This window comes from Anomaloglossus baeobatrachus, chromosome 2 (genome assembly GCF_048569485.1).
Source record: "Anomaloglossus baeobatrachus isolate aAnoBae1 chromosome 2, aAnoBae1.hap1, whole genome shotgun sequence".
Taxonomy (NCBI): domain Eukaryota; kingdom Metazoa; phylum Chordata; class Amphibia; order Anura; family Aromobatidae; genus Anomaloglossus; species Anomaloglossus baeobatrachus.
In genome coordinates, this window is record NC_134354.1 from 421,358,957 (window position 1) to 421,488,830 (window position 129,874).

At 44.8% G+C, this 129,874-nt stretch overlaps 2 protein-coding genes across 2 annotated transcripts; one reads left to right on the forward strand and one right to left on the reverse strand.

Annotated features, from left to right (window-relative positions):
- The first annotated feature begins 51,313 nt into the window (after nt 1-51,313).
- RBBP4 (RB binding protein 4, chromatin remodeling factor) lies at nt 51,314-91,618 on the forward strand. The gene is made up of 12 exons (XM_075336169.1): nt 51,314-51,516; nt 51,632-51,779; nt 51,847-51,992; nt 55,918-56,091; nt 61,311-61,426; nt 61,627-61,787; nt 72,172-72,298; nt 85,266-85,343; nt 85,916-85,992; nt 87,982-88,039; nt 88,130-88,240; nt 90,887-91,618. Exons 1-12 carry the CDS (start codon nt 51,501-51,503, stop codon nt 90,950-90,952), a joined length of 1,278 nt encoding a protein of 425 aa, XP_075192284.1. The 5' UTR covers nt 51,314-51,500; the 3' UTR covers nt 90,953-91,618.
- SYNC (syncoilin, intermediate filament protein) lies at nt 91,618-121,499 on the reverse strand. The gene is made up of 4 exons (XM_075336170.1): nt 121,265-121,499; nt 109,660-110,428; nt 97,407-97,531; nt 91,618-91,962 (listed from the first exon to the last, which is right to left on the reverse strand). Exons 1-4 carry the CDS (start codon nt 121,306-121,308, stop codon nt 91,911-91,913), a joined length of 990 nt encoding a protein of 329 aa, XP_075192285.1. The 5' UTR covers nt 121,309-121,499; the 3' UTR covers nt 91,618-91,910.
- Nucleotides 121,500-129,874: the final 8,375 nt, after the last annotated feature.

Genomic DNA, 129,874 nt, shown 5'->3' on the forward strand with positions numbered 1-129,874 from the left:
CCGCCCCGCGCTCGGCTGCCGCAGCCGAGCCGCTCGGATCCGGGCTCGTTACTGGTGGGTGACTCGAGCGCCTCCGGACCCGGGGGTCACTTCGCTCTAAAAGGGATTTGCTGGCGATCTCGATATGGGGTGTGATGGTGGTTAGATAGGTGCTTTAGTTCGTGACGGCACCCACGGGATGTAGTGAAGGTAAACACCACCGCTGCTGTTACGGGGCACCCGGGGCAGATGGTCGGGCAGCAAGATGTTAACCCCTCCGTGGGCAGGGATGGTGGCCCCGGGACCCGTTGGGAAGGTGTAATGGCTGAATGGTGCAGGGCGCTGCGCTGCCGGATGGCACAGTTGTACTCACAGTTAGTAAGCGACACACACGAGTCTCTGATAAACAAAGTTGATGGTGGTCGGTGCCTGCAGCCGGCTGCGTCTGGTCCCCCACACGGTTTGGTGGTCTTTGCCTTTCTCCTGCACCTGTTGTATGTGACGACTGCCTATGCTTCAGCAACGGGAGTCTGCTCCCCGGCGTGTATGTGTCGGTGGAACCCGTTTGTCCACAGGCGGTGGCCCGTGGGATCTCTCTGCCTGTGCGGTGGCTTTCTATCCCCCTCGGTGGGCTGTTGCCTTCTTTCGGGACTTGAGACGGGAAAGGCCCTAAGATCCAGACCTCAATCAGAGAACTTTACTCGGTCCAGTGGTCTGAGTACCCCACTGGTGCTCCGCTTTCCAGTCGGTTCCCCGGTTCGGTACCAGCGGGCCACTACCCTGTCCTGGTGCCTTACGGTTCCACCTGGCCATCTTCCCGGCTCCTGCAGGCGGCTACTACCGTCTGCCTCCTTGCCACGGTACCAGGGCTAGGACCCTTGCACCGGTCAGTGTTGTTGCTGCATACCTTACACCTCAGGCCTGCTGCACTTGAACTTGACTCTGAACTGCACTACACTCAAACTGAACTGACTCCGGCTGACTGACTGACTGTTTCCTGTCTCAGGCCCTCTGGACTCCTCGGTAGGCGTGCCAACTGCCTGGCTCCGCCCCCTGGTGTGACCATTGGACACTAAGAGAGGTGACAAGGTTTTTAAGGTTGGCTGATGTTACCTTATTAGAGGACAGGTGTAATGCAAGGGCCTACCTGTGACTACCTGGCTATTCCAGGGCGTCACACGTACCCACGATCAGTGTTGGCAGCGTTTTGGATGCAGCATGCTTCAGCTTCGTCCAAAACGCTGCTTTGTACAGTACAAGCACAGTGGATAAGATTTCTAGAAATCCCATGCCCCCTGTGCGTGTGCGGACCGCTGCAAAAACTGACCTGTACTGGAGCTTTTCTGAGCCGCAGCATGTCGATTGTTTGCTGCAGAGTTGCAAATATCCTCCGTAGCTAGAACACAAGCGAGAGACCGCAGTGCCCTAAACCCCGATTGTGGGCACGGGCCGCTGCGGTCTCCTGTATTCTCCTACAGAGGAAACGCTCTGGTCCGCAGGTCCGGACCTGCTTAGTCCAGGTCCTGATAGTGGGTATATACCCTTATGTTATTACAGTACAACAGGTATATATATGGTATATATATTATATAATCTGCAGACTAAAAATGGGTGATATCACCTATGTAAATCAAGAAAACATAATACTAATTGAGGAGCCCAAAATAAGATGAATTTTTATATAATTTATTCCGGTACCTTCTTGAATTTTTTCTCCTGGTAATAGTATATTATATACCTAAAAAGGTATTGTTATCTGTGAATTTCTATTAGTAACACTGAGTGACTGAAACCTCCACGTTTCAAAAGTGGACGCGGGGTCACAACTGCCGTGGTCGAGCGGGACCTGGACGCACTATCACACCTGCGGCGGTCGAATGGGACCTTGTCACGATCACTGTGGAGTTAGTAGAGTCCGCGCCGGTGGTGCTCTGAATAGCTGATTTTAGGAACAGGTATTGTTATATGCGAATTTCTATTAGTAACACTGGGTGACTGAAATCTCCACGTTTCAAAAGTGGACGCAGAAACCTTGTTTTGACTTAGTTCCTTGACATTATCTAAATAATATAAATGTAATATGTTATTTCCGAATGTGTTTATATACTGTGCTAAATGAATATGAGTTTATAATCTTGCTTGACTTTGAAACTTAACGAATTGCCTCAATGTCTTCCTCATTCCCTTTCTCCTCCCCCTTTATATTCCCTAACTCCTTCCATTCCCACTTCCCCTCCAATACCCCTTCCCATCCACTTTTAGCCTATCCTTTCTTCCCTTCCTCTTCCCCTTCTTTGTTATTTCAACAATATTTTTAAGAATGCATTTTAAATACTTCAATTACCCCCTCCCCTGTTATTGTAAACCCCTTAAAATTTAATAAAGTATACAAAAGTGGACGCGGGGTCACAACTGCGATGGTCGAGCGGGATCTGGACGCGGGGTCACACCTACGGCGGTCGAGTGGGACCTTGTCACGATCACTGTGGAGTTAGTAGAGTCCGCGCCGGTGGTGCTCTAAATAGCTGATTTTAGGAACAGGTATTGTTATATGCGAATTTCTATCAGTAACACTGGGTGACTGAAACCTCTACGTTTCAAAAGTGGACGCGGGGTCACAACTGCGATGGTCGAGCGGGATCTGGATGCACTGTCACACCTGCGGCGGTTGAGTGGGACCTTGTCACGATCACCTTGGAGGTAGTAGAGTCCACGCCGGTGGTGCTCAGAATACCTGATTTTAGGAACTGGAACATCTCTGGATATAAAGAGGCGGTGTCGTTGGACTTTATCTCAGCACTTCAGTTCTAGCAGTGCGAGGGAACTATTATCTCATCTTGTCTTGTATATTGTCCTTGTCTGTTGCTGGAGACATTGTCTTAAGTACTGAAGGGAATTACCCTTGAGTGTTATTATCAACAGATATGGTATATCTTATACTAAATTGCAAGGTACCAGATTAAAATGTTTCACAAGTTGTAATATTGTATTTGCTAAGTATCTGCATGTCAGTTATAACATATTGTGTTATGATTGGAGATGAGCAAACCTGAACTGTAAAGTTCGGGGATCATACCAGACACTGGGTGTTCAGGGCTCGAACTCCAACACAGACTTTTAAAAAAAAGTCTGTGTCCGAGTTTGAATGCTGTTCGTTTGCTAATAAAGTTTGTTGAAAGGCTGCAGTGCAACCAATTAACAAACTTTATTGCATGAAGAAGATTGCTGTGAACAAAATTAATACATTTTAAAAAAATGGAGAGGGCTCCCCCTATGTTTATAACTAGCCAAGGCAAAGCAGACAGCGGGGCGTTGGTATTATCAGGCTGGAAAGGACCATGGTTATTCGGCCCTTCTCAGCCTAAAATAGCAGCCCCCAGCCACCTCAGAAGTGGCACATGCATTAGATGCAGCCATTCTGGTGCTTTGCCTTGCTTTTCCTGATTCCCCTTGTGTGGTGGCAATCGGTTTAATACTTTTGCGGTTGATGTCAGCTGTGAATTGACAGCTGGCATCAACCCCGGGGGTTAGTAATGGAGAGGTGTCTATCAGACACCTCCATTACTACCCCGGCTGAAAGAAAAATGTTCATGGATAGCAAATATGCTTTTTGTGAATAATAGAATATTGCAGGTTGTTACTAGATTTTGTTATATGGGACGTTGATCCAGGGAACTAGTCTGATTGCCGTATGTGGAATAAGGAAGGAATTTTTCCCCTAATATGGGGCAATTAGCATCTGCCTCATGGGGTTTTTGCCTTCCTCTGGATCAACACATTAGCTTTTAGGCTGAACTTGATGGACTTAAGTCTTTCAACCTTAAGGCTATGAAACGATCTTTGTATTGAGGCTCAAGGGTGTAGGTCGGGATTTCTTTGGGACCAGCATTAATGGAGTGTTTTGCTCCAAGTCTATCCCAGGAAGCCTTTTTGAGCTGACGTCCTTAGACAGATCCCAACATTTAGGGGGGAAAAAAGCTTTAGTTAGTTAAAGGCGTTTTCCCATGAGCAAACTTAATCTTAACATAAATTTTAATCAAATCTTGGAATAATAATAATTTCCAGAATTGGATATAATTAAGAAAAAATGTTCCTGTGCGGAGATAATCTTATATATGTGCCCCTACTACTGTAATGGCCGTGTCTGACCGTACAGGGACATGGTCTGATCATACTCCTTGGCAGGGGAGGACTTGATCGCTAATTATTCTTTCTTTGAGGTAAAACATTTTTTAAAAGCAAGTAGGGAAATGTTTTACCTCACAAAAAGAATCAGCTGGGATCCTGTTTAATTGATTAAGTTTAACTTTATTTATGGGGAAACCCCTTTAAGGGTGAATTAAAAGCAAAGCCACAGAAAGATTTAGCATTTTTTCTTGCTATATTGAACTTATGAGCTTTTAGGGAATTTTAATTCCTTTTTCTGTGGCTTTGCATTTAATTTTAGGTAGGGACTCGCAAGAAAAAGAGGACCCTTGACGTGGGTTGCGAGCTTGTATATTTTGGCCAAAATATTGACCCCTGCCACATAAATGTATTATATATTTTTGCACGTTATATTTCTTTATGCAGGATGCAGCCAAGCCCATCTATGTTGGCCTTGTAAACTAGAGTATCTGTGATGGTGGGGTGCACTGATAGAGTGCTGGGCAGCCCGCCTAATCTAATACTATGGGTATCAATACTAGGCTGTAAGCCAGGCACTGGCACTTCATGTGTGTGACCAGCACAATATACAGGCCTTTATCTATATGCAATGTTAATACTGAGCAATCACCCCTCCATAATTTGGCAGGTTGTGAGTGGTTGTTTCATCAGCATTAGATTGGGTAACCTGGGCAGATGAATACCGTTGCCCATTTTTTGCCATATTGAACTTATGAAATTTTGGGAAAATTTTAATTTTTCTGTGGCTTTGCTCATAATTTTAGTATAGGGACTCAAAAAATAATGAGGACCCTTGACGTTGGGTTGTGAGCTTGCATATTTTGGCCAAAATATTAACCAATACCTCATTTATTTATCATATTTTAATGGATTCTTGATTTCAGCCAATCCCATCTATGTTGGTCTTGTAAACTAGAGTGTCTGTCCTGGTGGAGTGCAATGATAGAGCATACCTCCCCACTTTTGAAGAAAGGAAAGAGGGACAAAGTGAAAGGCGCGCTGTGGCAAATTGTGGCCACACCCCTAGCCACACCCATTTGGCAGTAAGGATCATTCAGCAGATGCCCCGGACTGTTCATTCATAGTCATAGCAGCCAAAATTTTCTTATATTTATGTGTCACTATATGACATATTGCTTATTTCTGCCTATAAGGCCATGTTCACACGTTGCGTAAATTCTGTTGGTTTTTTTCTGCTGCTGTCCGCACCAAACTACACAAACCATTTTTGCTGCATTTTGTTTGCCTTTTCTCCATTATTTAATAATAATAATAATAATAACAACAACACCTGCAGAAAAAAACGCAGCATTAAAGCTACGTGTGATCACGGCCTCAACAATACATTATTACATTTTTTATGGGATTTAATAAAGAAAAATAATAAATTTCACCATTTTTTTTTTTTATAAATGTAACTTTTATTAACATTATCAATAACACAGGAAACACCGTATTGTACAGAATAAAGCACAATGTCAGAACGCAAGCATTGTATCGAGGGATTGTTAGCAGATCAAATCCTAAAATATGGGGAGATACAAAACTCAAGACTGTATAAACAACGATGAGAACTGTAACCGACTACTGTCGGAGGATCAACATAATACCTTTTCATCTAATATATAAAGCGGAATGTGTGTGTGTGCGTGTGTATGTATGTCCGGGATTGGCATCTGCACCATCGCAGCTACAGCCACAAAATTTTGCACACTCACACGTCTGGACCCTGAGAGCATCATAGGCTATGTTTTGAGGGGAAATTTTAACCCTGCGCTTTACAGTTATTCACCAAAAACCTGCCTCCATTAAAGCCACAGTGCAGCCAGAACTTCAGAAGAATGTGCAGCAACGCCTGTAAATGGAATGTTGGCGTGTCACAATGCAGCCAGGGAAAGAGACAGACACAGACAGGGAAAGGGGCAGACACAGACAGGGAAAGAGGCAGACACAAAGAGACAGACAAAGACAAAGCGACAGACTGACAGGGAAAGAGACAGACAGGGAAAGAGAGGGAAAGAGAGACAGGTTAAGAGACAGACACAGACAGGTAAAGACACAGACAAAAAGACAGAGACAGACACAGGGAAACAGACAGACAGGGAAAGAGAGGGAAAGAGACAGACAGGGTAAGAGACAGACACAGGGAAAGAGACAGAGGGAAAGAGACAGACACGGAAAGAGAGGGAAAGAAACAGACAGGGAAAGAAACAGACAGGGAAAGTGACAGAGATAGACAGACAGGGAAAGAGATAGACAGACATGGAAAGAGATTGAGACAGACAGAGAAAGAGACAGACAGACAAAGAGATAGAGAGACAGAGAGATATATACAGAGGGGGAGACAGACATTATAATTACATTTATATCTATTTGTTTTGTGGTTTTTGTGTGCAGAATACATTTTTGTTAATACATTCTATTTTGTTAACAGCAGTTATTAACCCGGGCGAAGCCGGGTAGTACAGCTAGTACTATATAACGAGGCCACTTTAGAGGAGTGAACAAAACTGGGGCCGTAACTCAAGTGTGAGTTGGCAGAAGAGAAGATACTGAGTAAAACATGAACAAGAAAGAAAAAGAGGAAAGAAAGTCAGAGAAGAAAAAGGTGGGAGGGTTGGGGTCAAAAAGGGTAGGTGAATTTGTTAGGATGGAGGGGAAGGTGGGGCGGGAGGTTCCAGACACTGACAGTGCAAAATCAACCAGTCTCCAACAGTGAAATGTAATCATCAGATCCCTTAAACTCTGTCCAGTTATACCAAGCTCTAACAAAGCGGTCTTGAGAGTTGTGAATTATAGAAGTGAGGTCTTCGCGCAACATCATCTTGTTTATCTTGGCGAACCACATTGCCATCGTAGGAGGGTTATCTTTTTTCCACAAGCGAGGTATGCAAGCTCTGGCTGCCGTGATTAAGTGTCGTAGTAAGGAATTCTTGTACTTTTTCCTTGAGATGTCACTGCCATAACCTGATGTGGACTCAGTTTCTACCGACCCGCTGCGTCCGCTCACCCGAGCACCGAACTCTCCCATCCGAGCCCCTGGGGCCAGCCCTGCTCGCAGAGGCCCATACCATTTCACTGCACTCACCATCAGCCCCAGCAGCTCCCAAACCGTGCAGCGGCGACTTCTATATAGCCGCATACCGCAAGTGGTGTCACACCACCCAATTCAAATCATATCTCTCAGGAGCAGGCCCCTGAAACACGATACCGGGCGCCGGCCACCAACAGACCGTGACATCCTTCACCCGCCCAGGACCACCAGGGCCCGACATTGAGTACCCTACAGCCCCTGGGGTGCCACAATATGTCATCATGTATGAAATCATAAAGTATTATGAAGCATAACTAAATCTTACCATTTCTTCCTCCTTAGTTAGCACAAATGTCGCTACTTGCTGTGTAGCGGTCTTATGTAATTTTACATCGATAACAACAAAGTCTTCCCCATCATATTTCTGGCCAATCCTCTCCTTCCACTCAGACACCTAAGGATGAAGAGACCGAAAGTTAGACATAAAGATAGTAAAGCAAACCAAAAATAAGGATTGCTGCTGAAAAAAAAATAGATGAGAGGGACGCATTGTCATGTGCTGTAATAGCCCAGGTCGCTGCAAATGCTTCAGCACAAGTAGGGCTTGTAGATAGTACAGAATTTCCAGCTGTGTGCTTTGAAGCAGACATCCATCTTTGGCAGCTTGAACGCACTTTAAAAATGGTTGTTTTGCCACATCCAGGATCTTCCGGCACTCCTGGGGTGTACGTTGCGATGTTGTCAGTGCCAGGTACCTAAAAATAAAATTAATAATGGAATATCATGGTATAATATATCGTATAAAAGAAATGTAAGGTAATAAAGGGGACCAAAAACAAGGGGTGCTACTCACTATGCAAAAAATGAATTGAAAAAGGCTGCCTAGTATAATAAAGTGCACACCACAAAATAGGAAATCAGATCTAGGTTTTATTACAAATGTGCACAAAACCAGAGGTGTATCTAGGCTTTCAGTCACCCGGGGCAAGAATTCTTTTTGGCGTCCTACGTCATACACACACGCTGGCATTGAGGTCCTGCGCAGACGCACTTTGATCTGCCCTGAGCAGGGCAGATGAAAGTATTGTAGTGCGCATGAGCGGAACCTCAATGCCGGCTACTGTGGATGACGTAGGACACGTCGTACACACAGGCTTCAGAAGAAGGAGGACAAAGATGGCCGAAAGAGGAGGCATCGGGTACCAGAGAACAGAGACACCCATCCGACCAGTCTGCACTGCACTGCCCCATAGGTGAATATTATATTCTACACATCGGCCTGGGCTCTTATATACAGTATGTTACAATGCTGTATATAAGAGCCCACTCGTTCAATGGGGAGTTAAAAGCCCTTTTGGAGGAGGGATTATACAGTGGGGCTCTTACACAGAAATTATTTAATTATATGTATGTGACATGTCTGGTGGTCCCCATTTACCGTTCTCTCCCAGAGATCCATAAAGGTATTTTTCCACCTCCACTGCGACCCATAGTGGCAGGTATTGGATCTTTGGGAGAGAAACTGAGTGAATGGGTGGATCACTATTTACAAGGATCCCTACTTACATCAGGAACACTAAAACATTAGTAGCTATGATGGAGGATTTTACCTGGAATAATCAATACTCATGGTTTATATGCGATGTACAGTAATCGCATTATATACCTCGATAACACATGGTATTGCAATAGATACCTTTATTTACCACCTTGAAGTTTCCAGTGACTATACTACAGAGATAAGAGATTTTTTGATAGATGCCGTGCGTTTTTTCCTTAACCACAATTATTTTTCTTTTAATGGCAGATATATGAATAATAGCAGAAACGCGTCTTGTCATGTGTTTCCGGCAGGACTAATTTTCATCTCTGCCTGTATATATATGGTAACATGCTGTTTCTAAAGATTTTCTATTTTATGGAATAAAACATACCCATATTTTTGCACTGATTTTTGAGCTTGCTGGATTTCTTTCCCTCTTCTATAACCAACTTATTCCCCCTAACGTAATCACATGGTGTAAGATACACTTAGGGTAAGTTCACACAGTGCGTTTTTCACGGCTTTTTCGCACGTTTTTCGGGTGCGTTTTTGCTCGGAAAACTGCATGACTTTGTTTCCCCAGCAAAATCAATGAGTTTTCATTTTTGCTGTCTGCACACAGCGTTTTTTTTAGCTGCGTTTTTGTGCTGCCCACAAAAACGCAGCATGTCAATTTTTTTTGCGTTTTTCACTGCGTTTTCCACCCATTGAGTTCAATGAGATGTTCAAAAACGCAATTAAAAACGCAAATTGCAAATATAGCTGCGTTTTAGTGCATTTCTATGACTAAAAACGCAGGTATAAACGCAAGGGGTGGGTAGTACAGTGACATGTACAGGAAGAGGATTCCTTCTGTCAGTAAACACAGAAGCGTGAATCCTCCCGGTACCGCCACCGCTGCTGCTTTCACCTCCCGTAGTGCCACGTCTGCTCCCGTGCGGCGCCATGGCCGGGCGGAAGGTGGAAGCCGCTGTGAAATCAAAAGTGAACAGTACAAAAAAAAAAAGTCATACTCACCTGTCTGCAGACTCCCGGTGCCATGTCCACTCCCAGCTCCTCTCCCGGTACCGCCACTCCGGCTGTGTGCTCCCGGGCACGTCCGATGGCTGCAGGACTTGGCGTTGGATCACCTATTGCGGTCACCTGACGCATCAGCTGATCGTAAGTCTCGCGGTGACGCCGGCGCCCGGCCGGCTTAACCTATCAGCTGATGCTGTCAGGAGACTTCATCAGCTGATTACCAGCAGCTCCTGCAGCGATCGGATGGGATCAGACTCCCATCTGATCGCTCCAGGAGCTGCCGGTAATCAGCACATAAGTAGTGAGTATTTTTTTTAATTTTTTTTTTTTGCACTGATGCATCAGCTGATTGTATAAACGGCTTTTATACAATCAGCTGATCTGTGATGTGATTTAGGCCCTTGAACCTGACATCATCAGATCGGTATGCCTTCCAGCAAACCGATCAGATGATATTGGATCCGGATTGGACGGCACGGGACCCTTGACCCAGGATTACTGCGGAGGGGGGTTCTTTATTTCAATAATGATGGAGTCACTAATTGTGTTGTGTTTTATTTCTAATAAAAATATTTTTCTGTGTGTTGTGTTTTTTTATCTTTACTAGAAATTCATGGTGGCCATGTCTAATATTGGCATGACACCATGAATTTCGGGCTTAGAGCCAGCTGATAATATACAGCTAGCCCTAACCCCATCATTACCCAGCGAGCCACCCGGCATCAGGGCAGCTGGAAGAGTTGGATACAGCGCCAGAAGATGGCGCTTCTATGAAAGCGCCATTTTCTGGGGTGGCTGCGGACTGCAATTCGCAGCAGGGGGGCCCAGAAAGCTTGGGCACGCTCAACTGCGGATTCCAATCCACAGCTGCCTAGTTGTACCTCGCTGGACTTAAAAATTGGACGAAGCTCACGTCATTTTTTTTTTTAAATTATTTCCTGAAATTCATGAAATAATTAAAAAAAAAAAGGGCTTCCCTATATTTTTGGTTCCCAGCCGGGTACAAATAGGCAGCTGGGGGTTGGGAGCAGCCCGTACCTGCCTGCTGTACCTGGCTAGCATACAAAAATATGGCGAAGCCCACGTCATTTTTGGGGGGGGGGGCAAAAAACTCCTGCATACAGTCCTGGATGGAGGATGCTGAGCCTTGTAGTTCTGCAGCTGCTGTCTGCTCTCCTGCATACACTATTGGATGGAGTACGCTGAGCCTTGTAGTTCTGCTCCCCCTGCCTCTCCCTCCAGCATACAGTCCTGGATGGAGCATGCTGAGCCTTGTAGTTCTGCAGCTGTCTGCTCTCCTGCATACACTAGTGGTGAATGAAGAACATATTGAAGAAGGAAATGACATCAGAACTTTTTTTTTTTATTCAACAATCTGTAATGGCATTGTTCACTGAAAAAACCGCATAAAACCGTAGTGAGCAAAAACGCAGCAAAACGCAGCAAAAAAAACGCACCAAATCGCAGTAAAAATGCATGCGTTTTCGCCACTTTTTTTGCCGCGGGTGCGTTTTTGTGTGTTTTTTGCCGCAAAAAATGCACAAAAACGGAACGTCAAAAAAACGCAGTGTGTGAACCTAGCCATACACTAACCAGCACCAAGAGTCAAGCTAAGCAAATCACAGAGCCACCTATGGTAGTATCAACAAATAAATCATGAGCGTCTAGACACTAATATGCATTCTACCCAATACAGACTTCCAAATGCTAATTCTGACAGGGCCATTCAAGGTGTGAAAGCTTTGCAAAGGCCATCCTTAGGTGTCAAAATGCCACTAAGGGTCATGTCACACACAGCGACAGCGACGACGACGTCGCTGCTAAGTCACCATTTTCTGTGACGTAGCAGCGCCCTTGCTAGCGATGTCGCTGTGTGTAACATCCAGCAACGACCTGGCCCCTGCTGTGAGGTCGCCGGTCGTTGCTGAATGTCCTGGACCATTTTTTGGACGTTGCTCTCCCAATGTGAAGCACACATCGCTGTGTGTGACAGCGAGAGAGCGGCGAACTGAATGTGCAGGGAGCAAGGAGCCAGCTTCTGGCAGCCTGCGGTAAGCTGTAACCAAGGTAAACATCGGGTAACCAAGTGAAGTGCTTTGCTTGGTTACCCGATATTTACCTTAGTTACTAGCATCCGCCGCTCTCAGGCTGCCAGTGCCGGCTGCCTGCTCCCTGCACGCGTAGCCAGGCTGATCTCTGTCAACAGGCAGATCTCACCAGCGACCAGTGACCAGCCCCCAGCCAGCAGCGACGCATGGAAGCGATGCTGTGCTTGGTAACTAAAGCCTGCTTTACACGCTGCAATGTATCTTACAATATGTCGGCGGGGTCACGCCGTAAGTGACGCACATCCGGCATTGTAAGTACATTGCAGTGTGTGACAGGTACGTGCGATTGCAATTGAACGTTAAAACGTTCATCGCATACACATCGTACCTGTCTCTAGAATTGCACGTCAGATTGTTCATCGTACCCGGGGTAGCACACGTTGCAGTGTGTGACACCCCGGGAACGATGAACAGATCTTACCAGCGTCCTGTGGCTCCCGGCCCACAATGCGGAAGGAAGGAGGTGGGCGGGATGTTTACGTCCTGCTCAGCTCCGCCCCTCCGCTTCTATTGGCCGGCTGCCGCGTGACGTCGATGTGACGCCGAACGTCCCTCCCACTCCAGGAAGTGGACGTTCGCCGCCCACAGCGAGGTCGTATGGACGAGTAAGTATGTGTGACGGGGGTTAATCGTTTGTGCGGCACATTCAACAAATTGAACGTGCCACACATACGATGGGGGCGTTGCAAATAGCATACGCTATCATATGCGAAATTGCAACGTGTAAAGCAGGCTTAAGGTAAATATCCGGTAACCAAGCAAAATGCTTCGCTGGTTACCCAATATTTACCTTGGTTACCAGCGAACACCGCTTAGCGCTGGCTCCCTGCACTCGTAGCCAGAGTACACATCGGTTTAATAAGCATGCAACGACGCAGCAGCGATCCTGATAAGGTCAGATCATCATCGTGATCGCTGCTGCGTCGCTACGTGTGACCCTAGCTTAAGGTTTACATTGGATAAGTTAAAATAGGGTAATTGCATTACGAGCGCTGGCGGAGCGGGTCGTGTGGCGGGCTGCCCTGTGCATTTCCTAATGGCTGCCGTGATATAGACAAAAACTGTTTGGCCAAAATCAACTAAGAGTGAATCAGAAGCAGTCTGAGGGGACGGACGCCATCTTGAGTGAAAGACTTCAAGTCATGAAAATAAAGAAGACTCATTGAATGAGAAGGTGTGTCCAAACTTTTGGTCTGTACTGTATATAGCCTGGGTCTCAGCTTCCCATACACGAAAACTTGGGTTCTGTTAGTTACGAACAAGGTGAGCGTTTCCACCAAGACATTCTTACCATGTAGAAACTCTACCAAGGACGCTGGAATCCTGCAATGATGGGCGACTACTGCTGGATGTTGTTTAGGGAAACAGGTGAGACTACTATAATATACTAAATACCACACTGTCCCAGAATTTTTCTGTGTTTTTAAGGGGTAATGATTTTATACTGTGTTTTTTGATATCCGTCTCTAATCATGTGATATATGTTGTTGATATCATGATAATAAAATTTATACACTTGTTTGAACTCTTGTGTAAGTGTTTCTCTGATGTACTACGTGATTATGCAGGTCTGATGTAGGTTTATATAATTGCATTACCAGGCTGCAGGTGTTAATATTGCATTTCTTGGGAATTTCCAAGCAAGGCTTTTGGGTGGAGGACATTTCATGGAGGAAAATATATGAATTTCTGGATAATATAAAATCGAAATGTATATATTAGTTCAATATTAATATTAGCACATAGCCCACCTTTTGCCGACAACTTCTCTTGAGATTCCCTTCGACAACCTCTTTTCTATATCCTCCGTCACTTTCATAAAAAACTCACACGACTTAAAAAGTGTGCGGTTTCTTTCAAAGAGGTTGGTGGCTCTCACGTTGTAAGTCATGAACCTGCGCACATGTTTTAGGTAGTTAAATATGGTCTGACTTGCCAGATTCAGGTCCTGCAGTTTTGTAAAGAAAGAGTTGACTTTTTCTAGATCTTTTACAAAGGGACATACTAAAAAGAATGATGAAAAGGAATAAGATAATAACTTATTAGGTGTATATTATGTAGATGTATAAAAGGATTCTTGGGCAAGTTAGACATGGAATGAACATTATATTTGAGCATTATAGGTGTGCAATGATCATGAAATATCTGAAGATAATAGGAAAATAAACGTATATATCATATAACCAGGTGTATATTATGTTACCTGAGCACTATAGGTGTGGAATGATCATGAAATATATGTACATTACAGGAAAATGAACGCATATGGCATATAACCAGGTGTGTATTACGTTACCTGAGCATTATAGGTGTGGAATGATCATGAAATATTTGTAGATTACAGGAGAATGAACGTATATAGCATATAACCAGGTGTATATTATGTTACCTGAGCATTATAGGTGTGGAATGATCATGAAATATCTGTAGATTACAGGAAAATGAAGGCATATGCCATATAACAGGAGTATATTATGTTACCTGAGCATTATAGGTGTGGAATGATCATGAAATATATGTACATTACAGGAAAATGAACGCATATGCCATATAATCAGGTGTATATTATGTTTCAATACATAAAGTGAAACACATATATTATATAGAGTAATTACACACAGAGGGATCTATTTCATGTACTTATTTCTGTCAATGTTGATGGCAATGGCTTACAGCCAATGAAAATCCAATGGTCATTATCTCAGAAAATTAAAGTAGGGAGGATGAAGGGTCTGAGAGATAAAATATGACCTAAATAGGTATCAGAGGCTTCACCTTGCATGGTTGTGAGAGTCACAACCACTATAAAAGCAGATCATGGCTGCTGCAGTCCCCACTGTGGTGCATATAGAGTAGGGAGGATGAAGGGTTAAACACCACGCTGCTGTATTCCATGAAACATCAGAGGGTGGATATTAGTTTGTTAGTCAACGCGTTTCAGGGCTCCCAGAAACATGGCAATATGATATTGATTCTGACCAAGGGTCCAGGAACCTCTGAAACGCATTGACTAATAAATCAATATTATACACACCCTTTGATGTTTGAATACAGCAGCGCAATTTTTAACCCTTTATTCTCCCTACTTTAATTTTCTGAGATAATAACCTTTAGGTTTTCAATGTCGGTAAGCCCTAATCATCAACATTAACAGAAATAAACACATGAAATAGATTCCTCTGTTTGTAATGACTCTATATATGCGCTTCACCTCATGTGTTTTTTTGATGATATTCTAATTCTTTGAGATGCACCTGTATATGTCATAGGTCAGGGACACCATCCTTCTCAAAACATATAGGTATGTTAATGCTTGTGAAGGGGTTAAAAAAAATAAAAAAAGTAAACATTTTTAGAATTGCCATGTCAAGAACAACCCAATGTCTAAAGCTGTTAGACTAGAAAACCCATTCAATGAATACCGAAAAAAAAAATCAACAAATAAAAACATGGTCAAAAAGTTTGGCTTTTTCAACATAGACCCCCAAAACGTGGAAAAAACGTGATAAAAAAAGGCAAATGTTAATAAATATGGTATCCCTGAGGCCTCTGTAACGTTGCGCCCTGCAACGTGGAGGTTCCACTCGCTTGCAGCGGTGTGAGGTAGCTTCAGCAACACACGTACACAGTCTCTTCATAGAAATTCCGGCAGGTTATTCAAAAAACACTCAAAATAAACTGCCCTCAAACATAAACCATAAGTCCATAATGGAAGTTTTAGCAACTTCCCCTCTCTCTGGCTCCTGCCAGCGTACAACTCTAGCCAAGGTTCCTTCCAGCACCCAGGGCCCTCTGCAGACCCCTGTCTGTCTCTCCTCCTGGAGAGATTCGGTCCTACAGCCCTGGCCTGGCTTGGCCGCACTCACCTCAGACTCAATATCAGAGCCTTGTGTATAGCCTCCACGCAGGCTGAAACACCCAGAGCTCCCGGCTCTGCTCTCGCTTGTTTCCAGTCCACACACTGGACGTCTGAGGCTAGTCTCTATCTAGACTGCCTTAGACACACTCAGAGCTCCCTGCTCTCACTTGTTTCCAGTCCACACACTGGACGTCTGGAGCTAGTCTCTATCTAGACTGCCCTAGACACACACTCAGAGCTCCCTGCTCTCACTTGTTTCCAGTCCACACACTGGACGTCTGGAGCTAGTCTCTATCTAGACTGCCCTAGACACACACTCTGCCTAGGTTCAGAGACAGGATTGCTTTAACCCCTGGAGCCACACTCACAGGTGGTAAGGAGTGTGTAATTGTTAGGGCCAGATGGATGGGCAGACCCGGGAGGTGGATCCACTGGGCCGAACTCCCCGATGAGGGAAAGGAGTCCGGTAGCCGGAGCACTTTAGGTAGCAGGACAGTCCGTGCACTAGAGCACAATGGAGAAGTCCCTGGGACCACGGGGTCACTGATGGTGGTCCGGGTGACGGAGCTCAGGTTAGGAAGCCGGGATGATGTCAGGCGGGGTCCGGAACCGTTGGAGCGAGATGACGGGTCACCGCAGGGAACAGAGATGGTACGGGCTGTCAGGATGGCAGATAGGCAGCTTTCGGGGTTCGAGATACAGCAGGACCGGATGGCAATGCAGGATCGGCTCTAGAAGAGAGAGAGGTAAGTATCTCACAGGAACACAAGGAGACCTGACTCCTAGCTTGGGAAACACGAAGAACAGGCCCCGCCCCCTTGGACATTAAACCCCTTTATACCCTGTACCTGTGTGCATCATTTCCTGTCAGTGGACACTGGCCCTTTAAGAAAGGGTCAGTGACCGCGCGCGCACCCTAATGCGCATGCGCGCGGCCCGGGTGCCAGAAGCCAGGGCAGGAAGCTGAGAGGAGGAAGCAGCAGAGCCGGGCAGGGGCTGGGAAGCCGACGGGCGCCAGGAGCGGGGACCAGGAGGCCTGGGAAGCGCGGGCAATGGAGGCTGGAGAGCGGGGAGCGTGGCAGGTGAGCCGGGGAGCGGAGCAGAGGACCCGGGGAGCGTGACAGTACCCCCCCCCCACGCCCCCCTCCCCGCAACCGGGACAGGAAGGCACGGATCAGAGGAGTGCCCACATTCTCCCTGGGCTCCCAGGACCTATCCTCAGGACCATACCCTGCCCAGTCCACCAGGAAGAACTGTCGACCTCGTACGGTCTTCATGGCCACGATATCCCTTACCGCATAGATGTCGTCCTCAGCAATAGGAGGAGGAGCCGGACTGGCAGCAGCGGAGAAGGGACCAAGGACAACCGGCTTGAGCAGAGAGACGTGGAAGGAGTTGGGTATCCTCATCGTGGCCGGGAGCTGCAGTTTGTAGGAGACCTCATTGATCTTGCCGAGGACTTTAAACGGTCCGATGTAGCGAGGTCCCAGCTTGTAGGATGGTAACTTCAATCGGACGTACTTGGAAGCAAGCCAGACGAGATCTCCTGGAGAGAAACACGGAGGATCCAGACGTCTCTTGTCCGCGTGTCTCTTCATCCGCAGAGATGCACGTGCAAGGGACGCCTTAACTGAGTCCCAAATGGTTGTAAAGTCATGGAGTACTGCATCAGCAGCAGGGATATCCAAGGAAGAGGATACAGGCAATGGGACAGACGGCTGAAGTCCATAGACGACATGGAAGGGAGAACTGGAGGAGGACTCACTGACGTGGTGATTATGGGAGAATTCAGCCCAAGGAAGAAGCGTGGACCAATCGTCATGATGGGCGTTGACGTAGTGACGTAAGAAAGAGGTCAATATCTGATTGACCCGTTCCACTTGGCCGTTCGACTGAGGATGGTAGGCAGAAGAAAAGTCCAGAGTTACTCCCAGATGTTTACAGAGAGCCCTCCAGAAGCGGGAGGTGAACTGGGTTCCTCTGTCGGACACAATGTGTGATGGAAAGCCATGCAAGCGGAAGATGTGATGTATATAGGCGTCCGCGAGTTCCTGGGCAGAGGGCAGTCCAGCCATAGGGACGAAATGGGCCATTTTAGAGAACCGATCCACCACGACCCATATGACTGTGTGTCCGGAGGACAATGGCAAGTCCGTAATAAAGTCCATCGCAATGTGTTGCCAGGGAACTGAGGGTATAGGCAGAGGCAGAAGACGGCCATATGGCAGGTGTTTGGGCGTCTTGTTCCTGGCACAAGAGGAGCAGGCAGAGACAAAAGAGGCGACGTCCGTGCGAAGGGATGGCCACCAGTAATGACGTACAATCGCACTCCATGTTCTCTTCTGACCAGCATGACCGGCTGTTTTCGAGGCATGGCCCCAGTGTAACACTTTTTGCCTGTCAGTCTCAGAGACATAGGTCTTCCCGGGCGGTATCTGGGCCAGGGTGACAGGAGCCACCGGAATAATCTTACTTGGACAGATGATGGGTTGGGATGTCTCCTCCTCCTGCTCCATGGGCATGAAAGACCTAGACAAGGCATCAGCGCGTACATTCTTGTCCGCAGGTCGGAAATGGAGCTGGAAGTCGAACCTGGCAAAGAACAAGGACCACCTGGCTTGCCGTGGGTTCAGTCGCTGAGCAGACCGCAGGTATTCCAGGTTTTTGTGGTCCGTGTAAATAATGACGGGGTACACTGCTCCTTCCAGAAGATAGCGCCATTCCTCCAGAGCCAGTTTGACTGCCAATAGCTCTCGGTCACCGATGGTGTAATTGCGTTCAGGCGCGGAGAAGCTCTTGGAGAAGAAACCGCAAGTCACCATCTTCCCGGAGGAGGACTTCTGCATGAGCACTGCTCCGGCTCCCGAGGAGGAGGCATCCACCTCCAAGGTGAACTGGCGGTTTAGCTCTGGACGGTGGAGTACAGGAGAGGAGGCAAAGGCTCGCTTTAGAGAGCCAAACGCGGCGTCGGCCGCAGGTGACCAGTCCTTTGGATTAGCCCCCTTCTTGGTCAAGGCGGAGAGAGGAGCAGTCAGAGCAGAGAAGTGAGGAATGAACTGGCGGTAATAGTTGGCGAATCCCAGAAAGCGTTGGATTGCCTTCAGTCCAGAAGGAGGAGGCCAGTTGAGAATGGAAGAGACCTTCTTAGGATCCATCTGCAATCCGGTATCGGTGATGAGGTAACCCAGGAAGGGGAGAGAAGACTGTTCGAAGACACACTTCTCGTACTTGGCGTACAGACGATTCTCTCTCAGTCTTTGTAGAACCAGTTGCACGTTCTCTCGGTGGGTCTGGAGGTCCGGAGAGAAGACAAGGATGTCATCCAGATATACCACCACACAGACGTAGAGAAGGTCCCGGAACACGTCGTTCACTAATTCTTGGAAGACTGCTGGTGCGTTACACAGGCCAAAGGGCATCACGCAGTATTCATAGTGCCCATCGCGAGTGTTGAACGCGGTCTTCCATTCCTCCCCCGAGCGGATACGGACCAGGTTGTAGGCACCCCGAAGATCCAACTTGGTGAACACACGAGCTCCTGTGAGCCGATCAAACAATTCGGGGATGAGCGGCAGGGGGTACTTGTTTTTTACGGTGATTTGGTTCAATCCCCGGTAGTCTATGCATGGGCGTAGGTCGCCCTCTTTCTTCTTTACGAAGAAGAAGCCTGCTCCAGCAGGAGAGGAGGATCTCCGAATGAATCCCCTAGCCAGGCTCTCTGTGATGTACGTAGACATGGCCCTTGTTTCGGCTGGAGACAGTGGATATATCCGTCCTCGAGGTGGTGTAGTTCCCGGGAGCAGGTCAATGGCACAATTGTAAGGACGATGTGGCGGAAGTACCTCTGACTCCTTCTTATCAAAGACGTCCGCGAAGGACCAATAGGCTGAGGGCAGTCCCGGTAGGGACTCTGGAACCGGAGGTCGCCGGATGGGTTGTATGGTCTTCAGACAGTTCTCATGGCAAGAAGACCCCCATCGAGTGATATCACCAGTGCCCCAGCTGACTGAAGGTTCGTGTGTCCGCAACCAAGGAAGGCCCAGCAGGATTTGATGTGACATGTGTGGGAGGACGTAGAGAGCGATGTTCTCGGTGTGCAGAGCACCGATACGCAGTTCAAGCGGCTTGGTGATCCAGGAGATGGTGTCAGAGAGGGGTCTCCCATCCACAGAGGCAATCACAAGAGGTTTGGCGAGTGGAGTAACAGGCACCTGGTACTTGTCCACCGTGGCCTGCTGGATGAAATTGCCTGCTGCCCCAGAATCGAGGTACGCCTCAGCCGTGAACCGCGTCTCTCCCGTTGTCACTTGCACAGTCCATATAACCGGGTCTGAGAGAGTCCCAGCACCTAGGGTGGCCTCTCCTACCAACCCTAGGCTTTGGAGTTTCCCGGCCTCTCTGGACAGGAGCGTAGCAGGTGTGTGCCCTCTCCGCAGTAGAAGCAGAGACCCTTGGCGAGCCGCTCTGCTCGACGTTGTTCAGACTGTCGCACACGGTCGATCTGCATGGGCTCATGGACGGAGACACCAGAGGCCGTTGACTGGAGTACGGCGGGCTTCTGTGGAGGAGAGGAATGCCGTACCGGACGTCTCTCACGGGACACCTCTTTGGACCGCTCCTGAAAGCGAATGTCCACTCGAGTCGCTAGGGTAATCAGGGCGTCCAGGGTGGACGGTACGTCACGACCAGCCAGCTCATCTTTGATTCGACCCGAGAGTCCTTCCCAGAAGGCGGCGGTTAGGGCCTCGTTATTCCACCCGAGTTCCGAAGCCAAGGTGCGGAAACGGATGGCGTATTGACCCACCGTCAGAGTTCCCTGACGTAACCGGAGAAGAGATGAAGCAGACGCGGAGGCGTGTCCGGGCTCGTCAAAGGTGCCGCGAAAGGCCTGCAGGAACTCCTGGAGGTTCTTGGTCATAGGGTCCTCCTTCTCCCACAAGGGGTTCATCCACGCCAGTGCCTCGCCCTCTAGGTGAGACATTATGAAGGCGACCTTGGCTTGGTCGGAGGCAAACAAATGCGGCAGCTGCGTGAAATGGAGGGAGCATTGGTTTATAAACCCCCTGCAGGTCTTGGGATCTCCGGCGTACCGGGGTGGTGAGGCCAAACGAAGTCTGGAAGCATCCGAGGAGGCTGCCACGGGAGCGGGAGCCGTGGATTGACTAGTGGAGACCCGGGGCGCTGAAGATGTGACCGAGGCTTGTAGCGTGTTCAAGCGGGCGTCCACGGAAGTCATAAAGTTCAGCATGCGGGTCTGGACTTCACGCTGGCGTTGGAATTCCTCATGCAAGGCCGCTAGTGCTTCGGGATCCATGGCCTGTTCTTACTGTTAGGGCCAGATGGATGGGCAGACCCGGGAGGTGGATCCACTGGGCCGAACTCCCCGATGAGGGAAAGGAGTCCGGTAGCCGGAGCACTTTAGGTAGCAGGACAGTCCGTGCACTAGAGCACAATGGAGAAGTCCCTGGGACCACGGGGTCACTGATGGTGGTCCGGGTGACGGAGCTCAGGTTCGGAAGCCGGGATGATGTCAGGCGGGGTCCGGAACCGTTGGAGCGAGATGACGGGTCACTGCAGGGAACAGAGATGGTACGGGCTGTCAGGATGGCAGATAGGCAGCGTTCGGGGTTCGAGATACAGCAGGACCGGATGGCAATGCAGGATCGGCTCTAGAAGAGAGAGAGGTAAGTATCTCACAGGAACACAAGGAGACCTGACGCCTAGCTTGGGAAACACGAAGAACAGGCCCCGCCCCCTTGGACATTAAACCTTTTTATACCCTGTACCTGTGTGCATCATTTCCTGTCAGTGGACACTGGCCCTTTAAGAAAGGGTCAGTGACCGCGCGCGCGCCCTAATGCGCATGCGCGCGGCCCGGGTGCCAGAAGCCAGGGCAGGAAGCTGAGAGGAGGAAGCAGCAGAGCCGGGCAGGGGCTGGGAAGCCGACGGGCGCCGGGAGCGGGGACCAGGAGGCCTGGGAAGCGCGGGCAATGGAGGCTGGAGAGCGGGGAGCGTGGCAGGTGAGCCGGGGAGCGGAGCAGAGGACCCGGGGAGCGTGACAGTACCCCCCCCCATGCCCCCCTCCCCGCAACCGGGACAGGAAGGCACGGATCAGAGGAGTGCCCACATTCTCCCTGGGCTCCCAGGACCTATCCTCAGGACCATACCCTGCCCAGTCCACCAGGAAGAACTGTCGAACTCGTACGGTCTTCATGGCCACGATATCCCTTACCGCATAGATGTCGTCCTCAGCAATAGGAGGAGGAGCCGGACTGGCAGCAGCGGAGAAGGGACCAAGGACAACCGGCTTGAGCAGAGAGACGTGGAAGGAGTTGGGTATCCTCATCGTGGCCGGGAGCTGCAGTTTGTAGGAGACCTCATTGATCTTGCCGAGGACTTTAAACGGTCCGATGTAGCGAGGTCCCAGCTTGTAGGATGGTAACTTCAATCGGACGTACTTGGAAGCAAGCCAGACGAGATCTCCTGGAGAGAAACACGGAGGATCCAGACGTCTCTTGTCCACGTGTCTCTTCATCCGCAGAGATGCACGTGCAAGGGACGCCTTAACTGAGTCCCAAATGGTTGTAAAGTCACGGAGTACTGCATCAGCAGCAGGGATATCCAAGGAAGAGGATACAGGCAATGGGACAGACGGCTGAAGTCCGTAGACGACATGGAAGGGAGAACTGGAGGAGGACTCACTGACGTGGTGATTATGGGAGAATTCAGCCCAAGGAAGAAGCGTGGACCAATCGTCATGATGGGCGTTGACGTAGTGACGTAAGAAAGAGGTCAATATCTGATTGACCCGTTCCACTTGGCCGTTCGACTGAGGATGGTAGGCAGAAGAAAAGTCCAGAGTTACTCCCAGATGTTTACAGAGAGCCCTCCAGAAGCGGGAGGTGAACTGGGTTCCTCTGTCGGACACAATGTGTGATGGAAAGCCATGCAAGCGGAAGATGTGATGTATATAGGCGTCCGCGAGTTCCTGGGCAGAGGGCAGTCCAGCCATAGGGACGAAATGGGCCATTTTAGAGAACCGATCCACCACGACCCATATGACTGTGTGTCCGGAGGACAATGGCAAGTCCGTAATAAAGTCCATCGCAATGTGTTGCCAGGGAACTGAGGGTATAGGCAGAGGCAGAAGACGGCCATATGGCAGGTGTTTGGGCGTCTTGTTCCTGGCACAAGAGGAGCAGGCAGAGACAAAAGAGGCGACGTCCGTGCGAAGGGATGGCCACCAGTAATGACGTACAATCGCACTCCATGTTCTCTTCTGACCAGCATGACCGGCTGTTTTCGAGGCATGGCCCCAGTGTAACACTTTTTGCCTGTCAGTCTCAGAGACATAGGTCTTCCCGGGCGGTATCTGGGCCAGGGTGACAGGAGCCACCGGAATAATCTTACTTGGACAGATGATGGGTTGGGATGTCTCCTCCTCCTGCTCCATGGGCATGAAAGACCTAGACAAGGCATCAGCGCGTACATTCTTGTCCGCAGGTCGGAAATGGAGCTGGAAGTCGAACCTGGCAAAGAACAAGGACCACCTGGCTTGCCGTGGGTTCAGTCGCTGAGCAGACCGCAGGTATTCTAGGTTTTTGTGGTCCGTGTAAATAATGACGGGGTACACTGCTCCTTCCAGAAGATAGCGCCATTCCTCCAGAGCCAGTTTGACGGCCAATAGCTCTCGGTCACCGATGGTGTAATTGCGTTCAGGCGCGGAGAAGCTCTTGGAGAAGAAACCGCAAGTCACCATCTTCCCGGAGGAGGACTTCTGCATGAGCACTGCTCCGGCTCCCGAGGAGGAGGCATCCACCTCCAAGGTGAACTGGCGGTTTAGCTCTGGACGGTGGAGTACAGGAGAGGAGGCAAAGGCTCGCTTTAGAGAGCCAAACGCGGCGTCGGCCGCAGGTGACCAGTCCTTTGGATTAGCCCCCTTCTTGGTCAAGGCGGAGAGAGGAGCAGTCAGAGCAGAGAAGTGAGGAATGAACTGGCGGTAATAGTTGGCGAATCCCAGAAAGCGTTGGATTGCCTTCAGTCCAGAAGGAGGAGGCCAGTTGAGAATGGAAGAGACCTTCTTAGGATCCATCTGCAATCCGGTATCGGTGATGAGGTAACCCAGGAAGGGGAGAGAAGACTGTTCGAAGACACACTTCTCGTACTTGGCGTACAGACGATTCTCTCTCAGTCTTTGTAGAACCAGTTGCACGTTCTCTCGGTGGGTCTGGAGGTCCGGAGAGAAGACAAGGATGTCATCCAGATATACCACCACACAGACGTAGAGAAGGTCCCGGAACACGTCGTTCACTAATTCTTGGAAGACTGCTGGTGCGTTACACAGGCCGAAGGGCATCACGCAGTATTCATAGTGCCCATCGCGAGTGTTGAACGCGGTCTTCCATTCCTCCCCCGAGCGGATACGGACCAGGTTGTAGGCACCCCGAAGATCCAACTTGGTGAACACACGAGCTCTTGTGAGCCGATCAAACAATTCGGGGATGAGCGGCAGGGGGTACTTGTTTTTTACGGTGATTTGGTTCAATCCCCGGTAGTCTATGCATGAGCGTAGGTCGCCCTCTTTCTTCTTTACGAAGAAGAAGCCTGCTCCAGCAGGAGAGGAGGATCTCCGAATGAATCCCCTAGCCAGGCTCTCTGTGATGTACGTAGACATGGCCCTTGTTTCGGCTGGAGACAGTGGATATATCCGTCCTCGAGGTGGTGTAGTTCCCGGGAGCAGGTCAATGGCACAATCGTAAGGACGATGTGGCGGAAGTACCTCTGACTCCTTCTTATCAAAGACGTCCGCGAAGGACCAATAGGCTGAGGGCAGTCCCGGTAGGGACTCTGGAACTGGAGGTCGCCGGATGGGTTGTATGGTCTTCAGACAGTTCTCATGGCAAGAAGACCCCCATCGAGTGATATCACCAGTGCCCCAGCTGACTGAAGGTTCGTGTGTCCGCAACCAAGGAAGGCCCAGCAGGATTTGATGTGACATGTGTGGGAGGACGTAGAGAGCGATGTTCTCGGTGTGCAGAGCACCGATACGCAGTTCAAGCGGCTTGGTGATCCAGGAGATGGTGTCAGAGAGGGGTCTCCCATCCACAGAGGCAATCACAAGAGGTTTGGCGAGTGGAGTAACAGGCACCTGGTACTTGTCCACCGTGGCCTGCTGGATGAAATTGCCTGCTGCCCCAGAATCGAGGTACGCCTCAGCCGTGAACCGCGTCTCTCCCGTTGTCACTTGCACAGTCCATATAACCGGGTCTGAGAGAGTCCCAGCACCTAGGGTGGCCTCTCCTACCAACCCTAGGCTTTGGAGTTTCCCGGCCTCTCTGGACAGGAGCGTAGCAGGTGTGTGCCCTCTCCGCAGTAGAAGCAGAGACCCTTGGCGAGCCGCTCTGCTCGACGTTGTTCAGACTGTCGCACACGGTCGATCTGCATGGGCTCATGGACGGAGACACCAGAGGCCGTTGACTGGAGTACGGCGGGCTTCTGTGGAGGAGAGGAATGCCGTACCGGACATCTCTCACGGGACACCTCTTTGGACCGCTCCTGAAAGCGAATGTCCACTCGAGTCGCTAGGGTAATCAGGGCGTCCAGGGTGGACGGTACGTCACGACCAGCCAGCTCATCTTTGATTCGACCCGAGAGTCCTTCCCAGAAGGCGGCGGTTAGGGCCTCGTTATTCCACCCGAGTTCCGAAGCCAAGGTGCGGAAACGGATGGCGTATTGACCCACCGTCAGAGTTCCCTGACGTAACCGGAGAAGAGATGAAGCAGACGCGGAGGCGCGTCCGGGCTCGTCAAAGGTGCCGCGAAAGGCCTGCAGGAACTCCTGGAGGTTCTTGGTCATAGGGTCCTCCTTCTCCCACAAGGGGTTCATCCACGCCAGTGCCTCGCCCTCTAGGTGAGACATTATGAAGGCGACCTTGGCTTGGTCGGAGGCAAACAAATGCGGCAGCTGCGTGAAATGGAGGGAGCATTGGTTTATAAACCCCCTGCAGGTCTTGGGATCTCCGGCGTACCGGGGTGGTGAGGCCAAACGAAGTCTGGAAGCATCCGAGGAGGCTGCCACGGGAGCGGGAGCCGTGGATTGACTAGTGGAGACCCGGGGCGCTGAAGATGTGACCAAGGCTTGTAGCGTGTTCAAGCGGGCGTCCACGGAAGTCATAAAGTTCAGCATGCGGGTCTGGACTTCACGCTGGCGTTGGAGTTCCTCATGCAAGGCCGCTAGTGCTTCGGCGGGATCCATGGCCTGTTCTTACTGTTAGGGCCAGATGGATGGGCAGACCCGGGAGGTGGATCCACTGGGCCGAACTCCCCGATGAGGGAAAGGAGTCCGGTAGCCGGAGCACTTTAGGTAGCAGGACAGTCCGTGCACTAGAGCACAATGGAGAAGTCCCTGGGACCACGGGGTCACTGATGGTGGTCCGGGTGACGGAGCTCAGGTTCGGAAGCCGGGATGATGTCAGGCGGGGTCCGGAACCGTTGGAGCGAGATGACGGGTCACCGCAGGGAACAGAGATGGTACGGGCTGTCAGGATGGCAGATAGGCAGCGTTCGGGGTTCGAGATACAGCAGGACCGGATGGCAATGCAGGATCGGCTCTAGAAGAGAGAGAGGTAAGTATCTCACAGGAACACAAGGAGACCTGACTCCTAGCTTGGGAAACACGAAGAACAGGCCCCGCCCCCTTGGACATTAAACCCCTTTATACCCTGTACCTGTGTGCATCATTTCCTGTCAGTGGACACTGGCCCTTTAAGAAAGGGTCAGTGACCGCGCGCGCGCCCTAATGCGCATGCGCGCGGCCCGGGTGCCAGAAGCCAGGGCAGGAAGCTGAGAGGAGGAAGCAGCAGAGCCGGGCAGGGGCTGGGAAGCCGACGGGCGCCGGGAGCGGGGACCAGGAGGCCTGGGAAGCGCGGGCAATGGAGGCTGGAGAGCGGGGAGCGTGGCAGGTGAGCCGGGGAGCGGAGCAGAGGACCCGGGGAGCGTGACAGTAATCAGCATCACACACCCTTCCATGGCTCTGCATGTAATGCAATCCTGTGGAACCACAGGTCCCAGCCAACTTCACATTGCAGAGCACCCATGCTTCTGCAAAACATACCGGCCCTTTGTTATACAGCCGGTTGATACGTCACACCTCCGACACACTCACGTGAAAATCACGCACGTGCCGAGAGACACGTATTTCCCCTGCGTGTTGCGTGCAGGTAAGTACGTGACTCTGGTACGTGCGGGCCACGTGTGTTCTCCGCATGCTATCCGTCATAACATACGGAGAACAGGTTATTTACATACTCACGTGGTCCTTCCTGCTGTCCTTTCTGCTGTCCATGGTGCTGATCTTCGGTCTCCAGCCCTCCGGTCTCCCCGCTGCTGCCAGGCAGTGAAGTGAATATTAAATGAGAATAATGAGCGGCGGTCGGTAGCAAGTGGCAGCAGCGGCAGAGACAGGAGGGCTGGAGAAGGTGAGTAAATGTTTGGGGTTTTTTTCACTGACACGTGTGTTTTCTCTGGCGCGTGTCACACGGGACCGCATCCACACTACACCTGTGTGGTACGGGTGCGGGTCGTGTGACACCCGTGCTGCCGGAGAAAACACTGACATGTCAGCGTGTAGAAAAACGCACACACGTACAAACGCACACACGTTCCGTGTGGTTTTACGTGTGTGTGCATGGTACAATAGGGTAGCATTGCTGAACGTGTCTCCGTGCCGCTGGTACGTGCAAAAATGGCAAACACGTACCGGCGGCACGGATGTGTGTCGCAGGCCTGAAACAAATCTGCATCTCGGTGCCACTTCACCACCACTGTACCTGGTGCTCCACCACCACCATTGGATCCAGCACTACACCACCACTGGACCTGGTGCTCCACCACCACTGGACCCGGCGCTCCACCAATACTGGACCCAGCATTCCACAACCACTGGACCTGGTGCTCCACCACCACTGGACCCGGTGCTCCTCCACCACTGGACCCGGCACTCCTCCACCACTGGACCCGGCGCTCCTCCACCACTGGACCCGGCGCTCCTCCACCACTGGACCCGGCGCTCCACAACCACTGGACCTGGTGCACCACCACCACCAGAGAAGACCCAACCTACTTGTCTCTCTCCCCATCGCCCTGTAGAATGTAAGACCGCAAGGGCAGGGTCCTCTCTCCCCTCTGTATCGGTCTGTCACTGTTAGTTTGTTCATTGTATTTATAACTTGTTTCTATGTAAACCTTTCTCATGTACAGCAGCATGGAATCAATGGTGCTCTCTAAATAAATAATAATTTCAAGCAAAAAAAAAAATTAAAAATAAAAAAAGATATAGATCCCAGAATATAGCAATGCCAATAAAAACATTTTTTTTTACACTGACAACCAAAAGAGTAACAATGTTTTGACCTTTTGACTTTCAGGATCCATATCTCACCATCTACTACAGATTTAAGCAGGTCTAGACTGGGCATCTGGCAAACTGGGCAGATGCCCAATGGGCTTTGGCACAAAACCATAACATGGCCCGGTAGTTCTGCTTCCCTGCCACAGGTTGTTTCTATTTTTGACACTGGCTCTTTAAATAAGTTACAAGTGGCAATACAAGTGCACTCACTAACGCGCACTTCCCCTCTCAGCACTGTCGCGAATCGCACAGTTCTCTTACTAACTCAGACGCTGGGTCGGTGCGAACATTAAATCTTTTTTGTGGTCGTACTTCATACTCTGCTCTTTCCGACGTCCCCATGGATTATTTTTCTAACTGCGCCAAGCATTCCGCGCGTCGCCCGCTATCACCGCCCCATACTTTCATCTCTCTCCATCTCCGGGATAATAATAATCTTTATTTATATTGCACCAACAAATGTTTAAGTGCTTTACAATTCAGTGGTTCATATACTAACGGTCATAAGTAACTATTATAAAAAAATTCAATTCTGAACGGCTGTGGAGGAAAACTTGCTCAGCACAAAACTTTATCAACTATAAATTGATTAAAGAACTTAGAAACTCTGCCCTTCACCTCGCCAAACAAACCTACTTCACCACCCTGATCTCCTCACTATCAAACAACTCAAAGAAACTCTTTGACACCTTTCACTCTCTCCTCACTCCTAAAGTGCAGGCCCCATCACTGACCTCTGTGCTGATGATCTGGCTTCTTACTTTACGCAGAAAATAGACATTATCCAGGAAATCAGCTCCCAACCTCAAAGGGCTGTTGCTCCCATTCTTCCACATATTTCCTCCGGCTCAATCTCCATATCTGACCCAGTCACAGAGGAAGAAGTCTCCAGGCTCCTCTCTCTCATCCCACTACATGCACCACTGACCCTACTCTCTCACACCTACTCCAGTTTCTCTACGGTAGTCACTACTCACCTAACCAAAATATTCAACCTCTCCCTCTCTTCTGGCATCTTCCCTTCCTCCTTCAAACACTCTATCATTACTCCATTATTAAAGAAATCTTCTCTTGATCCATCCTGCATGAATAACTACAGACCAGTCTATAACCTGCCCTTCATCTCTAAACTCCTGGAGCGCCTAGTGTACTGTCGCCTCACCCGATACCTCTCCCCCCACTCTCTTCTAGACTCATTACAGTCTGGTTTCTAACCTCTACACTCTACAAAAACTGCTCTCAAAGTGACCAATGGCGTTCTGACAACAAAACGTAATGGTGACTTCTCTCTGCTTATTCTTCTTGATCTCTCTGCAGCTTTTGACACAGTTGACAACCATCTCCTACTCTCTATGCTGCATTCCATTGGCATCAATGACATGGTTCTCTCCTGGTTCTCTTCCTATCTTTCTGACTGCTCTTTCAGTGTATCATTTGCTGGCTCCACTTTCTCCCCTCTTCCTCTCACTGTTGGGGTCCTTCAGGGTTCAGTCCTTGGTCTTCTTCTCTTCTCTCTGTATCCGGCACCTGTTGGACAGACCATCAGCAGACTTGGCTTCCAGTACCATCTCTATGCTGATGACACACAATTATACACTTCAGCCCCTGATCTTAGCTCTGCGGTACAAAAGAACACCAATGACTGTCTAACCGCAGTCTCCAATATCATGTCCGCTCTCTATCTGAAACTCAACATTTCCAAAACTGAACTTCTTCTGCTCCCGCCCTCCACTAATCTCCCTAAATCTGACATCTCCTTCTCAGTGTGGGCACCAAGATAACGCCTAGTCAGCAGGCTCACTGTCTGTGTGTCATGTTTGACACTGATCTCTACTTCACTTCCGATATACAATCTCTTGTCCCTTGCACGTGAAGAACATTTCTAGAGTCCGCCCCTTTCTAATCATGGTAACAATAAAAACCCTCAACGTAGCCCTGATCAACTCCCACCTTGATTAAGGTTATAAGATTATAAGATTGATTCTAAGAAATATGTTCCTTCCCCTATTATCTACATATATTTCATGATCATTCCACACCTATAATTCTCAGGTAACATAATATACACCTGGTTATATGGCATATGCGTTCATTTTCCTGTAATCTACAGATATTTCATGATCATTCCACACCTATAATGCTCAGGTAACATAACATACACCTGGTTATATGGGATATGTGTTAATTCTATTATTATCTACAGATATTTCATGATCATTCTACACCTATAATGCTTGGGTAACATAATATACACCTGGTTATATGGCATATGCGTTCATTCTCCTATTCTACATATATTTCCTGATCATTCCACATCTATAATTCTCAGGTAACATAATATGGCATAAGCGTTCATTTTCCTGTAATCTACAGATATTTCATGATCATTCCACACCTATAATGCTCAGTTAACATAACATACACCTGGTTATATAGGATATGTGTTAATTCTATTATTATCTACAGATATTTCATGATCATTCTACACCTATAATGCTCAGGTAACATAATATACACCTGGTTATATGGCATATGTGTTCATTCTCCTATTCTACATATATTTCCTGATCATTCCACATCTATAATTCTCAGGTAACATAATATACACCTGGTTATATGGCATAAGCGTTCATTTTCCTGTAATCTACAGATATTTCATGATCATTCTACACCTATAATGCTCAGGTAACATAATATACACCTGGTTATATGGGATATGCCTTCATTTTCCTATTATCTAAATATATTTCCTGATCATTGCACACCTATAATGCTCAGGTAACGTAATATACACCTGGTTATATGGCATATGCGTTCATTCTCCTAATATCTACATATATTTCATGATCATTCCACACGTATAATGCTCAGGTAACGTAATATACACCTGGTTATATGGCATATACGTTCATTCTCCTAATATCTACATATATTTCATGATCATTCCACACCTATAATGCTCAGGTAACATAATATACACCTGGTTATATGGGATATGTGTTAATTCTATTATTATCTACAGATATTTCATGATCATTCCACACCTATAATGCTCAGGTAATGTAATATACACCTGGTTATATGGCATATGCCTTCATTTTCCTATTATCTAAATATATTTCCTGATCATTGCACACCTATAATGCTCAGGTAACGTAATATACACCTGGTTATATGCTATATACGTTCATTCTCCTATAATCTACAGATATTTCATGATCATTCTACACATATAATGCTCAGGTAACATAATATACACCTGGTTATATGCTATATACGTTTATTTTCCTGTAATCTACATATATTTCATGATCATTCCACACCTATAATGCTCAGGTAACATAATATACACCTGGTTATATGCTATACAGTGCTGCCCAAAAGTATTGGCACCCCTGCAATTTTTTCAGATAATACTCAGTTTCTTCTTGAAAATGATTGCAATCACAAATTCTTTGGTATTATTAACTTCATTTATTTTGCTTGCAATGAAAATAACACAAAAGAGAATGAAACAAAAATCAAATCATTGATCATTTCACACAAAACTCCAAAAAGTGGGCCCGACAAAAGTATTGGCACCCTTAGCCTAATACTATGTTGCACAACCTTTAGCCAAAATAACTGCGAACAATCGCTTCCGGTAACCATCAATGAGTTTCTTACAATGCTCTCCTGGAATTTTAGACTATTCTTCTTTGGCAAACTGCTCCAGGTCCCTGAGATTTAAAGGGTGCCTTCTCCAAACTGGCATTTTGAGATCCCTCCACAGGTGTTCTATGGGATTCAGGTCTGGACTCATTGCTGGCCACTTTAGTAGTCCCCAGTGCTTTCTATCAAACCATTTTCTTTACATATTTTTTATTTTAAAATTTGGTTCAAACAAAACAAATTGTTCACACAGTAAAACTTAACAACAATTAGTCAAATTACAATCTAAAGTTAAATTAACATTCAATTTTTGAAATAGAAAAAGTAGAGCACGGGAAAGGGGGAAAACAAAAAAAAAAAAAAAAAGAAAGGGGGGGGAGAGGGAAAGGTTATATGATTAAAGAAAAAGGTAAACTAGAGTTATAGTAGAGTTTTGGCTGAAAATCTTGAATCTCTTAACACATAAATTGCTAAACGTAACTATTAGAATAAAAAAAGACAGAGAATATAATTAAATCATTTTTACAGCTAGTAGCTCCACTAACTCAAGGATTTAATATAATAAGATTGGGATTGAACTTCTTTGACCAAAGATTCCATCTCACCGAGTACTTATCATATAGACTATCTTTCAAAGCAAACTTAAATTCGTAAAGATTGTGAGAGGAAATTCTTTCTATTACTTCATGTATAGATGGAATATTAGTATTTCTCCAGTTGGCAGCGAGGAGATTTTTAATCACTTGTATGATATGACAGGTAATATGTCTATAATTTAAGTTAAGTTCATCTATCCCAATTGATAGCAGAACTAATTCCGCAGAGAGACTAATTTCAGATGAGGTTACATTATGGAGGAGAATTTCTGTATCTCTCCACAATTCCTTTAGTTTTGGACAACTCCAAAAAATATGACTGGTAGTCCCTCTCTCTCCACATTCTCTCCAACATAAATCAGAATTTTGATAAGAGAATCTATGTAGTTTTTGTGGGGTATATGTCACGCTCCCCGGGTCCCCTGCCCTGCTCCCCGGCTCACCTGCCACGCTCCCCGGCTTCCCTGCTTCGCTCCCCGGCTCCTCTGGTAGGCGTCCCCCGCTCCACAGTCTCCAGCCCCCATCACCTGCGGTCCCCAGGCGGCCCGGTCCCCGCTCCCGGCGCCCGTCGGCAGCTCTGCTCCAGGCCGGCTCCCCTGCTTCCTGTTCACCGCTCCCTGCCCTAGCTTCTGGCACCCGGGCCTCGCGCATGCGCATTAGGGCGCGCGCGCGGTCATTGACCCTCTCTTAAAGGGCCAGCGTCCACTGACAGGATATTGAACACACAGGTACAGGGTATAAAGGGGTTTAATGTCCAAGTGGGCGGGGCCTGTTCTTCGTGTTTCCTAAGCTAGGAGTCAGGTCTCCTTGTCTCTGTGATATACTTACCTATCTCTCTTCTAGAACCGCTCCTGCCTCGCCATCCGGTCCTGCCGATTCCCGAACCCCGAACGCTGACTATCTGCCATCCCGTCAGTCCGTACCATCTCTGATCCCTGTGGTGATCCGTCCTCTCGCTCCATCGGTTCCGGACTCTGCCTGACAACATCTCGGCCTACGAACCTGAGCTCCGTCACCCGGACTACCATCAGTGACTCCGTGATCCCAGGGACTTCTACATTCCACTCTTTTGATCGGACTGTCCTGCTACCCGTAGTGCTTTGGCTACCGGACCCCTTGCCTTCAGTAAGGTGTTCGGCCCAGTGGATCCACCTCCTGGGTCTGCCCGTCCACCTGGCCCTAACAGTAAGAACAGGCCATGGATCCCGCCGAAGCACTAGCGGCCTTGCAGGAGGAACTCACACGCCAGCGTGAGACCCAGACCTGCATGCTGAACTTCATGTCTTCTGTGGACGCCCGCCTGTACACGCTACAAGCGTCGGTCACATCTTCGGCATCTTGAGCTTCCACTGTACAACCCACGGCCACAGCTCCCGTGGCAGCCTCCTCGGATGCTTCCAGACTTCATTTGGCCTCACCACCCCGGTACGCCGGAGATCCCAAGACCTGCAGGGGATTCATAAATCAATGCTCCCTCCATTTCAAGCAGCTGCCGCACTTGTTTGCCTCCGACCAAGCCAAGGTCGCGTTCATGATGTCCCATCTAGAGGGTGAGGCACTGGCCTGGATGAACCCCTTGTGGGAGAAGGAGGATCCGGTGACCACCAACATCCAGGAGTTCCTGCAGGCATTTCGTGGCACCTTTGACGAGCCCGGACGCGCCTCCGCGTCTGCCTCATCTCTCCTCCGGCTACGTCAGGGGACTCTGACGGTGGGCCAATATGCCATCCGTTTTCGCACCTTGGCTTCGGAACTCGGGTGGAACAATGAGGCTCTAACCGCCGCCTTCTGGGAAGGCCTCTTGGGTCGAATTAAAGATGAGCTGGCTGGTCGTGACGTGCCGTCCACCCTGGATGCCCTGATTGCCCTAGCGACTCGAGTGGATCTTCGCTTTCAGGAACGATCCAAAGAGGTGTCACTTGAGAGACGTCCGATACGGCATTCCTCTCCTCCGCAGAAGCCCGCCGTACTTCAGTCAACGTCATCTGGTGTCTCCGTCCACGAGCCCATGCAGATCGACCGTTTGCGGCAGTCCGAACAACGCCAAGCAGAACGGCTCGCCAAGGGTCTCTGCTTCTACTGCGGAGAGGGTACACACCTTCTACGCTCCTGTCCAGAGAGGCCGGGAAACTCCAAAGCCTAGGGTTGGTAGGAGAGGCCACCCTAGGTGCTGGGACTCTCTCTGACCCGGTTACGTAGACTGTTCAAGTGACAACGGGAGAGACGCGGTTCACGGCCGAGGCGTACCTCGACTCCGGGGCAGCAGGCAATTTCATCCAGCAGGCCACGGTGGACAAGTACCAGGTGCCTGTTACTCCACTCGACAAACCCCTCGTGATTGCCTCGGTAGATGGGAGACCCCTCTCTGACACCATCTCGTGGATCACCAAGCCGGTGGAACTGCGTATCGGTGCCCTGCACACCGAGAACATCGCTCTCTACGTCCTCCCACACATGTCTCATCAAATCCTGCTGGGACTCCCCTGGGTTACGTAATCTCCGATACCGGCCTGCAGATGGACCCGGAGAAGGTCTCTTCCATTCTCAACTGGCCCCCTCCTTCTGGACTGAAGGCAATCCAACGCTTTCTGGGATTCGCAAACTATTACCGTCAGTTCATCCCTCACTTTTCTGCTCTGACTGCACCTCTCTCCGCCTTGACCAAGAAGGGGGCTAATCCAAAGGACTGGTCACCTGCGGCCGACGCCGCGTTTGGCTCCCTGAAGCGGGCATTTGCTTCCTCCCCTGTGCTCCACCGTCCGGAGTTAAACCGACATTTCACCTTGGAGGTGGATGCCTCCTCCTCGGGAGCCGGAGCAGTGCTCATGCAGAAGTCCTCCTCCGGGAAGATGGTTACTTGCGGTTTCTTCTCCAAGAGCTTCTCTGCGCCTGAACGCAACTACACCATCGGTGACCGAGAGCTACTGACAGTCAAACTGGCTCTGGAGGAATGGCGCTACCTTCTGGAGGGAGCAGTGTACCCCGTGATCATTTACACGGACCACAAGAACCTGGAATACCTGCGGTCCGCTCAGCGACTGAACCCACAGCAAGCCAGGTGGTCCTTGTTCTTTGCCAGGTTCGATTTCCAGCTCCATTTCCGACCCGCGGACAAGAATGTACGCGCAGATGCCTTGTCCAGGTCATTCATGCCCATGGAGCAGGAGGAGGAGACATCCCAGCCCATCATCTGCCCTGGTAAAATCATTCCGGTGGCCCCTGTCACCCTGGCCCAGATACCGCCCGGGAAGACCTATGTCTCTGAGACCAACAGGCAAAAAGTGTTGCACTGGGGCCATGCCTCGAAAACAGCCGGCCATGCTGGTCAGAAGAGAACATGGAGTACAATTGTACGTCACTACTGGTGGCCATCCCTTCGCACGGACGTCGCTTCTTTTGTCTCAGCCTGCTCCTCTTGTGCCAGGAACAAGACGCCCAAACATCTGCCATATGGCCGTCTTCTGCCTCTGCCTATACCCTCTGTTCCGTGGCAACACATTGCAATGGACTTTATTACGGACTTGCCCCTGTCTTCTGGACACACAGTCATATGGGTCGTGGTGGATCGGTTCTCCAAAATGGCTCATTTCGTCCCTATGGCTGGACTGCCCTCAGCCCAGGAACTCGCTGACGCCTACATACAGCACATCTTCCGGTTGCATGGCTTTCCATCACACATTGTGTCCGACAGAGGAACTCAGTTCACCTCCCGCTTCTGGAGGGCTCTCTGCAAACATCTGGGAGTGACTCTGGACTTTTCTTCAGCCTACCATCCTCAGTCGAATGGCCAAGTGGAACGAGTCAATCAGATCTTGACCTCCTTCTTACGTCACTACGTTAACGCCCATCACGACGACTGGTCCACGCTTCTTCCTTGGGCTGAATTCTCCCATAACCACCACGTCAGTGAGTCCTCCTCCAGCTCTCCCTTCCATGTCGTTTACGGACTTCAGCCTTCCGTCCCATTACCTGTATCCTCTTCCTCGGATGTCCCTGCTGCTGATGCTGTAGCCCGTGACTTTGCAACAATTTGGGACTCTGTCAAGGCGTCCCTTGGACGTGCTTCCCTGCGAATGAAGAGACACGCAGACAAGAGGCGTCTGGATCCCCCGTGTTTCTCTCCAGGTGATCTGGTCTGGCTTGCTTCCAAGTACGTCCGATTAAAGCTACCATCATACAAGCTGGGTCCTCGCTACATCGGGCCGTTTAAAGTCCTCAGCAAAATAAATGAGGTCTCCTACAAGCTGCAGCTCCCAGCCACGATGAGGATACCCAACTCCTTCCACGTCTCCCTGCTCAAGCCGGTTGTCCTTGGTCCCTTCTCCGCTGCTGCCAGTTCTGCTCCTCCTCCTAATGCTGATGATGACATCTATGCGGTAAGGGATATCGTGGCCATGAAAACCGTACGGGGCCGACAGTTCTTCCTGGTGGACTGGGCTGGGTACGGTCCTGAGGATAGGTCCTGGGAACCCCGGGAGAATGTGGGTACTCCTCTGATACGTGCCTTCCTGTCCCGGTTGCGGGGAGGGGGGCGTGGGGGGGGGTACTGTCACGCTCCCCGGGTCCCCTGCCCTGCTCCCCGGCTCACCTGCCACGCTCCCCGGCTTCCCTGCTTCGCTCCCCGGCTCCTCTGGTAGGCGTCCCCCGCTCCAGTCTCCATCACCTGCGGTCCCCAGGCGGCCCGGTCCCCGCTCCCGGCGCCCGTCGGCAGCTCTGCTCCAGGCCGGCTCCCCTGCTTCCTGTTCACCGCTCCCTGCCCTGGCTTCTGGCACCCGGGCCTCGCGCATGCGCATTAGGGCCCGCGCGCAGTCATTGACCCTCTCTTAAAGGGCCAGCGTCCACTGACAGGATATTGAACACACAGGTACAGGGTATAAAGGGGTTTAATGTCCAAGTGGGCGGGGCCTGTTCTTCGTGTTTCCTAAGCTAGGAGCCAGGTCTCCTTGTCTCTGTGATATACTTACCTATCTCTCTTCTAGAACCGCTCCTGCCTCGCCATCCGGTCCTGCCGATTCCCGAACGCTGACTATCTGCCATCCCGTCAGTCTGTACCATCTCTGATCCCTGTGGTGATCCGTCCTCTCGCTCCATCGGTTCCGGACTCTGCCTGACAACATCTCGGCCTCCGAACCTGAGCTCCGTCACCCGGACTACCATCAGTGACTCCGTGATCCCAGGGACTTCTACATTCCACTCTTTTGATCGGACTGTCCTGCTACCCGTAGTGCTCCGGCTACCGGACCCCTTGCCTTCAGTAAGGTGTTTGGCCCAGTGGATCCACCTCCTGGGTCTGCCCGTCCACCTGGCCCTAACAGTATAATACCACTCAACCAGAATCTTATAATAAGATTCTTGTATGGATATACAGGTAGACATCGAGTATGTATAGGTTAATGCAGATTTCCATTTGTTAGATTGAAATGTCGTATTCAATTGTTTTTCCCAAAATTCCATATATTTCAATTTCTTAAATGTATAGTCATCATTAAAAATTCAATATATGTTTCTGGTATTCCATAAACCTATGTTTAATGGGTTATTTAGTAAGTCTATGATGAAGGTGGGTAATTTTTTTGATAGAAGATGTGTTTCTTGCAGAAACTCCCATATACGAGTCCATTTATATTTCTCTGATATTGGTAGATTGTATTTTATAAGTAATATGTCAAAAGGAATAATATCTTTATTACTTACAATATCGTCAAGGAAACGTATACCGCATATTTTCCAATTTAATAATTTAATTCTTGGTATCATCAGTTCCACAGTATCTATCGAGATGTTTTTCAAACTTGTCATCAAGACCTTTTGTGCTAATAAACAGTTTAGCAGAGTTCTCCAAGCTTTTATCTCTGCATTATTAGTTGGGTTTCTTGGCAATTTTTTATTTGTTCTAAGCAGATAAGTTAAGAGTAAGTCTTTTTTATTTTTATTCCAGGTGGTGAATTTTTCAAGAGACATCCAACTGTTATCAAGGTTCTCTAATAGTGTAAACTGAGTTTGTTTTACTAGGTTGCTTAGGTAATAGGATTGTATATTAGGCACACCCAGGCCACCTTTCAGTTTGTGTTTAAATAGTATGGTTTTAGAGGTTCTAGGCTTTTTGCTTTGCCAGACAAACTTTTGTAATTGAGATTGAATTTTTCCTAACCACTTATTGGGGATATTAGGGGGTAAACATCTAAAGGTATATAGAATTTTTGGCAAAATAATACTTTTGTATGATAATATTTTCCCAAACCATGAAGTCTTTTCTATTTTTCAAGCTTTTAAGGACATTGTCCAGAGCAGCAAGAAGGTGTTTCATGTTAGAGGGTATAATTTTATTTAAATTATTAGAAAGCAATATACCTAAATAAGGTACATTACCTTCCCCCCAGGAATAGTTAAATTCTTTATAGATAGTTTCAATTTAGATGACAGCCTAAAAGATGCTAAGAATTTGTGACTTAAGTTTATTAATTTTGTAGTAGGAGATATTATTAAATTCCTGTAAGGCCTTGTCAATATTTCTTAGAGATTCTAACGGATCTGTGATTGATAAAATAATATCATCCGCATAAAGGGTCAGTTTATACTGTTTCCAATTAGTATTAATTCCCTTAATTCTATTTTCCATTCTAATATACTCTGCTAGAGGCTTCATAAGTAAGGCGAATAGAAGTGGCGATAGTGGGCAGCCCTGTCTTGTACCATTAGTAATAGGAAATTTTCTCGAAATATAATTATTAACGTAAATTTGAGCTGAGGGTTTGGAGTAAAGAAGGGATATGAGATTTTTAATTTGCCCTATGAATCCAAATTTTTCCAAAGTTGCATCCAAGTAGCCCCAATGGATTCTATCAAATGCCTTCTCTGCATCTAATGCAAGAAACAGAGAAGGAACTTTTTCTTTGTTAATATGGTCAATTAGATTGATGAGTTTTCTAGTAGCATCCGAGGCCTGTCTCTTTTTGATAACCCCAACTTGGTCCATATTAATTATTTCTGGGATTATAGTTTGGATTCTATTTGCAATTAATTTTGAAATAATTTTCGTGTCCGTATTTATAAGCGAAATTGGCCTATAGTTCGAAACGTCCATAGGATCTTTCTTTGATTTCAACAGCATAATTATATTTGCCCCTAACATTTCCTCGGGAATATCATTTGATGATAATAGATAATTATTAAGATTGGTTAGGTGGGGTATTAAAATGTTTTGAAATGTTGTGTAATATCCATTATTTAGGCCATCGGGGCCAGGAGATTTTTCATTTTTTTAATTTTTAATAATGGTCTCTATTTCTTTATTTGTGATGGGCCTGTTCAGAACCTCTAAATCATTTTCTTCAATTTTAGGTAAATTAACTTTATCTAGAAAAGAATTAATTAACGATTGCGAAAGTTGCGTTTGTAAAGTACAGTCTTTTAGATTATATAAAGGCCCCGTCACACTAAGCAACATCGCTAGCAACATCGCTGCTAACGAACAACTTTTGTGACGTTGCTAGCGATGTTGCTGTGTGTGACATCCAGCAACAACCTGGCCCCTGCTGTGAGGTCGTTGGTTGTTGCTGAATGTCCTGGACCATTTTTTAGTTGTTGCTGTCCCGCTGTGAAGCACAGATCGCTGTGTGTGACAGCGAGACAGCAACAACTAAATGTGCAGGCAGCAGGAGCCGGCTTCTGCGGAGGCTGGTAACCAATGTAAACATCGGGTAACCAAGAAGCCCTGTCCTTGGTTACCCGATATTTACCTTTGTTACCAGCCTCCGCCGCTCTCACTGTCAGTGCCGGCTCCTGCTCTGTGCACATGTAGCTGCAGGACACATCGGGTTAATTAACCCGATGTGTCCTGCAGCTAGGAGAGCAAGGAGCCAGCGCTAAGCATTGTGCGCTGCTCCCTGCTCTGTGCACATTTAGCTGCAGCACACATCAGGTAATTAACCCGATGTGTGCTGTAACTAGGAGAGCAGGGAGCCAGCGCTCAGTGTGCGCTGCTCCCTGCTCTCTGCTCCGTGCGCTGGTAACCAAGGTAAATATCGGGTTGGTTACCCGATATTTACCTTAGTTATCAATAACAGCATCTTCCACGCGGCGCTGGGGGCTGGTCACTGGTTGCTGGTGAGCTCACCAGCAACTCGTGTAGCCACGCTCCAGCGATCCCTGCCAGGTCAGGTTGCTGGTGGGATGGCTGGAGCGTCGCAGTGTGACATCTCACCAGCAACCTCCTAGCAACTTACCAGCGATCCCTATCGTTGTTGGGATCGCTGGTAAGTTGCTTAGTGTGACTGGACCTTTAGTCATGGTAGTAGTCAGCGAATGCCTCTGCAATATCTTTTGGATGTTTGCATAGCTGACCATGTTTATTGTTTACAGATATAATTCTGTTTCTTAAGCTGGTGTCACACACAGCGACAACGACAACGACGTTGCTGCTACGTCACCATTTTCTGTGACGTTGCAGCGACGTCCCGTCGCTGTCGCTGTGTGTGACATCCAGCAACGACCTGGCCCCTGCTGTGAGGTCGCCAGTCGTTGCTGAATGTCCAGCTTCATTTTTTGGTCGTCACTCTCCCGCTGTGACACACACATCGCTGTGTGTGACAGCGAGAGAGAGCGACGAAATGAAGCGAGCAGGAGCCGGCACTGGCAGCTGCGGTAAGCTGTAACCAGCGTAAACATCGGGTAACCAAGGGAAGACCTTTCCCTGGTTACCCGATATTTACCTTCGTTACCAGCCTCCGCTCTTGCTGCCAGTGCCGGCTCCTGCTCTGTGCACATGTGGCTGCAGTACGCATCGGGTAATTAACCCGATGTATACTGTAGCAAGGAGAGCAAGGAGCCAGCGCTAAGCAGTGCGCGCGGCTCCCTGCTCTCTGCACTGTGACATGTAGCTGCAGCACACATCGGGTTAATTAACCCGATGTGTACTGTACCTAGGAGAGCAAGGAGCCAGCGCTAAGCGTGGCTCCCTGCTCTCTGCACATGTAGCACAGCGACGTTATGATCGCTGCTTCTGCTGTGTTTGACAGCTAAGCAGCGATCATAACAGCGACTTACAAGGTCGCTGTTACGTCACCGAAAATGGTCGTTGTCGCTGTCGCTTAGTGTGAACCCAGCTTAACTCTTTGCTGTTTTATCCTTGACATCATAAATTTAGTTGGCTTATTGTTTGAATGATACATATTAGTTTTACTGGAGTTTATAATCCTCAATTAAACAGGATTTAAGCTTAATCCTCAATTCTAAGAGTTTAGATTCCAAGATGGTGTTAGGTTTTCTTATTTGTCTTTGCTCAAGATGTTTTATTTCTTCAGTTAGATTTTTTAACTTTTCTAAATTTTTCTTTCGCTCTCTTTTGCTTATTTGTATTAGAATACCTCTAATAAATGCTTTGTGAGCAGTCCACAAGGTATTTGTGGAAATATCATTGGTATTGTTATCTGTGAAAAAATGTTTTAAGGATGATTCTCTTTCTTATACTCAAGATTTCTAAATATGTGAGAATTACATGTCCAAATTCTGTTGTTGTTAAAAGGGAATTTTTCAGTAATCTCAAAGAAAACTGGTGCGTGATCTGACCAAGATCTAACGCCAATTTCTATCGATGTAAATTTTTTAAGAGTATGTAGAGTGGATAAAATCAAGTCTATTCTAGAGTATGTTTTATGTGAATGTGAGTAGAAAGTGAATTCCTTGGAAGAAGTGTTGATACACCTGAAGATGTCCATTAGTTCTTCTTTATCTAACCATTTATCTAATGTTGGCTGGAGTATTCTAGTCTTAGATGTTGTATCTAATACACCATTAGGAATCATATTAAAGTCTCCAAACACCAATAGTTCTCCTTGTTGCTTTTCTCTTATCACAACAGACATTTTGTCTAAAAAAGGAAACTGATTTTTGTTTGGAGCGTACAAATTTACAAGAGTGTAGGTCACATCATTAATCTTGCAAATTAAAATAATATATCTCCCATCCTTCCCTGTAATTTGTTCTATTAGTTCAAAAGAGACACTGTTTCTAATGAGAATTAACACGCCAGCTTTTTTCCTATCATTGCTAGACAAAAATAAATGCGGACAGTTTTTAAAATTAAGTTTGGGAATATTCTCTTTGGCAAATTTTGTTTCTTGTACACCTACTACGTCCACATTGTTTTCCTGAATGAATTTCCATAGCCAGAATCTCCTTTGGGGTGAGTTCAATCCTTTAACATTGTAAGTAACAAATTTAAGTGTCATTAATAAGATGAAAAGCTGGGGTATAAACTCCGTACATGCATTTAGACACGGCTTGCAATCTGATTATTTTACAGCCAACTTTTTTGTAATCATATTTTCCTGTAGGGAGAAAAAAGGAGTTAAAAATAAAAATGTCATGGGTATTGTTGTACATAACCAATAACTTAAACGTTAAAAATAACAGTAGGATTCAAAGTATTCTTGAACAGTAAATTACTAAAGGAGTGTATTGCTTCTTGGCTTGCAAGAGGCTACTACTATGGGGGAAAGTCAACTGCAACTTCCTGATTATTAAGATCCTCTTTGTTGAACATCGAGTCGTAAAGTAGTCTATCACTAAGTCGGGTTTTTCTTCAATTCTTTTATGAAGTTTAATCCATCTTTTACTGAACTGATGGGGATATTCTTGTTTTGATGAAAAATTAGTACTTTTGTTGGAAATCCCCATCTGTATTGGACTTTAAGTTCTCTCAGTGCCTGGGTAACTGCTGAAATTTTTTTCCTCTGAATTAAAGTCTCCTTTGAAAGGTCAGCAAATAACTTCAGTCTTTCGTAGGGAGAAGGTAAGGTTTTATTGACTTTTAAATAGTTGAATAGACCTTCTTTCACGTGGAAGAAGTGGACTCTTAAGATTGTGTCTCTTGGTACCTCTGTTGATAAGAATTTCGGTTTTGGTAGTCTGTGTGCCCTGTCAATTGTTAACTCTGCATCAGTAATTGTGGGTAAGGTAGCCTGAAGGATTTTTTTAATATAGGTCATCAGATCCTCTTGTTTAACACTCTCTGGAATCCCTCTGATCTTAAAATTATTCCTTCTATTCCGGTCTTCCAAATCCGCCATTTTTATTTTGAGATATTTGATCTGATTTTTCATGTCCAGTTGTTCTTTGGAAATCGCTTTGTTTTCTTTTGTTAATTCAGCTATGTCTGATTCGTTTTTTTCAACCCTTGCATTGAAATGTTCCATTGTCTGTTTTATTTCTGTAAACTCTTTATGCATATCCTTGTTAAGTTGAATTCTAAAACTTGCAAATGATTTCTCAAAAAAACTCTGAAGTGTGTTTATATCCATGTTGTTTGGGTTATCTCTATTGATAAATCCAGTATCTAAAATTGAAGGTTCGGGAGAAGCACTGTTGTCCCATTTCGTTCTTTGTTTGTCTGGGCTGTCGTTAGAGCAGGAAGAGTCTGTCTCGTAGTTCTGACTCTGTGGCAATATTGGGTTATCCCATTCAGAGTCTTTCATTTTCCTTTCACCTTTTCTTTTCTGTTTAGCTGGAAGATTGATTTCCATTTATATACGTCTCTTTCAAGGGTAGACTCTTTATTCTTTCTTGCTTGTTTGTTGTGACAATATAAGATTTTATAATCTGCGAGTCTGATTGGTCAGTAATTGAATCTCCAGAGCATAGCATATATAGTATAGTATAGCAATGCTTCAGCTAGTTATAACAGGTAAAAAATTGGTATAAATGATATGTAATTAAAAAAAAAAAAATCTGGTTTTCCTTTAAATAGGCATTAATGTAATTGTAATTCTCGTCCTCTGCAGATTATAAGAATAAAGACTCAGACGTATAAGTGTCCTTTTAAATTTAATAGTATACACAGTCCGCTGTATTGAAAGCAATGTGATTTCTGAATTGAGAGAAAGCAGCTTTGTTAGAAATCCTGTATGAAGGCTCTGATTAGATGGTTACACTTCACCTCTCTCTGTAGTGTAGTCGTGGTTACGCTATTTGGGTACTGACTAGCAATGTAAAGATCACTAATAAAGTATTTTATAAGTTGTAGACTTCTTCAGAAACAGGAGCAGTGTGTACAGGGCAGATCCGCAAGGTAGAACAAAAGGCTGAATGCTTTCATTAGCCAGGTGAATTGCTTAGTAAGAGTATTTACTATTTATTTCATAGATATTAGGCGCTTTATAATTTTATTTATTTTACTGACAGGAATGAATCCAAAATGGCCGCCAACCTCTCACACAGCTTCGGTTGCCATATCAACTAAACGATTACTCATGGTATCTGTGCCATTGTATGCTGTAAAATTTAGTTTTATTTAATAAACTGTGTGAGATTAACAGAACTTCTGAAGTGCTTGGTTTACAGATGATTTATATATAGTGTTGATATTAATAAAGAAGATGCCTTCTCCACATATTTGTTTGTACAATAAATTCTGTCAATAGAGCAATTGCTGATCTGTAGTGAAAATGGCGGATTTGTTATCAGATTTTCAAGCTTAGTAATAAAATATGGCAGGGAAGAGTTTATTCAGAGAAGGCATAGGAATATTTGTAATTAAAACTCACAAACTCAGCACCACAGATTGCAGTACAGTCCCAATATGGCCGCCGCTAAATTATATGAAAACTTCTCCACTTCAAAATAGGTTAGCTCAGGAGATTAATTATGTTCAAAGTGAAAATTTGATTGTCCAGATATTTTCTTTTTTGTAGTTTAACATGTTTTACTTATCTTTTGGCCCAGAGTTTCACTGCTGAGGAGATGGCAGAGATGACAGTTCTCTTTAGAAGCTGAAGTTGAAGATGGGTAAAAAAAAAAGTCTAAAATTCACAAAAAGACTATATAAATTGTTTCTATTGTACACATTTCTTCTTTTTTGAAGAAAAGTTTTGTAGAATTCATCTAATGTCGTCGCTTTTGGGGATCTTAAAGCAGGAGCTGATGCACCGTATGTCTTACATTGTCGGCAGTTAGGAACCCTGAGGAAGTCACACGAAACACGTGTTGGGACTTGTCCCCATGTGTGTCCACATGCAAGGTGTTTTATCCTGGTAAGCTCCCTCATTTTAAGTGTAGCGCTGTGGTGATACTCATGCTTTACTGTTTTGCAGCATGCAGCCGTCTGACTCTGTTCAGTGTATGTAGTAAGGTGCTTTGCTGCAAAAGGCTTTCTTACTTGTATATGTGACTTTCTCACTCAGCACTTTATCAGGGAGCAAGTATATACATTGTCTTGACATGTGGCCCCACATGGGGTGTTTTTCACCTTTTTGTGTCATTTTTCTGGTCATGATATATTTCTCTGTACTTTTATATCCCATGTACTCTATGTTCAAATAAATTTCTATGTTCATTATAGAGCTTTTTCCTGTTTATCTTTGTGATCATGGGATGTATGGATATATTTAGGCAAATTTAAAGACTTCTGTCTTTTCTTATATATTTACACTAATTGAAGTTGTTGCCTGTGTACTTTCAATGAAATCCACTTTTGCTGCTCAAACTTTTTCTAATCTTTGTTGGTAGTCATCAGACTTCATAATGCCATGCACACGGTCAAGCAGTCCAGTGCCAGAGGCAGCAAAGCAACCCCAAAAGATCAGGGAACCTCCGCCATGTTTGACTGTAGGCACCGTGTTCTTTTCTTTGAATGCCTCTTTTTTTTTTCCTGTAAACTCTTTGTTGATGGATTTTCCCAAAAAGCTCTATTTTTGTCTCATCTGACCAGAGAACATTCTTCCAAAACGTTTTAGGCTTTCTCAGGTAAGTTTTGGCAAACTCCAGCCTGGCTTTTTTATGTCTCGGGGTAAGAAGTGGGGTCTTTCTGGGTATCCTACCATACAGTCCCTTTTCATTCAGATGCCGACGGATAGTATGGGTTGACACTGTTGAACCCTCGGACTGCAGGGCAGCTTGAACTTGTTTGGATGTTAGTTGAGGTTCTTTATCCACCATCTGCACAATCTTGCGTTGAAATCTCTCGTCAATTTTTCTTTTCCTTCCACATCTAGGGAGGTTAGCCACAGTGCCATGGGCTTTAAACTTCTTGATGACACTGCGCACTGTAGACACAGGAACTTTCAGGTGTTTGGAGATGGACTTATAGCCTTGAGCTTGCTCCTGCTTCCTCACAATTTGGATTCTCAAGTCCTCAGACAGTTTTTTGTTCTTCTTTCTTTTCTCCATGGACAATGTGGTACACACAAGGACACAGGACAGAGGTTGAGTCAACTTTAATCCATGTCAACTGGCTGCAAGTGTGATTTAGTTATTGCCAACACCTGTTAGGTACCACAGGTAAGTTACAGGTGCTGTTAATTACACAAATTAGACAAGCATCACATGATTTTTCAAACAGTGCCAATACTTTTGTCCACCCCCTTTTTTATGTTTGGTGTGGAATTAGATCCAATTTGGCTTCATGGCAATTTTTTTTTTTTTCCCATTGAAGACAAATTAAATGAAGATAATAATACCAAAGAATATGTGATTGCAATCATTTTCAAGAAGAAACTGAGTATTATCTGACAGAATTGCAGGGGTGCCAATACTTTTGGCCAGCACTGTATATGTTAATTCTCCTGTAATCTACAGATATTTCATGATCATTCCACACCTATAATGCTCAGGTAAGATAATATACACCTGGTTATATGGCATATGTGTTCAGTCTCCTAATATCTACAGATATTTCATGATCATTCCACACCTATAATGCTCAGGTAACATAATATACACCTGGTTATATGGCATATGTGTTCATTCTCCTGTAATCTATAGATATTTCATGATCATTCCACACCTATAATGCTCAGGTAACATAATATACACCTGGTTATAAGGCATATGTGTTCCTTCTCCTATTATCTACAGATATTTCATGATCATTCCACACCTATAATGCTCAGGTAAGATAATATACAACTGGTTATATGGCATATGTGTTCAGTCTCCTATTATCTACAGATATTTCATGATCATTCCACACCTATAATGGTCAGGTAACATAATATACACCTGGTTATATGGCATATGTGTTCATTCTCCTGTAAACTACAGATATTTCATGATCATTCCACACCTATAGTGCTCAGGTAACATAATATACACCTGGTTATATGGCATATGTGTTCATTCTCCTGTAAACTACAGATATTTCATGATCATTCCACACCTATAATGGTCAGGTAACATAATATACACCTGGTTATATGCTATATATGTTCATTCTCCTATTATCTACATATATTTCATGATCATTCCACAACTATAATGCTCAGGTAACATAATATACACCTGGTTATATGGCATATGCGTTCATTCTCCTGTAATCTATAGATATTTCATGATCATTCCACACCTATAATGGTCAGGTAACATAATATACACCTGGTTATATGCTATATATGTTCATTCTCCTATTATCTACAGATATTTCATGATCATTCCACACATATAATGCTCAGGTAAGATAATATACACCTGGTTATATGGCATATGCGTTCATTCTCCTATTATCTACAGATATTTCATGATCATTCCACACCTATAATGGTAAGGTAAGATAATATACACCTGGTTATATGGCATATGTGTTCATTCTCCTGTAAACTACAGATATTTCATGATCATTCCACACCTATAATGCTCAGGTAATATAATATACACCTGGTTATATGCTATATACGTTCATTTTCCTGTAATCTACAGATATTTCATGATCATTCCACACCTATAATGGTCAGGTAACATAATATACACCTGGTAATATGCTATATATGTTCATTCTCCTATTATCTACATATATTTCATGATCATTCCACAACTATAATGCTCAGGTAACATAATATACACCTGGTTATATGGCATATGTGTTCATTCTCCTGTAATCTATAGATATTTCATGATCATTCCACACCTATAATGCTCAGGTAAGATAATATACAACTGGTTATATGGCATATGTGTTCAGTCTCCTATTATCTACATATATTTCATGATCATTCCACACCTATAATGGTCAGGTAACATAATATACACCTGGTTATATGGGATATGCGTTCATTGTCCTGTAATCTACAGATATTTCATGATCATTCCACACCTATAATGGTCAGGTAACATAATATACACCTGGTTATATGGCATATGTGTTCATTCTCCTGTAAACTACAGATATTTCATGATCATTCCACACCTATAATGGTCAGGTAACATAATATACACCTGGTTATATGCTATATATGTTCATTCTCCTATTATCTACATATATTTCATGATCATTCCACAACTATAATGCTCAGGTAACATAATATACACCTGGTTATATGGCATATGCGTTCATTCTCCTGTAATCTATAGATATTTCATGATCATTCCACACCTATAATGGTCAGGTAACATAATATACACCTGGTTATATGCTATATATGTTCATTCTTCTGTAATCTACAGATATTTCATGATCATTCCACACCTATAATGCTCAGGTAACATAATATACTCCTGGTTATATGGCATATGCGTTCATTCTCCTATTATCTACAGATATTTCATGATCATTCCACACCTATAATGCTCAGGTAACATAATATACACCTGGTTATATGCTATATACGTTCATTTTCCTGTAATCTACAGATATTTCATGATCATTCCACACATATAATGCTCAGGTAACATAATATACACCTGATTATATGCTATATATGTTCATTCTTCTGTAATCTACAGATATTTCATGATCATTGCACACCTATAATGCTCAGGTAACATAATATACACCTGGTTATATGCCATATGCGTTCATTCTCCTATTATCTACAGATATTTCATGATCATTGCACACCTATAATGGTCAGGTAATGTAATATACACCTGGTTATATGCCGTATGCGTTCATTCTCCTATTATCTACAGATATTTCATGATCATTGCACACCTATAATGGTCAGGTAACATAATATACACCTGGTTATATGCCATATGCATTCATTCTCCTATTATCTACAGATATTTCATAATCATTCCACACCTATAATGCTCAGGTAACGTAATATACACCTGGTTATATGCCATATGTATTCATTCTCCTATTATCTACAGATATTTCATGATCATTCCACACATATAATGCTCAGGTAACATAATATACACCTGGTTATATGCCATATGCATTCATTCTCCTATTATCTACAGATATTTCATAATCATTCCACACCTATAATGCTCAGGTAACGTAATATACACCTGGTTATATGCCATATGCATTCATTCTTCTATTATCTACAGATATTTCATGATCATTCCACACCTATAATGCCCAGGTAACATAATATACACCTGCTTATATGTCATATGCGTTCATTCTCCTATTATCTACAGATATTTCATGATCATTCCACACCTATAATGCTCAGGTAACATAATATACACCTGGTTATATGCCATATGTGTTCATTCTCCTATTATCTACAGATATTTCATGATCATTCCACACCTATAATGCTCAGGTAACATAATATACACCTGGTTATATGCCATATGCATTCATTCTCCTATTATCTACAGATATTTCATAATCATTCCACACCTATAATGCTCAGGTAACGTAATATACACCTGGTTATATGCCATATGTGTTCATTCTCCTGTAATGTACATATATTTCATGATCATTCCACACCTATAATGCTCAGGTAACATAATATACACCTGGTTATATGCCATATGCGTTCATTCTCCTATTATCTACAGATATTTCATGATCATTCCACACCTATAATGCTCAGGTAACGTAATATACACCTGGTTATATGCCATATGCATTCATTCTCCTATTATCTACAGATATTTCATGATCATTCCACACCTATAATGCTCAGGTAACGTAATATACACCTGGTTATATGCCATATGTATTCATTCTCCTATTATCTACAGATATTTCATGATCATTCCACACCTATAATGCTCAGGTAACATAATATACACCTGGTTATATGCCATATGCATTCATTCTCCTATTATCTACAGATATTTCATGATCATTCCAGACCTATAATGCTCAGGTAACATAATATACACCTGGTTATATGCCATATGCGTTCATTCTCCTATTATCTACAGATATTTCATGATCATTCCACACCTATAATGCTCAGGTAACATTATATACACCTGGTTATATGCCATATGCGTTCATTCTCCTATTATCTACAGATATTTCATGATCATTCCACACCTATAATGCTCAGGTAACATAATATACACCTGGTTATATGCCATATACGTTCATTCTCCTGTAATGTACATATATTTCATGATCATTCCACACCTATAGTGCTCAGGTAACATAATATACACCTGGTTATATGCCATATACGTTCATTCTCCTATTATCTACAGATATTTCATGATCATTCCACACATATAATGCTCAGGTAACATAATATACACCTGGTTATATGCCATATGCATTCATTCTCCTATTATCTACATATATTTCATGATCATTCCACACCTATAATGCTCATATATAATGTTCATTCCATGTCTAACTTGCCCAAGAAACCTTTTATACATCTACATAATATACACCTAATAAGTTATTAAATCATTCTTTTTATTTATTCCTTTTCAGCATTCTTTTAAGTATGTCCCAGAGAAAGGACCTCCCAGGACTTTCCTCACCAGGTACTATGCCCCAGTCATTGAGAAGTGCCTGATTCCTCAGTCGTCACTCCTGGCAGTCATGCCTTCTTTGGGATCCTACTGTCCCATGCTACATCTTTTTTTCTTCACTCTCCATATTCCTGTTGTCATGGATACACTAAACCACGCCTACTGGGCGGTGCTCCCGATTTGGAAGCTGAACGCGCGTAATTTACAGCTGCACCGCCTTCGTGACGTAAAGGTCGTTGATTGGTTGCAAGCAAAGCTCCTGTACAATTCCGATTGGCTGAGGTTGGCGCGAATGTGCGCGAGTCCGAGACACGGGGGAGGCGGGAAACAATAGCGGGAGGAGCAGGCCGGAGACCGGGGACACAAGGGAGGAGTTGGCACTGGAACCGGGACAGTGAGCGGCGGAACCACTTGTGAGGGATACACGCTACTTGGCACGCTGGACAAGCGCTTACATCAGGTTGGGGCAGGCAGCATGGCGGATAAGGAGGGTAAGTGTGGAGAAAGTTCAGGGCTGGCGTGTGTGGCGGGCAGCCGGTGTACTGCAGTGTATAGGAGGCAGGTGCCGCACGTGTGACGCAGCCTCTTACTTGTGTCCGGGCACAGCTGCGTTTGATGATGCGGTAGAGGAGCGGGTGATAAACGAGGAGTACAAGATCTGGAAGAAGAACACCCCTTTCCTGTATGACCTGGTGATGACTCACGCGCTGGAGTGGCCGAGCCTGACCGCACAGTGGCTGCCCGATGTCACCAGGTGAGTGCGGCCCCCTGCCCTCCCGGACCCTGCCTGTGCCCTGTGTCACCCTGTCATTGCATTTCAGGCCGGAGGGGAAGGACTTCAGCATCCATCGCCTGGTGCTCGGGACGCACACCTCTGATGAGCAGAACCACCTGGTCATTGCCAGCGTCCAGCTCCCCAATGACGATGCCCAGTTTGATGCCTCTCATTATGACAGTGAGAAAGGAGGTGAGCAATGGCTTTACTGTGACTTCCTGCCATCAAAAGGCAGCAGTCATCTGATCACTGCATGATTGCAGCCAGGTCTATATCTCGGAAATGCCGGCGTGTATTCAGAGAAAATGTACTTTAAGGCTATGTTCACACCTTGTGTTCTCGATGCGGTTTTTTTTTCTGCTACCAAAACCTGCTCTTTTGGCAATAAAGGTTTTGTTTGTTTTTGTTAACTGCAGTTCTTGAACTTTGTCTACTTTTTTTTTTTCTTAAATGAAGTTAGTTTTATTCACATCAAAAGTACCCAAGAATCCTGAGTTTTACATGCTGCATCCATAAAGAGTTTTCTGTTTGTCAGGGATAATGAAGGCAATCTTTTGCATGAGAATTCTGAAATCTCATAGCTTTTGCTAGTAATTGGAGCCGGGCGGACTCGCAGAAAACTGGGATTGACTGGTCCCTGCTAAATTTAAAAAAATCCAAAAACCCCCGGATCCAGTCGGGAATCTGCTACCCGTAAAAGTCTATGGAAACCAGAATCTGGAGATTAAAAATGTTAGTGGAAGGGATAGGGGGGTAGGAGCGTGCGGTGTATACTCACCAAAGATCAGTCATGGCAGCAAGCTGCTTCCAGGTCATGCTTTCCCTTCCGGAGCTGAAAACCCTCATTGAATAGTCACTGCTTTCCCCACCCACCGGCGTGTGTAATTGGTTGCTGTTGCGCCCCACCCTGAGTGGCAGTGTGTCAGCTGAGTGCAGCCAATCACAAGCTCCAGGACGGCTGCTAGGCGGGGAAGGCAGTGCAACTGTCTGCGGGTCAGTATCGTGATATAAAAATAAGTGAATAAATAAAACAGTCAGCACAGGGTCCCCGTATTCTGATACCAGCACAGGTAAAGCCCACAGCTGTCAGACTTTATCATGGCTGTGTATCAAAATAAGGCCAGAGTCACACACTTGCACGAGTCTCTCATTGCATCACCTGGCAGCCGCACACTCTTCTGACAGGAGTGGGTCGGCTGTACGTATTTCTATGCAGCTGACACTCGTGTGCGACTGCCGGGTGATGTGAGACTCGTGTCAGTCATACGGTTCGTCATACGAGCATGCAGCTGCATAGAAATGCATGCAGCTGACCCGCTCCTGTCAGGAAAGTGTGTGCGACCATGCTCGGTGATGCGATGCGAGACTCGTGCAAGTCCCTCGCAAGTGTGACTTCGACCTAAATAAAAAAAGTGCTGTCCCCCCAATTTTGATACCCAGTCAACATAAAGCTGACAGCTGGGGCTGTATTCTCAGGCTGGGGAGGTCCAGCTTAAAATTATCAGCCTCCAGCCGCCCGGAATTGTCGCATCCATTAGATGTGACAGTCCCAGAGCTTTACCTTGCTCTTCCTGATTGCCCTGGTGCGGTGGCAATCGAGGTAATAAAGAGTTAATCGCAGCTCACAGCAGCCACTAAGTCCCGAATTGGTAATTGCAGCATCTGACACCCCATTACTAATCTGTAAGTGAAAGTAAATAAACACAGCCACTGATAAAATCTTTTATTTGGAATAAAATACAAAAAAACACCCTTTCACCACTTTATTAACCCCAACACACCCCTGCAGGTCCAACTTAATCCACATGAGGTCACACGTCTATTTCAGTTCTACATCTGTCAAAGTGAGCGTCAATAGAGAATGACCACTCGCTGTGCGCGCCATGGAAAGAATGAATGAGCGATGACTGAGTGTAGTCAGACGCGGTCACACAGGCTGAGGGCATGTCTGACTGCAACCAATCACAGAGGCAAGGCCGGCCGGTGAGCGGGGAAAGCAGTGCTGAGTGTATATTGATGAGCAATGATGAGTGGAGGCCATAGGAGCAGCGTACAGCTGCGACGGAGCCTAGGTAAGTATGAAGCGTTCGTAGTAATGTGCCCTATTTATGCCACCTTATGCTGTTTTCATAAACACATTAAAAAATTCTTCTCACCTGTGTCCTCTTTCCTGCTTCTTGCAGCCCGCAGGCCCCCTAACGATTGCGGCTCTATGCTGGGAGCCGCTTTCATCTGCACTTTATTTCAATGATTGATGTCTGTTGTGGTGCAGAAGAATGCTCTGCAGAGCTTCACCAAAGGCAGCCGCCGGCCAATCACAGGTCAGCAGGTGACCACTTACAACGAGCTGCTGGCCTATGATTGGCCGGCATCTGCCTTTGGTGAAGCCCTGCAGAGTTCCTGTGCGCGGCGGAGATTAATCATCTGAAGTAAAGTGCAGGGCCACAAGAAGCAGCCTCAGGGGCCGCTTGTTTGAGACCCCTGGTCTAAAGGGAATCTGTCACCAGGTTTTTGACGTCTAATCTGAGGGAGGAAAAAGTGAACACCGTATAGATGGAATCTGTCACCAGGTTAGGGCAGCATAACAGGGGCAGGGATCCTGTTTCTAGCAATGTCACTTGGTGAGCTGCTTGCTAAAATTTTGCTGAAATCATTTCTTTTTTTTTTTTTTTTTTTATCAGTAGAAGATTCACTTCAAGACTGGTAATCCTAAAGTAACTAAAGTCCTCCATAATGATGAGCTCTACATGAGCTTACTTTCACCATTGATTGGCGGCTTTCTGCCTATGCACAATTGAGAACATAAATTTAAAATCTGCATTAACTGTCAATTTTGTTTTTTCTTATTTTTTTTTTTGTCCTGCATAGATTGTGCTAATATAGCATGTGGATAAGGTTTTACTCAAAATCTCATCCACAAGTCTGCAGTTGTAATACACTATATACATTTTTTTTTTCAACTGGGGCTGCTTCCACACTTGTCGTGTTTTGCATCAGTCACAATGATAGAGCGACATTGATTATGCCTCTTGACTGATTCTGATGGAATCCTGCGGAGTGCGTTTTTTTTTTTTTTTTTTTTTTTTTTTTTTTTTTTTTTCCTTTTTTTCACAGCAACAAAAAACGTTACATTCTGGGTTCCTCTTGCCCGACGGTCAGTCACTAAACGACCGACGCGCCGCGGGGTGGATGCAACGAGAGACCTTCAGTTGCAATCCGCCCTTAATAAAAGTCCATGAGGAATAAACGGTTTCCTGCAAAATATTTTGCCGATTACCGTAATTCCTCAAGGCGGTGGATTGCAACTGTGATACAAAACGTAAGTGTGAAAGCAGCATAAATGGTACACTTCATGGTATGATCATGCAGTGGATACTGGGCCGCGGCACGGTGGCTCAGTGGTTAGCACTGCAGTCTTGCAGCGCTGGAGTCCTGGGATCAAATCCCACCAAGGACACCATCTACAAGGAGTTTTTATGTTCTCCCCGTGTTTGCATGGGTTTCTTCCCACACTCCAAAAACATACTCATAGGGACTCTAGATTGGCAACACTGTCCCCATTGGGGCTCACAATGTATGTAAAGCGCTGTGTTTAATAGCACTATATATAAATGAATAAAAAAAATAAAAATGTTATGTTATTGGTGTGACCTGTGCAGCTGTACTTCCTGTTGTCACATTTTCGAAACCTTTCTGAAAAAGAACCCCCAAACTTCTAACGAATTACATTTTAACTCCCATTCTAACATATTTTATTGCCAAACGTTTATCTAGCACATGCAAACTGATTCACACATGTACAATGAATATAATTGGTGTAGTTACTTTTGCATCCCTACCTCCTTTTATTCCTCCCCTGTATGATGCATCTATCTGTAAGCAAATGGCTGTCAATTTCAGTGTGCATGTTCATACTGGTTTGTGGGGTTTTTTTTTTTTTTGTTTTTTTTTTTGTCACAGCAGAGGCAAGGGCAGGTAGAAATTGTCAAAATAAAACACTGTACTTGAAAAAATTAACCAGCAGGGTTTGAAATTTAGCAAAAATGCTGGGTATTTATTTATTTATTTTTTTTCTTTTTTTTTCTTCCTTCTTCTTCTCCCCCTCTAACTATTTTAGAGTTTGGAGGCTTTGGTTCAGTAAGTGGGAAAATAGAGATTGAGATAAAAATAAACCATGAAGGAGAAGTAAATCGAGCTCGCTATATGCCCCAGAACCCATGCATCATTGCAACTAAAACACCATCCAGTGATGTTCTTGTGTTTGACTACACTAAACACCCATCCAAACCAGGTAAGCCCACATTTCTGTTCAGTCAGATTCATACACTATTCTATACCACAGGGGCAGATAAGTGCAGTTTTTGTTATGGATTTTCACATGCAGTTTTGCTGGTTAATCCTTTCACTACTGGGCAGACAGTGCTTAAGCAATTTCAGACCCCTTAGAAATGAAAAACCATGCATACCTTCCTCCTGCACTATCGCCATTCTAAGGATGTGTGCTGCATTTCCCGGTGGGTGATGTGACTTTGTTGTGTTACAAATTTGTTGAAACTCATGAAACGGAACCTGCAACCACTTTTTTGGCGTATAAGCTGCGGCCACCACCAGTGGGCTCTTCTATACAGCATTCTAGCATGCTGTATATAAGAGCCCAGGCTGGGGGTATAACATAAAAAAAACCTTTATAATACTTAGATCTAACGGTCGCTCGGTTGGCCCTATGGGCATCTCCGTTGTCCGGTGCCGGCGCCTCCTCTTTCTGAAGCCGGTGTCATCCACACTCGCCGGTCGTGCGCAGGCGCACTACAATACTTTCATCTGCCCCGATCAGGGCCGATCAGCGCGCCCCTGCTCAGGACCTGAATGCCGGCGAGTGTGTGACGTCAGACCCATCATGCACCGCGGCTAGAGAACAAAGATGGCCAAAAGATGCGGAGCCGGGACCGGAAAACAGACGCCCATAAGGCCCACCGCGCGACCGTTAGGTAAATATTATAAAGTGTGTGGGGTTTTTTTGTTATACCCCCGGCCTGGGCTCTTATATACAGCATGTTAGCACGCTGTATATAAGAACTCGGTGGTGGTGGCCACAGCTTATAGGCCGAAAAAGTGGTGACAGGTTCCCTTTAATATTCTGTCAGTGGATGCATGCTCTGATCAAATAGAGTAACTAACTGTTGTTTGTTTTAGTTTGAATTCCATAAATCAATAGTGCACATGAAAATAAACTCTAATATCAGATGAATTTGCTTCTTTCTCTGCCAGAATTGATTAGTTATTAACCTTGTTAATTCAGTGAGGAGTTTCCCATTACTGAGAGAGGAGATGGCAGCTGTTACTGATGAGATTCTATGATGGGAAGAGGAAGGAGGTAAAGGCAGAGCTCCGCCCTCTCCTACTGTATCTACATAGGAGTTGGCAATTGTTACTGATGAGATTCTGTGTTAGAGGGAGGAGCTAGAAGAAGATTTCTGCTGCCTCTGTTCTCTTCTATCTACATAGAATCTCATCAGTAACAGCTGCCATCTCCTATCTCAGCAATGGTAAAGACTTCACTGAACACAGATTTTACCTCAGAATTGAGAATGTTGATAATGACTGATCAGTTCTGGCAGAGAAAGAAGCAAATTTTTCTATGATATATTACAAAGTTGCTTATTTTCATTTGTACTAAGGATTTATTAAGTAAAAATGACGGGTAAGCTTTAAAGCTGCAGCCAATTAGATACAGGTAAAGTACCGTATTTTTCGTGTTATAAGAGTCATCGCACTATTAAGACACGCCAAATTTGGAGGGGAAAAAAGGTAAAAATAAAAAAGGGGTCCGATTTGTAAACTGGTGAGGTCTTACCAGGGAGGGGGGGCATTAGCGGAATGGGGTTCACAGATTGCAAGGTCGGTACTGGAGTACGGTGATGCTGCGAGTTATACAGAGGGGGGGCCCCAGATACACACTGGGCGCTGCTCTTTGCCGGGGGCAGTGAGACACCGGCCATTCTGAAGATGTCGGAGATGAGGGCTTCAAATAATGGCGGCCTAGAGTTGCCGTGTGCATAGATGAGAGCTTGAGCGGAGAGATCCATCTGCGCACATGCCGACTCTAGGCGCTATTATTTGAAGCCCTCACCGCTGACCTCTTCAGAATGGCCGATGCCTCACCCCGCCCCCCCTGCACAGAGCCGAGCAGCACACCACATAGAATTGCCCCGGTCTCCTTTTGACCCTCTTCACCACACCCCCGGTAAGCTACATTCAGATTTTCGCACCCCTCATTTTCCGCCCAACTTTTTTGGAAGAAAAGTGCGTCTAAGGCTATGTGCGCACTTACCGGATTTTGCCGCGGATTTTTTGCGGATTTGCTGCATGTTTCGCTGCAGAAAATGTTCATAACATCTCTGCAGTGAATCACCAGCAAATCCTATGGAGAAAAAAAATCCTGTGCGCACTGGGCGGAATTTGACAGCTGCATGTTTTGCTGCGGGAATCCCGCAGCAAAAACAAGTGCATGTCACTTCTTTTCCGCACATCGCTGCGGGATTTCACTCCATTGACTCAATGTTAATCATGAAATCCCGCAGGGAATAACGCAAGCAGCAAATTCTGTGCGGCTCACTGCGTTTTCCTGCGTTATTCCCTGCGGTATTTCGCGGTTTACCTCCGGTAATGTGCATCGCCTGTCTGCGGTTTTGCAGGGAAGTGATGTCATTACAGGAAGAGGAAGCAAAGTAGAGAGTAAACACACACACAGACACACAGATCACAGACATCACAGACATAGAACACATAGACACATACACATAGAACACACATAGAAATAAAACGGAAATATAGGAAAAAAAGAATGTGGGCTCCGCTGCATATTCACCGTCCAGCCGAGGTAAGCACACAGCGGCGGCCCGGTATTCTCAGGCTGTGGAGGGAGAGGGGCAGGGTTAATGTCCCCCGCCTCACTCCCCCTCCGGCAGCCGAGAATATCAGCCGCAACTGCCCCGGCACTGTCGCATACATTTTGCGGCAATACCGGCGTGTCCTCGGCTCTTCTTGCCACCGTGTAGCAGTGGTGGCAAGGTAATACAAGGGGTTAATGGTGATGGGGGACCACCGCCATTAACCCCAGGCTTGATCATGGCAGCGTCTATGAGACAGCTGACATGATCAACCCATAAGTAAAGTGAAAAAAACACAGACACCGAAAAATCCTTTATTTTAAATAAAACCAACAAGCCTCGTTCACCATTTTATTAACCCACCCCCAAAGAAAGCTCCGGCGTAATCCACAGGTCCGACGTAATCCACAGGTCCGACATAATCCACGTCCTGCGCTGCTTCCATCCAGCCGCGACTGTCACAGACACAGGCTGAATGCAGCAGACAGCAGAGGTAATTACCGGTCATTTCCCACGGCCGGTAATGTGAACTCACTGCCGACCGTGGGAAATGCAGCGATCTGTCCTCTATCTAGCTAGCTATCTATCTATCTGTCTATCCCTCTATCTATCCCTCTATCTATTCTGTCTATCTACTATCAGAATTAAATGTATTTTTTTTTTTTTTTTTTTTCTTCAATGTGCTTTATTGCATTGAATGCAATAAAGCGCATCCCAACCCGCACGCGGCAATACCGCGAATAATACCGCGGTAAAACCGCAGCAAACCGCATGCGGTTTTCGGGTGCGGTTTTTTACCGCAGGTGCGGTAATCTTTGAGGGCATGCGGAATTTTCTCAAGAAAATTCCATTTCCCAGTGCGCACAGAGCCTTAAGATTTGAAAAATACGCTATATCTTTGTACCATGTTAGCCAGTAAATAGAAAAATAAATGTTTAAAAAAAAACGAAGAGTCCTCAGTGGTTGATAGCTTTTTAATGGCTAACCGAAATGATGGTAATAACAAGCTTTGTAGACTACTTGGGTCTCTTCATCAGGCTCCGTAATACACAAAATCTGAAGCGCCACATATTTATACACAACAAGACACTCATCGCCACACAATTAGAGAAAAAAGGATAGATCTACCTTTGGCCAAACATTTTTGTAACCCTGATCACAGCATCATGGACATGAAATTGCTGGTATTGAAAGGAAACTTCAAATCCCAGAGTGACAGAGGGGTCTGGGTGTACAAACTTATGATGACCTTTGACACATACAGAGCAGGAATGAATGTCACATGGATTTGTCTTTTTACATGAAGTTAAGAAAGTTGCTCAGAACATCAGGGGGCATCACAACTCTGGACCAGACCCCAATCAGAGGACAATAAAACTTTCACACACCTTATCTATGAACTGCTCCAAAATTTACTGCCACAACTGTGTGTCCCCTTCCCATACTGATCATTCTGCTTCACATAGCTTGTCTTGTTTACTGCTCTATTCTATGTCCTGGTGGGCATAAGTATGTGACTTTCAGATTTTGTGTTGAGCCTGATGAAGAGACCTGAGTAGTCTCGAAAGCTTACTATTAATTACCACCTTTTCAGTTACCTTTTTAATAGGGTATCAATGACTGAGGACTGTTATATTAAACATTCTTTGCAGCCAGTTAGCGACTAATTGGCTGCAAAAGACCCGTGATACAACAGTGTCTAGTCACCGACTGGGAATAAACACTGAAATCGCTGTGATGTGGCAGGTGTGGGATATAGACTGTACTTTTGTGTTTTTGTTTTTCCTGTGTTTTTGGATTTTTTTATTTCTTTGGGGCTGTGAATTGGGCTCATGTTTTCCAGTTGTGAAAAACCCTTTTACTGCTCGATGGAGCCAGTTGGGGTTTTGAATTTGGGCTCAATTCTCAGGTTCAGTCATGGCCAAAACTCTTGAAATTGTTTAAGAAAATGAAGTATTTCTCCCATAAAATATATACACTTTTTTTATTTTCTTCCTGTGTATTCGAACAGCATACAAAAAACAGACGATGAGGGAAAGAAAAATTGGACATAACTTCATACAAAACCCCATAAATGGGCTGGACAAAACTGAGTAAACAACTTTGTTTCTATAAAATATTTTTTTTCTTCTGGTCCATTTTTGAAATGGTGTTCAATGTTCATGTGTTGTGTAGTAGTGTGTTTTTTTTTTTTTTTTTTTTTTTTTTTTCTCTCTTGTGGTGTTCCAGTATACACTTCAAAGAGAAATACTTCATCTTTCTGGAACAATTTCAAGTTTTCAGGGGTGTTTTTGTTTTTTTTTTTCTCCCTCTCTCTTTCATACAACATTATTCGTGGCCTTGATTTCCCCTCTGAAGAAAATAAATGCAAGGGTGACATATTGCATTCCATTGTCAAATAAATACCTTAATGTTAACAAAATGTTTTTAATGCAGACTTGGGCCTTGATTAATCAAAGCTTTTATGACAAAGTGGTGTAAATGCTTTGAAAAGTTTTGTACAATTTCTCCACACTTATTGCGACACTATTTACCAGTAATGCTATTTGTGCTTTAAATACCTTTTTGTTATATTGTGATTATAGTCAAGCAAGTCCTTCCTTACATATTTATTGTATAGATCCTTCAGGTGAATGTAACCCTGATCTCCGGCTTCGTGGTCACCAGAAGGAAGGATATGGATTGTCCTGGAATCCTAACCTTAGTGGAAACCTTCTCAGTGCATCTGATGACCATGTAAGTTTTAGATCTAACATGGTTTTTGAGCTGTTTTAGCACCCTAATGTTGTCTACAGAGCCCACTAAGTATTGGAAGGTGTTAACAAGCTGTGCAAGATGTCTCCCATTGCCCTGTCTTTCTCTAACATTTAACTTTAATAGGTGATCTCAAAAAGACACCTCAGAATATGACACTATTATTTCTTATTGACTTGCAGACAATTTGTTTGTGGGATATCAGTGCAGTGCCCAAAGAGGGCAAGGTGGTTGATGCAAAGACCATTTTTACAGGACATACTGCAGTGGTGGAAGATGTTTCGTGGCACTTACTACATGAATCCCTATTTGGATCTGTAGCTGATGACCAGAAACTCATGATGTACGTACATGTTGTGCTGATCTGGTAAAATGTGTTCTCTAACCTGAATTGGTGTGACTCCCAGTTTGGAAGAAAATGCATGCTTTACATGCTTTCTATCTGTCATTCCTCCCCTGTGCTTTATCGTTCACTATCAACTAGTCTGATGTCTCCGAGTGTTTGCTCTTCTTCAAAACAAAATTGGCAGCTGAGTTCTGTGTTTGTGTTTTTGTTTTTGTTTGGGAGGATTTTAGAGAATGAAAAGCGGGTGCAACATGAGAAAGATGTTGCTTTGCTAAACCTTTTTTATGATCATATAATGTAAAGATGTATCATATTTGCGGGGAACCTGGCATATGCCAACTGTTATACAGCTGGCATATTCCTGTAAACCGAATTCTCTGGATCTTGCGCTATTAACCATTTAAATGCCAGTGCACCAGCACCCCTTAGCCCAACATGATTGTGGTTGTCAATGAATTACCATGGCAGCTGTAGCCGGCTGAAAACTCCATGGTGGCAGTGCTAGTCCTCTTGTGAAGTCCAACCCTCAGCTAGCATTCATAAAAGAGCAGCAGTTTAGCTAATGTGCTGAAATATAGTAGTACTCAATTATATAGTATTAAAGGGAATCTGTCACCAGGTGTTGTGCTACCTCAATCTGAGAGCAGCTTAAAATAGGGGCAGAGATGCTGATTCCAGCGATGTCGCTTGCTGTCCTTTTGATCTCTGCATATCTAGCAGTTTTGAATGTGGAGTTCTATAACCCCGCCCTTGCCACTTATTACCAGCTTTCTGCCTATATATAGTGTACACAGCCAAACTATCAATCAGTGGTGTGGACGGGGTTATACAGCAGATCAATTAGTCATATAATAATACTGAGGAGTGAAAAAATTGGTGTATGAGAAATGTAACCTGTGTTTTTAGTTCGGGTTCTCTGATTTTAAAACTGCCCTTGTTTCTACCATCAGCTGTAGTTAATGAGATGTGATCTACCCTATGATTATGCATACAACCGATCGAAAAACTAGGACTGCTGTCTATTAAGCGTTATTTTCCCTGCCGGCCATGACAGCACCACCTGAGAGAAACAATTGACCCTGTCTGCAGACACCTTGCACTCCCTGGGTTAGTGGCAGGACCCCTCTCACCTCCGGACGGGTGTTCCTTGGCTTTCCCCAGTCACGGACACAATAGTCACGGATGCCAGCCGTTGGGGGTGGGGTGCCCATCTGCGCCAACCGGTGCTTCATCGTCCCTGGGACGCTCAGTTGGTCAGACAGTCCTCCAACTACAGGGAGCTCATGGCGGTTCTCAAGGAGGGTCAATTGTTTCTCTCAGGTGGTGCTGTCATGGGCTATTGAAAATCCCATTACCGGTGAGTAATTAAGATTTTTTGCAGCCTTGGTTATTCTAAACAAATTCATACATGTATATTTTTTATGAAGAATTTACATCACGACATAATTTAACATCCATAAAAAGTTGTCATTGAGACATTTGTTCATTTACTAGTATACTTGGCAAAAGCAGCCTATTAAAGATTTCTGCAGTGAGTTGTGCTGGAGCAATTAATTTGAAAAGACCAGCAGTAATCCGCCATCATGTGGGTATCCTAGTGCTGTTGATATCTATCTTCTACAGTTGTTAAAGTTTGGTGGAACAGTTTACCTTGCTCTTCACTTTACCAAGGTTTTCTGGGAAAAGATCCAAGTGGCTATGGATATAATGCACCTTGATACTCATTATACAGCCAAGGTGACAGAAGATGGTTACACTGAACTAGTAGAAAGAAAGCGATCTACTTTATATTTCCCAAGAAAATTCTGTACAACTATAGTGGAAGGATACCATGCATCTGCCTCAGCATCGTTCAATGAATCTTTGAAGTGTGGATCTTTTGAGACCTCTGATTTGAGGACTGTCAAAAATACCTGCCTTTTAGCTTCTCCATGGTGAGCGCTGGAAATATTCTGCGGATGTAGTCAAAGCATCTTCTCACTTTGTTTTAGGCTGTGTGCACACGTTGCGTTTTTTACCGCGGAAACGCTGCGTTTTGAACCGCAGCGTTTCAGTGGCAAATTGCATGCGTTCAGCTTTCCCAGCAAAGTGTATGGGAAAGCTGAAAAATCAGTGCACACGCTGCGTTTCTTTCCGCAGCGTTTTGGATGCCAAAAATCGGTGCGGAAAGAAAAGCAGCATGTCACTTCTTTTGTGCGTTGTGGCTGCGTTCTCCCCCCATTGAAATCAATGATGTGGGGTCAGAACGCAGCTACGCCGCATGGACCTGCTTTTTTGTTGCGGTCCGCGGGCTTTGTCGGCACGCCAGAACGCAGGCATTAACCTGGAAGTGAGGTCAAGAGGTTTCCTGTTGGCCTCACTTCCTGGCAAAGCCCCCGGTGTCACCAAAGTGCCCGCCCCGACCCCCGACCCCCCCCCCCCCTCCCGAAAATCCAACATGGCCGCGCGCACAGTAGCGCACCGGCCGCCCTGCTCCTATGATTTCTGTCGCATGTGCAATAACACATGCGACAGAAAAATGCCCCCCAGGCCCTGCCCGTTCACCCCAATTCCCCCCGGTGTCATACATACCTGTCCGGTCGCAGCGCTGATCCCCCGCGGCTCCCTCCTCCTTCACAGCAGACGCCGGCCGGTCACATGAGCAGAGCAGCTGACAGCCAGCACTGTGTTCAGAGAGCTGTGCTGGCTGCTCGGCACTCTGCAGCTGTGACCCGGGGAGAGTGGGTGCAGATTTTTGCACCCACTCTCCTCAAATGGAGGGTCTGCCCTCCTAGAAAATGGGGGATACGTTCCCTGAACGTGCCCCCATATTCTAGAAGGTCCAGAGGCGACGTGGGACATCCAAATGGATTTCTGCGGACCCATTTTTTTTATTAAATTGGAGAACAAGGGAATGATTTGGGGAGTGTTTGTTTTTTCTAATAAAAAATTTTTTGTTGTCTTTTTTTGCTTTTGTTTACTGTCAATTAGTTATGTCGGGTGTCTGATAGACGCCGTGACATCACTAATTGCTGGGCTTGATGCCAGGTGACATTACACATCTGGTATCAACCCCATTTATTACCCCGTTAGCCAACGCACCAGGGCGCGGGATGAGTTGGGGCGAAGCGCCAGGATTGGCGCATCTAATGGATGCGCCACTTCTGGGGCGGCTGCGGCCTGCTATTTTTAGGCTGGGAAGAGTCCAATAACCATGGCTCTTCCCACCCTGAGAATACCAGACCTCAGCTGTCAGCTTCACCTTGGCTGGTGATCTAATTTGGGGGGACCCCATGTTATTTTTTTTTTATTATTTTTATTTATAAATAAAAAAAAAACACCTGGGGAGCCCTCCAAATTGATCACCAGACAAGATGAAGCTGCCAGCTGTGGTTTGCAGGCTACAGCTGTCTGCTTTACCCTGACTGGCTATCAAAAATAGGGGGGACCCCACGCCATTTTTTTTTTTTGTTTTTGTGATAAAAACTAGGCTAGGCACTCTTTAGTGCCACATGAAAGGTACTAAAGGTGCCAGCTTAGAATATGCAGGGGGGGGTGGAACGTTGTATATATATTTGACCTCCATTGACGCTTTTTAGGCTGGATGCCCACAATCGGGGTTTGCAGCGTTTTGGGCGCAGAGTGTTTTCCCTGCGTCCATAACGCTGCATTGTGCAGTAGAAGCACAGTGGAAGGATTTTTAGAAATCTCATGCCCACTGTGCTTCTTTTCTCCGCAGCATAAACTGACCGGTGGCGTGGCTTCCTGAGCCTCAGCATGTAAATTTATGCTGCGGAGACGAGAGTGTTCTCTGCAGGTAGCATAGAGCTCCACAGCAGCCTGAACCCAAATCGTGGGCATGGCCAGCTGCGTTCTCCCGTGGACAACACTCACATCTCTGCAGGAGGCTGACACTGTGTACTGGATGCCGTGTCGCTGGATCATGGCCACATAGCCTTAGGCCTGTTTCACACGTCAGTGATTGTGGGACGTTTGTGCTTTTTTTTAAACGTACCAGAATCACTGACACACGCAGACCCATTCTAATGAATGGGTCTGCTCACACGTCAGTGATTTTACACTGCACGTGTCTCCGTGCGGCGTACCCGCGTGTGCGTGATTGCCGCACGGAGACATGTCCATTTTTTTTCTGGCATCACTGATGTTCCACGGACCACGCAGTGGTGTGGTCCGTGAAACACGTGCCAGAAAAAAAGTGCTTTTAAAATAAAAATCATTTTTACTCACCCGGCGTCCAGCGATGTCCTCTGCAGCCTGTTCTCTCTGCTGCTTCTGAGCCGGCTCATTATTGTCGCGCATATTCATGATGTGCGACACAGCCGACCCGGAAGCAGCTGCTGCGGGGGTCAGCGCCGGCCGGATGCTGCACCGCGGGAGCGATCAGCACCATGGACAGCGGGAGCGGGCGCAGGTGAGTGAATCTCTAAGTGCAATCACGGGCCACGGAGAACGGAGCCCGGATTGCACTTAGACAACCCATGTGTGCTGTGATTCACGGCACACGCAGGGACATGTGCGTGTTTTACACGCCAGTGAAAAACGTCACTGTTTTTCACTGACGTGTGAAACGGGCCTAAAAGGGAGAATATTGTTGCTACAGCAACATTTTGGGTGAAGTAGCTGTGGATTCAAAATGCTTAATATACTCCTGAATAAAATCCTTGAGGGGTGCAGATTCCAAAATGGGGTCACTTGTGGGGGTTTTCTGACGTATAGGTACCCAAGGGGCTCTGCTAATGTGACATGGTGCGCGAAATTTATTTCAACTTTTCCAAAATTCAAATGGTGCTCCTTCCATTCCAAGCCCTCCCATTTATCCAAACAGAATGTGGAGAAGGAAATGACATCACAGGTTTTTTTTCCAAAGGTCTGTGTTCAACCAACTTTATTAACACTGACAAGTCTTAAAAAACGCACCTAAAAAAACGCATGAAAAACGCATGAAAAACGCATGCGTTTTCGATGCGTTGTTTCTCAAAAAGCATTGTTTACAATTCTCCCCTCTGCCAGAGGGTGCGTTTTTTTCCGCGCGGAAAAAAAAGCAACGTGTGCACATACCCTTAGAGCCTTTACAATCTGCTGTGTTACATGTGCAGTGGTGGTAAAATGATCTTATTCCAGTTAACCAATGGTTCTGCAATTACATTTTCTCCTACTACCATGTTTTCTCTGAGGCCAGGATTTTCTCAAGTGCGAGAGAAATCAGGGATACTTGGTGTATCTGCTGTCCCAGGAATATGTTCACCAGTTTTTGATCCACATAGATTGGCTTCTGGTGATCGTGGTATGATACTTTCTGTAGGAGCAGAGTAATTGTGTTTTTCTTCAGTAATCTTAGTTGAGTGACCTATTGTGATTGATCCATATTTGTTTCCATTGAGTAAAAGCACACCTTTTAGGCTCCACTTAGAACTATCATAAACAGCCATTCGCTTGATCGATATTGTTATATGCCGGTTTTCATCAGTAAGCCTTATCACTTAACCCTTTCATGTCAGAGCCCGTTTTTGCCTTTGTGACCTAGCCAACTTTTTCACTTTTTCATTTCTGACCAGTGTCACTTTGACAGGTTATAACTCTGGAATGCTTCAAGGGATCCCTGTGACTGAGTTTTTTTTTTTTTTTCTCTTGAAATATATTGTACTACAGTTTAAAGGGACAATTAAGACGATACATTTATTTGTGAAAATATCGGCTATTTGGCAAAAATTAAGCAATTTTCAAACTTTTGTTTTTACATTTTTATACCCTTAAACCAGAAAGTTATGTCATGTAACATATCTACTTTACATCAGCGCAATTTCTGAAACATAAGTTTTGTTTTGTTTTTTTTATTAGGAAATTGTAAAGCTTCACAGTTCATCATATTTTGGGGTATAATTTTTGAGTTTACATTTTGCAAGGTGTAATTTTTTTTTTTTTTTTTTTTTTACTTAGTCCCTATATGGGACTTTAACTTTTCTTTGTCTGATCGCTGGTATAATGGATTGCAAAGCAGCAGCATAGCAATTCATTATACAGGCAGTGTCAGGCTGCAGATCGCTTATCAGACCGTCCTGCTGACAGGCATCCATACATGGCAGACCTGGAGGTCATAACGTGACCTTCAGTTGCCATGACAGCCCTCGTATCCCCCATGATCGTGATACAGAAGAGCCGGAAGAGGTAAGAGAAGCACTCTGTTCCTCCGAAACATCTATGTGCCACGATTGATATTGATCGTGGCACATAGATGATTGCAAAGGGTTAACTTCACCAGAACCAGATCCAATCAGGTCCTGGTGATGTCTTTGGGCAGAACTACCGTTCTGGACTGGAAACCCGGCGATGGCAGCATGCATGGGGGTCACGATCCCCTCCTGATCGCCGACTGTTAAAATGCGTCTGCTCTGCACAAAGCCCAGCAAGCACCGACGTATACTTAGTCGGTGGTCCTGAAGCGGTTAATACTTAAAAACTCAATGTGCATTTAAGTATTTGTCACATACCTTACAAACTATCTTTCTCTGACTCCTCATTGGGGGACACAGGACCATAGGAACCTTGGGACCGATCTCCCAATACCATCAACGGGCAGGAACGTGGAGTGTTGCCTCCACGTACCCCCTCCTGCGACGCTGGATCCTGGGCTGCCTTTTACTGGACGACGGGTCCCACAGACACCGATTTTCCAGAGCCCAGGGCAGAGGCACAATTCCTCAGCCCCTCTTTGCAGGCTCTGAGTTGATACATTGCACCTGTGTGGCCGGACAGAGCAGGCTGACTCTATTTCCACTCTGCTATTTCCACTTCCATTTGGAAATAGCAGAGTCAGCCTGCTGTGTCCACTGCCTGGACTGAGGCAGTGTTAGGCTATGTGCACACGTTGCTTCGGAGTACCTGCAGTTTATTCTGCACGTTTTCCTTCCCTTGGTTTTTGACCAAATGGCTTTTGACAATTTTTTAGCGCTAAAAACGCATGCGTTTTTACCGCGTTTTTAGTGCGTTTTTACTGCTTTTTACCTGCGTTTTCACCTGCGTTTCTGCAGATGCGTTTTTGAGATCAAGACACTGAGAAATAAAGTTGAATTAGTCAAAAAGAATGAAAAAAGAGAAAAAAAAGTATAAAATTAACTTTTAATAAAATTATATGGGAAATTATCAATTTTAATGTAATAATAGTGGTTATGCACATTTTAACAGAAAAATAGCTAAAGTTTATTATTTTTTTACATTTAAATTTTCGGTTATGTGTGTGTAAAGGAACATTAGAACCCATTAATTTTTGGCCAGAAAAGCATGCGTTTTTGGAGCCAAAAACGCAGTTGAAAAGCAGGTAAAAAGCATGAAAAACGCAGGAATTGTGATTTTGGTTGCTTTTTGCCATTTCTCATTGACTCCAATGTTAAGGAAACGCTGCAGAAATGGCAAAAACTGACATGCTGCTTCTTTTTCAGCATGGTTTTTGACCACAAATATGCAAATTAAACGCTGCAGAAAAAAAAGCAAAGTGCAGACAGGATTTCTGCTTTTCCCATAGACTTTGCTGGAAATCAAAAAACGCATGCGTTTTTGCCCAAAAACGCTGCTGCCAAAAACGCTGCAGAAACGCGGTAAAAAACGCAACGTGCGAACATAGCCTTAAGGTGAGATCCCCCCTGACTGGTTTCCCAGACAAAGGGAGAAAGACTGAGCAGGGAAGGCTCCCAGGACTGCTGAATTTACAGTCTTTATTCCCACCATAGCTGCTTGCTGGCTGGAGGAGGGGAAAGTCCCTTGCTGATTGCAGGGAATCCTGCAGAGATAATCTAACAGTGGCGGGGGGAGGGCTCCCAGGGCTCATAAACTCGGTGTTTATTCCCTCTAGCTGCGTGCTGGCTGGAGGAGGGGGGAGTCCCTTGCTGATTACAGGGACTCCTGCAGAGATAATCTACTGGTAGCTGTGTGCTGTCTGGAGGGAGGGGGAGACACACTGCCACAGAGGCTCCTTTTTCGCCGTTTTTTTACTGCCGACAGCAGGGGGGGCACACTGATTTCTTCTTGGTGCTCTTTTGGCGCTAAGCCCCGCCCCCCGCGGGCCGCGATAAGCCCCCCCTGAAAACGCGCAAAGATCTCCCCGTTGATGGTATTGGGAGATCGGTCCCAAGGTTCCTATGGTCCTGTGTCCCCCAATGATGGCTAAGAGAAAACAATTTTACGGTGAGTACACAAAAATCCGTTTTTTTATTCTATAATTCATACTGCTGATGAGCAAAAATAATCCCAAATTCATATGTGGGCAGTTGGACATTATCTCAAAAAGTAGAGCACTCCAAAAAAAATGAGTGATGTATTCTGATTCAGAGGACTGACTAATACATAAAATCAAGCCTCATATCTGATTTGTTCCACAGGGTAATCTACTGCTGATTTAAACATTGATTTTTATCAAAACTACTCTAGACAGCTCAATAAGTGACACATCGCTGGAATCAGGGTCTCTATCTACATTATGCTGACTTCAGATTAGGTGGCAGAAACCTGGTGACTGATTCTGTTAAATGATCAGTTGCTTGCAGGTTCAATTCCATAAGGGAACTAAAAAATAAACAAGTATAAAGTTTTAAAAATATAAAAAAGTTTAAATCGCCCACCCTCACATTCTATTTATATAATGTGTTTGTTTGCTTTATCAAGTTGTCTATATAAATTGTCTGATATATCATAATATTAAAACCATGCGTTAAATGCCACTCGGGAGAAGTAAAAAATTCACTGTCGCCACCAAAAAACATTGTGTAGTCAAAAATTGTTTGAGTGATCAGGTTTGCGCACAAAGTCCTTACATAGTTTCATCAACGGGAAAATAAACTGATAGGTCTCAGGAAATGGTGTCAAACAAATTGGTATTTTGTTTGGGGTTTGTTTTTGTTTTTTTTCCCTTATACTACTAAAACTTGATAAAACCAATACATGTTTGGCATAGCCATAGTCCTACTGACCTGCAGATTTATGTTGCCAGGTTATTTTTTTTTTTTCTTCTGCACTATGAATGCCATAAGCGATTTTCCCTACCATTGCAATGCACTTCAAATTTCTTTCTTCAGTACATAATGTAGTAAAGAGAGATCATTGCAAAAGCAAGCCTTCATATGGCTAAGTGGATGCCAATATAAGTTCTGTCCCTTAGAAGAATGGTAGGAAAGTAAAGCCCAGCCATGGAAAATAATTCCTTCATGAATGGACAAATACATTAAAATTCTTCATATTCGGTTTTAGCGACGCATACACTTCAGACTATGGACTCTTGATATGGAGGGGGGGAATTCTACATAATCTAAAATTTACCAGGAGTTGGACTAAGTTTCATACTGTAACTTCCTCTTCCTAACCTGTAATGTAAATGTCTCAAACTTGCCTTGTATCTATTAACCTTTTCCTATCCTGAGTCCCCCCGGGGGGGGGGGCATTCAAAATCCATTACACTCCTTTGTCCCCTGGCAGAGGACATCAATATTTCAAACGCATTTTACTGTCCTAAGTCCCTTTTCTAAGCATAGTAGGCAGGACTTCGCATAGTGATATTTTCAGCAGCCAATGGTTGCATCTTTTTTTTTTTTTTTTTTTTTTTTTTTGACAACCTTTGACCCAACCCAGTTTCGTTTCCTTTCGGTTTTACAAGTGAAAATGGCTACGAGATCTCGAAACGAAAGTGCGTGATTCCGGACGAAGTAAGGCAGCGTGTAATCGATACTAGTGAAAGTAGTAATAGAGCTATTCGGACAATGGAAGTGAAGTTGTAGAGTCGGAACTGAGTGATGTTGAAAGCGTTTTTTCTACCGATGTCAGCGACGAAGATGACGAGGGTATGGAGGTCGACGCCGATGGGTGGCAACGAATGTCGTCTTCTGCCAATGGGTTTAAGCATATTCAGTTTTCACTACCGAACGCTGGAATAAATATAACTGATAACGACCTAGAATAGGTTTTCAATGGGCGAAACAGGAAATTGTATTGGATAGGAAAAGGTTAATGCATGGTTGCCTTAGGGTGAATCCAGCGTGCTGCTGCCTCTTAACTTTCTAATGCTAACCTAGCTTGATTCCTTTCCTACTTGTCCTTTACTAATGTAGTCCCTGTGTGATCATCTCTCCTAACACTGATGCTGCCTGTGTGTGATCTCTCAACCTCCTCTTTCCACCTTAATCTGTCTGTGTAGGAGTGGAACCTACACGTCTTCTGTGTTTTGGACCTACCTCTGATTTTGGCTTAGAAATACTGATGCAAAATACTGCCATGTAAAAGTAGCCTTGCTTTTTCCTGGTAGGTCCCACAATGGAATATGAACCTGTTTAATAAGTTTTGTAGTTGTTTATCCTTTACCCATTTGTTTTTTTTTCTTTCTGTTTTTCGTCTATCGAAGATGGGACACTCGATCAAACAATACCTCCAAACCTAGCCATTCTGTGGATGCTCACACAGCTGAGGTCAACTGCCTCTCGTTCAACCCCTACAGTGAGTTCATCTTGGCTACTGGGTCTGCAGACAAGGTAATATATTCTTGTCTGGAGCACATAATCATTGTTTTTCATACAGTAATACTTAGTAAAGAATGTATAGTGTATATTATGGAGTGGGGGAAAAAGTGCAACCACAGCTTTAATATGTTAATGTTTTGCAGTATTTGCTGTTTTCTACACCTTAACCCCTTCAGCCCCCGGGCACTTTCCGTTTTTGCGTTTTTGTTTTTTGCTCCCCTTCTTCCGAGAGGCGTAACTTTTTTATTTTTCCATCAATCTTGCCATATGAGGGCATGTTTTTTGCGGGACGAGTTGTACTTTTAAATTAAACCATAAGTTTTACCATATAGTGTACTGGAAAACGGCAAAAAAATTCCAAGTGCGGAAAAATTGCAAAAAAAGTGGGATTGTACAATAGTTTTTGGGATATTTTATTCACCGTGTTCACTATATGGTAAAACTGATGTGTGGGTATGATGCCTCAGGTCGGTGCGAGTTTGTAGACACCAAACATGTATAGGTTTACTTGTATCTAAGGGGTTAAAAAAAATTCACAAGCTTGTCCAAAAAACGTGGCGCACGTTTTGCGCCATTTTCCAAAACCTGTAGCGTTCTCATTTTTCAGGATCTGAGGCTCAGTGATGGCTTATTTTTTGCGTCTCGACCTGACGTTCTTAACGGTACCATTTTTGCACAGATGCTACGTTTTGATCGCCTGTTATTGCATTTTGCGCAAAATCTGCGGCGACCAAAAAACGTAATTTTGGCGTTTGGAATTTTTTTTGCCGCTACGCCGTTTACTGATCAGACTCATTGATTTTATATTTTGATAGATCGGGCATTTCTGAACGTGGCGATACCAAATATGTGTGTATTTTTTATTTTTTTAACCCTTTAATTTTCAATGGGGTGAAAGGGGGGTGATTTGAACTTTTAGGTTTTTTTATTTTTTTTTAATTTTTTAAAACTTTTTTTTTTACTTTTTTTTTTATTTTACTAGTCCCCCTAGGGGGCTATAGCGATCAGCAATCCGATCGCCCTGCACTATCTGAAGATCTCAGCTACAGAGCTGAGAACTCCAGATTTGCTGCTTCACTTTCAATGCCGGCTGTATTCCGGCATTGAGAGGAAGTGACTCATGTTAGCTACAGGCGTCATCACATGACCCTGTGCTACCATGGCAACCGCCGAAAGTCACGTGATCATGTCACGTGACTTCCGGTGGGGGCGGGGTAAGTCACTGTCATGGCGGCGCCCATATACATATCGCTGCCAAGACTTTGGCAGCGAAATGTAAGGGGTTAATGGCCGCGGGTGGAAGCGATTCCACCCGCGGCTAGCAGGCACACATCAGCTGTTAACAGCTGATATGTGCGCGTCTCGCCGCCGCCTGCCGGCGGCAAGGGGCGGGGCTTACCGGCACACGATCCATGACGTATCTAGTACGTCATGGGTCGTTAAGGGGTTAATACTTTTTTTTTTTTTTTTTTTTTTTGCAATGAACCGAAATCAATCCATGTGGACAGTGCCAATTCAAATTTTAAAAATGGTGTAGAATTTAAAGGGTTATTTCAATCTCAAGGATCCTATCCAGATAAGTAGTAGGTATAATAACAAGTGCCTCCAATTAGAAATGTAGTATAGTTCTTCTGAGTCACGGTCTCTTACTGTCACGGGTGAACAGGGAAACCTATACTGGCCCTAAGGCTGGGGCCCTTGTGCTCATCCTAACACCCAGAGGTACCCTTGAAGGTAGGGAGTTCTGGGCCCCCAACCTAGGCTTTGTCTCCTGTCCTTGTCCCTGATGGTAAGACCAAACCCCCCCCCCCACCCTTATACAACCCACTACCCGGGGACAAGAACAGAACAACCCTACCAACAAAGACAAGACAGGGGTGACAACAACTCGAACGTTCGGCAGCCACACACAAAAGGGGTCACTAAAAGTGCTCAAGGGGGAACAACCTGAAAGCGGGGGGGAAAGGACAACAGACTACTTGGGAACATCCATACTGTACAACCAGCACACCTAGAAATGCTGCAGCAAGCACCAATGCTGCAGCCCACAAAGCAAGTCTCAGAGAGAGGGTTAATTGAGCTCCTTTCTCCTTATGGCCAAGATTCCAAATAAATGAAAATAACCCGCACCCTCTGGAAGTAGAGGGTATTTATAGAATATGGGCGTAGCCCCAACCGGGAACACCTGACCAGGAGTCAGGAGCTGCTGGAAGGTAGACTGACATTAACCCTCTCCTTCCCAAAGGAAAGGGAATCCATTTCATTAACAGTCTCACAAGATAGTGAGTCTCTGACAGAACCTGTCACAAGTCTGCAGCAGAGAAAACCTCATGTGCAGGGCATTGCAGGACCTTTGTTGCTAGTGGTCCTGACCATGGACACCTAAGGTCCTGCAATTGCCTGAACATGATATAAGCGACATAGTGAACCAGAAGAATTCTACTACATTTCTAATTGGAGGCATTTGTTTTTTGTTGCCCCTTTTTTAAATTGTAAATTTGCTTACAAAGGGTTAGACATTGAGAAATGCATAGTGTTAGTCATATGTTCTACCTTTTTTACCTTCTCTGCTTCAATGCGCATGCGCTGTCCTAAAAAAAATCACCTGTTACTCATGTGCTTGCCATGGTTTTTGGTCTTCGTTTACTGGCTATTGTGTTGACATCTTGACTAGCATGCACGTGCCTAAGGCTGGAACTGCAGGAGAAAGTCAGCACGGGATCTATGGGGGGCAGCAGCTATAACTTATTTTAACCCAGGGCAGGCGCATAGAAGACAAATTTCAGCAAAAGGACATAATATTCAAAAACCACATAGAGGATAAAGTTATAGCCAGAAAAAACCCTTTAACAATGTTGTTTTGGATATTTACTTTGGACATTCTACAAGCAGTTTTACCCATAAATGTGTACAGCTTTAATTTCATTTAATTCTCGAAATTCAAGGGGTCCTAAGTTTTTTATCAGCAGAAGAGTGACTAGAAAACGAGTAAACCTGCTGCCATATACTGTATTTTTCGGACTGTAAGACACTCACCCCCCTTCCCCAAAATGTTGGGGGAAAGTGGGGGGTGCGCCTTATAGTCTGTGGCTGCGGGGAATGAGGGTGCTGCGGTGGAGCGGGTCATCCGCGGCACAAGCAGGCTGTAGCAGCCTGCCTTGACCACGTGGGCCTGCTCATTTAATATGCACCCCCATCCTTCCGCCCATGATCCCTCAGCGCTGAAGCCGGCGCTGACAGGTGGGTGGGGGAGGCGCGCATAATTAACAGCCGCCTGCATGATCACCCCTGGCAGCTACAGCCTGGAGTGATCATGTACGGCTGTATTAACTGCACCCCGTGCATCATCAGCGCGGGGTGCAGTAAATCAGTATACTCACCCGTCACCGTTGTCTGCAGCATCACAATCTCCTCATTTCTGCTGGCCAGCTGATCTGTGTAGAGATGTCATCGCTGTGCGCACTGCTAGTCTCCACACTGGTCAGCTGACAGGCAGACAGGAGGACGAGCGATGCTGCAGACAACGGTGATGGGTCCACACTCCAGCGGCGCTTCTGCTGGCACTGACAGGAGGAGAAGTGATGCTGCATGGAGCGAGGAAAGATGAGTATAAACTTTTTTTTTTTTTTTTTTTTTGGGTGCCACAGGATACAGGCCATTTAGCAGGATGGGGGTATATAGCAGGATGGATGGGGGCATATAGCAGGATAAGGGCATATACCAGGATGGCGCTATGTAGTAGGATGGGGGATATACCACGATGGCGGTATATAGCAGGATGGCAATATATACCAGGATGGCGGTATATAGCAGGATGGGAATATATACCACGATGGGAATATATTCCAGGATGAGGGACATATATACAAGGCAGGAGGATCATTACCAGGATGGGGTACCTTTAGTTAGAGAATTTGGGGACATTACCCCCATAAGTGTCAGCAGCAGATCCTCGCCCCATAAGTGTCATGACCACATTTTTTTCCTTAAATTTTATTTTCCTCCTCTAAAACCAGGGTGCGTCTTATGGTCCGAAAAACTCTGTCCCCACCACTGACTGGCAGCTTTATGCGTGTGTACACAGAAAGCTGCCAATCAGTGGTGTGGGCGGGGTTATACAGAGCTCAGTATTCAGAGAGCTCGTAGCTTTGCAGCAGATAAATGTGATTTTATAAAATATGCAGCAAACAGCCCAGTGAACTGATCTCCGTAAATATGCTTAGATTTACTGTTTAGTGGCAAAATGGCTTAAGGGTAATATTGTTAAAAAAGACAGGTTTTAATTTTTTATTTATTTTTTTTGTTAAATGAAATCTGTTAAACTTTAAGAATCTAGTGGTAGTATGGGATAGATTAGAGTGAAATATGTCCAACAATACCTATTTAATCACCCTTCAGTGCTGTTACACAGAAGTTAGTCTATTATGCAAATTTAGTGTGCGTGGTACTTTCTTCCTCAGTTTCACACCATCGGGGCTGCTCTTGCTGCTTGATTGTCAGGGGAGACAATTGCTTTTCTGCACTTATTGCATCAGTTCTCCTCTATCAAAGGTCAGAGCCTGCAGAGATGAGCTACAAGGTGCCGAAGACCACGAGTGCAATTGCAAAGCTAATTGCTTGTATTATACCTACTACATATTGGGTTAGGATCTTGGAGATGGGAATACCCCTTTTAAAGTCTGCCTCTTTCTCTCTGTACATGTGCATTTCCTGAAAGAACAGGAAGTTAATCTAAAATACCAGAACGACAATCATTTAAAGGAAATGGGTCATTTTCTGATAACACATCTAATCACTTACTGAAATGACTGCTCCTTCATTGGATACTGTACACAAATTAAAAGGAATGTCCTGTGGAGAAAGTGTAATTGTATGTAACAAATGTACTTGTGTAAAAATATGGTTGTTGGAGCAAATTGAAGATTTCCAGTGGCTTGCTATGTTAAGACCCAGGAGGTTATAATCTCCTCCTGGCACTTGGAGGGAACCTGTCAGGTCTCCTGTTCCCTCCAACCCAACAGCTTTCATACCTGTATGCCCAAAGTCCCTCCCTAACCTGCCCTGTATAATGTTATTCACTAATATGATAATTTTTTTTTTTTCTTTTTCCAAAAACCTTGCTTTCCCTAAGCTAATTAATGCCTGTGACTAGTCACAGGGGTTTTAGTTCCCTAGGCCTAGAAATAGGGCTATGTTATCATGCCCCTGTGGACGTGATAACATGATTTCCACTAGCTGTCATCATCGCTAGCTCCTGGAAATCTCGTGCATACGTGTGGCCTCATCACTGCACCTCAGAAGCAGGGTGAACACTTCCCGGCCTCCAATAGGAGCTCTACACATGACCGGAGGTTCAGAAGACAGCTCATACACGTCTCCTGAACTTCCCGGTCATGCACAGTGTGCCTAATGAATGAAGCCGGGAAGCGCACACCCACCTTCAAAGGCACACTGATAGTGCCAGAATGAGCCCCATGCATGTGAGATTTTCAGGAGCTGGTGGAAATCATGTTATCAGACCTACAGTGGTGTGTTGACATGGAAAAAGGGCCAACTAATCTGGGCAACTAAAGCCCCTGCGACAAGTCAAAGGCCTAATTGGCATAGAGAAAGCAAGGTTTATAAGAATTGTTTTGTTTTCTTCAGCGCTCTATTGGGAGACCCAGACGATTGGGGTATAGCTACTGCCCTCCGGAGGCCACACAAAGCACTACACTAAAAAGTGCAAGGCCCCTCCCCTTCTGGCTATACCCCCCCGTGGTATCACGGGTTCTCCAGTTTTCAAGCTTTGTGCGAAGGAGGTCAGACATCCACGCATGGCTCCACAGATTTTAGTCAGCAGTAGCTGCTGACTTTCGGATGGAAGAAAAGAGGGCCCATATAGGGCCCCCAGCATGCTCCCTTCTCACCCGTGGATGGTGTTGTAAGGTTGAGGTACCTATTGCTGGTACAGGGGCTGGAGCCCCACATGCTGTTTTCCTTCCACATCCCCTTGTACGGCTCTGTGGAAGTGGGATCCTGCCGGCCTCTAAGCTCTGACGCCGGGCTCCATCCACAGACCCATAGCACCTGATGGATACGGAGCAGGAGTACAATCAGGGACATGGCCCTGCATCATACAGGTACTCTGTGTCCCCGGCAGGCACAGACACACTCCGGGCTGGCTGGGTGTTGTAGTGCGCCGGGGACCGTAACGTTGGAGTTAGTGTTCCTACAGTTTACTGGGGGACTTTGTGTTGTGGGAACGCAGCGCCGACCCCCACTGGACCGGCGGCGCTGCTGTGACTTGTAGTGCGCCGGGGACACGCCGACCGCGCTTTTACGGCGGCGGCGTTTATAAATCCAGTCCCCGGCTTTTGCGGCCTAGCTCCGCTTCGTTCCCGCCCCCACCCTGTCAATCAGGGTAGGGGAGAGACGCTGTTTCGCAGCAGAGACGAGGGCTGGAGCCTGATTTACATGCTCCAGCCCTCTCACTAGGCACAGAGGGAAGCAGGCTTCCCGCTCTTAGTCAGGAACGCCCAGGGCCCGCCCCCCCTCCTCTCCCAGGACGCCGGCAGCCATTACATGCAGTCTGGCTAGAGGAAGGACGCAAGGCTCTGGGAGACCTGGACTAGGGGGCTTTTGGAGACCACACACCCGCTCTTAAGCGGGCGGTAAGCGGCATTTCAGCTGGCCCCTCTAGTGCCTCAGTGTGCATTGGTGTACTGTGTCACCAGATATATATATATATATATATATTTATTTATTTCTTGCACTGTGAGGTCGCTTCCTGGCTGGATACCCCAGATCGCTCTGAGGAGGCAGCAACATGTCATCCACAAAACGCAAGGCTGCCAAGGCTAGGGCTGTGTACACTGCGTGTGCTGCATGTGGGGCTGCTCTACCAGCAGGTTCCAAAGACCCCCATTGTGTGCAATGCTCAGATCCGGTGCTGCTTCGCCAGCCGGAGTCCGGAGGGGTAGTGACCCAGGCTGAGACGCTTGTAAGTCCTGCCCCGGTGTCAGGGACAGACTTTGCAGTTTTTGCTGATGGAATGTCTGTGACTATGGCAAAAATCCTTGAAACTTTGCAATCCATGACTGGGGCTCAGTCTATGGACACGGCGAGGTCTCTGTCCTCTAATCCCCCTCAGTTGGAATTAATCCAGACTGCAAGGGGGTCCCCGGCTTCCCAGGCTGAGTATTATGACTCAGATGATAGCCCCAGCCACCCTAAGCGAGCTCGCTGGGAAAGACCCTCAACGTCATCACACTGCTCAGGGTCTCAGCGCAATCAGTCGCCCTGTGATGCGTCTGAAGAGAGTGATCAGGAGTCTTATCCTGGAACCCCTCTCAATCTGGATACCCCGGATGGGGACGCCATGGTAAACGAGCTTATCTCAGCCATCAATAGACTGTTGGATATTTCTCCCCCAGCTCCTTCTGCAGAGGAGGCAGCTGCAGAGCAGGAGAAGTTTCGTTTCCTCTATCCCAAGCGTAAATTGAGTGCTTTCTTGGATCACTCTGACTTCAGAGAGTCAATCCAGAAACACGACGCTCATCCAGAAAGGCGTTTCTCTAAACGTTCTAAGGATACACGTTTTCCTTTCCCCCCTGATGTGGTCAAGCGCTGGACCCAGTGTCCAAAAGTAGACCCCCCGATTTCCAAACTTGCAGCTAGATCCATAGTTGCAGTGGAGGATGGCGCTTCACTTAAGGATGCCAATGACAGACAGATGGACCTTTGGTTAAAATCTGTCTATGAAGCTATCGGCGCGTCGTTTGCTCCAGCATTCGCAGCCGTATGGGCACTCCAAGCTATTTCAGCTGGTTTAGCAAAAGTGGATGCTATCATACATCCAGCGGTGCCGCAAGTGGCGTCCCTTACCTCGCAGATGTCTGCGTTTGCGTCTTACGCTATCAATGCGGTCCTAGAATCTACCAGCCGCACCTCAATGGCGTCCGCCAATTCGGTAGTTTTGCGCAGAGCCTTGTGGTTAAAGGACTGGAAAGCAGATGCTGGTTCCAAAAAATGTTTAACCAGCTTGCCTTTATCTAGAGATAGACTGTTTGGCGAGCCATTGGCTGACATCATTAAACAGTCCAAGGGTAAAGACTCTTCCTTACCCCAGCCCAGATCAAGCAAACCTCAGCAGAAAAAATGGCAGCAGAGGTTTCAGTCCTTTCGAGGTTCGGGCAAGACACAATTCTCCTCGTCCAAAGGGACGCAGAGGACGCAAAGAGTCTCAGATTCCTGGCGGGCTCACGCACGCCCCAAGAAAGCAAATGGAGGAACCGCTTCCAAAGCGGCTACCTCATGACTTCCAGCCCCCCCCCTCCGCATCTCCGGTCGGGGGCAGGCTCTCCCGCTTTTCCGACATTTGGATGTCACAGGTCAAAGACCGGTGGGTGACAAACATTTTGTCTCGCGGGTACAGAATCGAGTTCAGTTCTCGTCCTCCAGCTCGGTTCTTCAGAACCTCCCCACATCCAGACCGAACAGATGCCCTGCTGCAGGCGGTGGACTCCCTAAGAGCGGAAGGAGTAGTGGTTCCTGTACCGCCTCAGGAACAAGGGCGAGGGTTTTACTCAAATCTCTTTGTGGTTCCAAAAAAGGACGGCTTGTTCCGTCCTGTTCTGGATCTAAAGCTGCTCAACAAACATGTGCACGCCAGACGGTTCCGGATGGAAACCCTCCGCTCTGTCGTTGCCTCAATGTCTCAAGGAGACTTCCTTGCCTCAATAGACATCAAAGATGCTTATCTCCACGTGCCAATTGCTACAGAACATCAACGTTTTCTACGTTTTGTGATAGGAAACGACCATCTTCAGTTCGTAGCTCTGCCATTCGGTCTGGCGACAGCCCCCCGGGTCTTCACCAAAGTCATGGCGGCGGTGGTAGCAGTCTTGCACTCTCAGGGACACTCGGTGATCCCTTACCTAGACGATCTACTTGTCAAGGCACCCTCTCAAGAGGCATGCCAACTCAGTCTACATGCTACGCTGGAGACTCTACAGACGTTCGGATGGATCATCAACTTTCCAAAGTCGAATCTGTCACCGTCACAGTCGCTAACGTATCTTGGCATGGAGTTTCATACTCGAGCAGCGAGAGTGAAGCTTCCGCTGAACAAGCAGCGGTCCCTACAGACAGGGGTGCAATCCCTCCTTCAAGGCCAGTCGCACCCCTTTCGGCGCCTCATGCACTTCCTCGGGAAGATGGTGGCAGCCATGGAAGCAGTTCCCTTTGCGCAGTTTCATCTGCGCCCACTTCAATGGGACATTCTCCGCCAATGGGACGGGAAGTCAACGTCCCTGGACAGGAAAGTCTCTCTTTCCCAGACGGCCAAGGACTCTCTACAATGGTGGCTCCTTCCCACCTCATTGTCTCAGGGAAGATCCTCCCTGCCCCCATCCTGGGCAGTGGTCACGACAGATGCGAGTCTGTCAGGGTGGGGAGCAGTGTTTCTCCACCACAGGGCCCAGGGGACGTGGACTCCGCAGGAGTCCACCCTTCAGATCAATGTTCTGGAAATCAGGGCAGTGTATCTTGCCCTACTGGCCTTCCAACAGTGGCTGGAAGGAAAGCAGATCCGAATCCAGTCGGACAACTCCACAGCGGTGGCATACATCAACCACCAAGGAGGGACGCGCAGTCGGCAAGCGTTCCAAGAAGTCCGGCGCATTCTAATGTGGGTGGAGGACACAGCATCCACCATATCCGCGGTTCACATCCCAGGCGTAGAAAATTGGGAAGCAGACTTCCTCAGTCGCCAGGGCATGGACGCAGGGGAGTGGTCCCTTCACCCGGACGTGTTTCAGGAAATCTGTCGCCGATGGGGAGTGCCGGACGTCGACCTAATGGCGTCCCGGCACAACAACAAGGTCCCGGCATTCATGGCGAGGTCGCGCGATCAAAGAGCTCTGGCGGCAGACGCATTAGTTCAAGATTGGTCGCAGTTCCGGCTCCCATACGTCTTCCCACCTCTGGCACTCTTGCCCAGAGTGTTACGCAAGATCAGATCCGATTGCAGCCGCGTCATACTCGTCGCCCCAGACTGGCCGAGGAGATCGTGGTATCCGGATCTGTGGCATCTCACGGTCGGTCGACCATGGTCACTGCCAGACCGACCAGACTTACTGTCCCAAGGGCCGTTTTTCCATCAGAATTCTGCGGCCCTGAACCTGACTGTGTGGCCATTGAGTCCTGGATCCTAGCGTCCGCAGGATTATCTCAAGGAGTCGTAGCCACAATGAGACAAGCTAGGAAGTCAACGTCTGCTAAGATCTACCACAGAACGTGGAAGATTTTCTTATCCTGGTGCTCTGCACAGAGAGTATCCCCTTGGCCATTTGCATTGCCCACCTTTCTTTCCTTCCTGCAATCGGGGTTGGAAAAGGGATTGTCGCTCAGCTCCCTTAAAGGGCAAGTCTCGGCACTATCTGTGTTTTTTCAGAAGCGTCTAGCACGTCTTCCTAAGGTGCGCACGTTCCTACAGGGGGTCTGTCATATTGTGCCCCCGTACAAGCGGCCGTTAGATCCATGGGATCTGAACAGAGTACTAGTTGCTCTGCAAAAGCCGCCCTTCGAGCCTCTAAGGGACGTTTCCTTTTCTCGCCTGTCACAGAAAGTGGCGTTTCTTGTTGCGATCACATCGCTTCGGCGAGTGTCTGAGCTGGCAGCTCTGTCATCCAAGGCTCCCTTCCTGGTGTTCCACCAGGACAAGGTAGTGCTGCGCCCCATTCCGGAGTTTCTCCCTAAGGTCGTATCCTCGTTTCATCTTAATCAGGATATATCCTTGCCTTCCTTTTGTCCTCAGCCGGTTCACCGGTATGAGAAAGACTTACGTTTGCTAGATCTGGTGAGAGCACTCAGAATCTATATTTCTCGCACGGCGCCTATCCGCCGTTCAGATGCACTTTTTGTCCTTGTCGCTGGCCAGCGCAAGGGGTCGCAGGCTTCTAAAGCCACCCTGGCTCGATGGATCAAAGAACCAATTCTGGAAGCCTACCGTTCTGCTGGGCTGCCGGTTCCTTCAGGGCTGAAAGCCCACTCAACCAGAGCTGTGGGTGCGTCCTGGGCTTTGCGACACCAGGCTTCGGCTCAACAGGTGTGCCAGGCAGCTACCTGGTCGAGTCTGCACACTTTCACCAAACATTATCAGGTGCATACCTATGCTTCGGCGGATGCCAGCTTAGGTAGAAGAGTCCTGCAGGCGGCAGTGACATCCCCGTAGGGGAGGGCTGTTTTGCAGCTCTAACATGAGGTATCTCTTTACCCACCCAGGGACAGCTTTTGGACGTCCCAATCGTCTGGGTCTCCCAATAGAGCGCTGAAGAAGAAGGGAATTTTGTTACTTACCGTAAATTCCTTTTCTTCTAGCTCTTATTGGGAGACCCAGCACCCGCCCTGTTGTCCTTCGGGATTTTTTTGTTGTTTGCGGGTACACATGTTGTTCATGTTGAACGGTTTTTCAGTTCTCCGACGTTATTCGGAGTTAATTTGTTTAAACCAGTTATTGGCTTCCTCCTTCTTGCTTTGGCACTAAAACTGGAGAACCCGTGATACCACGGGGGGGTATAGCCAGAAGGGGAGGGGCCTTGCACTTTTTAGTGTAGTGCTTTGTGTGGCCTCCGGAGGGCAGTAGCTATACCCCAATCGTCTGGGTCTCCCAATAAGAGCTAGAAGAAAAGGAATTTACGGTAAGTAACAAAATTCCCTTCTTTTTTGTTTAATATTCTAATCATTCATATTGGTGAATAACGTTACGCAGGGAATTTGGGCACACAGGTATGAATGCTGCTGGGTTGGAGGACATAGGAGACCTGACTGGTTCCCTTTTAACAGGATCCAGTACAGGCTGCTCTGTGGTCTGCACTTTCCACTGGTAGAAAGTCATTGCTATTCAAAGCAGCAGCAGGACCCCATATTCATTCACTTATTTAACCATCACGTTCTCACTGTAATCCTCGGCAGCACTCCTGATCTGAGAGTGACCGTGTGTATTTCTATGTACCTGTCATTGTCGGCTCAGGAGAGATACCCAGGTTTGTGGGGCAATCCTTGGGCAATAATACAGAAGGTATTGGGTGCTCAAATATGACACCCCCTGAAATAAGCCCTGTACATTTTTCAAACTATAAGAGTATAAGCCCTGGTCTTATATTCAGGGAAACATGGTGGTAGTAGTCCGACATTTCACATTCTGTAACATTAAGTAGTGATCCTAACTGACTTAAAGGGGTGGTTCACCCATATTTTTTATTGTCTAGATCGATATTCTATTGAGAAACAATGTTTCTCTCAAATACCTTATGCTGGCAATAGTGCCTGTGAGAGGCGCTATTGCAGACCGCTGTTCCCTGCTCCGTGACCCCCGGCCTCCGTGACCTTGGGGATCCGTTGACGTCACGTCAAGTTCCCGACACCGCGGCCGGCCGCAGTGTCCGTGAGTGATGAGCTGTGGGTGGTGGTTCATCGCTCATCACTGACCATCAGCTCCCTCACTCAAAGTGCTGCAAGCAGGAGACGAGCTGAGCTGTGACAAGCGGTGAAACACCATCCACAGCCCAGTGACTCAGGAAGGCTGGAGCCGGCCGCAGGGATGTGACGTGTGCGGAACTTGACGTGACGTCACTGGACGGGGAACAGCGGTCTGCAATAGCGCCTCTCAGGCACTATTGTCAACATAAGGTATTTGAGAGAATCCTTGTTTCTCAATATAATATCGATCTAAAAAATATGGGTGAACCACCCTTTTAAGAGGGATTGTCTTCTTGGATGAAATTGCTCAAATTGTGATGTGTTTGGATGCAAGTACAACTTCACTTGATGATTAGTAATTCATACAAATAGTAAAGGGAGTTGCCCACTTCTGAAGTATTGTAATCTAGAACCTGATCAGAGCAAGCCACAGAGCGGGTAGCCTGCGATATAACGTCTGTTCTTTTGGATTTCATACATTTCTACTAATTATTGTTCACCTTTTCTCTATTGATAGACTGTGGCATTGTGGGATCTGCGTAACCTGAAATTAAAGTTACATTCCTTTGAGTCCCATAAAGATGAAATTTTCCAGGTAATTTTCCTAGTATACCAATGGGCAGTTTGTACTTATACAGTAGTATTTCCTCCCTAGTTCTGCTAGGTAACCCTGACTATGATTTGTTGTTCATCAGGACTTCTTGAATCCAAATGTAACATAATTTTTCATCTGTATGTACGCCAATACTATGTAATAAAAACCGAAGGGCCAGTTCATGAATGCATCCACATAACATACACAAGTTGCAAAAAGGTTCGTGCTACGCCCAAAAATATTGTGGCTTTTTGTCATTTTCTTGCTACTCCTGGTTAATATGGGCAGGACATGGCATGGATAAGCACGCCTTGAAATTTATGAAAAGTCACACTACTTTGATATAACTCACTCCTGCAATGTTCTGTACGTTCCTCCAGAGGTGCATGGTAGGTGTAGAATGATTAAGGGGCTTGCATCTTTTAATGAATTGGCACATTTTATTCCAGCTTCCCCGTTCTGACTAATGTGCATAATGCCAGTGTTAATGATTCGTGGCCTGAGCCTCCTAATGCTGTTTTTGTTTTGAGTTTGCAGGATATGTAATCACAGCATCTTAATTTTACCTACAGGTACAATGGTCCCCACATAATGAAACTATTCTGGCATCCAGCGGTACTGACCGGAGGCTGAATGTCTGGGATTTAAGGTAAATTGTAGACCTTCTTTAACACTTGCTTACCATCCAGTTCAAATGTGATTTTTATAAAGTTGAATTTGCATTCAGGTAATGTTGAAGTGTGTGTATTGTAATCAAGGTAATAGATTAGGAAATTAGACAATAGGGAAAAAGTTACTCACTGAATACTCCGGAGCATTATACTGTTATGTTGCATTTTGGATTTGTGCAGATTTATTCGCTTAGGCTAAGAGGTACTTCTCACATAGCGAGATCGCTGCCGAGTTATGTTTTTTGTGACGCACCAGTGACCTCATTAGCGATCTTGCTGTGTGTGACACTGCGCAGTGATCTGGCCCCTGCTGTGAAATCGCTGCTTGTTACACACAGTGCTGGTTCATTTTTTGGACATTGATCTCCCGCTGTGAAGCACACATCGCTGTGTTTGACAGCGAGAGAGCAACGATCTGAATGTGCAGGGAGCTGGCTTCTGGCAGCCTCCGGTAAGCTGTAACCAAGATAAATATCGGGTAACCAAGCAAAGCACTTTGCTTGGTTACCCGATATTTACCTTGGTTACTAGCGTACGCCGCTCTCAGGCTGCCAGTGCCGCCTCCCTGCTCACGTAGCCGGAGTACACATCGGGTAAATAAGCAAAGCGGTTTGCTTATTAACCCGATGTGTACTCTGGCTACGAGTGCAGGGAGCCAGCGCTAAGCGGTGTGCGCTGGTAACCAAGGTAAATATCGGGTAACCAAGCACTTGGTTACCCGATATTTACCTTAGTTTACCAAGCGCAGCATCGCTTCCACGCGTCGTTCGGGGCTGGTGAGATCTGCCTGATTGACAGCTCACCAGCGACCATGTAGCGATGCACCAGCGATCCTGACCAGGTCAGATCGCTGGTAGGATCGCTAGAGCGTCGCTGAAGTGTGACGGTACTCTAAGTGCACACATCAGTTTTTTTGCCATGAGGCACAATCCGTCGAAAAAACAGATCCGTTGCATCAATTTTCTCCATCCGTTTCTTCCGTTTTTCGACGGATCCGTTTTGATACTGAGCATGCTTAGTTGAAAAAAAACGGCACCGGATTCCGGCATATGACGGATGATGCCGGATCCGGCGTCCATAGGCTGCCAAAAAAACGTTCACTTCAACGTTCCATCCGGCCACCGGACAAGCAAATTTTGCCGGCGAAAACTGGATGGAACGCAAGGCCATCCTGCGCTAAAGTCTATAGGGGGAAAAAACGCATCCAGCCGCAACAGATTCCGGATCCATTTTTCATATTTTTGCGCCTGATGTCAAACTGATTTGTGAAAGCGACCTTAGGCCTAAGACACACGGCATGAAAATCGGAGCGAGTGGAATGTGATAAAACATGGCATTTCACTCGGACCAATATTAATCTGTGTCAGCACCCATGAGCGATTATTTTCTCGTCCCCAATCGGACCGAGAAAACAATCGCAGCATGCTGCGATTGTAATGGGAGACTCTTTCTCTCGCACCCATTCAAGTGTATGGGGCGAGAGAAGGATCGCACTGCACTTGCAGTACACCGGTGTACTACGAGTGAAGGGCGAGAATGGCAATAGCCGGCAACGGAGGAGAGAGGGAGATAAAATCCCTCCCTCCCCTCCTCAGCGCTGGCCTGATTGCATGATCGGACCTCAGTCGCAGTGACATTCGGCTCCCGCTGTGCTGCCAGCGTGAGCCGAGTGTCATGCGAGGATCGCATTAGTCCCTTTGTGACCCTGGCCTAATTGTAATCTCTAAATGACTAGCCTACATACTTGTAAACATATGACAAGGGAGCTCCAGGAGAGTGAATTACGAAACTTCACTATCGGCAATTGCCATTAATGTTGATATTGCAATATCTGATTTTTATATGTAGGCTTTTCAATGAATAACAGTTCAACCACTGTTTTCTGTAACGCTGCAACTTTGGATGAGGTTCACTTCATACTGTTTTATTTTTATTTATATTTATTTATTTTTTCTCACTTTTAAAAGTAAAATTGGAGAAGAACAATCTTCAGAGGATGCAGAAGATGGCCCCCCTGAGTTGTTGGTATGGACACTGTATATGCTAGAATATTGACACAGCCCAGTGTAAATTTTGTTTTTTTGTTTTCATTTTTTTTTCTTGATTTCCTTTTAGTTTATTCATGGAGGCCATACTGCAAAGATTTCTGATTTTTCATGGAATCCTAATGAGCCTTGGGTTATATGTTCAGTATCTGAAGACAATATTATGCAAGTTTGGCAGATGGTAAGTTTTAGATCTTTATTAACTACATATGACATACAGTTACGTCATGTTAGCTCCCTGCCTTAAATGCACTCCGGCAGAGGGCGCTCTGTTCTAATGCCTCATCGGCGCTCCCACGATGTGATTGCGGGATACCAATGGGATGCTGTGACAGCAAGAGTGTCTGTCATGATGGTACGCCTGTGAAAACAAGCTCGTGGCTGGCGTTCTTAAGAGACTGTGATTTTTGCTATATTTAGTTATATTGTGGCATTGCTGTATAGGGCACAAGTGATTGGATGGTCACTGATTCAAGTCCCCTAAGGGGACTAACAAATGGTGACAAGTAAAAAAAAAAAAATAAATAATAATAATTTTGCTTCCCTTTTACTACATTAAAAATCAGTAAAAAAAAATTGCAACTACACATTTTAATATCTATGCATTCGAAAGGGTTTGATATATCAGTAAACTGAGTAACGAGAAAAAATCAAAAGCCCAAATTGTTTTTTTTCCAGCCACTGGAACACAAAAAAAATGGAATAACACATGATAATCCTATCTACCCCAAAATTAGTTAATTAAAAACACTGGCATTAAGTGTAAATAATCCCTCACACCGCTCCATATCCCAAAAATTGACTACTTGGAAAATTACGACATTACCAAAAAAATTAGCTATTTCTAATTACCGTATTTTTCGGACTATAAGACACACTTTTTTTACCCCCCAAATGTTGGGGGAAAGTGGGGGGTGCGTCTTATAGTCTGATTGTAGGGCTGCGGTGAATGAGGGTGCTGCGGTGGAGCGGGTCATCGGGGGCACGAGCAGGCTGTAGCAGCGCCTGCCGTGACCACGTGGACCCGCTCATTTCATATGCGCGCCCATCATCCCGCCCATCATCTCTCAGCGCTGAAGCCAGCGCTGACAGGTGGGCGGGATGATGGGCGGGGAATGTGTGCATAATTAACAGCCAGCCCGCATGATCACCCCTGGCAACTACAGCCTGGAGTGATCATGTGCGGCTGTATTCACTGCTTCCCGCGTATCCTCATCAGCGCGGGGGGCAGTGAATAATAAGTACGGTATACTCACCGTTCCCCTGCAGCATCGCGATGTCCTCCTGTCTGCCGGCCGCTGATCTGTGTAGAGAGCAGTGAGCACAGAGATGACATCTTCCTGTGCGCACTGCTAGCCTCTACACACATCAGCGGCCGGCAGACGGGAGGACCTCGCCATGCTGCAGGGGAACGGCTCCACACAGGTCAGCGGTGCTGCTGCTGACACAGAGGAAGATGATTGATGCTGCAGGGAGTGAGGAAAGTGAGTATAAACGTTTATTTTCTGTGCCATAGGATACAGGCCATATAGCAGGATGGGGGTATATTATGAGCAGGATGGGGGTATATAACAGGATGGGGTTGGGTATATATCATGATGAGGGACATGTATACAAGGATGGGGATCATATACAAGGCAGGAGGATCATTATCAGATGGGGTAACTTAGAGAATTTGGGGACATTACCCGCATAATAGTGTCAGCAGCAGATCCTCGCCGCATAACAGTTTGTCATAACCACATTTTTTGCTTAAAATTTTATTTTCCTATTTTCCTCCTCTAAAACCACGGTGCGTCTTATAGTCCTAAAAATACGGTACATTTAGATTTTGAGCCCCAATGGACACAGTGTTGCTGTTGTGCTGGTGTATGTAAAGTGCTATGGCATCAATGGCGCTGTATAAGTGAATCAATATTTTTATTTTGCTACACTTGGAAATTTCCCCCCTCCCCCTTGGTAGTTAATCATATGATTAGAATAGATGGTATCATTCAAAAGTACAAGTTGTCTGGCAAAAAACAAGCTCTCGTGGCTATATTGACAGAAAAATAAGTGTTTGGCTCTTGGAAGAAGGGGAGGAGAAAATTGCCCAGTCATTAAGGGGTTAATTTTTTAAGTGACTACATTTGTTTGATAATAAACAATTGAAAAGTCGATACGTCTTTTGCATGTTTAGCTGGTATCAATGGTTATAGCCATGCAGACCATTTCAGACAAAATGTACTATGGGAACTCTAATCTCATTAAAGGGAATCTGTCACCAGGTTTTTACTCCACCATCTGAGCAGCATGATGTAGGGGCAGAGACCCTGATTCCAGTGATGTGTCACTTACTGAGCTGTTTACTGTCATTTTGATAAAAATCAATGTTTTCTCTGTTGCAGATCTAGCAGTTATGCAGAGCTCATGAATATGCTGGACTACCAGCAGCACGACAAATAGTTCTCTAATGATGATCTCCTGCTGATTAATCAAAACTACACTAAGCAGTCCAGTAAGTGAGACACCACTGGAATCAGGAACTCTGCCCCTACGTTAAGCTGCTCTCAAATTAATGTTAAAAGCTTAGTGACAGATTCCCTTTAAAGAATAGTATTGAGGCCTGTTTTGTATCTTTTTTATGGCTAGCTGATGAGGGCTGATGACCATTAGGCAACAATTCTAGATGGTCCTTGCTCTTGGTCACTTCGTACTAGCATTTGCTACATTTAATCGATGTGATAAAAAAATCATATTGCTTATGTAAGTTATGTGCAATGAAATGGAATTAACAGATGCTACAGCTAGTATGTCCCTTTTTTTTTTTTTTTTTTTGTTTTTGCAGGCAGAAAATATCTACAATGATGAAGACACAGAGGGCGGTTTAGATCCAGAGGGGCAGGGCTCCTAGTTGTAATTATAATGTGTGTGTGTGTGTGTGTGTGTGTGTATATATACTTTTTTTTTTTTTTTAATTTCTCTTCCAGAGTGCAATCTAGGGGCGTCTCCCTCCAGATATGTCTCTGATCAAGCACTTGGACATTGACCTTCCTGTGCTGCAATCCTCTTTCATCTCAACTTGCTTTTATCCATTTTAGTCAGAAAAATCCCTCCTGGTTTTTTATTTTTTATATATAAATCTTTTATACACAAAAGTAATTTTTAACTGTTTCTTGCAAAGGCGTTTTTTTTTTTATTTTATTTTAACAAAGCAAGGAGAGAAGTAAATGAGATGGCTTGTCAGACGCTGTGCCTTCAGGTGCACCTCGCTAAATTGGAGTCTTGGACCAGGCAGCTTCATGCAAACGTTCCTTATATTTTTCCACTGGAAAAGTCAACTTTGCTCCTGTTAGTTTCTAGGACAAGCTTCTTAAGCCCTTATACCCCTGTACATTTTTTTTATTTTTTTTAAATTGAAATACTGTAGATTTGTCATTTATTAGTTGTGCTGACGTTTGTCCAGGGGAGGGGGCAGCATAGTATTATCCTTTTGTATTTGTGTGGATTTTGCTGTCTGTGTTGCACATCTCCTTTTTCAATGGATGAGCACCTCATGTGAAATAAATTAGATATCAATTGTTTTTGTACAGTTTTATTTTATGTTGGCGAATGTATCAATAGGTATGAGTTTAATTTCACATAAATGTCACTGGAAAATTAGAAAAGAAGTCAACATCCATTTTTGTAAAAATCCCATTCATTCAACATATTTGAAGTGCCATAGCTTTCTTCTAGTTATCTTGCTATGACTCTAAAGCTTGGTACTTCAAACACTGTATAAGTGTTCATTGTTTACTTCCTAGCACAGCTGCTGCTTCACTTCTCATTTAGTGTCTTACAGATTTAAGCTCGTCTTTGTCTTCAAGATGTCATTTTTTTGTAACTGACTTGAATAGCTGTCCATATAGTTCAAGACAACCTCTGCAAAAGAATAATATTGTTATTGCATCAATGTTACATCAATACATAAAGCTATAAAGAGCTTATAATTGGTAACATTTCGCCTTATGAAGAGTGCCAAGCCTGCATAATGAGACTTGTTGCAAATGCTCCCTTTGGGAATTTGAAGTGGCTATTGCATATGTCGAAGACTTGAACTCAAGTGCCACCTATTGGATGAACAGAGGAAGGGTCTAAAATCCGCGCCAAGGACTCAATGGATCCAATGAAGAGATTAATGCTTCTTTTAATATCATACACAGGTCTACGCGTTTCAGGAGTCTTGAAGGGAGCTGCGACTGCTGAAACGCGTAGACCTGTGCATGATATTAAAAGAAGCATTAATCTCTTCATTGGATCCATTGAGTCCTTGGCGCGGATTTTAGACCCTTCCTCTATTACTCTGTTATCAGCTTTCCTTGGGGCTGCTGCCTGGACCCGGATTCTTAAATGCATATATAGTGGTTGTGACTGGCACAACCATCAGAGGTGAGTGTGATACTCCTTTTTACCCCCTTCCATTGTTGGGGTAAGACCCTATTGTGCTTTGTTTTTCCACAGTTTCCTAACCTATTGGATGAAGCAATACTAAAAGTAAATAGACAAACAAGTGCACAACTTTTGATTAGGCTACGGTATATATAGTGACTACGTGCAGTCCTGACATTGGCCACTAGAGGTCACTAAATCATAGTTTAACATCGATTAATTAAAGGGAATCTATCACATACAGTATGTGTTCTGACCTATGAGCAGATGCATGTGTGCCCTAATTACACCTTCCTACTGATACCTGTGTTGTAAAATTGTGTAATATGAAAGTAATAAAAAATGTTTTATTTGTATATTTCCTATTTATATTAGATCTATTTATATAGCAGAGCTCGTCGCCCCATGGGCGTCGCATTGCCTTGTGGGCGTGTGTATATTTTCCATGCTATGGATTCATATGAGCAACATCCCTCATTGCTCCTTTAGAATCGCGTTCGTGCGCACTCATCATTCCCACAGCCTTTTCCGGGTGCTCGTTGTCCGTTTCAGACACACTCGGCGCATGATCAGAAGAGTCTGATCATGCGCAGAGTGCGTCTGAAGCCCGCGAGTGAACACCCGGAATAGGTTGCGGTAATGGTAAGTGCAAACATGCGCAGGATCTGAAGGAGCACATGTGAATCCATGGTATCACGCCCACAGGGGCGTGATACCATGGAAAGTATGCAAACGCCCACAGGTTGATGCGACGCCCATGGAGTGACGAGCTCTGCTATATACATGGGAAATATGTAAGTAATAAAACGTTTATTACTTTTATATTACACAATTTTACAACACAACAATGGGTAGGGAGGTGTAATTAGGGCACACATGCGTCTTCTGATAGATCAGAACGCATATTTTAGGTGACCGGTTCCCTTTTAAGGATTAATATGATCAGTGTGGGATTGACTGACTGGACCTGTACTGATCCATTTAAGTGTCCTCAAATATCAAAAAATCCTGTATTGCTATATTTAAAATACAGGGACTACCATTGACTAAAATTCTCAGCTTTATTAGTAATTTATACAACAGAATATTAGTGGATTCATTGTGTACATAACATACCATTTCATAAAGAATCTGAAACAGACAAAATCTTGTGAAATCACCATTATGGCACCACCTAATTTACACAATTGCCAACACCAACAACATAACTTGTATTGCACACAGCCCAAAGTTTAGAATAAAGGACTTTTCCTAATAATTATCAGACATTGCCATTTTCAATAAATATGTATAGTGCCTGTATAAGATATGCAGCATATCATTTAATTATGTGCATGGTATCTATATGGAGCATGCTCCAAACATTAGATTAAACTTATATCATACCTGTAGCCATTGCAAAAAAGTATAGTGTACCCTTGGCTGCGCTCACCTCGACGTACGTTTCACCGCATGTGCAGTTTCATCAAGAGGTCAGGGATGACTGGCATTGGTGGCTTTTTATAAGAGACCCCATGCTCCTAAGATTAATTGATCAAATAAATCTGTGCACGGTGTTGATCAGATGCGCTGAGGGACGCGTACACCACGCCCGCCACTGGGTCATGTGACCATATCACATGGTATGCAACTCCAGGAGAGTGCGTTGCCAGCAGACAGGATGCCGAAAGTGCGGCCTGCTTCTACAGCAAAGCAGGAAACTTCCCCTCTGCATCCACACAGCACACGGTACCAGAGTCCTGCATATGTATCGGCCTGATCCATAAGGAGGTAACTATTTCAATATCCATTGGCCGATGATATGGTCAAGTGACCCGGCGGTAGGCATGGAGTGCGCATCCCTCACCGCATCTGCACAACACGAGAGTGGTAGAAGAATGACATCACTAATGGTAAGCAGGAAGGAGTGGTAAGAACGGAGCTATAATATTGTAGTCTGCGTTTCCTTATCTGTAGGAGTGGATGCACGGCATATTGCCGTTGTGTGATGTCCTTTTCGCCATAGAATAGATTTGATCATGTCCTCACTGCATATTGGAGATCTGTATTTATATATGATTAAGATATTGGCTACATTGGCAGATAGACTTGTATCTCCATAAACTAGAATATCAAAAAGTTAGTTTATTTCAGTAATTCAGTGCTAAAAGGGAAACACCTAGTCATTACAAACAGACTTATCTATTTCAAGTGTTTTATTTCTGTTAATGTTGATGATTATATCTTCTAGCCAATGCTAACCTAAAAGTCATTATCTCAGAAAATTAGAATAATTACCACAAAATGTCTGAAAAGGCTTCCTAAGCATTTAAAATGGTCCCTTAATCTGGTTCAGTAGGCTACACAACCATGGGGAAGACTGCTGACTTGACAATGTTCAGAAGGCAGTCATTGACGCACTCCACAAGGAGGGTAAGTCACAAAAGGTCATTGTTAAAGAAGCTGGCTGTTCAGAGTGCTGTATCCAAGCATATTAATGGAAAGTTGAGTGGAAGGAAATAGTGTGGTAAAAAAAGTACACAAGCAACCGGGATAACATCAGTCGTCTTAGGGTTGTTAAGAAAAGGCCATTCAAAAATTTGGGGGAGATTCACAAGGAGTGTACTGCTGCTGGAGTCAGTGCTTCAAGAGCCACCATACACAGACATATCCAGGACATGGGCTACAAGTGTTGCATTCCTTGTGTCAATCCACTCATGACCAATAGACAATGCCAGAAGCATCTTACCTGGGCCAAGGAGAAAAAGAACTGGACTGTTGTTTAGTGATATAAGGTGTAATTTTCAGATGAAAGTAAATGTTAGCATTTCATTTGGAAATCATGGTTCCAGAGTCTGGAGGAAGAGTAGAGAGGCCACAATCCAAACTGCTTGAGGTCTAGTGTGAATTTTCCATAATCAGTGATGGTTTGGGGAGCCATGTCATCTGCTGGTGCAGGGCCACTGTGTTTTATCAAGACCAAAGTCAGTGCAGCTGTCTACCAGGAAATTTTAGAGCACTCCATGCTTCCCTCTGCCGACAAGCTTTTGGAGATGGAAATGTCATTTTCCAGCAGGACTTAGCACCTGTCCACACTGCCAAATGTACCAATACCTGGTTTAATAACCACAGTATCACTGTGCTTGATTGGCCAGCAAACTCGCCAGACCTAAAGCCCATAGAGCATCTATGGGGTATTGGCATCAGGAAGATGAAAACCCCCAGACCCAACAATACAGATGAGCTGAAGGCTGCTATCAAAGCAACCTGGGCTTCCATAACACCTCAGCAGTGCCGCTGGCTGATCGCCTCCATGCCACGCCGCATTGATGCAGTAATTCATGCAAAAGGAGCCCTGACCAAGTATTTCGTGCATTTACTGTACACACTTTCCAGTAAACCAACATTTCTGAGTTTAACATTTTTTCAGTTGGTCTTATCTAAGAAAATTAGAATATTATATAATTACTTTTGAGTTTTCATTGGTTGTAAGTCATAATCAACATTAACAGAAATAAACACTTGAAATACCGTATTTTTTGGATTCTAAGACGCACTTTTCCTCCCAAAAATTTTGGAGGAAAATGAGGGGTGCGTCTTAAAATCTGAATATAGCTTACCGGGTGGGGGGTGGAGAGGGGTCACTGGAGGCAGGACAATATTGTGCTGCTCTGTGCGACACTCGCCGCGACTTTGTGGGACGGCCGGCGCTGCCTGGCGACGTGCTGTGCGGCGATTGCGGCTGCCTGGCAAGGCACTGAACGGCCACTCAGTGCTGCCTGGAAAGGCTCTGTGCGGTGGCTGGTGTGGTTCTGTGCAGCGGCCGGCGCTGCCTGGCGAGGTTCTGTGCGGCGACTGGGGCTGCCCGGCAAGGCACTGAGCGGCCATTCTGAGCTGCCTGGAAAGGCTCTGTGCGGCGGCCTGCGCTGCTGTGTGCTGGTGCTCAAGATATCAGCGGTAAGTTCTTCAAATAATGGCGCCCATAGTCGGCGCATGCGCAGATAGAGCTCTCAGCTCAAGCTCCCATCTGCGCAAGCGCCGACTGCAGCCGCCATTTCTTTGAAGCCTGCGCACCGCCGACGTCTTCAGAATGGCCAGTGCCCGCAGTCAACACTAGCACACAGCAGCGCCGGGCGCCGCAGCGCAACAGTACACAGCAGCGCCGGCTACCTCAGCAAAGCTCCGCAGTAAGCATCTGAGCCCCCCTCTGCACTGCCCGTAGCATGGACCTGCTCAACCACCGCCGCTGCCTCCTGTGACCCCCGGCTCCACCACTGCTGCTGCCCCCCCACCGGACACCACCGGATTATAAAACTGACCCTAGATTTTTAATTTTTTTACTTTTTAGCTCAAAATTTGGGGTGCGTCTTATAAAACGAAAAATACGGTAGATCACTTTGTGTGTAATGACTATATGTTTCCCTTTTTGTATTGCATTACTGAAATTAACTTTTTGATATTCTAATTTATCGAGATGCACTTGTAGCTATGACCTAGTTTATATGAGCAATTATCTGTTTGTGGCCACAACATGATTGTTCTATGCACTGCATTTCTGTGCCAATATGGCCCACTGGTGTGATGATCATTTCATGCAAAATGGTTTTGAGGATTTTTTTTTTTAATCGTATATTAATATTTTAATTTTTTTAACATTTCCTTTCTGACCAGTAGTTCAGACGTGCTCATCAGATCCGTTCTGTCTTATATTTTTTTTTTCTTTGTTTTGGTTAGTCTTTAATACTGACAAAGATAAACCCTTTTTTGTGGACAAGTGTCTCCACATTTACACCTAGCTACTCTCATGTGCCAGCTGGTTTCTTTTCCTTTATTCATTAAATTGTACAAATACCATGCACGTGAAATATTATAACCAAACAACAAGTTTTGCCTAAAATAAGAAGGCATTTAATTTGTATTTGTGCCACCCTGGAAAAATGTTGCCTAATGTAACATACTTGTAGACTGCAAGCTCCTGGGCTAAACTTTTCCGTAATTCATCCATCTTTTTATTTTGATGCTGCTGCAGCTGGACTGAAATCTTAATCTCCCTCCTCCTGTCTTCCTGTTCTTGCAGCCGTTCCTGGGTGAAGCATGAGAGAATTTTCAGACATTAGTTCAAACCATGGCTTTATCCAAATCACCCGCACAGTGAGTGTAGTAAGCGTAAAACACATAAATCCATTAAGTCTCCAAATGTGTGGCAATATGGTATACCGTATGTCAAAATACAGAGCTGGGTTGCTGTTCAAAATAGTTTTCAGTCTATTCTGTTTTCCCCTCGCTACTATAAATACACTTGGCATTAAGTTCTTTTTTCATGTATGTGTTGGCACCTAATTAAATAAGGAATGTAAGGAGTCATTTCTTGGGTTTTCCTGTGTCATTTGAGCCGAACCCCAGTTTTGCATGCCAAAAGCAAATGTGAGTTGGCAGAGTGAAAAGCGTGTGAAAGGAAGTGTTTCAGATCTCTGCTCATGAGTAACACTCCTATAAATAGGTTATTCCTCCAAGAGCATTCAAGTTAGAAATAGTTATTAGGATAGAGAGACCTTTAAACATCATAAGTCATGTTTGTCATTTTCCATGTTAAGAAATGCTCGTGAGTTTAATAAAATTAGGAAATGCATAAATTATTTTAGTTTAGCTCAAATGATTATTTCTTCGTCGTTAGAATCGATATTTTCTGCCTTGCTGTAGAAAGCAGGTGCTTCTGCATCCTAGACAAATATGATACAAGTGCTTCTCAAATTAGAATATCATCAAAAAGTTAAATTTTTTTGTCATTCAATATAAAAAGTGAAATGCATATATTATATAGTCATTACAAACAGAATGATTTGTTTCAAGTGTTTATTTTTGTTAATGTTGTTTATGGCTTACAGCCAATAAAAACCCAAAAGTCATTATCTTAGAATAATTACCACAAAACACCTGCAAATGCTTCCTACGCCTTTAAAATGGTCCCTTAGTCTGGTTCAGTAGGTATTGTTGACTTGACAATGTCCAGAAGGCAGTCATTGACATACTCCACAATGAGGGTAAGCCACAAAAGGTAATTGCTAAACAAGCTGGCTGTTCAGAGTGCTGTAACCAAGCATATTAATGTAAAGTTGAGTGGAAGGAAAACGTGTGGTAGAAAAAGGCGCACAAGCCACTGGGATAACTGCAGCCTTGATAGGATTAAGAAAAGGCCATTCAAAAATGTGGGGGACATTCACAATGAGTGTACTGCTGCTGGAGTCAGTGCTTCAAGAGCTACCACACACAGATCTATCCAGAACATGTGATACAACTGTCACATTCCTTGTGTCAAGCCACTCATGACCAATAGTCAACGCCAGAAGCATCTTACCTGGGCCAAGGAGAAAAAAAACCCCTGCACTGTTGCTCAGTGGTCCAAGCTGTTGACTTCCAAATAAAGTGAAAAATTTACTCTCATCTGAGAACGAGGTCTCAGTCTGGAGGAAGAGTGGAGAGGCCACAATACAAGCTGCTTGAGGTCTAGTATGACACAGTGATGGTTTGGGGAGCCATGTCATCTGCTGGTGTATATCCACTGGTTTATCAAGACCAAAGTCAGCGCTGCAGTCTACAAGGAAATTTTATGCTTCCCTCTGCTGACAAGCTTTTTGAAGATGGAAATTTCATTTTCCAGCAAGACTTAGCACCTGTCCACACTGCCAAATGTCCAATACCTGATTTAATAACCACAGTATTACTGTTCTTGATTGGCCAGCAAACTTGCTAGACCTAAAGCCCATACAGAATCTATGGGGTATGGTCAAGAGGAAGATGAGCGACGCCAGACCCAAGAATGCAGATAAGCTGAAGGCTGATATCAAAGCAACCATGGCTTCTATAACATCTCAGCAGTGCCACAGGCTGATCGCCTCCATGCCACGCTGCATTGTTGCAGTAATTCATGCTAAAAGAGTCCCGACCAAGTATTGAGTGCATTTACTGTACATACTTTTCAGTAGACCGATATTTCTGAGTTTAAAATCATTTTTTTCAGTTGGTCTTATATAATAATCTAATTTTCTGAGATAATGACTTTTGGGTTTTCATTGGCTGTAAGCCATAATCATCAACATTGACAGAAATAAAACACTTGAAATTGATCACTCTGTTTGTAATGACTCTATAGTATGTGTTTCCCTAGTTTCCGTTTCCCTCACTCTCTTAGAATATACAGTGGAGAAAATAATTATTTGATTCCTTGCTGATTTTGTAAGTTTGTGAAAAAGAAAAAGTTTTCGCTTACCTGAAGTGGGTGCCACAGGACTTCAGAGACGGTGCACGGAAAAACCTCTAGACCAGCCAGGTCTGGTGTAGCAATTGAGCAGGAAGAAAAAAGTGGATCCAGCACCAAATGATTATGTATAAAAATAGAAATAAAAATGTATTACTAATTCTTAAAAATGCGGCATTTCATAATATGACGATATCAGGCATACAAGATACCTTACGTGTTTCGGACAAACATTAAAAATGTCCTGATGTCGTTATATCATGAAATGCCGCGTTTTTAAGAATTAGTAATAACTGTTTTTTCTATTTTTATACATAATTATTTGCTGGATCCATTTTTCTCTTTTCCTCCTGCTCTATAATTTTAAGGGTAGGTTAATTTTACAGTCTAGCAAAGCAAGGGCTAAAATATAACTTAATCACTTTAAAATCGTTCCATAAAGTGCAGTGCAAATATTGTGCAAAAACTCTCAAAAATATATACAATAAAAGGATAGATCTCACCCAATTCTTCACCATGGGCAGACCAAACGCCGCCAATAAGGAATGCAGGCGGATTTGAGGGTTACTCAGAGGTAGGATCCAGATGAAATGTGAGATCCTAACCCCTGTCGTGCCCCATGCAGTTGCTTCTGCCCTTACAAGGGCAGCACCCAAGTAAATCAAACTACCCTGAATAAACAAGGACTCTCCCATTATAAAGGGATTAATTAAAAGTTATATTTTAGTCCTTGCTTTACTAGACCATTAACTCAGGACTTTTGGCAATATTTGTCTGCTTGGCAGAATTGTAATTATATGTATAGGTTAATTTAACAGTGAGAGAATATCAAAAATAAAATCCATAAAATCACATTGTATAAATTACACAAATTTATTTGCATTTTGCAGAGAGAAATAAGTATTTGATCCCCTACTAACAATTATGAGTTCTGGCTAGTACAGACCACTTAGACGCTCCTAATCAACTCATTACCTGCGTTAAAGACAGCTGTCTTAAATGGTCACCTGTAAAAGACTCCTGTATACAGACTCAATTAATCAGTCAGACTCTAACCTCTACAACATGGGCAAGACCAAAGAGCTTTCTAAGAATGTCAGGGACAAGATCATATACCTGCACAATGCTGAAATGGGCTACAAAACCATAAGTAAAGGCCACGTCACACTAAGCAACATCGCTGCTAAGGAACAACTTTTGTGACGTAGCAGCGATGTTGCTAGCGATGTTGCTGTGTGTGACATCCAGCAACAACCTGGCCCCTGCTGTGAGGTCGTTGGTTGTTGCTGAATGTCCTGGACCATTTTTTAGTTGTTGCTCTCCCGCTGTGAAGCCCACATCGCTGTGTGTGACAGCGACAGAGCAACAACTAAATGTGCAGGCAGCAGGAGCCGGCTTCTGCGGACGCTGGTAACCACAGTAAACATCGGGTAACTAAGAAGCCCTTACCTTCGTTACCCGATATTTACCTTCGTTACCAGCGTCCGCCGCTCTCACGCTGTCAGTGCCGGCTCCCTGCACACGTAGCTGGAGTACATATCGGGTAATTAACCCAATGTGTACTGTGGCTAGGAGTGCAGGGAACAGGGAGCCGGCACTGGCAGTGTGAGAGCGGCGGACGCTGGTAACGAAGGTAAATATCGGGTAACCAAGATAAGGGCTTCTTAGTTACCCGATGTTTACCGTGGTTACCAGCGTCCGCAGAAGCCGGCTGCCTGCACATGTAGCAGAGTACACATCGGGTAATTAACCTGATGTGTACTGTAGCTAGGTGTGCAGGGAGCCAGCGCTAAGCGGTGTGCGCTGGTTACCAAGGTAAATATCGGGTTGGTTACCCGATATTTACCTTAGTTACCAAGCGCAGCATCGCTTCCACGCGGCGCTGGGGGCTGGTCACTGGTTGCTGGTGAGATCAGCCTGTGTGACAGCTCACCAGCAACCCGTGTAGCGACGCTCCAGCGATCCCTGCCAGGTCAGGTTGCTGGTGGGATCGCTGGAGCGTCGCTTAGTGTGACATCTCACCAGCGACCTCCTAGCAACTTACCAGCGATCCCTATCAGGTTCTATCGTTGTTGGGATAGCTGGTAAGTTGTTTAGTGTGACTGGGCCTTAAGATGCTGGGTGAGAAAACAACTGTTGGTGCAATAGTAAGAAAATGGAAGAAATACAAAATGAGTGTCAATTGACATTGATCTGGGGCACTATGCAAAAATCTCACCTCGTGGGGCATCCAGGATCATGAGGAAGGTGAGACATCCTAATATCTCCCGGATCCATGCTTTCCTTAACCAAGATTCAGCAAAAACATTAGTGCATGCCCTCATCATCTCCCGCCTCGACTACTGCAACCTCCTGCTCTCTGGCCTCCCTTCCAACACTCTTGCACCCCTCCAATCTATCCTAAACTCTGCGGCCCGCTTAATCCACCTCTCCCCTCGCTATTCCCCAGCCTCGCCACTCTGCCAATCCCTTCACTGGTTTCCCATCGCCCAACGACTCCAGTTCAAAACATTAACCATGACATACAAAGCCATCCACAACCTGTCTCCTCCTTACATCTGTGACCTAGTCTCCCGGTACCTACCTACCCGCACGCAACCTCAGATCCTCACAAGATCTCCTTCTCTACTCCTCTCTTATCTCCTCTTCTCACAATCGCGTACAAGATTTCTCCCGTGCCTCCCCCATACTCTGGAACGCTCTACCACAGCATATCAAACTCTCCCCTACCGTGGAAAGCTTCAAGAGGAACCTCAAGACCCATCTCTTCCAACAAGCCTACAACCTACAATAACCCTCAGTCCAGTACACCACTGCGCAACCAGCTCTGTCCTTACCTATTGTACTATCACCCATTCCCTATAGACTGTGAGCCCTCGCGGGCAGGATCCTCTCTCCTCCTATACCAGTCTGGTATGTACTGTTAATAATTGTTATATGTATACCCTCTTTCACTGTAAAGCGCCATGGAATAAATGGCGCTATAAAAATTAATAATAATGGGGGGGGGGGGACTTGTTAATGATGTTAAAGCAGCTGGAACCACTGTCACCAAGAAAATCATTGGTAAAACTTTAAGTTGTAATGGATTAATATCCTGCAGTGCCTGCAAAGTCCCACTGCTCAACAAGGCACATGTGCAGGCTTATCTGAAGCTTGCCAATTCACACCTGGATGATTCTGCGTGATTGGGATAAGTTGCTGTGGTCAGATGAAACAAAAATTGAGCTGTTTGGCATTAACTCAACTCACCGTGTTTTGAGGAAGAAAAATGCTTCCTATAACACAAGGAACACCATTCTCATTGTCAAGCATGGAGGTGGAAACATGTTTTGAGGGTGTTTCTCTGCTAAGGCCACAGGACTACTTCACCGCATCAATGGGACAATGGATGGAGCTATGTATCGTAAACTCCTGAGTGACAATCTCCTTCCTTACACCAGGACATTAAAAATGGGTCGTAGCTGGGTCTTCCTGCACGACAATGACCCAAAACATACAGCCAGGCAACAAAGGAGTGGCTCAAAAATAAGCACATTAAGGTCATGTAGTGGCCTAGTTAGTCTCCAGACCTTAATCACATAGAAAACATATGTAGGGAGCTGAAGCTGTGAGTTGCCAAGCGACAACTTCAAAATCTTAATGTATTAGAGATGATCTGGAAAGAGGAGTGGACCAAAATTCCTCCTGACATGTGCGCAAACCTCATCAACTACAAAAAACATTTGACTGCTGTGCTTGCCAACAAGGGTTTTGCCATTAAGTATTAAGTCTTGTTTGTCGGAGGGATCAAATACTTATTTCTCTCTGAAAAATGCACATAAATTTATGTAATTTATACAATGTGATTTTCTGGATTCTATTTTAGATATTCTATCTCACTTAAAATTAACCTATCCTTAAAATTATAGACTGTTCATGTCTGTGTCAGTGGGCAAACTTACAAAGTCAGCAAGGGATCAAATACTTATTTCCCCCACTGTAATATGTTTCACTTTTTGTATTGATAACTTTTTGTTATTCTAATTTATTGAGAAGTACTTGTACATCCATTAGTGATCGAAGTTAAGCAGAATGGACTTACAGAATCATATGGATTCCTAGTGTACAGATACCCACACTTCCTATTTAATGCATTTTCTAAGACTTTTTCATTTGATGTTATTACATTTCACCAGGGATGTTTGTTTCTTTCCTTGTGGCTTCACATAACGGTTATGCATACATATGCCGAATATTTTTAGATTCCTCCTGAGGATATTTTATATACTATAGAAAAGACCATATATTTTTATTACAGCACTGAATACTATTCAGTATCTTTTGTAGCAAATTACTATTTCCGAATGTAAACCTGCCAAGACCACATTTTGAGATATATTCTTCCTAATAGAAATCTATAGGGATACACAATATACATTTGCATATAAACGTTGAATCAGCATAACCATAATTTTTGCAGTGATTTTCTGTTTTGTTTTTTGTTTTTTTAAAAGGGGGGGGGGTCTTTTTAATTTGGGTTTATGAAACAGAAGTAGCCACTTTTGAATACAAAAAGGAAATTAAAGGACCATGAACAGAAACAAAATATAATTTTTTAAATCATGGTATTTATAAAGTGGTATCTCTTCCCTATAACACCTACAATAACATCACTTTACAGTATGCTGGATTTTAGCACTTTCGCATTAGGTTTACATGGGTATACCTACCACAAGCAATATTATACTACATTCTTAGGGGGGAATATTGGTATATTTAGTTGTACAGTAAGGAACAAGATGCCCAAGCACTAATTGATGCTGTAGTTCTAGTGGTTCCATACCCAACTGCATTCCATGTGACGCTACTGCAAGCAATTCTTCTAGTGGAAAATACCTCTGTAATTTGGCCCGCATGTGCTTTTGCATAACATTGGCTATGGACATCAAGTAACAGAGGTGTTTCACAAATGGTTACTAATAAATTGTGTAGCGTTGCGTGCGTAGACATTTCAGGGGTTGTGTAAATTATTTTAAAATTGATGTAAAGTTAGGATAGTATATATAATAACAAAGGAAAGGTCACCTATTGAAAACCTCAGTCTTCCAGTGCTCCTGCTCCAGTGGTTCATGCAGTAATAATGACACATTTGTCATTCACGTGACTCCTGCAGCCAATCTGTTACACTAGCTTCTATAGCATGTGACCATTGAGGCCATTGATTTACTGGTTAAGCCATTAAACTAATGGGCATTATCTCATTTTTCTAAGACCAGGTAGAGACCACCAGATCAGTGTCACAGTAGGGAATAATAATATATTGTAATGTTTTTTTTTTCTTTTCAAACTATCACCTGCCTTTGCCCCAATTTTTAGAACGCTCTGTCAAATCCAACTATTAACCCCTTCACGACCAGCCGATTTTTCGCTTTCCGTTTTTTTTTTTTCGCCATTCTTTTTCTGAGAGACGTAACTTTTTTATTTTTCAGTCAATATGGTCATGTGAGGGCTTATTTTTTGCGGAACAAGCTGTACTTTTAAATCAAACCATAGGTTTTACCATATAGTGTACTGGAAAACAGCAAAAAAATTCAAAATGCAGAAAAATTGCAAAAAAAGTGCGATAGCACTATTGTTTTTGAGATATTTTATTCACTGTGTTCACTGTATGGTAAAACTGATGTGTGGGTGTGATGCCTCAGGTCAGTGCGAGTTCGTAGACACCAAACATGTATAGGTTTACTTTTATATAAGGGGTTAAAAAAAATTCGGAAGTTTGTCTGAAAAAAGTGGCGCACGTTTTACGCCATATTCCGTGACCCATAGCGTTCTCATTTTTCGGGATCTATGGCTCAGTGACGGCTTATTTTTTGCGACTCGAGCTGACGTTTTTAACGGTACCATTTTTGCGCAGATGCTACGTTTTGATCGCCTGTTATTGCATTTTGCGCAAAAGTTGTGGCGACAAAAAAACGTCATTTTGGCGTTTGGAATTTTTTTTGCCGCTACACCGTTTACTGATCAGATTAATTGATTTTATATTTTGATAGATCGGGCATTTCTGAACGCGGCGATACCAAATGTGTGTGTATTTTTTATTTTTTTAACCCTTTAATTTTCAATGGGGCGAAAGGGGGGTGATTTGAACTTTTAGGTTTTTTTGTTTTTTTTTTAAATTTTTTAAAACCTTTTTTTTTACTTTTTTTTTAAATTTTACTAGTCCCCCTAGGGGGCTATAGCGATCAGCAATCTGATCGCTCTGCACTATCTGCTGATCACAGCTACACAGCTGTAAACAGCAGATATGTGCACTTCCTGCTTCCCTGGCCTCCATACAAAGCGAAAGTGAAAGTGGTTCATGTCTAGCACAGGAGTCATCACATGACCCTGTGCTACCATGACAACCACCGGAAGTCATGTGATCATGTCACGTGACTTCCGGTATCGGGCGGTAAGTAAAACTTTTCCGCGATCGCGTTTAAAATGGCGCTGTCACATATTGACAGCGCCATTACAGGGGTTAAATGGCACGAGCAGATAACGATTCTGCTCGTGCCTAGCAGGCACACATCTCAGCTGTGAAAATCAGCTGAGATGTGCACCGATCACGGCATGCTGCTGCCGGCAGACCGCGGGCAGTAACGTTATAACCGCTAGGACGTAATTTTACTGCCCGCGGTCGTTAAGGGGTTAATGGAAGTCTTTGTTTAAACTGAGTCTGCCAGCAGTTTTGACCATGCACAACTGCTGACAGTAATAGATAGGATAGACATAGAGGTGTGAAAGGTAACCTGCCAGTCGATTCATGCTACCCAAACCACTGATACCACAAATTAGAGCCTGGCTGTATGAGGCAACTAGGTCTCTTCTCTCCTTAAGGTTCCTGGCTGGCTCTTCAACTGTTTTTTCTGAAACGTCATAGTAATTCAGAGAAGAACATACCTGGCTGCCTGTGGTTTGGGTAGCATGAATAGATTAAAGCGGTTGTCCACTACTTTTACATTGATTGGCTATACTTGGCATAGGTCATCAATGTCTGATCGGGCGGGGTCCGACACCTAGCACACCCGCCGATGAGCTGTTCCTAGTGTCGGTAGCAGGTGTCCAAAAATGCTCAGTTCTGGAGCTGCCCCATCTTCAAATAGTGTCCAGGTACTGCACATCCTTTTCCTATTGAGTTGAATAAAAGGCGGATGTGAAATACCCGGCCGCGGGCGTTATCAGTTGACGAGGCAGCTCCGGAACTGAGCATTTCCGGCAGCCTACTGCCAGCATCAACAACAGCTGATTGGTGAGGGTGTCGGACCAGACAAATGGACATTAATGACCTATCCTATAGGCCATTAATGTAAAAGTAGTGTTAACAACCCCTTTAACAGATTCCCTTTAAACATACCTCACTGTACTGTTTTAGGATCAGCATTAATGAGAAAATTAAAGTTAATTTTAGAAAGCCACTTGGCAGAAGTACTGTCAGATTTCTCCAATATGTCATCCAAAATAGTCTTACTATACTCTTGAATGATGGCTGTGGAGTCATCATTCAAGTGAGCCATCAATTGAGATCTGATAAGGTGGGTTCTGGATTTTTTAAGGCTGAGAACGGAGGGCATTTCAGCTGTTGGAGGACTTCTTTTTAAACAGTAATGTAAGTTATCTTTAAACAACTTTACATTTCTATCTAGTTCAGGGTCAAAACAGTTGAGAGACTCTTTAAAATAAATTTGTCAACATGAATTTATATGCATATGTACAAGTGCATCTCAATAAATTAGAATATTCTCAAAAAGTTAATTTATATCAGTAATTCAGTACAAAAAGGGAAACACATATATTATATAGTCATTACAAACAGTGATCTATTTCAAGTGTTTATTTCTGTTAATGTTGATGATTATGGCTTACAGCCAATGAAAATTCAAAAAGTCATTCTCAGAAAATTAGAATAATTACCACAAAACAACTGCAAAGGCTTCCTAAGCATTTAAAATGGTCCCTTAGTCTGATTCAGTAGGCTACACAATCATAGGGAAGACTGCTGACTTGACAGATATCCAGAAGGCAGTCATTAATGCAGTCCATAAGTTGGGTAAGCTACAAAAGGTCATTGCCAAAGAAGCTGACTGTTCAGAGAGTGCTGTATCCAAGCATATTAATGGAAGGTTGAGTGAAGGGAAAAAGTGTGGTAGAAAAAGGTGTACAAGCAGCTGGCATAATTGCAGCCTTGATTGGATTCAGAAAAGGCCATTCAAACATTTGGGGGAGATTCATAAAAAGTGGACTGCTGCTGGAGTCAGTGCTTCAAGAGCTACCACACACAGACGTATCCAGGACATGGGCTACAACTGTTGCATTCCTTGTGTCAAGCCACTCATGACCAACAGACAACGCCAGAAGTGTCTTACCTGGACCAAGGAGAAAAAGAACTGGACTGTTGCTCAGTGGTCCAAGGTGTTTTTTTCAGATGAAAGTAATTTTGCATTTCATTTGGAAATCAAGGTCCCAGAGTCTGGAGGAAGAGTGGAGAGGCCACAATCCAAGCTGCCTGAGGTCTAGTGTGAAGTTTCCCCAATCGGTGATGGTTTGGGGAGCCATGTCATCTGCTGGTGTAGGTCCACTGTGTTTTATCAATACCAAAATCAGCACAACTGTCTACTAGGAAATTTTAGAGCACTTCATGCTTCTTTCTGCCAACAAGCTTTTTGGAGATGGAAATTTCATTTTCCAGCAGTATATGGCACCTGTCCACACTGCCAAAAGTACCAATACCTGTTTTCATAACCATGGTATCCCTGTGCTTGATTGGCCAGCAAACTCGCCTGACCTAAACCCCATAAAGAATATATGGGGTATTGGCAAGAGAAAGTTGAAAGCCATCAGACCCAACAATGCAGATGAGCTGAAGGCTTCTATCAAAGCAATCTGGGCTTCCATAACACCTCAGCAGTGCCACAGGCTGATCGCCTCCATGCCACGCTGCATTGATGCAGTAATTCATGCAAAAGGAACCCTGACCAAGTAATGAATGCATTTACTGTACATACTTTTCAGTAGGCGCCAACATTTCTGAGTTTAAAATCATTTTTTCAGTTGCTCTTATATAACATTCTAATTTTCTGAGATATGACTTTTGTGTTTTCATTGGCTGTAAGCCATAATCATCAAAATTAACAGAAATAAACAAGTGAAATAGATCACTCTGTAATGACTCTATATAAAGTGTTTCCCTTTTTGTATTGAATTACTGAAATAAATTAACTTTTTGAGGATATTCTAATTTCTTGAGATGCACTTGTACATTGCCATCAGTATGATTTTGTATACTGCAGTGTAATTAAATACAATCAGTTATGACGAATTAGGCAGTAGAAACGTTGTACTGTTCAATAACTTTTTTTTTTCACATATCTACAGTTCTTATAACCTTGGAAACAGCTAACTACATACTGTTTTTATCAATCATATTAGCATCTGTTTTTATAAGCTTTAGGCTGACTGCAGAGGAGCATATGAAAAATTATTTCGGTTTCATCCAAAAACCGGGGCCGATTTTTCAACCAACTTTTATCCTATTTTCTCCTGTGTGCCATCTGTGTGTTTGTTTTAGTAAAGACTTATGATATTGGTGTGCTGTCTGTATGCGATCCTTTTTCACATGTCCATATTAGAAAACGTGTATGATCAAATAGTTTCCTAGGTTTATAATAGAAATGTATCCTTAAAAATCGGATGCCACATAGATGTTCTATGTGGCATCAGAGTTTATTTTTTTTACACCCCCATAGACTTGAATTGGTAGTGTATGCAGTAATTTTTTTTCTCAAGGACAGTCTGTCAAAGAGAAAAATAGTTCATCTGAACAGCCCTATTGAGTAACATTGGTCAGTGTGCTGTCTGTCCGATCAAAAATCGGACAACACAGGACTGATTTATACACTAGTCTGCTTGAGCCATAAACCTAACTCAGTCCATACCCTGTATAGCAGCACTTCATCTCCTCTCTTTTTCTTGATGAGATGAATTTGTTCTTGTAGACTGCTCTTCTGAACCTGTAGTTTGCAGGCTTCTCCTTGGAGTGGCCTTATCTCTTCTCTCAACCTTAGCAACTCTTCCTGTGTATGTCTTAGGGCCTGTGCACCTTTTTCAGCACGCTCTAACAATTGAAGAAGTTTGGATTCATAATGACCCTGGAGGGTACTGTGCTGTTCCTCAGTTAGGCTTTGTAGTTCTGCAGAGAGCCGTCGTCTCTCCTGCAGTTCACGTGAGATTCGTCTGCGTGGAGCTCTAAGTCTTTGTTCTTCCCCCTGTCTCTGTTGAGAAAAAATATTCCGCAGTTGGGAAAGCTCCTCTGTCAACCGAGCTGCAACACCTTCTAGATCCTCTTGTTCTGCTGATTTCTGAGCTAATTCCTCACGCCGATTTTGAAGTTCGTATTGGTATGCTACACATTCTTTAGTCACTTGGAACAATCTGCGGCGTATTCCACGTATTTCTTCCCTCAAAGAGTCCCTCTCCAGTTCTGCTCGTGCTTTCTGTCCATATGCCTGCACTACGTCTTCATGTGCCTGTTGTACTGCTTCCAAAGAGGGCTCCTGAAGTAAGGCTAGCTCACATATGAGCTCATCTCGCTCCCTTTCCAAGTCTTCCACAGCAGTGATACAATACTGGAATCTTATCCCTATGTCTTCTAGGGACAAAAGTTCTGAAGAGGCTGGTAAAGAAGGACTGGACTCGGCACATACCCTAGAGAGATAGGAAATAACTTAAATAAATAAATTGTGTAGCTCACAAATCAATAGTACAAGAAAACATCAGAAAATGAGTACTATATCGTATTAAAGAAATCTGCTTCTTTCTCCATTTATCAGTCACTACTATCTCTGCATTAATTTTTCACACTCAATAACTGCTTGAATTTGTCTTCAAATTTGTTTTTTGTGAAGAGTCAAATTACAGTTTTTGCCCTTTAAGTCTGTAGAGATATGAAGGTAAAGAATTTGGAAGGAGAAAATAATAGTGCACACCAAAAGAAATTGCTGAGGCCTCTCGTGCATCAGGAATAGCTGCTTAACAGGCAGGATATAAGTCACATAATGGCCCAAAATAATGATATTCCACATTTAAACACACAACAACTTATTCTGATCTAAAAATTACTTTGGCCTCGATTAATCAAAGATTTTACAATAACATGTGCTGTAAATGCTTTAAAAGATCAAAGTTCTAGTTGCACCAAACTTTTGAGACTTTTAATATTTCCATGCCAGTTTCTCCCAGGTCCGCCCAAGTAGGTGGGGCTGTGAGAAGACACTTCGGCTTGTCTAATTCATGACAAGCTGTGGTGTTCTGTACACTAGAAATCTCACTCCAATCCCTGACTGTTGTAAGATTTCTGATGTAGCATATAAATTCATGCAACTCATCTGATGAGGCATACACTTCTTCATGAATCAGGAGTGTCTGACTCCACCTTGCCCTTGTCGGGGGAATTTGCCCCTAATCGGGGCCTTTGTATTTCTAGGATTGGATATCTCCAAATCGTCTTTTAAGATTAATGTCAGTTAACATAATTGTATAAAATAGAACCACTGCCAAATCTGTAAAAATGAGGATTAAAAACACCATACAGTTGGGAAAATAAGTATTTGATACACTGCCGATTTTGTATGTTTTGCCAACTGCAAAGAATGGAGAGGTCTGTAATTGTTATCGGAGGTACACTTCAACTGTGACAGACAGAATTCACCCCCCCCCCCCAAAAAAAATACAGAAAATAGCATTGTATGATTTTTAAATACTTAATTTGCATTTTATTCCATGAAATAAGTATTTGCTCATATACCAACCATCAAGAATTTTGCCTCTCGCAGACCTGTTGGGTTTTTTTTGCTTTAAGAAGCCCTCCTACTCTGTCTCATTAACTGTATTAATTGCACCTGTTACCTGTATAAAAGACTCCTGTCCACACAGTCATTCACACTCCAACCTCTCCACATGGCCAAGACCAAAGATCTGTTTAACCCCTTTACGTCCTTGGTCGCCTCTCTCCGGGGTTAGTGCCATAATCCCTGCACATGTCTGCTGATCCGATCAGTAGACGTGTGGCTAACAGACGCAGGTGGATCGGAGATCCACTCACACCTGTTTATTCTCTTAGATCGCGCTGTCAAATACTGATAGCGTGATTTAAGTGGCCGCAGTGGGGATCGTGCTGTTCCCAGCCGTTATCGGCAGCCCCCTGACGCAATCATGGGGCACCAATGTGTTGTCATGGTAGCGCACAGTCAGCTGATGACCCCTGACGCTGCCATGACTCACTTCCTGTGAGAGTCTTCTGAGCGCTCACAGGAGACGAGCATTTCTACTGATCAGAGCGATGCTGCTCTGATCATTAGAAATGCTCAGGTGATCGGATGGTGCAGAGATAAAGTCCCCTTGGGGACTAGTGAAATCAATAAAAAAAGAGTAAAAAAAAGTTTTTAAAAAAATATGAAAAAAAACCCCAAAACTGTTGAAATCACCCCCTTTTCGCCCCATTGAAAATAAAGTTTAAAAAAATTACACATTTGGTATTACAGAAATGCCTGATCTATCAAAATATAAAATCAATTAATATGATCGGTACATGGTGTAGCGAGGAACAAATTCAAAAAGCCAAAATTATGTTTTTTGGTCACTGCAACATTTCTTTAAAATGCAATAATCGGCGATCAAAACATTGTATCTACAAAAAAATGATATAATTAAAAATGTCAGATCAAGACAGAAAAAGAGCCATCACTAAGTCCCAGATCCTGAAAAATGAGAATGCTCGGAAAATGGCGACAGAAGCGCCGTTCTTATTTTGGACAAACTTCTGAATTTTTTTCACCCCTTAGATCAGGGGTGTAAGAAGAGATCCAGCGCAGAAAGGATGGCACTCTTCAATCTAAATTTCCATATGGTTTATTCCATGTGCACACATGTGAAAGGTAGGTACAGACAGCCCCTAAGCAGGGGAAAAAATGACTAGCGACGCATTTCGACCGTATTACACGGTCTTAGTCATGTAACTGACTATATATTAGATCAGGGGTGGGGAACCTTTTTACTGCCAGGGGGCCATTTGTAAATTTCTACCAACCTTTGGGGGCCGCACAAAATTATCAATGTGAAAATTAACCAGCTATATTTGATCAAGCAATTAATTAACTCGCACCTACTGTGGTGGTTAGAGCTGCTTCTCATTGGTGCGGTGGTTAATTTTCGATTATATTGAGCACGTAACATTGCTTTTTACAACTGCTTTTCCAGGTTTGTCCCTGTCTGGAGCGCAGTCAACTGTTTGTGATAATAAGATTGGTATATCATATATATCACATAACAGATGCTGGGACTGCTGTATATACATCACAGGAGACATTGGGGACACATGCAACACACTAGGGGCTGGGGACATGTATATGCCCCAGCTCCTTCTGTGATGTATATGATCCAGTCCCTCCTGTAATGTATATGCCGCCAGCCCCTCTTGTGATGTGTATGCCCCCAGATTCTCTACTGTGATGTATATGCATCAGCGTCTCCAATGTGATATATATGCCTCAACTTCTCCTTTGATGTCTATGCCTCCAGCTTTTCCAATGTGATGTATTTGGCCCATCCCCTCCTGTGATATATATACCCCCGCACCTCCAAAGTGAATTATATGCCCCCAGCCCCTCCTGTTGTGTATATGCCCCAGCTCCTCATGTGATGTGTATATCACAGTTTATATCACAGGAGACGCTGGGGGCATACACATCACAGGAGATGCTGGGGGCATACATATCACAAGGGGGTGGACATACACATCACTGGAGGGGTTCAGGGCATACACATCACATGAGGGGCTGGGGCATATACATCACATGAGACGCTGGGGCATATACATCACAAGAGACGCTGGGGCACAGACATCACTTGGAGGCATATATATGGCTGAGGGGCACAGACAGCACTTGGAAGGGCACAGACAACACTGGGCACAAACATCACTGGGGAACAGGCATCACTAGGGGGGCACGGACATAACTGGGGGACACGGTCAGCACTGGAGGAGCACAGGCATCACTGGGGGTTACGGACATCATTGAGGGATGAGGGGGGCACGGATATCGCGACGGGAGCACGGACAGCACTAGGGGGGCACTAAAGGATAACACTTGCGGAGCACAGACATCACTAGGGGAACACGGACATCACTTGGGGGTGGGAATGGGGCAGCACTTCTGGAAAAAAAGACATCACTAGGTTGTCACGAACAGCACAGGGGAACATGGCCATCACTTTGGGGCACAGCACTGGGGGGTGGCACACAGCACAGGGGGAGGGGGCCCACAGCACTATAGGTGGCACACACACAGCACTGGGTTGCACATAGTACTGTGGGTTGCATACAGCACAGGGGCACAGCGCTGGAAGCTGTGAAGCTGCTGCTCATCTTCTGTGGGACGGGAGTGCAGAGCGCTAACCCCGCCAACAAAGTAAGTCCTGAGCCAGTGTCAGGACCCAATAGTACGCTCACGCAGTGCTCAGTAGTGAACGCTTCGGCCAGATTCACACATCGCATCATGCGGCAGGGCCGCACACTCTCCTGACAGGAGCGTCTCAGCTGCATAGAAATACATGCAGCCAACCCGCTCCTGTCAGGAGAGTGTGTGGTCCTGCCAGGTGATGAGATGCGAGACTTGCACGAAAGTCATTCACAAGTGTGACTCTGGAATGCGCGTCCTCGCAGCGCACATGGGGATTTAAAGCGCCAGTGGCCGGCAAGAAGCGATGGTCGGCCCAAGCACTGCGGCCCGAGGAGTCTGCCCAAGGGTCGCAGAAAACTAGCTCATGGGCCGCATATGGCCTGCGGGACGGAGGTTCCCCATCCCTGCCTTAGATATAAGTGTACATGTTTGGTATCTACGAATTTGTACCAACATGAGGCAATTATGTTTTACCATATAGTGAACATGGTGAATAAACCCCCCCTAAAACAATTGTGCAATTGCACTTTTTTCACTATTTCTCCACATCTACATTTTTTTTCCCATTTTACAGCACACTACATGGTAAAACTAATGTTTCAAAAGTACAACTCATCCTGCAAAAACAAGCCCTCATATGGCATTATTGATGGAAAAATCAAAAAGTTATGGCTCTCGGAAGAAGGGGTGTAAAAAAATTAAAATTGGAAAATTGCCAGGGGTTGAAGGGGTTAAGGACACCAGGGACAAAATTATAGACCATCACAAGGCAAGTCATGTTTGGAAGAAGAAGGATGAGTACAACCCCAAGTAAACCGTACCAACCATGAAACATGGGGGTGGAAACATCATACTTTATGGGTGGTTTTCTGCAAAGGTGACAAGGCGACTGCACTGTATTGAAGGAAGGATGGATGGGGTCATGTATCGGGAAATTTTGGCTAACAACCTCCTTCCTTCAGTAAAAGCATTGAAGATGGGTCATGGATGGGTTTTCCAGCATGACAATGACCCTAAACACACAGCCAGAGGCAACTAAGGAGTGGCTCCGTAAGGAACATTTCAAGATCCTCAAGTGGCCTAGACAGTCTCCAGACCTGAACCCAATAGAAAATCTTTGGAGGGAGCTGAAACTTAATGTTGCCCAGTGACAGCCCCGAAACCTGAAAGATCTGTAGGAAATCTATATGGAGGAGTGGGCCAAAATCCCTGCTGCAGTGTGTGCAAACTAGATTACAGGAAATGGCTGACCTATGTAATTGCAAACAAAGATCTCTGTATCACAAATTAACTTGTGTTTCTATTGTATCAAATACTTATTTCATGCAATAAAATGCTAAATATGTTTTTTAAAAATCACAATGTGATTTTCTGGATTTTTTTTTTCTGTCAGTTTAAGTGTACCTAAAAATTACAGACCTCTCCATTTTTTTGAAAATGGGGAACACTTGCAAAATTTGCAGTGTATTTTAATTTCCCCAGCGTGTGTGTGAGTGTGTGTGTGTGTGTGTGTGTGTGTGTGTGTGTGTGTATATGAATTTACTGGTTTTTGTTCATTGTACCCAAAAAATTCCTCAACTGCTTGTACAAAAAATTAAGCCCTCATACAGCTCTGTTCAAGAAAAAATAAAAAAGTACAGCTTGCAGAATATTACTACGAAATAAACCCTTTTTTATAAATAAGCATTTTTTACGTTATATTAGCAAATCATAAAAAAACCTATATAAATCTGGTATCACTGTAGTCCCACTGGCCCAAAGAATAAAGCCATTTTATCACTTAATGTACAGTGAACAACGCAAAAAAACCCAAACATTTTTATACTACTATTTGTTCATTCCACCTCCCAAAAATCTGAATAAGGCTCAGTTCACCTTTATCGTGTGCTCTCTGTTGAACACTTACACCACAAAAATGAGATTCAAACAAAACCCCCAATGGAACTACTCACTATAATGAGGCAGTTGAAGTCACTTTGGACTCCATCTGTTCTCTGTCCCAGCAGTGTCCCATCATTTTAGGTGTCTTTTTAGTACACAAGTGTGGTCGATCACAGTTGTGTCCATTCCTAAAAAAGATGGATACTACCGCAACAGATGCCAAACTGAGTTCAAAGTGTAACCACCTGCCTCATTATAGTGAGTGGTTTCATCCGAATTGCATTTTTGTGGAATTTAAACAGAACCCTCGATCTAAGGGTGGCTTTACACGCTACAATATCGGTACCGATATCGCTAGCATGCGACCCACCCCCATCGTTTGTGCGAAATGGGCATATCGCTGCCCTTCGCGCACAAAATCGCGCACCCCCGTCACACATACTTACCTGCATAGCGACGTCGCTGTGACCGGCGTACCGCCTCCTTTCTAAGGGGGCAGTCCGTTTGGCGTCACAGCAACGTCACTAAGCGGCCGCCCAATGAAAGCGGAGGGGCGGAGATGAGCGGGACGAACATCCCGCCCACCTCCTTCCTTCCGCATTGTGGCCGGCGGCAGGTAAGGAGATGTTCCTCGTTCCTACGGGGGTCACACAGCGATGTGCACTGCTGCAGGAACGAGGAACAACAACGGCAAAGCGATAGTATTGATAATTGGGTGCGGACCCCCATGTCAACGAGGAGCGATTTTGGACGTTTTTGCAACGATCCAAAATCGCTCCTTGGAGTCACACACTACGAGATCGCTACAGCGGCCGGATGTGCGTCACACATTCCGTGACCCCAACAAGATCGCTGTAGCAAAATCGTAGCGTGTAAAGCCCACTTAAGTGCTCAGCATGGAACATGTGATCCCAGTCTTATACTGAAAGCGATCAAAAAATGTTATGTAGCCAAAAATGTTACTAATAAAAACCCTAACTTACCCCTACGCAAAACTAGTCCCCCAATCAGATTCGTTATCTGTAACTAGAAATACACAATTCCTGTCATGTCACTGCATTGTTACTGTTTTGCTCCTAAAAATCTAAATTTCTATTATTTTATAAATCCATCTTTAGCTTTCAATACTGCCTGAATCCTTCTGGGCATGCTCTCAAGCAGATTCAAGCATGTCTCAACAGAAATCTGATCCCAGGTCTCTTCTGCATATTCCCAATGTTGGTGTATATTGGTCAACTCACTTGGGAAAAGCGGGCTTTACACGGTACGATATATCTAACGAGATGTCGGCGGGGTCTCGTCGTAAGTGACACACATCCGGCATTGTTAGTAATATTGTAGCGTGTGACAGCTATGAATGAGCAGAAATACTCACCTTCTCATTCATCGCTGACACGTCGCTCATTTTCTAAAAATCGAGTTGTTCCGGTTGTTTAATGTTCCCAAGGCAGCACACATCGCTCCGTGTGACACCCCGGGAACGATGAACTGCAGCTTACCTGTGTCCCGCCGGCAATGCGGAAGGAAGGAGGTGGGCAGGATGTTTACGTCCCGCTCATCTCCTCCCCTCCGCATCTATTGGCTGGCCTCTGTGTGACGTCGCTGAGACGCCGAACGTCCCTCCCCTTTAGGAAGTGGATGTTCGCCGCCCACAGCGAGGTCGTTTGGAAGGTAAGTACGTGTGATGGGGGGGTTACAGGATTGTGCGACACGGGCAACAAATTGCCCATGATGCACAAACGATGGGGGCGGGTGCGATCGCAAATGTGATCGCACAATTAATTGTAACGTGTAAAGCAGGCTTTAGCTTTTTCTTCAACTCTACCCACAAGTGTTTGATTGGGTTGAGGTCTGGGAACTGTGGAGGCCAATTCAGCACATTTACTTCATACTTCATTGTCATTGAACCATTTCTTCGCCAATCTCAACGTATATTCTGGCAAAAAAATCACATAAAAACTGCACGCGTTATGATGCAGTTTTGATGCAGGTTTTTTTTGCTAGGAGATATATGGTGTTTAAATTTCATCAAAAAAATCTTCATCTCTTGGCAAAAAAAGCACAAAAAACATTTTTTTTTTGTTTGTTTTTTTATGCAGTTTCATTGCAGCTTTCTGCCAGAAGATGCAAATTTGGAGCAGAAATATTTTGCAGACATTTCAGCGCCAAATTTGTATCTCCTGGCAGAAAACCCCACCAAAACGGCATCAAAACAGTTTTTGTGCATTGTTTTGCCAAGAGATGCAGATTTTGTTCAGAAATTTACACACATATTTCTGCACCAAATCTGCATCTCCTGGTAAAAAAAAAATCGCATCCCTATCGCACCAAAACCGCATCATGTTTTTTGCCAGAAGATACATATTTGGTGCAGGAATATGGTATATAAATTTCAATACCAAATCTGCATCTCTTGGCAAAAACACGTGATTTTCTGCTAGGTGAAGCAGGTCTATGAACTCAGTGATCTCATCCGAGTTGAGGTGACTGAGTTTAATGAGGTCATCTGCGGTCAGGTTACCTGTGGTCACAGGTGGGGTACTGCAGGAATCTCCAGTTGTGACAGCAAATAAATTGAGTGACATCATCGCTGCGGCTTAGTCAGTCTCTGCCTGAAGCAACACCATTCCGACATGTACTGTGCCCATGCGCTGTACCTTATGCATGTAACAGAGGTGGAATCGTCGTGGGACTGCGTATGGATTACATTGGACCTGGGTGTTTGGTTTTAATAAAGGGGTGAAAGAGGTTGGGTTTTTGTATTTTATTTCAAATAAAAAATTTTTTCTGTGTTTTGTGTTTTACTTCTTTTTACTTACAGATTAATAATGAAGGGGGTGTTAATAGATGCCTCCCAGTACTACCCAACGGCTTAGTTGCAGCTGTGAGCAGTCATTAACCCCTTATTACCCTGATTGCCACCGCACCAGGGCAATTGAGATGAGCTGGGTAAAGTTTGGGATTATCGCATCCAATGGAGGCAACAATTTTGTGCAGCTGCAGGCTGCTCTTTTTAGTCTGGGGTTGCCCAATAACCATGAGTCTCCCCAGTCTGAGAATACCAGCCCCCCAGCTTTCAGCTTTATCATGGCTGGGTATCAAAAGTAGGGGAGGACCACGAACCGGTTTTTAAAATTATTTAACTTTTTTTTTTTTTAAATGTCGCATGGGGTCCCTCTTGATGCACAGCCAAGATAAGCACAGGGCTGTGGGCTGCAGCCTATAGCCGAATGCTTTATTTGTGCTGGGTATCATAATATTAGGGGGACCCCATGCCAATTTTTTTCATTTATTTATTTTTACACCAATATAGATATGCAGACAGTGTGTGTGACTCCAAGCAGTCAGACATGCTGTCACACATGGTGGGGGCACAGTCTGACTGCAACCAATCACATACACCAGGACTGCTAATGGGCAGGGGAAGCAGTGCAAATATATGAAGGAAAATAAGCGGCCTTGGAAGTAGTGTTACAGCCACGCAGTAGACTGGTAAGTATAATGCGCCTGCTTTTCCCTATTTTGTATATTTTGCCTTTATTTTTTTTAATTGCCTGAGTTGTCGGATCCAGATAGGTAACTGTAGTTCCCTGAGAACTCCAAGCCCGGGGTCGGTGAACGGGTACTTGTGAACCCGCGCGGATCTGGACTTTTACAATCTGGGTCCGCCCATCACTACTTCTAAGGCCTGGCATTTGTCCAAACAGAGGTTTCTGAACATGTGTAGGGTATTAACACACTCATTTTTAACTGGGTAACAAATTGTGGGGTTCATTTTCTCGTGCTATCCATTTTAAAAGTGAAAAATTTGGGTATAAAGCAACATTTTTTAAATGAAAAATTAAAATGTTTTTTTTTTCCATTCCGCCTTGCATTAATTTCAGTGTAGCAACTGAAGGGTAAACAAATTTCTTTGCACCAGTTTTGAAGTATTTGAGGGGTGCAGTTTTTAAAATACTATAACTTTTGGGTATTTTCCCATATATAAACCCTGCAAAGTCCATTTAAATCTGAATTGGTCCCAAAAGAAATAGGTTTTGTAAATTGATTGAAAAAAATAAAAAATTGCTGGTAAACTTTTGACCCTCCTAACATAGTAACAGAGTGAAATGAAGTTTGAAAAATTATGCAGATGTAAAGTTGATATACGGGAAATATTATTTAATAATTATTTTCTACAGCATGACTAACTGCTTTGATGATATAAAAACTGAAAGTTTGAAATTGGTAATTTTAAAAATAGTTCAACAAAACTCCTATATTTTCACAAATATATCAACCTAAATTTACCACTAATATGAAGCACAATGTGTCACAAAAACAAATCTCCAAATCACTGGAATATGTTAAAGCATTCCAGATTTATTAATCTACATAGGGCTCGCTTACACAAGAGAATAAATCGGAAGAGTGCAATCCCAAATAAAAGGGATTGTACTTGCACCAATGTTATTTTTTTCCCAGCTGTAAACGGCATGAGAAAAAAATTGCAGCATGATGCAATTTGACTCTGAAAATGGTACAGTGCAAGAAAAAAAATTAAATGCCATTCAGACCATCACTATGGCATCTGATTATTATTGATACATAAGTTTAACATGGGATTCTGTAAATGGTCCTGTAAAAAAATAATACTTGCTGAGTGAAAAATGGATTGCACACGGACAACGCACAAAGGACAAGTTAGAAAAAAAAAATCATCCCACTTAACTGGATGAGAATTGGACTGATTTTAGTTGCAATTATAGGGCGTGCTGTAAAACTTTAAGTATTTTTAATTATTTTATAGAAAAATCATTTTGTTATATATTCATGAAAAACATAAAAAATTACACACTAAGCTGTTGTAACACTGCAAATTGAATTTCCTTCCGTGACAACTTCTAAGTGTGCTGCTGCTTCTTGTAGGATCTGATCTGCTTCATCTGTGTGCCATAAGGTGAGCTATTACTGCAGCTACATAATTGAAGGCAGACACCGTCCTTAGCCACATTGATGTCATTTTATGAATTATCTATCATTATCGATTTCAAGTATGCATTTGTATAATAATCTCTCCTCACCCCTACATTCTTAGCCTATGAATTTCTCATTTCTTATGCTGCACTTAATTTTTTATCTATGTTTGTCTACATATTGCTCTGCCTACATCTAGAAGAGTGCATGCATTGTTGCTGGATTGCTATTATATGTAGAATCTTACCTCCCTTCTTGGGAACGTTCTCCTTCTTCCTCCGGACTGGACATCTCATCTGCACAAACTGACTCCTCTGTTATTAATAAACGGTGCACAAGAGCCTGTGGGTAATGTTTCCCCCTTCATAGCCAGGGTGAGACTTGTAAGCTGTCACTTTATCTTCTACATGCTTTACACAGAACTTGGGCCTTAGAGTCTAGCTGGGCACGCCTGAGATGACACTGCAGCTCTTTTCCTGGCAGAGCTATCTTTTCGTTAGCCGGGGGTTAATTTGCACAGTTCCAGAAATGCAAGGATTGGCTAATCCAATATATATCTGTGAGCTGCACCCAGTCTGCTTGGTCAGGCCCAGTGAGATGCCTGTGCAAGCACCAGACACAGCACCATTTTACAGAGTTTTACTGCAACAGGATGGAATTGGAAGAAAAAGTTGTGCTAATTTAGAAATTATTACTTATAGCAAAGATGAAACTTCGGCTGTACATTACCTAGGCCAAAAACTACTACTCCAGCAGGATATCGGCGGCACAGTGGCTCAGTGGTTAGCACTGCAGCCTTGCAGCGCTGGGGTCCTGGGTTCAATTCACACCAAGGATAACATCTGGAAGGAGTTTGTATGTTTTCCCCGTGTTGGTGTGGGTTTCCTCTGACACTCCAAAAATATACTGATAGGGAATTTAGATTGTGAGACCCAATGGGGACAGTGAATGCCAATGTATGTAAAGCGCTGTGGAATTAACAGTGCCATATGAATAAATATTATTATTATTATACAGCTAAGCCCCCTCTAGGTGGAGGCATCACACACACGCTTCCACATGTGCTCTATGCAAACCATCAATCTGCAGTTTTACCATCCAGCAATCGCCCCCTCCATGTTTTGGAAGTGTGTGTGTGATTTGCTCCTCTTGCACTTGTGAAGCCTCCACCTAGTGGGGGCTTAGCTGTATCCTGCTGGAGTAGTAGTTTTTGACCTAAGTAATGTACAGCTGCAGTTCCATCCTTGCTGTAAGTAATCATATTTATTCCTCTTTTTTGTTGCTTTTTTATATTATAGTGTAGGGACCTACAAGCATGAGGTTCCCGTGACGAGGGTTGTAGGCTTCCGTTTTATGGCCATAACACCAACAAAACCCCTAATTTTTCTGTACAGGATACAGCCTGGCCCCTTTTTGTTAGGCCTTGCATATTAGAGACCCTGTCCCTGTATGATGCGCAGTTGGGGTATGGCTTGGCAGCACACCTGATCTAAGGCTCCTTTCACATTGCGTTTTTCCGTACGTCCACAGGTCCCGTCGGAGCATCCGTCCGAACCACCCCTCCCCCACTCTGCAAAGCGTGTTCCGGACGCATGCGCCCGGCAGGGCCATTCACTATAATGGAGCACACTGCGTTAGCGTGTGCTGTTTTGTGCCATTTTTGCACATATACGTTTTCTGCAGATGGACACCCGAACGCTATGTGTGACACCGCAGGAGCGAGGAACGTCTCCTTACCTGCCGCCGGCCACAATGCGGAAGGAAGGAGGTGGGCGGGATGTTACGTCCTGCTCATCTCCGCCCCTCCGCTTTGATTGGCCGGCCGCTTAGTGACGATGCCGAACGTCCTTCCCCCTTGAAGGAGGGATTGTTCGGCAGTCACAGCGACGCCGCCGACCAGGTAAGTATGTGTGACGCTGCCGTAGCGATAATGTTCGCTACGGCAGAGATCACAAACAATCGCCTGCGCGATGGGGGCGTTTACTTACACACTCGCTATCGCTAAAAATTGCTAGCGATATCGCTACCGTGTAAAGCCCCCTTACGGCTATGTGCGCACTTTGCTTTTTTTCATGCGTTTCAGCAGCGTTTTGAGCTGCAGCGTTTTAATGCAAAAGTGCATGCGTTTTGATTTCCAGGCAAAGTCTATGGAAAATAGGGCTTTCTTGTGCGCACGATGCATTTACAAACGCTGCATTTTAGTTGCGGAAAATTTGTCAAAATCCCTGCGTTTGAAGAAGCAATATGTCAATTGTTTTTGCAATTTTGGCAGCGTTTTAATAACATTGAAGTCAATGAGAAATGTCTAAACGCATATTTTTCAAGAAAGAATGCGTTTCACCTGCTTTTTACTAGCGATCTGCATGTGTTTTTGACATAATAAACGCAGGTCTTTCGGTCTCTCTCTCTCTGTCGGTCGGTCGGTCTCTCTCTCTATCTACATCTCTCTCTGTCCATGTCGGTCTCTCCCTCCCACCCCCTCTCTTATACTCACTGATCCACGATCACCGGTGCAGCGCTGCACGGCGTTCACACTGTGGCGGCTTCTCGTCTTTTGAAAATGCCGGCCGCTCATTAATCCATCACGTATTCCCTGCTTCCTCCACCCACCGGTGCCTATGATTGGTTGCAGTCAGACACTCCCCCACACTGAGTGACAGCTGTCTCACTGCAACCAATCACAGCTGCCGGTGGGCGTGTCTATATTGAGCAGTTAAAAAAATAAATAATTTAAAAAAAGATGATGTGCAGTCCCCCCCCAATTTGGATACCAGCCAGGGTAAAGGCACATGACTGAAGGCTGTTATTCTCAGGATGGGGAGCTCCATGTTATGGGGAGCTCCCCAGCCTAACAATATCAGCCAGCAGCCGCCCGGATTTGCCGCATCCATTAGAACTCTACGCGGCTCATCCCAAATTGCCCTGGTGCGGTGGCAAACGGGGTAATAAGGAGTTAATGGCAGCAGCCCATAGCCACCACTAAGTCCTAGGTTAATCATGGCAGGCGTCTCCCCGAGATACCTTTCATGTTTAACCGGTAAGTTAAAGAAAATAAACACACACATCCAAAAAATCCTTTATTTGTAATGAAAGACAACCCCCCCCTTCCTCTTTCACCACTTTATTAATCCCTCAAAAACACCTCCAGGTCCGACGTAATCCACGCAAGGTCCCACGACGCTTCCAGCTCTGCTACATCGGAAGCTGACAGGAGCGGCAGTAGAACACCGCCTCTCCTGTGAGCTCCATGCAGCAACTGAAGTGAGTCGCGCGATCAGCTGTGCTGTCACTGAAGTTACCCGCGGCCACCATTCTCAGGTGGAGGACTGCAGCAGTGGCTGCGAGTAACCTGAGTGAAAGCACAGCTGATCGCGCGGCCTAGGGGATTTGCGATCACAGGTGAGTCTTTCACGTGTGACCGCAAATCAGGCTGCCACACAGAGCCACGCGATGTCAGTGAAATCGGGTGAAGCTCTGACGTCATTGCTGTGGACTCCTGTGTTCTGGCACTGACCTCGGAGATTCATCTGAGTTCATGACAGCACACAGAGACAGAGCCGCGGGATGACAATGAAGTCGGGTGCAGTTCATCCGAGTTCATTCTCATCACCTGACTCTGTGTCTGCTGTCAGCGGGCATGTAGCAGAGCTGAATTGCCGAGGGAACGCACTGACAAAAATGTATCCAAAATGCATGCAAAATGCATCCAAAATACATGCGTTTTGGATGCATTCTTTTTGTCAACACGCAGCGTCACGTCTGCCAGCGGGTGCGTTCTTTTCCGCACTGGTCAGGACGCAATGTGCGCACATAGCCTAATAACTCATCATAATGCACAATACCACCTGTTTTGGAGGTGGAAATGGGACCTCTCACCTTTCGGGCTTTTGTACAGCTGCACAGGTTGCACCAAGTATATGTCTGCCCCTGCTTGATATGCACAGGTTGCACCAATGCTATGTCCACCCCTGCTTGGCATTAAAAGTAACAGGAAAGTATAAGCAGTATGTCATCCAAACAATAAACACTTTTAATCCGACTCCTTGTAAATCAAAGATTTTGATATACTGCAACACACGTAGCATGAGCTGCAAGACTGAAAATAACTAAATGGGTAACTACTATGATTAAAAAAATGTTATGGCAGTATATTACATCACCCTCCAGAGTTTATAAATCTGGATATAAACTGTGTAAGATAGCTTGGTTTTTTTTTTTAGAAAATTTTACAGGACCTGATATTCAAGGTTATAGTAATGTCATAGTAAGGATCACACTTGTACAGTGCATTTCGCTGCATATATATGCCTGAATGGCAAAACACTGTATTCAGACATATATGGACGCATATCCACAGACTAAGGCCACATTGAGTATTTGGTGAGGTTTTTTTTTTTTACCTCAGTATGTGAAAGACCACGTGCACACATTGAGTATTTGGTGATTTTTTATTTTTTTTTTACCTCAGTATTTATAAGGCCACATGCACACGCTCAGTATTTGGTGGTTTTTTTTTACCTCCGTATTTGTAAGGCCACATGCACTACAATGAGTATTTGGTAAGTTTTTACCTCAGTATTTGTAAGGTCACGTGCACGGTCAGTATTTAGTGAGTTTTTTACCTCAGTATTTGTAAGGCCACTTGCAATCATTGAGTATTTGGTAAGTTTTTACCCCAGTATTTGTAAGCCAAAACCAGGAGTGAGTAAGAAATACAGAAGTGGTGCATGTATTTCTTTTATACTTTTCCTCTGCTTCACTCGTGGTTTTGGTTTCCACATACTGAGGTAAAAAACTCACCAAATACTCAATGTGTGCATGTGGCCTTACAAATTCTGAGGTAACAAAAAAAAAAAAAGCTAGATACTAAACATGTGCATATGACCTAAGATGGGCAGGACGTAGTGAAATAAATGCTACTAATAATGTTCTTTTGACAGGTTTATGTCAATTTTATACTGCGTAATTTTTTACCATGGCAAAAAACTTAATTGAACACAGGTTTGTTTTTTTTTGTCCTGTCCTCCCCCTAACCCCCCAAAAAACCTCCAAACTTATGAAAGACGTATGTTTTTTCTCCATTATTCTCAATGGAAAACATGTAGCCGTATGTTTCAATCTGTCTGACACATAGACACTTTACTATCTGTATCATTAAGCGATATTGAAAGAAAAACAATTAAAAAAAAAAGTGGTTTTATCTTTCTTTTCAAAAAACTTATATAGATATAGGTAAATGCATATGTTGAAAGTCAGACAGACATAGTTAAACAGATGACGCACACTTGCATACATCTTTTACTTAATAAGTCCTACACATATGCGATACGCCTTATGTGCATTGTCTTGAATGCCAGTTACAGTCAGTGCTCCCCTATGCTGAAGAAATCGAACTCGGCCATGTAAATCTGCCACATAAATATGAAGTATTCAGCTTTGAGCATCAATTATAGCTTGGCAACGATGTCTCATGCTGTTCAAAAGTTGAGTTATTTTCTGCTGTTGCATTTCATTCTGCTCTTCTTGAAGGGCAGTTCTTGGTTCATTGAGTTGCGAGCCTCTTCACGGCAACTCAGCTGATCCCATAGGTTTTCTATGGAATTCAGGTCTGGAGAAATTGCAGGCCACTTCATTAGATGTACCCCAATCTCCATCAGCCGTTCCCTATTGATGCGACCTTGATGAGCTGCAGCATTATCGTCCATGGAGATGAAATTAGGCCTGTGTTGTTCATCCAGAGGCACAATGAGTGGATAAATGATGTTATGCAAGTAGTAGGGGCTTGTCACTGTACCATTAATAAAGTGTAGGGCACTTTTGTATTGACTAGACAAACCTGGCCACACTGCAACACCACCACCACCAAAGGCTCGTCTGGTGACACAAGTGGCTGATGTTTAGCTCTCTTTGACGTTTCCAACATCATTGGTGGCCATCATTTCTGCACAGTGGGAATCCACTTTCATCAGTGAACAACACTGAGGCCTACTCGTCCAGCAAGACGATTATGCCTGTACCTGGTGGTGTGGTCAGGTACATTAAATTCACCTGAAAAGGTTAGCGTGCATTTTAGGATCATCCTGAAATTTCACCTAGAAGCCAAATATCCCTAACTTTTTGTGAGTTTACACTCTGTTGCTAGCTCACATCAGTGTGTAGTGTCAGAGTACCTGGTGATGTGCAGAGACTTGGGGCTTTAGACTGACAATTCTTAAGTTTTTGAATTACCCCTTTAAGGATCACTGGTATGCTCCTCCGGGGCTACTCTCGAGTTGGGATGTCGAAGGAGCTCCCCTGCTCTAAGCAGTGACCTCTAGAAAGAAAACAGTGAAAATATAATTTTAATAAGAAAGGGCAGCACTCCAGATCATATAACTTGGTGCACGTGTTGAGGAGAGCCATAAGATTAAATACTTAATTAACCTCTTGACAAGGGATTGTGGGAAATATGTCGATTTGCCTTACATAATTCAGGTTTCAGATCATATACATGACACAGATATAAATATGGCCGCCATTTCCTGTTATCCACACCTTGCTTGGAATGCAAGGAATGTCCAGATGAAAGAAGACCACCATATAAGGGAAGACCCCTGGTCAGGCTAGAAGACCAACCCACAGATCAGATGACACCACAGACCAAACCATCAGCATGGATGCACCAGATGACGTCCGTCCCATCGTCATGGTTTCATCCACTGAAGTCAACAGCAACACGGATCTCCCCATTGGCTAGCCCATGAACTGTCCCACTAAATGGGCATATCTGAACTTGTGTACGCCCCTAGCCTATATCAAGAGGATGCATGAGTCTCCTCAGTCTGTTTGGTGCCATCTTTACTGTGACCAAGAAGAGACTTCATATCCGACTGTGTCTGGTGTGAATTCTTTTATGCATGCACTTGGTATATACCAATTCGGCCAGGCAGTAGGCAACTAGTGATCTCTGGTTAAGAGTTCACCTTAACATTATTGGCGCCCAACGTGGGGCCAGTATAGGAGAAACTCTACAATCTTGAGGACCGGCAATTGGAATGGCAGGACGTGCTGGATACCCTGATCCAAGAGTCTGATCAGCTCTTTATACGAGAACATGGTAAGTCTGCTGATTTTTATAATCTGAAGTCTTACTCGTGTGTCTCAGGGTATGTGGCACTGATTGCCTGACCGTGTCCGGTTTTTGTGATCTCTGTGACGGCAGAAGAGTTTCTCCGCTGCTGGCCATATTTAATTGCGGAAGAACCGTCACGTGTTCAGTTGCCTGCTGCCTGTTTGTCTCAAGGGGAGATTGACTTGTGGTTAAAAGAGCAAGTGGGTTTGTGAGCAGTGTCTGGAAACAAAAAGGATATTGTCTGTCACATGGTTTGTGGTTGCCTGTGATATGGTTTGTGGGGGTTTTTTTGTAGTGCCAAGCTCAGACTGAGTGCAGAGCTAGATGTAAGTGCCAAGCTCAGACTGAGTGCAGAGCCAGATGTAAGTGCCAAGATCAGCTAGACTTAAGTGCAGAGCCATATGTAAGGGCCCAGCTTTGGCTAGACTGAGTGCAGAGCCTTACGTTATACATAAATCTAACCTTTTTAAAGTGTTTTCCTGGAGTGAATTGGCTGGTATAGACACCTTGTAGCCAGGGGTGACACCATTGGTGTCTTTGTGAATTACAGAACGCAGAAATCAGACAGGGACCACATGACAGAGTAAGGAAGGATTTGGAAGTGTATGCTGCAAACCCTAGGCTGTCTTTAGTGTTTCAGTTGTGTCATCTCCCCATCTCTTTGTTTGTCTGTTATTCTTATCTTGGTATGCATAGAGAAAGATTGCTTGTTTGGTGTTGTTTATCTTGAGAGAAAGATGGAGAAATTGATGAAGTTGTGTGTAGTTGTAGTCGGAAAAAAATCGGAAACCATGTGCTATTTTTGGTTGCAGCCATTTTAGGTCAGATTTTAAAATGGTGGACGAAGCACATGGCTGAGGCATGATTGAAACAAAGACAGGAAGTGAGGGGGGGTGTGTGAAGACCATGTGCTCTGTAAATGTTTGAACAAAGACTGGGTGGACTATTATATACTTAGACAGAAAAATAAGTTTTTGGTTTTTTTTTTATCTACAATTAGACTTAGATCGTGTGTGTGTGTGTCTAAATATATATGTATGTATAAGTACAGACTATAGAAAATGGGGAGACAGAGTTTGAGCAGATGTGAGGTCAGTTTTCCCTTTTCTCTGCCACATGTCCCTACAGATTTTAAAATGGTGGACGAAGCACATGGCTGAGGCATGATTGAGACAAAGACAGAGAGTTAGTCGGGGGATGTGCAATGGATTGGATGGAGTACTATATACTTAGACAGAAACATGAGTGTTTTTAACTGTAGTTGGATCAGGACTATAGATATCTGAATGTGTATATGATATATATAAATGTATGTGTGGTGTGTATGTATAAAATCCAGACTATAGAATATAGGGGGAAATAGTTGAGAAAGGAAAAAAAAAAAAAAAAAAGTTTACCTTCCCCTCCCCCCACATGATACTGCAATCCCAACAAAGAGAAGGAAATCACGTGCTGTGGGGCCATTTTCTACAGACCTCAGTGGAGCTGACAAAACTGCAGCCACTGAATAACATGAAGTGTTAGTAAATGTTTATAGCACTAAAAGATGGAATATTGAATGATTGGGGAGTTGTGGAAGACACTTAATATAGATCCAGTGTGCAGGTTGGATTGAGTCAGGACAGTCACAAGGAGGAATATCTTATTAATTAGTAAGCAATAAAATTAGAAAAAAAAACTTTAAATAACGTACCTTTGCAGTAGAGATCATGATAAAGAAGTAAATAATAAATATTTCCGTTATGG

Bases quoted from the DNA above. Each gene is read 5' to 3' on its own strand.
- RBBP4 (XM_075336169.1), top strand. The intron at 85,344-85,915 runs GTAATTTTCCTA...TTTTACCTACAG, and splicing joins ATAAAGATGAAATTTTCCAG to GTACAATGGTCCCCACATAA. The intron at 88,040-88,129 runs GTATGGACACTG...ATTTCCTTTTAG, and splicing joins ATGGCCCCCCTGAGTTGTTG to TTTATTCATGGAGGCCATAC.
- SYNC (XM_075336170.1), bottom strand. From the start codon at position 121,308: ATGTCCAGTCCGGAGGAAGAAGGAGAACGTTCCCAAGAAGGGAG. The intron at 110,429-121,264 runs GTAAGATTCTAC...CTATCTCTCTAG, and splicing joins GAACGTTCCCAAGAAGGGAG to GGTATGTGCCGAGTCCAGTC. The intron at 97,532-109,659 runs GTATGGACTGAG...TGCTTCACCCAG, and splicing joins ATGAAGTGCTGCTATACAGG to GAACGGCTGCAAGAACAGGA.